The sequence below is a fragment of the Chironomus tepperi genome, unplaced genomic scaffold (assembly GCF_022539635.2).
Source record: "Chironomus tepperi strain 1889 unplaced genomic scaffold, CSIRO-AGI_Ctep_v1 contig_351, whole genome shotgun sequence".
NCBI classification, from domain to species: domain Eukaryota; kingdom Metazoa; phylum Arthropoda; class Insecta; order Diptera; family Chironomidae; genus Chironomus; species Chironomus tepperi.
This window is the reverse complement of record NW_027226473.1, coordinates 840750-965617: the sequence shown is the minus strand read 5'-3', so window position 1 is coordinate 965617 and position 124868 is coordinate 840750. Positions and strand designations below refer to the sequence as shown.

Genomic DNA, 124868 nt, shown 5'->3' with positions numbered 1-124868 from the left:
AATGAGGGAACCATATGGGGTATTTCTAGTTAAAAGTAAGCAAAATACACATTGATTTGGTATTTCTGAGAAGTAACTTGATAATTTTTGAGAGAAACTTACTTTAGGAATTGATTTCTCAAAACTCAAGTCAAATCAAATTTTATTTAGAATTGAGTCGACTTTTCCATGCAAAATCCGAGTAGACTCCGATTTCCTTTTCACTTCTAGTGCTTAAAGTCAACAACAATATTACTTTTCAATATGTTCCTTTAAGTCGTGACGGTTTCAAATAAATCACAATCCACATCTTCCGCTCATGCATTTGAACTTGACACGTTGACAAGGTATTAAAGATCAAGGTGTGGACACTCAAGATGTTAGGAATATTATGATGAAGAAAATTATGAAATTTTTGTATTGAAAAATTTGAGAATTTTCTTAAAAAAATTTGCAAATTGAGAATTTTCTATTGATAAATCTCGGATCTAGTCTTTAATTTCGGATGTGCATTCTTCCTTTGCTAGTCGTACAGATCAATTACGATCCATGACCTATCTCAGACGCTTTCCTGCTTTATCGTTGGCTTCCGTCAGTCAATTTGTCGATGCCAAATGAAATTATTCTTAAAATACCTTAACCCGTGTCTCGTGTCGCATTGGTGCTTTAAAAAAAACTTAGAATTTTATATGCCAAGGATGAAGATTCTGTGGTCAAAACTGGATTCGGTCTTATTGAACACTGTCGATTTGAGGGTTTGGTCCCCATAAGCCTGTCCAAGGCTTCGCGCTTACTTAGAATTTGCTTAATTATTACATACAGACCTGCAATTTGATCGAACCCTGAACTTATTTCCCACTTAAGTTTCCCTACCTTGCATAAAAATCTTATCATCTTACTCAATGTTGAAAAAAGCAAACGCGTGTTGTACTGGAGTGGTCTGACTAATGTTTGTATGTTTTTCAATAACATTTTATAAAAAGTGAGCATTCTATAATGGCTGTGAACATTTTCTTAGATCAAACATGCCAGATATAATGCAAAAATTTATATCCATTCTTAGAAGTTTATAGTTAGCCAGACTTGAAGTAAGGAGGTAATTAGTTGGGGATTTTGAAAAGTTTCAGGAAGTTTATTGACTTGCTGTATTCCTGAGATGAAATTCACTTGAAACTGAATCTTTTGTTGGTTATACTTACCAATACCAAGAGGAATATTGTCGGTGTCATTAAGGTGGCAAGCATAGGCTAAGTGTAGTTGTGGACGAAGGTAAAGCGCCAAAGCTTCAGCTTCTAATAAAGTCACCCAACTCGAAAAAAGTATAAAGCCATTATCATGATCACATAATTTTCCACCAAACCACAAAAACATTTTTTTATTTTATTTTCATAGCTAATTTACGAGATAGAAATCCAAAATGAAAAAAATCTCAACGAAGGCCCGTTTTTAATTCTCAGTAGATGGTCTTCCTGTTTACTGTAATGTACCTTAGCCACGCTGTTCATATTGTTAAAATGTGTTATCAACACAAACATTAAAATAAATTCTTTATGAACTTTGAGTATATCCAAATTTAGATTTCATGTTTTGTTGATATTTTATCATACTTTATGCTGTTCAGATTACATTATTATTATTCATGTCTATTTCAATCACAAACATGTAATTATGAAAATGACCATAAACGAAAGCACATAACACTATTTAATATGTCATTTTTAAAACACATAAAACTTTAATTACAACACGCGTCGAGCTTTTTATTAGACTTGTGTATGTGATAAATTTTATTGCAAAAAGTATCACGTGTCCTTTGGGAGAATAATAGCTTCTAGTTTCACTTGATTCTATAATTACATAATAATCCTATCATGTAAGTTCCAATTTCATATTTCTAGACATGATTTTGTGCAGCAAATGTAATATTATAGATGGGATATTCTATTTTAAGAGAACGTGATGCCGAGCAACACAAATGAGAAAGGCTCTGCCACTGAAGTTTCTCTTTTAAGGCTCCGGTAAAGATCTTCTTTTAAAACCAAATGAAACTTGCCTCAATTTGGCAGCCATATTGACACCATGGAGTCGGTTATGCTACACGGAGGCAACCATACCACACGGAGACAACCATACCACATGGAAGCAACCATACCACATGGAGGCAACCAAACCACATGGAGGCAACCATACCACATGGAGGCAATACCACATGGATACAATCATACCACATGGATCCAACCATAACACGCGGAGACAACCATACTATACAGAGACGGCAATAGCACACCGAGGCGGCAATAACACTTAAAAGTGGCAATACCACACAGAGGCGACAAAACCACGCAAAGACAGTCATACTATGCAGATGCGTCCATACCACACAGAAGCTGCCATATCACACAGAAGCGACTATACCACTCAGAGACGACCATGTCACACTGATATGATCATGCCACACTGTTACGACCATGTCATACGGAGACGGACAAATTGAGACGAGTTCCATTTGATGTTAATAAAAGATCTTCAGTCAAGCCTTAATAGCTCCATGTCTAAGTCTTGTTCATCTGTATCGCTCGGGCTTTGAAGCTTCTTATTACTTCTGTCAAGTGCAAAAACAAATGACTTCAAATAAGTTCAAGGATAGTTTTATTGGATATAAAATTTTTCCCTCTCATAATTCAAGTATTTATTCCTTTTCCATGGCAGTAAACATCCTTCTCCGTTTTATTTTCTCATGCTTTAATTCTCATTTTATACTTTCTGACATTTAATCGCAAATATTGTACACAAAAGCTCGTAACAAACATTTGAAATGTCACGCTATTGAGTATGTTTTTTTTTTTGTTTTTGTTCAAACAAGTAATCTTGATATGCTTATGTAGCGTACGATTGTACTGTATGGAATATTTTTTTATTACAACTATTATTACATTATTGTTCAATTCGCAGAACATTTTTTGCAATATGATACGTTTTGATATGAAATCGTGTACTTGACTTGCTGGAAGCAGTTGTTGTTGAGTTGAACTGATGGCAGGGGTGTAGCTAGATGTTAGGGTTGGGGGTGGTTTGATGAAAAAGGGAAATCCGCTTCCTTAAACCCAAAACTCGCTTGAATACGCCATTGACTAAATAAAGAATGCTCCGCCATGGAGCTTTTAAAGCTCAGCCAAAGCTCTGGTATTAGCACAAAATAAAAACCACCTATATTTAGCAACAGAGCTTGAAGTCGACTACATTTGAGTCGAGTCGTGCCGACTAGAGTCGACTTCAACCATATCGACTTCAAGCTCTGTTTAGCAGCCACATGGATGGCACGGAAGAACTCAATTAAAGCTAATAGAGATCGAAATGCACTTAGTATCGATAAATAGCAAGCGTGTGCCAACGATAGAATCAGCTTCAGACTCAAACTAAGAGAATACATGGAACACAGTTGATTTGTATGGCCAGCGAATTATGCATGGATACCAGAGCAGTCTTCATTAGTTCCGCTCGTGCACCACATTTAAATTACAATATTCATAAATCTTATGTTATTTAGCGACTCTAATTAGCCAAATTCATTTATACTAAAATCCAAAAAATAGTATGAATTACAAACAGAACCTTTGTGTCGCTCTGTATTATTGCTTCTTATACATTGACTTTCCACAAACGAAGATAAAATGGCACAGAAAAGTTTAACGTGTAATTTCTTCTTTTTATATTGTCACATAAATTTTAAGGTAGAAATATTATCACATTATCAGCAATTATTTTTACATTAATTGACTCAAACGAAGATTAAGGAAGTAATTTTTCAATATTATATCGTAGAATGCTGCATACAAAATGGACACAGCTCTTAATGTTTCTATGAATATGAGGGAATTTAAAGATATAAATTTAAAAAAGGAATTTTATGGGATTTTTGGATTAAATGTGTCATTATTTATTATTTGGAGATGTATGGCCAATAAGTTTTGGTTTGGCTATTTTTTTGCATAGGTTTTCTAGTGGTTATTAGCAGAGTTTGAGGTCGGTTCAAGTTTAGAATGGAGTCGAGATGACTTTTTCATGCAAAATAGAAGTCGACTTTAAGCTCTGCACCATTTCAGTAGTGAAATGGAATCAGTGGACCAAATGACAGAACGTTGGCCTAATGTGCTCATGGTTCTAAGTTCAATCCTAGGTCATGGCTAGTTTTAAAGCTTTTTTAATTTCATCGTTCTAGTAACGAAGTTTGATTCGTGTTTTAGGTGAATTTTTAAGGTGAATTTTTAAGGTCTTTGGGGCATAATGTGTCTCCACTGCTGGGTACATAAGGGTATTCTGGTATCTTGTTGAGTTTGTTTACAAAAACTTGCGCACACGAATTGTAACTGATTACATTGAAGGATTTATCAGGTCTTTTGACGGTTTTCTAGTCTTTGTAATGTGGAAATTACAAGTGGCTCGGATTATTCTATAAACTGTAAGACTAAAGCGAGTAGCACAATAGATTATTACTAGCAGCTTTAAGGCCATAAGGCTGTGACTTTTAAACATTATGCACATTATAAATTAGGATCTGTTGATTAGCATAAACCGAAATAGCAAATTTTAGTTCATTGATTCGAAATGCAGCACTAGACCGACATATTACCCTGATATGGTTACCATTATAAACCGAATCCAACACCAAGTAAGAGCAACACAGACTTGAAATCAGATTTTTGCTCGATTAGCTAATTCATCATATTCACAAAGTCTAGTCTTGTAAATCTCACTCAATAAAAATGTCAAGATAAATTTCATAGTCCATAAAAATATTTCAACAGTCATTACAACTTCATCATGTACCAAAGCTAATGAAAAGATAAAATTACACGTGCATCTCAACTTGTTTAATAAAAATGAAAACTTTAGCCGACATGAACATGAACATGAACTCTAGCCAAAAAAGAATAACATTTTTACATAGTTTAAGTTTTGAAACAATGTTTAAGCATAAAATCTCCTTTTAAGTACAAAACCCTTTAATCGACATGACTTTTTAATGTCATGAACGTGAAAGATAAATTATTATGAATGAAAAATCGTCAAACTATTTCACTTAAGCTTTTTCGATATGGAGAATAAAAGACATGACAACGAATGGATGAAAAATTGGAGAATAAAAGAAAACTTTTCCCATTAACTCGATTGAAAGACGTGCGGCATAAAGAGAAAATGAATGAAGCTGAATAGTGGAATAGTAAAAATATAAAAAAAGGAAGCGAAACTTAATTTATTGTCCCTTTTTGTGCTGGTTTTAAAAGAATTTTTCCATTATGATGAAGTATGAAATTGATTTTCCTTCATTACTAGCTTCTTTTGCTTATTCATTTAATTCCTTTACGATCGTCAATTTTTCATCCATTCTTTTGCACTTATTTCTGGAGCTTGAACAATTATTTGCTATTAATTATCTGATGAATCTACTTAAATCTTTGAGTTTAAAGTTCATTAAAATTGATACAGAGACATGCAACTTTATGTGACACGACACTGTTGTTCAGAAAATAATTTTTACATGACATACAACTGTTTCTAGTTAAATAAGTGTTATATGGTGAGCAATTGTTGTTTAGAGAGTAATTTTCACGAAACGAGCAACTGTTGCTAATGAAATGAGGGCTTTTTGTTGCGCAACTGTTGTTCAGAGAATTCAAACTGAAAATTCATATGGCCTGCAGCTTTTGCTAGTGTAATGAAAGTTATATGAAATGCAACCATCGTTTTGTAAACTTTATTTGGCGTGAAACAGTTTCTTGTGGAACAAATCTCATATGATCACAGCAACTGTTGTGGGAAAAATAATTTTCTGTGTCACACAAATGTTGCTGGTTAAATAAGTGTCACATGGTGTGCAACTGTTGGGAATTGAGCTTTTTTATAAATAGCGCAATTGTTGTTCAGACAACAATTTTTAAATGACGCGCAACTGTTGCTACTAGAATTAATTTTATATGTCACACAATTTTTCCTGGTATCGAAACCAGGATCGTAAGAGTCGGGAGTCAGATACTCTAAAGACTAAGCAACTGCTGCTTCTGCCACCCAACTGTTGTGCAGAGAATAATTTCATATAGCTGTTCCTTCCTAAAAACTCCTAAAACTTACTAAAACTCGCAATAATACAAATAACTCTAAGTAGTAAACATTACCTACCTAACATCACCTACATCGGCCTTTCATCATATTATTATTTGTATTTTATGTTGAATTTTCAAAATTGTTTCTCCGGAAACACTTCCTACACAATTCCAGTCAATGAATTTCCTTCCAAATAACAATATTTACTAAATTATCCACCTACAATTTTGATTTGTTGTCTTAAGATGAACTTGAATTAAAGACGATTAAGCACAAAATAAAGAAGAAAAGTCAATCCATTCCAACATAACTTCTGGTTATCCATAAAAATGAACAAAAAATTATGCACAATTCATTTCATGCTGCCTATAAAAAATCAGCCGCAATTACTCCATTATTTTACGATAAACTTTCTTTAAATGCCCTTAAGATGTATATATGTACGGTAGCACTACACATACAAAAGAAAATTAATCAGACGATGAAATTGCTATTTATGCCCATAAGGAATATTCAGAATGTCGAATCAAACTTTGTTCACTTCAATCTTCACTTTTCATTTTGTTATTTTTATCGTCGTTCCTCTTTTCGGATTCTTTCTGACACGTTCTGTTTCTGAAGTTGGAAATGATGTGAATCATGATGAAGGTAAAGACGCTTTAGATGCATAGCAGAGGAATGTGATGACTATATCTGATGGATATATTCCTGTGTGACATAAATGAAATAGGCTCTGTAGCGACGGATCCAAAACGTCATGACTTTGACTTGGTGCCGGATTCGGTTTAAATCTGGTACCTTGATAGACTCACACCAGCCGAGTGTCAGATTCTGGATCGATTAACCGACTTGTGCTGTTTAGGCTAATTTATCTGCACTTATGACTGCTTTGTTAAGATTCCATCTTGGATGTCATACCAATACGGACTCCATTTGAGGTTATTAACCTCACTTGACTCAATCATACCCAAATGGTGACCAAAATGCCTCCATGACGAAGCTTAAACGTAGTCATGACGGTCTCCTGTCATTTGTAACGTTCAGGATTCAGCATCTTTAAGTTCTAGGTTTTAAGAATCCAGAAATTGCCACACAAAAGAAGACTTTACAGTCATAGTAACAGCATCACTTCCTTCAAATTAGATATACCTTCTGATTTGTTCAAAGTAAATTGTGTTACACAACAAATAGCTCAAAAACTTTAAATTGTAATCACGTGTATGAATTCACGTTCATTGTATGTTTTTTATGCTTGAACAAAAAAAAATTAATTTACTGTCAAATCACTTCGAGACAATCACTTTTTTAATTTAATTCATATCTGAAGATGTAGTTTGTCATTCATGATGTTCATTTCCTTGTGCATTTAATTTAAAATTCATCAATCCATGCAGCTTCTTTTCTTCTTTTGTTGACTTTTTTTGAAGCATTTTAAATTGGAATGTGAAGAATGCGAGAAGTGTGTCTTGGATAACAAGAAAGTTGGTGTCTTAACCCGACAATAGATGGCGCTAGTGTCATTTATTCCGAAACGACAAGGAGGTTTGGAATGAAAATGTGACAAAGTATTGCTGATATGGAACTTTCTCGAAAATCACAATTCGGATTATGGATCGAAAATTTGTCCCTGGACTGGTATAAGTCTGACTTGATGCCTGATTCGGTTCAAATCTGTAACTATGCCAGAGACACGTCGGTCTAGTGCCGGATTTTGGGTCGACTTGTGCTATTCGGGTATATTTATCATCACTAATGACTGCTATTAGCTTGTCATGGCCGTGTCATCAACATTAAGCTATTTTAGCATAAGTGGCAATCACATGGCAGTCGTGAAGATGGAAGAAGTGAGTAACATAGCACAACTTCATCAGTTTGAACCCTTTTGCTACTCTAGTAGCAAAACTTGCCATTAAATGTCGACTAATCGCAGTTTGAATTATAGCAATTGAGATCCATAGCCTTCAACAAATGGCGCATATAGATGGTTCTATCGCTGGCTTCCATCTGCCGATTACCTATACCAAGTACAATACTATCTCCTACTCGGACAACAGATGTATAATTGTAGAGCAACCAATCTAACAAAAAAATTCAAAATCTAAAGAACATCCCTCAAATTCCATATAATAAAATTCAATATTCTTGTTTATTAATCTCAATATTATAATATAAAAGTACAACAATAATAAAAATCATATAAAAATTACTTATGCTGATTAATTCAATTTATGTCACATATTATTTCAATAGATACTTCCTTTTCCTTTCTGTTTTGATGGCAAACTATTTTTGGGTGTTGATGAGCATTGTGAATTGCCATCGGCATCATCTCGAAATTCTGTGTACGGACTTTTTATTATCGATAAATGATCGGAATTAGAAGAACTGGAACTTGTTGATTTAATCTTTTGATGCTCGAGAATTTCAGCCGTCGTCAAATCGCTTGGCTTAACAATATTTTCAGTATTAAGTGAACTAAGCCATGGAACGGAACTAAAACTTTTCTTATTTGTGACAGCTTTCATTGTAGTTTGACTACTTGCTGCCTCGTCCTCAACCGATACTGAAAAATCTTCATCGCTATTACTCGTTCCACCACACGAAAGTAATTTGGCTGTTGATGATGTACAATTTGTAATTTCCTCACCTAAATCGATTGCATTCATTAATTTATTCAATCCGGATGTTGGCGATGATGATGTTGTTACTGCCGTAACCTGTGTTATTTGTTGTGTTTCATTCTCTTCGTAGTTTGTCATCAATAATTTTGACAATGGTGGTGCTGATATTAATCCAATATTTCGTTCATGATAGACATCGGATATTGTTGGTGCCATTTCACGACTCATGTGACGTAAGATTGAGTCTTGAATGCTCTTCTTTGATGATGATGTTGCTATTGAGTTACTTCCGGAATTTGATGATGTTGTTGCTTTTGATTCCTTTGATGATTTATGATGTGAATGAGTGGCAGCATGCTGAATAACGGAACTAGGACCGGCATCGTCTTCAACGAGATTTGTTGTCGTATTTTGTAGTTCAGCTGGTGAGAAGTACAAGCTGTTTCCAGACAAGTTTAATCCATCATCATTGGCTTTGATGATCGACTTCTTGCCCATATTTGTTGATATTTTCGTCGCTTCCGTTCTGACGCTCAATCGATCTAAGAACGTAAATTGTTCCTTTAACTTAGCGACACTAACTGATGGCATGTCCTGATAGTGAAGCATATTTTGATGATGCTGTTGATGAGCTTGCTGAATGAATTGTTGATGAAGCTTTATCTTAGTTCTAGTCTGACTTGGAACCCATCCTTCTGAATCACTTGATGTTGATTCCATCATTAACGATTTCTTTAGTCCACACTGCATCATAAGATTATTGTATACAGGAGCTGTTGGACGTAGATTATCAACAATCGGAAGTAATTGTCTTGTTGCTGGCATTGGCAATGTTGTGGCATTTCCATTATTTCCTCTACGCAATACTGTAGCATGTCCAGAATCCCAATTTTGTTCAGCAGCTGATGATGCTGAACTTGAGCTGTCAGGTCTTCTGGAACCTGATTTTGTGACTGCAACATTTGAACTTGTTGCTTCACTGATATTTGTGTACAGATTTCTGATTTTAGTTTGATGAGCCAGTGCCAATGACACGTTATTTTCAATTGGCGACGGAGTAAAAGTAGCATCAGATTCTCGACCACCGCCTGGACGACAAATCTTTGGATTTCCTCGAATTCCACCATAACCAAGATCTGAATATTTTGCCAACATCTTTTGAGTTGCATAGCCATCAGATAATTCACTATCTGTATTTTCAAATGTTGGCTGTGGCTTAGGTGGTTGAGCTGGTGAAACTTCCTCATGTCCACCATCAGGCTCTCCACGTCTCTTCTGATAAGAAATGAATGCACTACGAGAACTTGTTGTCATTTTTCTTGGAGCAGCTAGTGGTCTTGGAAAATTATTATATGCAGTGGATGTTGTTGCCTTCTCATTTTCAATTGCATCGTTAAGAGATTCTGTGCTTGAACTTGTGTTACTGGACGATTCTATGCCAATTGTCTTCGGTGCTTCTTGAGTAAATAAAGCCAAAAGTGCTTGAAGAACAAATTGACAATTTCTTTTATTTGCATGCTTTCCTGTCCTCAACGTAACTTGATCTTCATCAACATCCATTAGATCAAATCCTAAGGATGACATCAAGTCATGGAATCCACTGATTTTCCACAATCGTACTCCCAATGACACTTCAATTCCTTCAACATCATTTGTTGTTTTTGACTGGAACTGAGCAACAATATTACGCATTACGGAGATGATGTCATCCGATGATTCACTGTTGTTAGTGACCAGCTTAGATAATGCATGAAGAGTAGTCGGTGTTAAGGCTAAAATAGCTTGGAGGCTTGCACTGCACTGGGATAGTCTAAAAATATGTAAATTAAGAGATTTAATATTGGAAATTAAGGCTTAATGCATATCCTCTTACCTCTCCTCAGGATCAGACTGTGGGAAGAAAACACTTGATGGAATTCCATTCGCTGCCGGTTCAAATCTAAATCCAACAGCCATCAACATATCCTTCCATCCAGTAACAATACCGGCCTTATTTTCAATAGACTTCTGTGTCGTGTACATTGCATTCTTCTGTCCACGATGGATTCGCTGCAAACTCTTCTCAACAAGATGCAAACAGACTCGAAGTGCATCACGACACTTTTCTGGTTGCTTCAGCAATTCACATAATGCTTGTCCAATCAATGCAACTTTGTTTGATAGACGAATATTGGCACCGCCAACAACAATGAATCCAGCCCAATTGACAGGATTACTAAAATGTTTTGTATGCTGAACTGTCTGCATAGCTTCTGTCAATGCATTTGCGACTTTTGAGCCTTGCAGAAGAGCTGAATAGAATGCACGAAGGAGAATCTTTGATGCCATTTCAGGAACTGGCCATAAATTGATTAAAACTGCTCCAGTTCCAGCAATCAACCAGCTATTTGTAAATTTAGCAACACTTGATCCTGATATTTGATCGGATGTTGAGCTTGTATTGAATACAACAAGTTTAGCAGCTAGTCGCATATTTGTTATGTCTGATCCACCAAGAATGTAGTCATTTAATGGAATCTCCATTGCACTATTGTTTATATCATTTGAATCATCATCCTGATCAATTTCATTATTTGCATTAGGATAATAGCGCTTAGAGTTAGACTGTGACTCAACCATATTTCCAGGACTTAAAACTACAGCTGATTGCTTCCATGCCAATTGACATGCAAAGTGAATACATTCAGCATTAGTTAAGTCATTCATGACAGTCTCTTTTGTTGCCGTTTGTTGAATCAATGGCTTTGTGTGTAGCATCTCTGATATCATTGCAGCCTCTTGAACAGACGATGTTGGATCTGACCATTGGATGTCTGGATGATTTCTATTTCCACCCACCTATAAAAGAAGTAAACAATTTGTTAGGTCTTTATACAATACTTTAATTTGGCCTAAACTTACGCCTACAACCAATGCCTTATTAATATTGTCAATAGCTTCACGATTTTTAAATCTATGTCGTTGACGTAGTGCTTGAATTGATGGAACTGTAAGTAATGAGCATCTTTCGGATAAAAATTCTCCTTGTTCATCTCCACTTCTTAAAATTGCAAATGGAACTAAGTAAAGGACATCTTCAAGCACTAAAATAAGCTCACGTCTTCCAACTCTTGGACTTGTGAAGCATGTCGGAAGCAAGTCTTCAAATGGAGCAAGAAGTAAATTGTAAAGAACATGTAGACATGATGGACCTTGCCATGTTGTTGGAGTTGATGGAATTGTACTGGAACGAGAGCGAGTCGATCCTCCGTGATGAAAACTTCCGATGGATCTGGAATAAAGGAAGAATTAATTGATGGTTTATAACTATGCATTTCATGTCATACCTAGTAGATCCTTGCAGACTGGATATAGATCCAAGACTGAACAATGAACTCAATGAATAATTGCTGGAATTAAGCAAATGATTTCTATTGACCATTCTCAAGAATCCTTGACGTTCATTTGTAAAGTCATCGATCAAATTCTCAGACGATGATGATCTCCACTGACCGGTTGTCTGATTGACATGATTTGTCACATCATCAGCACAATAAACTCCCAAACTATCCCGTACATAAGCAATGTATCGTTCCAAAAGTTTCACACCAGTCTCATTACTATTCTTGGCCTTTTGACTCGGCGGAAGTACAAGAATGCTCGAATTTAATTTCGCAGTATGGAATCTCACAATTTTCTTCTGTGGCTGTAGATACCATGCATATAATTCATCATTTGAAATTGAATAATAAATGATGTGTGTCTTAAATTTATCGACTGTGTCAAAAAGATAATCGCCGCATGTGAACAATAGCTTCCTGTTGCTTAATGGAACCGTCGGTGAATTTTTCATTCCATCTGAAATTATTCTAGCGCGACATTTTTCAGACGCGATGAGAGCATCTTCCTGTTTACCCAATTCGACCAAAATATGAGTAAGTGTCTGATAGCATTGTGTCTGGAGGCTATAAAGTTCATTGCGTGATTGTAAGGAACGTTGATCTGATAATCGAATTGATTCAAGGATTTGTGTTGCATTTTCAACTTGTGAGCGAGCTTCCTCCTTGTCATTTGATGCTAGTAAGGATATGCTCAGACAATAACGAATTTTCGATTCCTCCTCACTTTTGTTGAGTGATTGAGCGATTTGCAATGCTTGCTGCAGACAATCAATAGCACGTGTAGTCTGACTCACTGACTGAAGAACTCTTCCGAGATTCATAAAGCATAAGCTCTTAGTTAAACGATCAGTTGTTAGAGATAACTGCTTCTCAAGGCATTTTACAGACTCGTGAGTATTCTTTAATGCTTCATACACGCTGGCTAAATTTCCATAAGCACGTCCAGTGATATTATTTGCTCCAATATTTTCACACAATTCTAAGTCCATTTTATGAAGTCTCAGTGCTCCATCAAGATCACCCATCTGCAGGAATACAACACCAAGGCTTGAAATTGCATCGGATGTCATAGTACGGTCATCAAGTTCCCTTGCAATATCACGTTGATGCTCGAGGCAAGCAACAGCTTGTTCATAATTCTTTAATGCACAATGAATGCTTCCCAAATCAGCATAACTTGAAGCTTTTGCTTCTAAACTTCCTAACTCATGTGCAACGAATAGTCTCTTTTCAAGATAAACTAGAGCTTCCTGGAAGTTTCCTAATTGCTTGTGACTTATTCCTAGTCCTCTATAAGCTCTTTCCTGATCACGTGAGCTGGACAGTTGAGCAGCTAGTTGAAGGTGCTGTTCATGACATTTTATTGCTTCTTCGTGATCTCCTAATGCATTATAGCAGTCACCAAGATGTCCAAGTGCTCTTGCCTTATCATGCTGAACTTGTGGTGAATTTACTTGCTCTAATGTTCCTAATTGCTGTTCTAAGAATCCAATAGCTTCTTCATAGTGCTGCATATTCAGTCGAGCAATTCCAAGATTACCAAATGCATTTGATATTTGTGCCATATCCTTTAATTCCTGTGCTCTTTCAAGCTGTTCTTGATAGCATTTTAATGCTAGTATAAAATTACCAATAGCCATATGAACAGCACCAAGACTTTGATGACATCTAGTTTCACCCAAAATATCAGCCATTTCTTGTCTCAGTGTCAGTTCCTGTGTATGAAATCCAAGAGCCTTATCAAACTTCCTCATCAATCGATTGACAAGCCAAGTGATCCACAAGCTGATGCTTCAAGATTTCTATCCCTTAATTGCCTAGCAATTTGTAATTGCCGTTGAAACATCTTTGATGCTTCATCTAAATCACCCATCTTTATGAGGACATCACCAATGTTACCAAGTGCTCTAAACTTTCCATTATTATTGTTTGTCATGTGAGCTATGGCAAGAAAGTACTTTTGACATTCCAAAGCTTCTTCATTATTGCCTAATGCTAAGTGACATAGACCGACATTGCAGTACGCGCGACCTGAAGTGAAAGAGGAAGGGATTAATACAAGTGAATGGATATAACAGAAACCATTACTTACCCATGTTGACTTTGTTCTGCAAGTCCTTTGCCAATGCTAAATCCTGATCATAGTACCTAACAGCTTCCCGATAATTACCCAAGCAATAATGCACGTATCCTAAAAAATGGCAAGCTTTTCCTTCAGCCACAACGTCCCCAATCTCTTGTGACAACATCAAATATTGTTCATAGTACTGAACTGCTTCCGCAAATTCTTGTCGTGAACTAAGGCAGTTCCCCAAATTCAAAAGAGCACAAGATTCACCGACAGTGTCCTTTAATTCACGTGCGATATTAAGATGACTACGATAATGAATTAATGCCATCGCATGAGCTCCAATTGCTTGATATGCAACAGCCAGATTACCATGAGTGCTTGCCTCTGAAAGTTGATGTTAATTGTTAAATGGATATGCTAAATTTCACATATAAGATAATTTACCTGCAGAACGGTCACCGACTTCTTTACTAATTATCAACTCTTGCTTATGATACTTAATTGCTTGCTCATAAAGTCCAACAGCGTAATAGGAATTAGCAATATTTCCATAAGCTCGTCCCATGCCGGCCTAAATAAGAATTAAGAATTATGTGTGAAAAAATTTTGCATGAGAAAGGCAAAGAAATTTTGCAGAAGGCAAAGAATTGTCACCTTATCTTGAAGTTGACGTGAAATCGCAAGGTGTGCTTGATGTAGCTTCAATGCATGATCATTTTCACCAAGAAGTTGATAAACAATTCCCAAGTTGCTAATTGATCTGAGATATGACAAAAAGAGGAGTGAACATAAGTATGATTAATATTGGATTAGACATAGTAAATCAGTTTGTGCTGTAGATTATTAGAAAAGGTTAGTATTTATAGTGCTTATCTAATCCAGTGATGGACAATCTATAATTATTCGGACTACAAAATGGTGGTAAGCCTGGACCGTAACCGCACACGACTTACGATTCATGGTATTGGCTAAAATTTTGGCTGTACACTCAAGTGTCGCGGCATACAGGTTGCCCATCGTTGATCTAATCCAAATGGTGAACAACATGTGTGCCGTGGTACACTTTGGTGGTAAGCATCGACCAACCATACGGTTCATGGTATTGATTAAAAAGTTTGGCTGTACACGAGTGTGTCGTGGCACAAAGGTTGTCCATCACTGATCTAAACCAAGTTGTGGACAACCTATGTCTCGCGGAACATCTTAGTGACAAATCTCGACCGTTCATTGTATTGACTATCAATTCTGGCAGTACTAATGTGTTGCGGAACGCAGGTTGCTCATCTCTGATCTGATCCAGTGATGGACAATCTGTGTCTCGCGGCATACTTTAGTGTTAAGTATCGACCAGAATCAAAAAACTTTATGCTATTGACTAACATTTTAGGCAGCATACTGGTGTGTCGCGGGACAAAGGTTGTGCATCACTGATCTAATTCAAGTGGTGGACAACCTGTGTGCGGCGGGACTTTAGCACGCCACAGAAATGCCATACACCATCTGTCGTGAACAGTTGATGCCAAAGCTTGTCACTAAGGTGTGACATAGACCAATAAAGGATGTTCACAACTGATCTAATCAGTTAGAATTATGACAGCAAACTTCATATTTATATTATCTTAATTATTCTTTCAGGCTTTAATTAACACTATATCCAATTACACTATATTCAAACTGGTAATTAAATCTCAGTTTAACTGTCTGGATAATTAAAATTTTCCTTTCAGCACTGACAAGCTATTTAAAACTTATTTTTAGAGATAACAGAACTAAATAATAATAATAAAAAAATTTTATATGACCCACCTTCCTTCACCGACTTTATCTCTTGCGGCTAATGCCATTTCTAGTTGTTTCTCATGCCATTTTTTTGATTGACTATAATCACCAGCACATCTAGCTGCATGACCCAAACCGGCATATGCACGATAAAGAAATCTCGTTTCAAGTGCTCTGTCATTGAGTTGTGAGGCTATTTTTAAGACATTCTCATGATAAACAATTGCTTGAGAAAAATTTCTTTTATAATGATAACTTGAGCCTAAATTTGAGTATGCTTTTGCCATTTCAACCATATTATTAAGCTTCTTTGCTAATCTCAAATGCTGTTGATGACAATCAATGGCAAGATCAAATTCTCCCATAGCTAAATAAACAGCACCAACATTACTTATTTCGCGTGCCTCTTGTAGTAAATTTCCCATTTGTTTGACTAATTGTACGCATTGTTTGTGCGATGCTAAGGCATTTGGGTAATCTCCAATAGCTGTATAAACATGTCCAAGTGATGTTAGTGCAATTGCTGCTGACTGTGTATCTTTACATTTCATTGCTAGTACTAATTGATATCGATGTGCTGTTAGAGCTTCCTTAAATGATCCTTGACTAAAGTATGCAGATCCTAAGTTCCCATGAGCACGACATTCACCAAGTTGATCACCTAAACTTTTTGCAACAGCCAAGTCTTGTTGCATGTAAGCTATTGCCTTATCTAATTGATTTAAAGCCCAATAGGCTGAACTTAATGCACTAAATACAGATCCACGTAATTTTAATGAGCATGATCCTATTTTTAAAGCTGCTTCCAGGACCGTCACAGCTGAATGATAATGTCCACCACCTAATAATTCCTGTCCTATTACACTAATCACAACAAATGGCGATTGATCTAAATTCATATTCTTTAGCTGCTCAAATGTCGGCTCAAGTGCCGGTCGCATTGGTGACTTAACAGATGCTTCAACAAGTCCCGATAGTAATTGCTTTGAGTTTGGATCTTGTGCCAATCCTGAACTAAACGCTGCAAGTGCTTCTGCATAACGACCGAGACATTGCAAAGCAACACCTTGACGAAAGTATGCCTTTGGCCATTGAGGACATAGCTCCCGTGCTTTCGTGGCATCTTGGAGCGCCAATAAAAATTGACCTTGCTTTAACCTTGCTGCTGATCGATTACTATACAAAATGTGATTAGTTGGATCTAATAATAGAGCATCAGTATAGAGTTGTACAGCAGTCGAAAAATCACCATTTTGACATGCAATATTTGACTGTCGCACCTTCTCCAAAAATAACATTCGATTTGCCTCTGGCAAATTCGATGTGCATGTTTCGTTCTGCAAGTAGAGAATAAGAATAAGAAGTAAAATTAGGAAGGTAAATTAATCATCATCAACGTAAGAGAAGAGACGAAAACAAAAAAAAAGCAGCTTCCACACATGAGAAACATTTAATGAGCATAAAACGTCGAGCCAATGAGCTTGATTAGTTCTTTTTTTGTGTGGATTTATTTTTTTTTGTTTCTTCTCTTCTGTTTCAGCTCCCTTATGTTCAGGTTTTTTGGTATTTTTGAGACTTCAATATCATCACTGAAACCCGAGAAGCAAGTGGTGGACATGTGGACGCTGGAGCGACGATAGGTTGCCGTATTGATGACAAGACGTGGAATTGGCTTGACGGCAGCTTAGCAACTGCCACTTTTATGGATAAAAGAATGAAATTATCCTCATTAAGCTACGGCAAATCGCATTTTTTCCTTAAAAATGGGTCGAAATCAGCCAAAACGGAGCCATCAAAGCAACTCCGCGTCTCACCGTCGATACAAAGTCATCCCAATGTCTCAGCAACCACAACGTGCTTCTCGGACTTATAAAAAATTCCAATAACTTTTTTGCATGTCTAATTTTGTCTTTTTTTCTCACAAGATAATCTCTTCCGTCTCCCGAGTCCAAAATTAAAATCCAATCAAAACTTAACAAAATCTCCTCAGAGGTCGTCGTCGGATTTAATTTTTAATTTAAATCATTTCTGCCAATGTTATGGTTTCTTTTCGTTCACACATGTGTGGGGAAAAAAAGGAACAGCTTTATATCAGAAATTAGAAACATATAACATGATGATGAAGACTTAAGGACAGGTCAATGGACAATATTGAAACAGCGTAGCAAAAAATTAAATTTCGCAGTAAATTACTATGTAGATTTAAGACATGAAATAAGCAAGAGAATTTCCATGAAATTCCAATCATTTGATTCCTCATTTCACCATCATTCATGCATAAGCAACAAAATCTTCAATAATCCATCATCAAGTGCATTCTTTATAAAGTATAAATAATTGAAGGTCGAAGAGCGGATAGCAATCATAATTAGCTATTAAAACAGAATAAAGAGCAAGACACAAATTCTTTTTTTAAGAAATTTCTTTTTTTCCATTCCTTCTTCTTCTGTTTTGTTCTCGATTAATAGATGGACAGATAGAGGAAGGGAACAGTCTCTTCATTATGATTAAATTCTCTTTTTTTTTCTCTTTATATTATTATAATGTGGTCGTTCCTCTATCTTTATCTTTTATATGCCTTTATTTTTCAGGTTCAATTAGAAAGAAGAAGGAAGCAAATAATAGAAAAAAAATGAGCACAAAATTTGTTAGGTCATCAAATTTTTTAATGAAAGCGCATTTATGTCGCTGGCTTTAGGGACATGTTCACATGTTATGTGACGTGAATTGTGGAATTGGGGAAACCAAAGTCTGACTCCGAAGCTGACCAAATGTCAAGTATACGCATTATCGTGGTATTCCCTGATATCGCTAAATGTACCGACTATTATGCTTTCTCGATACCGGGACCGGGAAATCCCGAGATTGTCCCGTCCCGGTCCCGAAAAACCGGGATTTCGGGAAAGCATACCGGCTATGTGCCAGAATAAGTATATTAAAGGATAGATTAAAAAAAAAATGAGCACAAAATTTGTTAGTTCAAAATATGAGCACAAAATTGTTAGCCAAAATAAACCACTTTGTGTGAAGGGAGACAGTCCCAATATCAGACTAGGAGCTGTTAGAAGGAATGGAAGTTTTACAACTGACCATTTCCGAAATCAACTTGTACAAAGAAAGCAACTTAAGATGACGTTCTTAGAATGTAAGGGGCGGAAGAGGGTTAAGACTTCCATAGCGATTTGGTTACTGAGATGCGAAGGAGTGAAGGGTCAGAAACCCAATCTTTCGAGTTACGCAACAGCTTAACACCCCCTAACTGCCAAAAACCACAACTTTCAATTCCATTGAAACACCTTCTCAAAACAGCAACAGGTGATTCATCCTCAAAAATTCCAAAAACCACTCATTAGACCGACAAAATCGAATTAAGGAGTCTCAAGTCTATAAAAAAATAAATTAGATATTGCAATAAAGGAAGGAGAATCAGATATAAAAAAAATAATAATTATGGACACACTTAGAAGATTTTCTACATCTTGTGTCCATACCATTCTTTTTTCTTCTTTTAATAATTATTCATCATCATAGATGAACAACAGATTGCGATTATAATTTTCTTAAAGAAATAGAATGAATGAATGAATGAATAAGACACAACAGTTGCTGGAAGAAGAGATTTTTTTTTTTTCAATTTTTAAGTTACACAAAAATGAAATTATATACAGAATGATGAAAAATTATTATGATTACATTGTACGTGGACATGATAGTCATGTGAAACATTGTTTAGAGAAGTCAGGGATGTAGGTAGGATTGATTATTGGTGGTCGAACCGTTATATTGAAGGAAAATAGCTTTGATATGAAAGAATTTAGAAAGAGACTAAGTAGGTTCCAGTTTATTTTGTCCTTGCCACAATTTATTGAGTCGTGAATGGCAGAAACTTAGTTGGGATGGCCAGGACACCTGATAGGATAACAAAAAGGCACCCAAATTCGAGTTGGCATTCGATTTGCATTATCCCGAGCTGATAGCGTTACTTGACCGACACTACAAGCTGAAGCTTAGATAGATTCTGGTAACACAAAGAAAAGAGCCTCATGAATGCTTTAAAGAAAGATTGAAAGGAAACAATTGACAGAGACAGCATTACGATGATTATGTTAACTGATTTACGGAAACCAGCTCAGAGGAAACCAGATCAGAGTCAATTTCATCATTTGGCAAGACAATTTTAAAAGCTTCCAAAATGACTAAAATCCCAAACTTCTTCTCCACAAAGCCAGCTAACCTCACAAAAGTATGCATTTCATAGTACTATTTCATGATACAACTATGCAATGCTTTCTACTGTATAATCAAAATAAAAATGATGAAATTTTTTTATTTTTGCGGGCATTCACACCATCATCATTGTGCACGGCGCTCATTATCGCAAAGATATGTTTCATGCTACACAATATGTGTGATAATAGCATAATGAAATCTTTGGAATTTTTCAATTTTTGTTCTCTTTTCTCACTTTTTTCTTCTTCTTTGTTGTGTCCGAGCTTCTTTTCAGTTTCAACATTTATTTTTTGTTTTTTTGTTGTTGTTGTATTAATTTAAGAGAAATATGAGGAGGAAAGAGACAGAGACGCACATATCTTACACTTTATCAACCGATTACTCATTTAATCATCGACAATTTTTAAAGTGTTTTTTGATGAGACGGGTGAGAAATTTTGTAATGTTTGTCTTGAAGCTGAATTTGTTACGGTTTCACTCGGATGACCATTTTGATCATTTTTTGTATGAGATTGTCATCCGGATGAAGCCAGAATTTTCGGATGAAGGATAAATTGGATGGAATCGAGCTAATTATTGGTCTCATAGTTTATAGTCGAATCTGATTTTATGTCGAGTCTAATCGACTTTTCCATACAAAATTGGGGTTGACTTCTGGCTTTGTTATGTCTTTAATGTAATTTCAACCAAAATCATCAACAAAATGCTTTAAAAATTAATCAGTTGCATTCCCCTGTACACGTGATCAACCCTAAATTGACTCTATTGACGAATTCTGGAGCCTAATTGGCAAGCAGTAGCCAGCGATAACGCCAGCTTCAGGAGTCGACTGAGAGAGGCCATGGATCACATTTGATCTGTACAGCCAGCGATGTAATTAAGTAAGTATCCCGAGTAACTCTTTCAACCTTCGGATTGAATTTCATGTAACCATCCAAGATTAAATAGTATCTGATTTAAAAATTAATCCTGAATTTCACTTGAATAACTTAAACCCGAGAAAACCTCAAACGGCATATATGGGAGGTAATGGATCACAATTGATCTGTATGTCCAGTCAAGTTAGTAAGTAAGCCCAAACGATACACATGAAAATAGCTGCCATTCGGAGGCAGATTCCATTTAGCATTGATAAATGAGTCCGTGGCGATTAATTAAGCAGAAAACCTTAAGAATTTAGGAATTCCAGAACCATTCCTATCACAAAACATTCATAAATCATCAAAAACACGCAAAACAATTCTTAGAAAACACCACATAGTAAAATATTCCAACCATTTCCTACTACAGTAGATTCATATTCCATTTCAAAAGTGTAAACAGCTAACAAGATACTTCTCCTATCTCTATCAATTGATCTAGGTGAAAACACTTTATCACATCTCGTTTTTGATGACATTTCATACTTGTTTTACAACTATGTATTCCATCATCGTCTTCCTCTCTCTTTACATACATACATTTAGGTTTTTTATTTTTTGTTCATTCTTTTACATTTTCCCATTCGCTCATAACAAAACATCAATTCTCATCAATATTTCAACATTCCATTTAGTATCAACAGCATCCGAAAAAAAAGAGTAAAATAGCACTCGTACTGACATTGTTCGATCGAATCAACAAAAAAAAAAAAAATTAAAAGGGGAAAAGAAAGAAGTAAAGAAGTCGAGAATATCGTGCTGATAGCTTCGATCAGTTATTCATTTCTCTTCTTTTTAAGCTTCTTTCTCCAAATCAATATATTTTTTTTATTTTTTACTATTTTGATTCGCTTTATTTTAGTGGAATAAAAAAAAGGCTAAACTTTTAGTAGATTGCGAAACTGATAGGAGGTCCAGCTCCATTATATTAATGATAGCATAATGTGAACTGGATAATTTTTTGAATGTAATTGAAATAATTCCATGATAGTGGATTTATATTCCAGATCTAAATCAATATTGATTTGCTTTGCTGATTTGACTTGACTAAGGGGGAACTCGACATGCACATGTATGTGGCATCAGAAAGGAAAAAAGTAGCGCATTTTAATCTGTTGGATATTAGTTCGATCTCTCATTCTCTGTGCCATTAATTTGTGCTTTTATGCTTCATTAATATGATCTGTGCTGATTTTTGGGTGGCTTTTTGTGGATTTCATTTAAATAAATTTTGTTATTTTCTCATCGTAAATTGGCTGTTGCTGTATATTTTTTGATCTTTATTAGCTTAATTTTGGGAACTTAATTATTATAAGCAAAATAAAGGCTCAATTAAAAAACTACATGAATATTTCGGAAGTCATGATTTAATCTTAAGCTGAACAAATATCTTAAAACCTCCTTTACATTGATGCACGTTGAGCAGCATCCATTATTCGCAATTAAATTATAAATTAAGAATCGTAAATGAATAAATCGGAATATCACTTAACGGCCGCAATATTGTAACCACATTCGATGTCAAAACAAGAAAAATGATTCAATAAAAACAACCTTAATCTTCATGTAATCGCACTTGAGTTCATTTTAAAGTCATTATCCATAATTTTTCAAGAGTAAATTCACTACATTGTATGAGTTCCACTTTTTATACAAATATTGGATACCGAGAAGTATAACATTTTCGCCTGGGAATCGACTTTGATATTGTATTGATGGCAAATCCCAGAGGAGCATGCTTTAATTAGTCGAGTACAGGAAATTGACAATTTAGGTCTAATTTTGTCACATTTATGTCACTTGTCAGTTAAGTTGTCTGCTTCTTGGAGTCGATTTCTAGGGCAATCGTTGGCACCATATCCTCAAACCGGTGCACTAGGTTCAAGATAAGATGCTTTAGGTTCAGGGTAAAATTCTCTAGGTTGCGCTTGAATACAGCCGCTGGAGGCAGACCGAATTCCCAGCTACGCACTTAATGGTTGACTAATCGCAGTCTTTTGGATGAAAATGTATGAAATGCTTACACACAAAAGTGTATCTAGTGTGGCTATCCACCTGCCCAATATCAGGGGTATATGCAGGAGGAGGTTTTGGCTATCAGCCCCCTGTGGCTTAGCCCCTGCCCTACTCTCCCCTTTCCTTTCTTTTGCAATAGCGCAAGAGGGCACTTTTTGAATCGTTCCTCACACAGTAATCCCACGAGATCTTTGGTCAACCTCGATGTCCTACCACCTATCCAAATAGCTATATTCAACCCATCTTGACGGCCAATAGTACAATTTACCTTAACATTACCGCTCGGGCACTTTAATTGAAAAAAATGTTTATATCTTTATATAGACATAATCATTGTGTAAGGATAGATAGATCGAGTGAGGAATGTCTAATAAATCTTCATAAGTATCATAAAAGAAATGCTTAAAAGCTCATAATGTAATAAAAAAAAGGAGAAAAATTACGCAATTAAAAAGCTATTTCACATGTTTGACATATCTTTATTGCACATCATCGGTGCAATTGTATGAAATTTTGCAATTGTACTTGAGCGGAATGAAAGGTAAAAAAAAATATAATAAAAGAACTTGATGGCGTTACGATGGAATTGGAATGTGGAATGAGATGGAAAGCAAGAGAGAGAGATAAATGGAGCAGAGACAGAAGTACAATTAAAAGAATGAGTCCACACACATGCCATTACTACATGCACATTTTACTTTATGCTGCAATTTTCTTTTATCAAATGGAAATAAAAAGGAAAGTGATTAGATTCAGTTTGGTCTGTCTTGTTCCTTAACTGTCATTTTGTTTATGATTCAAGAGGTACTTCATGTGGTGCACAGCGGAATCAAATACAAATTTTTTGACAGTCATGAGAATATAGCTTAGAATGACTAATTAGTTTGCTGATATTTTGACTTTTGAAGTCAAAGCTAGAGGTTATCCAATTAGGAACATGATATTGCTTAGATTCATTATAATTAGCAATAAAATTTAGTCAAATTGACTTTTTTAATAGATGGTTATGTCATCGTGGATGTTGATCTTTTAGGAAGCGCTCTTGCTGCTTACTACGGTTCGGCCAGATGCGGATGTATGCAAAAACATGCAAACACGCACGTAAACATGTGCATGGAACTTGGAAGAATCCTCCTGCTTGCTTACTGTAGCCATACTGGCCTATGGTCCTATGTGGACCTTAGATTACTCCATCGGCCTATGTTGCTGCCTATTTCACTTAGATTGTACAAATTATCTGTCCGAGCAGCCAAGGCTGTTCGAGCTCCTGATTGCTGTTTCCCTTCCAAATTCCAACCAATGTCAATGCAACAAACTTGTGATCCTGTCCCAGCACTAAGCGCTCTAGAACTTGATCATTTATTAAATTTCCAAACTTAATTAAATCTTTTGAAATGATGCGGCAGTTACTTGTTGCTGCTGTTACTTCCAATACTTCATACACTATTTAACGTTATGCTTATTAGCATTTATCTATGACGATGATGATGATGATGATTTTTCTCATACATGTGGCATGCTGATGATGATTATTGCAGTACAAAACATAGCAAGCACAGCATAAAGAATATATATAGGAGAACAAAAATATTTTCAACTTCACAGGAAAGATAACGTAAAACAATTACCGGTGTGAGTTAGTGCTTTTGATGCCACTTAACGATTGTTATAATATGTATGAATGCTAGATCTATGTTGAATAATATTAAAACATTTGTGGATATGAAAGCGCGCGCGAGTAGAGAGAAGAAATTCATGGCGGAAATTGCTTTATTTGTGATTCTTTAATGCTGCTTCATTAGTTTATAAATTAAATTCCTCTACTTTTTTTTCATTGCTTTTTATTTGTTGTTTATTATTTCAATACGCATTTTTAACCGCAGTTCATCATGTAAATCAGAGATGATTCCCACGGCATTCGACTATCGATTGCAGCGGCATTAAGTCAAGAAATGTTGAATAATCTCTTAAATATTGACAAATATTTGAGTTCGGATTTGATACAGAGTTGTTTAGGCTGTTTTGTGGTATGGCACGTCTTGGTGGCCAGCCATGACCAAACTGCACACGACATGCGACTCATGGCACACTACTATGTCGCGTCACATAGTTCAAACAACACTGAACCAGTCAACATTCAGGAAATTCCAACAAATATCAATGTAGGTAAATTAACCAGCACAGCAACTCTGATTTGAATATGCGATGCTTCTGTACACAATTTAGTTTTTACTTCGTCTTATTTTCTATCTATTCCCATCGATTAATGAATGTGGAATGGAATGATGATTGGAGAGTAAAGTGTGGATAAATAAAACATGAAAAAAATATTTATTTATGTGTACATATTTTTCTATTAATCTTCATTCTATATCCATGCAAGCTTCTTTTTTTTTCTTCATGCTTAATAAATGAGATGAAAAAAATTCATAAAAAATATTTACAGAACTAATAAATTTTAATATTTAACATCCTTTTGTCATAACTTTAATGATTTATAACTTTTCAACGCTTTTTAAGCTGTTTTTTTTTTTTTTGGTGAGAATGTGGAAGTTAAGATAAGAGCTTGAAGACGAGGCACTATAACAGCATTCCGTATTCGCTAGGGCCGCTGTGCCTCTGTACCCTAACAGACAATGAGCATGCTCTTATGGTTCATACAGAAATACCACTACGATACCTTAGTTAAGGATATTAAAGATAAGACGCAAAGTTGCCATGGCGGCACCATTACAGTACATTTATATCCAAAAATTAAAAATTGCTGCACTGCTCGGATCGCATTTTTGCAAGGATAAGTTGACTTAAAGTCGATTAGATTTGACACATTCCGAGCAGCAGAAATGGCAACAATATGGATGCCACATGAGGACGAGTTCTATTTCAGAGCCTTAAAAAGCTACTTGACGGTTTTTTTTTCATTTATGTCGCTCGGTCTCTCGAGTCGACTTCGAGCTGAAACCTGTTGGATCTTTTACTTTTTTTATCTAAAATATTAGAGAAAATGAGATTTTTTATGTCTTTTAACTCATTTAATTAATTGAAGCTTTCAAATTTAACTTTAAATATCCACAGCAAGTTTGATAAAAAACACAAAAAAAAAAAATTGGATTGATCTTCTTTTGACCATCAAACTAATCAAACTATAATTAACAATAAAATTCTACTAAAAATAAAAGAGTCAAAAAAGTATAAAAATTAAGAGTTGAAGGCAAGCTTTTACGACTTAGGTCGATAATTTGTGAAAATCAAAGGAGCGAAATGTTAGTTTTATTTGTTTTCTTTTGATCAGATTGCCGTTTATTTGGCGCATTGCTGTTGAGTCTAGGAATCAATGAATTTATAAATAAATGACAATTTTTCGACCAGGAGGGTCGTTCACTTGTTATGTCATGCGAAGACTGACTTTTTAAATCTCAATACTTTCCTATCCTAGTTACACATTCTCTATAGGAAAGAAAGAAGACGTCTCGAGTTTGCTCCGGTTTAATCGTTAAGATTTGTAGTTACGTCATGTAATTATTCCTGCTGGCACTTGTGAAGTATGACGTTTCATACAAATTTCAATCGATTCTTAGCGAACTATGGCGAATTCAAGTAGACTTCGACCTCTGATAGTGAGCGTCAAGGGAGCAACCTCCACGTCAAGAGAGTGGTCAGGTGTTTTGTAACATGAGACTCTATTTGACACCTTACTAAGTGCGCTTTGCAATAAATGATAGGTCTGCCAGCCGTTGGTGGTTTCGTTTCATCGCAAATAACTACATTATATCCATACGCACTTGAAAGAGACCCTAATTCCCCTCAACGCAACAAATATTATGAATGCCCTCCCCAAATCTACTTAAATTCTCCAAATTACTGTTCCTAATTGTTCTGAGAACGCACTAATTCCTTTATTTGATCAACAATTTTACTTGCCTCTTTAGTTCCACCAACTTTTGACAAAAAAACAAACTCATTAAATATCAAAAATCTGTTCTGAATATTTTTCTCACCGGTTCGCTTCTTCATTTAATTATAGAGTAACAAATGCTTTATCGGATTTAAATTCTTTTTCCTCACATTTTAATGCGAAATAAATTTTGTATTCAAATAAGAAAAGAAAACTGCCTATTTTGATGGATTTGTTCAATTAACTGTCGAGAGAATACTGTAAATTATTTTCTAAGCCAGCATTGAATCCAAAGTCTAAATCTGTAAAATATTGTTTTCTAACATACAAAAAAATATTCAGGTTTTAGAGATGTAGAATAAATTCACAAAAAAAAACAGACGATTGAAGAAGATAAAGATGAAAAAGAGAGAAATAAGGCAATCAGCATCCAAATGGCGATAATTAAAAACTACCTTGAAAAAATTGAGAAAGGTCGAAGAAATGTTGATGCCACATGTTCGCAAATTTGCTGTTAAAGCGCGAAAAGACGATAAGAGGAAGAGAAAGAACGACGAGATGAGAACTAAAGAAAAGAAAAAGCAACGACTGTTGAAAACTTATTGAGCATTTAAAGAAACGAAAATGACAAGACGACGAGAGAACCATGAGTAGAATTAACTGATGAAGAAAAAGTAAATTGTTAAGGCAAAGTGAAATCTTTTTTGGTGGACGAGAATATTTTTTAGATGACGAATTTCAATATTATATGTAAATTTTGCATGTTTTTATGCTGTTTTATGGTTCCTTGAAGGAAAATGTATTTTGCGACCCATTGCCAATGAGACTTTATATTTTAATGAGACTGTTGACAATCCCAAGCTGGCTTTCTTTTATATGGCCTTTTCACATGCCATCTTCGATTTGTTATGCTTCTTATTTTGTTGACTTTATATGCTCATGGATTTAGTATGGAGTGATATGGACAGTTTAATTCAATATTATGAATTAAATTTTATGAGTCAGTCCATGAATTTATTGATCTAGGGATGAAATAGAATCGGAAAATTTTAGGGAAGTTTCTCCTAAACTGTGTTGGGAAGTTGAGATTGTCGATTAGAATCGGTGGCTGCACAAACGTTAAGTGATTAACATTCCCATGGTACTTTCTATTTTCACTAAGAACGCTGCAGACGACCGAAGCTGTGCCAAGGCAAGCAAAGGCAAATTATCATATTTTAAGGAAATGGAAATAAGGTTACTCGAATGGCAAAAATCCGGCTCAATGACGGCATGACTCTGATCTTAGTGTCGAATTCGGTTAAAAAAGAGTCACGCCGGTCTGTTGTCGGATTTTGGATCAGTTAACCGACTTGTGTTATTTGGGCCTAAACCAAAAGAGGGAGTCTCAGAAGTCAACATACCCACAACCTTTGCTTCAACTTTACTTCGTATTAAATCCACTAAAATTCCCCAATTCCACTAAAATTCTATAAAATGCGTTCAGAATCCACAAAATAAACATTTTGATTTTCCCATAACTTTTATATTGTTTTTTTTTGTGACTTCTTTACATTTTTTGCAAATAAATGCCGACAGAAAAGGCAAGAAACAAAGAGAAGATTGACAGTTCTTAAGAAAATGAGAAAGAAATTAGCTGAAATTATTATGAAACCGAAAATGAATCTTTTATTGTTCAGATTCTATTTTAGACAATTCAAATAAGCTTAAAAAGAATGACTGGAGAAGTCTTTCTGTCTTTTTTAAATTTAAATTTCCAAATTCCATCCAAATCAACAAAATTTTCCCTTTTCTGCAATTCTTCTTCGAACGAAAGAATAATGCTTTCGTGAATCAAGAAGAAGAAGAAGGAACAGAAAGAATTGTGCGACATTCGGGGCGATGGGCATGACATTTGTATATTTTTCATTCTTTTCTGCAATGAAGCACGAAATGTGAGTGAAAAAAAAATATAAAATTCTTCTTTCTTCCTTCTTTTGCATTTCATTTGTTATTTGAATGACGACACTAGAATGGCTGCAAACAAGCAACATCAGAAGCGAGGGAAGAAACAGGCGGATATCAATTGTTATCAATGTATTAATACATTCACAGTGAAGATTTACAGAATCCCTGAAAATCTCTTCGCCTGGCTCGAAAAAAAAAAACAAAAAAATTATTTCTCATGAATTTCTGAATCGAAAGGCATTTAAACTAAATTGAGAAGTGGTAGAGATGAAATGAATATATAAGTATAAGCAAATTTTCTTCAATTATTTCCTTTTGATTCTCTGAAATGAAGTTTTTTTTTATGCTTTTGATCGTTTTTAGCGATTGTTTTTTCTTGAATAAAATGCACTTTTTAGGCAGTTTGATGGATTGGAAATGATTCAATGGTGACTTAACATAAATTTTAGGCTATTCTACTTACTGTAACGTGAATTTAATCATTTTAACATAAAATAGATGGTTTTTATATAGATAGTGTGGAGAAGTGCTTGAAGTTGAGTCGGATTTGCATTGAACTTTGTATGAAAAAGTTTAAATTTCCTGGTTTGGTTACCGAAACCGATTATAAAAGGAGTTTTTCTTGTTATCCAGAACTGGAACTTAATTTGAAAGATCGAGTTGTTTAATATACAGGACGATGGGAAAATGGGGCTTGGAGTCAATATTGGTTCAGGCGATCTCCTTACGCATTCTGGCATTGCACTGATCTCACGCTGAACTTTTCAGCTGCTCTCTAATAGTTCTTTTCGAGAAAGTAAGTAAATAAGTATCCATAGTGCAACAGACTGCAACTAATCGACCTTTTATCTAGTAATAAACTTGGAACATTCCATGATATATCAAACTTGACAGTTAAGGAGCTTGTCAGGATACTTCCTTATCTACTCTAACCATGCTCCTATGTAGAACTTAGGTTACAACAAAATTCTTTCCATCTAACTCTGTTGCTGGCTTTGTCAGTATAAACCTAGTTTATTCCTAAAACTAAAGTTGACTAATCGTAGCCTGCACCACTCTGGTATGAAAAACGTCGAGTTAAATCGACTGAACTTGATGCAAAATTCGTGTCGTCTTCAAACTTAAGTATGGAATCATTTGAATATTAATAGTGTATCTACCACGAAAATGTCACATGCCTACAGTATCGACAGATTGACAGCCATCCATTCCAGATTTACAGATTAGATAAAAAGTTAGTAAACATCACGAAATTGTCGAGTAGCGCCGTAAAAATAATTTTTAACCGAAAAAAAGCATTGAAACCAGTTTGGCAGCTTCATCTTTGCACAAATTTCGGCTAAAATAAAATTTGAATTCAAAAGAAATGAAACAAATAAGAAGTGAAGTGAAGAGCAGAAAAAAATAACACAAAAATTGAGCAAAGCCACAAAATGAAGCATCATTATTAAAATGAAACAATTTTTTTTTTGCTTTAAAGCTGTTAAGAACTTTCTTTGTTGCATTTGATCAGAGCGCAAGCAAAACCAAATAAGTGAAGAAGTAACAAAAATATGTGAAATTAATTTCTTTTCACCAGTAATATTAAATTGGTTTTTTTTGCTCTGTTCTTCCATTGACCGCATTGAATTTCCTCTGAATTACATGCAAAAAAAAAAAGCAAATCTCATCGTTTATTGAATGTTATGAGATGCCTTTAACCCATCATGTTGGAGCGAATGCACTTTGAGATCAGAAGCAGTAACAGCATATAAAAGAAGGCATTGGATAAGTACGCAATAAAAACCATTAAAAGGTAATAATTGCTTATGTATAAGATATCATGTGTATCGATTCAAGGAATGCAATAGAAATGAATAGTTATGAGTTACTTTTTATGACCGAATCGCGAAAAATATTATAGACAATAATGACTGATTTAAGCTTCTTCACTTTATATATATCTTCTTGCATATGGGAAAATTGTGCGATACTTGATCGTGTGGTTGTTAATGATCAGGAGTGGAAGCGCATTCTTTGTCTGTACATTTTCAAGGTAAGGTAGTAACAGAGAATGCATGTCTTCGCGGAGCTCAGACATGACAAGTCCAAAAAGCCTCCCAAATGCACTCCTGCCAACTCTAGTGTACACTTAAAACCATCAATCTCCTGAAAAGAGTCTCTTTGGTATGATCGTTGATTTGGCTTTACTATGGAACTTTTAACAACAGCTTATAGTTTCAATTAAATAGTATAAGGTATAATTACTTAAATTCCATGTTCCCGACCATCAAAATACAAATTTTATATCAATTCCTTCAAAACGTAATATCAAGCGCCTAATCCTATAATTCATGATTTGTCAATAGGAACTAATTATCATCTCCAAGTCCAGGTTCGGAGCCAGGAGGTTTTGAGTAAAACCTCAGAGAAAAAATCATAAAACCCTAATTTCCGTCTATATAAAATTTCAAACTCGATCATTAAAATATACAGCTACACCGATCCAGCCACAGAAAAAATTCACATCAAATGCAGAGTAAAAGTTTTATTGAAAAAATTTGGAATAAACCCAACATTTTATGATGATTTTAAAGAAGGCATTACCGATAATGATTTGATTGTTGTTGTAGCTGTAGCATCTTCTCTGCTAATTTTTTAAAGCAAAACTTTTATTATTTTTATTTATATTTTTGAACTACAGCAGCTGAAAGATACACAACACAATTCATGCCAAAGCATTCGGAATTGGTGAAGGCAAAAGCAATAAGATGAAAAAAAAAAATCTCATTAAAATCGGCATTCGTAATGATGGGGTTCATAACATTCAACTAGGTGTACGCGATCGATGGAAGATCATGCAATATGAGCGAATAGCAAGGATAAAGTAAATGAATGAGGAACAAAGAAAGAGAGTGCGCGATTGGATTTTGTGGCTCATTGGTTTTGTAAGTAACAATTTCGAATATCCATTAAAATTAATATTTTATTGACCTTATCAATTTTTTTTGTTTTTTGGTTTTTTGGAGGTTGCAGGAATTCTTTCCGTTCGGTTCGATTTTTGTTCTTGTTGGAAATTCAGAAAGTTAACAAATGAAGAAGAAAAATAACATTTTAATAATATTTCACCCGAAATTAAACTCAATACTTATTCCTCATTCCACATTTCTTTTCTGATGCAATTATTATGGGAAATGCGGTAGTGCTAACAGGTTGTCGAGTTGTCTTGACTTGAGTTTTTCAATAAAAAATGAATTTTATTGAAGTTTTTAAATTTTAAATTGTTTAAGGAATGAAATTTTCAGAAATGATAGTTATCTTTGATTTTCTGAGGAGCAACAACTGATCTAACTATACTCAAAATATAGTAACTTTGTGGATATGTCTAACACAATACACAGTTATCAATAAGTTTGATTAAAGAACTTCCATACGGATTTAATTATTCACAATGATGTTTATTCTTTGAAGTTTAAAAACAGACTAAATATTTATATGAAGGGATTAGCAACTATGAAAGGGGAAAATCAACTAATTCTAGTTGCAAATACAATTCAAATATTAAACGACAGTTGATTTAAAAGATTGATCTACAATTAAGGTTTCACCAAGCTCAAGTCTAGAATAGGAGTTTAAAAGACGATCTAAGCCACCCAAACTTAAAATCAATCCATTAATAATGTCCAAAACCCCAAAAAATGCGCTCAATAAACCAAAAATTCTAAAACTTTCCATTGCATTTCTTCTTTTCCTTTTCCTTCTTATCACATTTGCCAGAATCTTTCTCGAGTGGATTGAAATGAGAGAGGACATGGAACATAAAATAATACAAAAAAAAAATGTAATCATAACTTTTCGAACATAAAAAACATATTTTGTGTATTTCCCTTTTGCTTTAAGAAATTTAATGAAAACGAGATGCGGTTGTTTGTTATTTTCGATACCGCAAAAAAAAAGATGAAATATGTGTGTAATGTTTGTAAGAACAGAGAAAGAAGAAATAAAATTTTATACTTTTTTTTTTTCGTTCACCAGAAAGTTCAACATTCATGTGAAATTTCAATAGAAATTATTCAGTGGCGCTGGTCGGATTACAATGGCTCATTTTTCCCCTCTTTTATGTGTATGCGGCTAAAATTAATTTATTGCAATTTCAGTCAGTAAGATGTGTTGAAAATTGACTTGGTATGGTTTATGACAGGAATTAAGTCCTTAAATTAATTTGAGGACAGATTCTTAAAAGATTAAATTTCGAGTGTGTAACTCAATATGACCTCAAATTAGCATATCCATAAAAAATATTCTAGTTAAACTTGATTCACAAAAAAAAATCTTCCAGTCATAAAAGATTTTTGTAATTAAGCAGGAACCACTCAAAAAAATTTCCATAATTAGAGCTTGTTCACGTTAAAAGCCATAAGAAAGGAATCATCAGTTGGAACAACAGGAAGAAAAGAAATGTATATCAAGATGTAAAAGTTAAAATTATTGTGATTATCGGGCATCATCAACTTGTTGCGTTACATTTTCATACGTTATACACATACACAATCACATATCTGCTTCTACCTGACCTTCTAATGATACGAAAAAAAGAGAATAACTTGCACATGCAATGTGTATTGCATGATACATGTGAGTGAATGAAATGCAGTCAATCTATCCATCCATCCATTTATTCTGTCACACGTATAACAACACACACACACAATTACACAACAGTCGTATGAGATGTCCAATGGAAACATTGAAATTGAGAGCAAAAAAAGACAAGAAATTGAGTTTCGTTTCGTGATGTTTAATTGAAGTCTTTTGAAGTTCTTATGTCTTTTGATTTTACCTCTGACATTTCCTTTTTCATTGAAATTATTCACATTAATTTCTAGACTTTATCATTTTATCAACTCCTTAGAGCTTAATTTTCACAAAATTCTCTCACATTTTTGGACACAAAACATGTTTTACAGACAAAAAATTCACAAATTCCTTTACAAAAATTTTTTTCACAATCAATTTCTTCTTTTTTTCCTTAATAATTTTTTTAATTTCAATATTCGGCCAACTTTCACTTAATCTAATTAAATTTTCACACTATAATCACTTTTATTACAACTTAATGTACACGATTTAATTATTTTATGGCATTAAAAACTTAATAAAATATCAAAATTGAATTAATTTTAAGCGATTGACTCGACAAGCGTACCGCATTGCTTGAAGGCTAAATTCACTCTCCTTCATATTTCTTCATTACACCTTCTTCTCAGTCTTATGTTTCGATATTCCAATCAACAGGTCCATGTCTTTTGTGCGATTATTCGAAAATCAGTTCCACAATTGGAATCAACATTTTTAATTTTAGCTTATAAATCGGAATTTCTTGGGATTTTATCAAATTAAATAAGAATTAGCATTAAATATCCATCAAGTAAGACGTGAATTTAGAGATGACAAGACTTTGAAAAGAAATTTAATAAATTGTCGAAAATATAAGCAAGTGCTTGATTATCAAGTTGGATCTTGCTTTAATTTGAACATTCTTCCGTTATTTTTCGTAAAATGAAGATCTATACCACTGCTTTTATGTAAAATTTCATGACATGCATATTTTAATCTTTCGAATTGCAATTCTTACTACTTCTAATGCTCATAACATTTTTAACGGTTTTTTGAAATTCAAAGTTTAACGGTTTTGAAAAATTTGAAATTCTCTTCTTCAAGTTTGTTTACATTTTGTCCTGCACATTTTCAAATTTCGTTTTCAAAATTAGTGAAAAATAGCATTCAAATCTAAATTTAGTTGTGTTTGCAGTATCTTCAAGAAAGATCAGCAAAATAACATGCATCTTAGTAAAAGAAAGTCATTAATTTCGAAGCAATTCCAAAATATTTGAAACATTGCAACACATGAAAATTTTCATCCTTATAAATAAATTTGATCGCAGTAAACTTGAACAAAATTTTCTCAAGATTGAATTTCAAAAAGTTCTCTCTAATTGAACGGTTCAGACATATTTTACAACAGTCTTCAAAATGATGACAAATCAGGAAGCAATCCAAAGAATCAACGATTCGACAGTCCAAAAACTAATGGCAATTGTTGAAAATCACAATCGGAATTATCGTGATCCAGAAGTAGTAGCACTTCGAGAAGAAATTGACAAGATACAGAAGGAAATTGAGATGTTGGGGAAAATTATCAAAGTCAAAGAAGACTTGAATCAAGATTTGACGCGTAAATTTCTCCAGATTCGACTTCATTGCAAAATCCATGTTGAAACCAAGGAACATCAAATAAAACGGTTAAATTCGTTTGCTGCACAGGAAGCGATGGAGTTAATGCAAGCAAAAATGTATTACCGCCATGCAATTGATGAATGGAAGAAGAAAGAACATCGATACGTTAACGATATTCAGAAAATGGACGCTTATGTCAATGACTTGCATTTAAAATTGGAACGAAGTGGCATTTTCGGTGACAAATGCATCGAAGAGTCTGATGAATATGAATCTGAAGTTGATTCGAATAATTCTATTTATCGATCAGAGCAATATGCATCAGACTCCCAATTTGGAGATGACTATGATGACCAGTCATCAGCTAATGATGAAAAATCTATTGAAAAAGACACAAAATATCAAAAGTCAACTCAAAATACTGATCAAGCTATAGGAAATGATTTGGTGGAATCAAGTGATGAACCTCAATATCTTCAAGAAGAGATTCAATGCTCTGAAGTGATTCAAGATGTCCAGCATACCGAAGATCAGTTAATGTCATCAGATTCAGATAAATCAAGTTCATCGGAAGAAGGCGGTCATTGCAGCATCGAAGAAACCGTTCCACAAGAATCGAACTGGTGTGACATAATGGAAGCTGATCAACATGGTCAATCGATTGAACCGGTCCATTTTGATTCTCCAGTGAGTGAATCAACTCACAACAGAGAGGACGAAGAATCTCAACAAGCTTCATCAAATTCAAATACCGAAACCGGGGATAAGGTATTAGAATCTGAAGAGGTAATTGAACCTGAAGTGCATCTAAAGATCAATTTAAATGCGTTCGTTCATGACTATGGTCAAGTTAAGCGTGAGAAGCTCAATTCAAAGCCGAGAAAGCAACGTCAACAGAAACTTAAGTCGAAACCAAAGTACTTAAGTCTCATTTCCTTCGGTGGATATTAATGGTAAGTCTATTTCAGAGTTGCAAAACAGGATTCTGTAGCAGGTAAAAACCGCACAATTTCTTGATAATTTGTATGGTTTTTCTTAGAAATCCATAAAAATTATCAAGAATTTGTACGGTTTTAGCCTGTCTCAGATGCCTGTTTTACAACTCTGGTCTATTTTGAGGTTCGGATTGAATTTATATGAAAATTCTTTTCAATTTCAGGTTTCTGATCTTCATATTTTGCCAATTTTTGGAATCCTTTGATTCGTGATTATATTTTATTTAATCCATTATTGGATGGAACTTCTTGGTCTTATATTTTATATTTAGATTTATTATATTTTACTGCAATCTTATTATTTCATTATATTTTGTATATGAGCTATCATGTTTTGGATGTTGAACTGTATTAAACTATATTTTAAATAAAAGTTGTATAAAATAAGAATTATGTTCAATTCTTCAATTTTAGCATTGCAGCATGTATAATTCAGCCTGTGATCATGAATTACGAGAATTTTATTAATATTACCTTTATTTTTAAACAATTTTCTCTTTAAAGCTTCAAATTTTGTCTTTCGTTAGACATTCAAATAAATTTCGCCATAGTCAACACTCTACATACCTCATTGTTGCTTTATACTTATAATTTCTGATAATTTTGTTTCTCAGTTCCTCAAAAATTTTCAACTCTTCAGTTCAGTTCTTTTACAATCGGATAATTTTTGAAAACAAGTCAACCAATTCTGTCTGATCAACATCCTTATCATTTGGAATGACTGGTTCTTCATGCTTTCTTTCTTTTTTGGGCTTGTTAATTTGGATATTTGCAATATTTGCGGATGCAACAATAGGTTCATTTTCGTCATCATCTTCTGGTTCATCTAAAACGTTCAACGAGTACATCTTTTGGAAGTAAACTCCATCAAACTGTAAATCCGAGCATAAGTTCTTCATTCCAATACATGACAGGCATGAATTCAAAATTAGGTACATTTTACAATACAAGAATGTACAACGCAAGGCTCGACTATTAACTTTTTTCGGATAGTCTGTTGAAAAGTCAAGTGGAATGACTTTTGATCGGGTATCAACAATTGTTTTAAGGATGCAGCGTGCATCTAAGATTGTCAATGAATTTTTCTTGACTAAATACATTAAAATCATACAGTCAACTGTATATTCTTCAGTCATACACGGAAGTTCAAGATCACTTAATTCCAAGTCCATTATCCAGAACAGCATTTTCATTTTATCTAATGTTGACATGTCTCCAGTTAATATAGTCTTGACTGATGGAATTTCAAAGTCAGGATAAATAATTTCAAGTGGATATTTATGGAATTTCATGTCCTGACTATCAAGCATAACAACTTCACGAGTTGCGCGATCAGATGAATTTTTCAATAATATTCCAGCTGTCTTTTGAATCAATGGCAAGACTAATGAATTGAAATTTTCCATGTCTGGTGAGTTAAGATCCATAAATACTGGCGAGAAGAATATTGGCTTATGATTGAACAGGATTTCCTCTGCAAAACTCATAAAATCATTTTTAATCTTCTTCAAGATATCGTCATCAATATCTGCAATTTTTGGCTTGACTGGTTCTATTGGATCAATTGAATGCTTTTCCATCGATTTCTTTACATTTTCAATGAAGCTTGCTGGATAATTTTCTCCAAAAATTCTTGTTGCCATTTTAACATACGAGTCTTCAGTCAATGGAAAGTGTAAATCTTGAATAAATCTTGCAACTGACTTGAACTTGCTGACTGATCCAAAATGATATGTGACTTTTCTTTTCATACCTTCCTCACATTCAAGCTTATCGACGAGTGTAAAAAACAACGGTGCATGTTGATAACTAATCTTAAAATGGTTCAAAATTGCTTCCTTGTTGATTTCAAGAACTGTCATCTCTTCAATATTCAACTTTTCATCCGACCAAATCTTCCAATCGCCGGGAAGAAGGAACTTAAATGTACTTAAGCCAAGAATCCAAGTACATTTGACTTTATTAGCAAATTGAGCCATATAGAAAGAAGGTGGATGATCAGTGGAATCAAATCCATAAACCTTTCCATATTTTTCAGCTGATTGGATCATACACAGTGTAACCATAACATTAAACGGATAACGGTTCAGCTTAAAGTTCTCTAATAACTTATCAAATTCTTGTATGGTCTGGATATTGTCAAGTAATTTAAGAGCAGCTTTATAGTCATCAGATCGTCTTGTCAAAAATTCTTGGTCGTTTCCATTTGGCTGTAAAGTTAAACAGTTCTATTAGCTCAGGCATGTTCTTAAAAGTAGACTTCCATACCTTTTGAAATGCAAAGATCAATTCAGCTCCGCATTCAATTAATCGCTGGAAAAACTGCTCGACAGTATGCTTAATTTTGTTAAGTTGATATCCACAAAGTAGTTCCTTCTTGTTTATCTTGAAATGGTAGGTCAATGTATGCAAATCAATCATAATTTTTGGCTTTTTACTGGAAGTTAAGGATTTAATTAACGGATGTTTAATAAAAGTTAATTTCTTTAAAATTACTCTTTAGCGTTGATAATCTCCTGCTTAATATCAACTATCTTGTGACATTCCTTGATATTTCGCAAGCAATAGCCATAAAATCCCTTGATTCCCATCTTAATTAATTAATTTTAAATTATTTAGTCAATCCACGAGTCAAATTTACCGCCAAATTTAGCGGATATTCATAATTTAAATTTTCTTGATATTTTCATTAACGACTTTCGTTAAAAAACCAACGGACAAAAAAAATTCAAATTTTTTAACGAAAATGTAAAACCCTGCTTGAAAGTTGACAAACCCTGTGGAAAATTATCTAATAAAATAATTTATTAATTTTTCCACTTAATTCCTTAATTAAATTGGGTTTTAGGAGAATGGCGTCGTTATTAAGGAGCATCTCATTAGGTTTACGCAGTGGTCTTGCTCAAAATAGTGGTAAATATCCAAACATTGTGCAATTTAACTAAATCTAATTTTATTTTTGTTGTTAATAGGAATTTTGTCATCAGCACGACGACTAAAACATTCGGAACCAGCCGTTGTTGAGGAAACTAGACGTAAGGATCACATTATTTAGTTACTAATGAATAGTTTTAATGTATTTAATTAATTTTAGCAACTGTCCGTAAGCCAAACACTGTTCAACGAAGTCATTTTATTGATTTTGGTAAATATGTCGCCGAATGTCTCCCAAAGTATGTACAAAAAGTTCAATTGACTGCTGGAGATGAATTAGAAATTTTAATTGCACCAGAAGGTGTTTTGCCAGTGCTTCAATTCTTAAAGGATCATCATCAAGCACAATTTGCAAATCTTGTTGATATCGCTGGAATGGATGTACCATCTCGTGAATATCGTTTTGAAATCATCTATAATATTCTCTCAGTTCGTTACAATTCAAGAATTCGTGTAAAGACCTACACAGATGAACTTTCACCAATTGACTCATGTAATGAGATTTTCAAGGCAGCAAATTGGTATGAACGTGAAATTTGGGACATGTATGGTGTCTTCTTTGCAAATCATCCCGATTTGAGACGCATCTTAACTGATTATGGATTTGAAGGACATCCACAACGTCGCGATTTCCCTCTTTCCGGTTATGTTGAAGTAAGTAGTCTGTATTGACTGATTTTAAGTCAGACATTAACGTTTTTATGATTGCAGCTTCGATATGATGACGAGAAGAAACGTGTTGTATGTGAGCCACTTGAATTAGCCCAAGAGTTCCGTAAATTTGATTTATCAGCTCCATGGGAACAATTCCCAACGTTCCGTAATGCTAATCCAGCAACAGAAGAAATTGAAACCAAACCAGCTGAACAGAAGTAAATAAAATGATCAGCAGTGCTAGAAAATTTTTATTTCGGAAGAATAATAAATTGTTAATAAGAGGAAGCATGTCAGGACTCTGATAAAAAATATCTAAAATAAAATATGTGTAAAAAAAGGTTTTTGGGGATTGAAATATTTGATTTCATACTGCAAGTTGTGGACGTACCTGCAAGGAAGACGTGGATGAATGAAGCGTTCAGATCCAGTAAGAGGACAGAAGTTTATTTTTAATTCTAATAGTGAGCAGGTCACGGTTTTGAAATTAATTAATTATAGACAAGTTTAGCCTTCTCAAGAAAGAAATTAAGCAACAGCTGTACACCGACGAACTGCAATAATTATGCAAATATCGAAAATCTTCTTCAGAACTCAAACTTGTTCAGCAAAAGAAATTACCAAAAATGTGGCTCTATTATACAACATTTAGCAAGCAACAATTCTAGATTCACACCCATTTCCTTATTCAAAAATCAAAATCAACAAGAATAAGAAGTGAAAATATTAACCGAGATCAAGAGTTGAAAGTCTGTCAATCTGTTGTTTACCAGATTCAAGAACTCGTCCAATTAGAATCTGGTCATTATGCATATATTAAGAGAAATGATTTGAGCAAGGATTCCTATTAATTTGCAAAAAATTCCCCCGATATATCCATTATCATAAAATTTGTGATTTTATTCCTAATTCTAATCTCGTTCTGGTCAATTCTGCTTGACAAAAAAAAAATCGAATTTACGATCATCACAAAGACATCGTTGCAAATGTTAATCGAGTCATAAGTTCTCCCAAAACTGATGTTAATCGGAATCAATTCATAATTTACTGTCTAAATGTCTTTACTCCGTATTTCACCATACTAAGACACAACTTATTAGAACCAAATCAAATCTCATTGTATAATTGCATCCAATTATGACACCTTAACAAGTGATTAATATCGGTTTAATGCAGCTTTATGCTTTGAACAAGTGCTAATGTAAATATTGACATGCACTTGAAAAACCTGACTTGAAATATATCAACATAAGGCAGTTTTCTGAAATTATATGCATACATGTGCTGCATTATTATGACTAATTATCAACTACCTACTTAATCAACAAAAAATAATAATTTATAAACTGTTCGACAAGTACGATGATTTAGGCGCATTCGAATGTGCATATTGAGAAGTTGAAGTATATTCAAAAGTAAGTTCGGAAGGTGCAGATCGCAAAAGTTAGTGTTAAACTTCAACTGGCAGATTTAATAGTTGACATCAGTCTAGTGATTTTTCAAAAGTTTAGATAATTGTACTTCTTAAGTCCCGAGCGAGACGCTGTGGTCAATTTTAGTTTTGACAGATAAATTGGGTCTGGTCAAGTCACTTTCAAGACATTTTGACGCAGTGGTGGTTTAGCGACTAGTTGTATTTCAGCAGTTTAATTAGACAGCGTAAGATGTAAGAATAAGTTCATAAATGATGTAGTTAGAATGAGAAAGATCCAGAAGCCATTAATTCCAAGTGAAAGGCTTCTCCTGGAATGAATTTAGATGCGTTGTAATTGACTGAATAATTAAAATAAGGAATTTACGTGAACACAGGTTCTAAGTTAGATACACAACTGCTTAGAGAAGATTAGGCGCTTGATACGGCAGTATACTAAGAGCTAAGTGGGTATACTTCCTTACTTACTTCGCTGGCCGTACAGATCAAGTGTGATCCATGGCCTCCCTCAGTCGGCTCCTGAAGCTGTCTCTATCACTGGCTCGCGCTTGTGGGTATACTGCAATATAATGCTTACTAGACAACCAGTAAGGGTAGTTCTAAGCTGAATACACAACTAATTAGAAATTAGTACGTTTAATTGGTTGAACGCAGCAAACAAAAGTGATTTTCATACCTTGATCAAAGTGTAAGAGCCTCCAATTATTCAAACACCGGTCAACGACCCTTTAAGATTGTTCTTAATAGAATAAATATCCTTGTTATGCGAAAAAATTAGATAATTTGCCATTATCACTTAATTCGTTAGCAACACAAATAGAGAATAACTTAATGTCTCTAGAATATTATAAACAATCAGGCATGAGTACGAATTATAGACAGCAGCACATTTCTCACCTAAATGCGCTAAGAATAATGCAATAAATTTTTAATAAGAATTTGAAGCAGTTCTAGATTTATTTTGCATAGTCAACGAATACCTTAGTGCTTATTAGATATTAATTCTACATTCTCACTCAAGTCAGTCATAAATAAATCCACAAGCCTCAGTATGACTTCCATAAAAGAATCGTAAAGATAGTCGGGCCTGGAAAAACGAATTTTTTAAGTCAAATATTCCGAGCATAATCAACAACCAATACAGTCAAAAAATGAAAAATTCTCCACTTTACTTACTTCATACTCTATATTATCATCACATGAGCCAATATGATCGTACTCATGAGTAAAACTTCTCGCCTGCTCTCAACGGCATGCATTTAACTTTTTGTATTTACTTTATTTAAATTTTTCTCTGATTTTGAAATGCTTTAAAAGGAATGGACATCCAACGAAAAAAGTTCAGTCGTAGAATTTCTGTTCAACAAGCTGCAGTGACGTTCGGGTAAAATATTGTGAAAGAATTTAAAAGAACTCTTGATAGAATCATACAAGCTTAGCACAAATAAGCATCAATTGAAGATAAGAATAAGAACATTAAATCACCTGATTATAAAGTTTGTGAACGGAAAGTAAAGTCAAAAGTGTACAAAAAATGGAAATTCTTGTTAAAAATGGAAATACTGAAAATTATTCGAATGGAAATGGAAAAGTCAAAGATGACAATTCAAATTTCTTCAATGATCTGAACTCATCACCACCGAGAACGTCATCACCATGTTTCTCATATTTTGGAGAAAAGTAAGTAAATATGCGATAATCATGCTAATCATTCACGTGTTGTTGATGATAAATTGCCAATTGCCTCGCTTCTAAAATATTTGCATGATTTATAAAAATAACTTCAATGATAAAATATAAGTAAGTAGAGGAGATGCTGAATTTATAAGAGTAATAACAAAAACACTTGTTGCTCCAGAAACTTGTTTGAGGTATTGTCTTTCCTGTGTGCAAAAAAACACTCCCACAGATGGAATTTTTATGTGAAAAAAGCATTGAAATTTCTCGAGAATAATCATTTAAATGTTAATTTTTGTGTATTAAGTCAGGTCCGAAAAAGATTCTTGATTCTTGCTCCATTCACTAATCTTTAAAAATGTTCTTTTTTACAGCTTTACCTTTGAGATTATAAATGAAATCAAAAAGTATTTATTTGAGAGAACGAAAATTCGCCCAAAAATTGGCATCATCTGCGGTACTGGACTAGGTCATCTTGCTGATAATTTGACGAATGTTGACAGCTTTCCATATGAGGATATTCCAAATTTTCCAATCTCAACTGTCTCTGGTCATGCCGGAAAATTGGTCTTCGGATACTTAAATAATGTTGAAGTCATGTGCATGCAAGGACGATTCCATTATTATGAAGGATATCCATTAAGTAAATGTTCGATGCCTGTCCGAGTCATGAAGATTTGTGGATGTACTCATTTGATAGCGACAAATGCAGCCGGAGGGTTAAATCCTTCATATAAGGTCGGAGATATAATGATTGTCAAGGATCACATCAATATCATGGGATTCGCTGGAAATTCTCCACTTCAAGGTCCCAATGATCCAAGGTAACTTGATAATTATATTTGCATAATTATTATTTATTATTCTGTTTATTCTTTGATAAGATTCGGTCCACGTTTCCCGCCTATGGATAGAGCATATGATCCTAAACTTGTTAAAATTGCAAAGGAAGTTGCTAAAGAAATGAAGATGGATAAGGAAATCCAAACTGGCGTATATACTTGTGTAGGCGGTCCAAATTATGAAACGGTCGCTGAATTAAAAATGCTAAAATTATTTGGCGTTGACGCAGTTGGAATGTCTACAGTAAGTTATCTTTTGTTCTAAAAATTTATTATTATTTACTCAAGATTAAGCTACGGCATAAGAATTTTAATATCTTTATTGTTTTATGTCTCATGTCTAGGTACATGAAGTAATAACAGCACGTCACTGCGATATGAAAGTATTTGCATTCTCCCTTATTACCAACATGTGTTATACAGATTATGAAGAGAATGAGGAAGCTAATCATGAAGATGTTGTCAACATAGGTCTACAACGTCAGGACAGGATTACAAATTTTGTCACAAAAATGGTGCAGGAAATTAGTTTCGAATTAAATAAGAAGCATTAAAGCATAAAGTATCGAAGCAGCTCATAAGTACCAGTTCCATTGTATTTTATTTCATTTTTATTGTGTCAAGTTTGAGACTGACGCAAAATAATATATATTAAGTGTATAAATAAATAAGTAAAATGCGTAAATAAAATTATAAATTATAAAAACTAAGATTTTCTAGAAGTGACTTACTACCAAGAAGAAAGCTCATTAACAGAACACACATTCATTCATTGATAACATCAATGACCTTTCTAAATATATTCATTGAATTCTTTTTATAAACATGAATGAATTTCACCAACATGAGTTGGTGGTTGGAGGAAGGATAGCAATTAACAGATGCTGGTGGGCAGGACACGTTGGTAAGGAGGAAGGGTGCTGCCAGATTCTTTTTTGGGGTGACAAAGAGGGAAGAGTATTGGAGTTGAATTTGTCGAAAAAAAAATTTTGCTAGATTTTTTGAAATTTTTCACAAAAACTCAAATTGAAGAATGTTTTGATACCCAAAATATCCCTTCTCCTTTCTCCCCCTTCTATCTGAATACTCCCTAGTTAAGAGACCAGATAAACATCTTATCAGATTTTATATTTTTATTTTATTATGCTTCAAGGTTAAGTACAGTAATTTGATAATTGGCAAAACATTACAAAATTGTAACATTTTATGAGACAAGCGTAGATACTTGGCGGATTTTCACCTCGACATCAAAGGGAAATTATTCAGATTGTTTTTCAGAAAACATTTAATCTTCACATTGATCTTTTAACAAATGTCGAAATTTCCCAAGAAAAATGGCATGATCCGACTATGTCGACAATATTATTTGACAGGATCGCAGCAATAATGCAATTTCATATTCTAGCGCTGATCAAAGAATATTTCAAACAATGGTGTAATTCATGCTTCGTATTGTTGTCATTAATAGTCTTTCAGTTTGTAGTTTAAGGACGGTTAAAGAACTCTTGGAAATAAACTGTTCATTGATATTAGGTTGCAAATAAGGAAGGGCATGAATCGCAGTTGATATGCGAAGTAAATAACCAAGCAAGAATTGATAAATGGTGAATTTCCTGCATTTTTCACCGCTAAAATGGATCGAAATCAGACTTTGCATCCTAGCGAATACGTTGAGCTTTTCGAGTTTACTTCTTTACAAACTGATCAACTTGAAATGGACTCAATTTTAGCAAAAGGTAATTTATCACTAACTTAACTTAAAATAAAGTTTATATGCAGTTTTTTACGCACGAAAAAGCATCAATGTGCAAAAACAACGGAAGCAAAAATGTAACTACAAAGTAACAAAAATGTGGCAATTACATCATAATTAGGAATGTTTGATAGACTTAATTAATATTGTTAATAATTCATAAGCACTAATATATTAAAATGCATCATTGTTGTGATCCTGTCCCGATCGGCACATATTGAAATGTGGAACGAGGCGGCTGTTTAACTTAAACTAAATGGCAGTCACTTGATAAATTTGGTTGTTACTGACCTCGTAGTCATGGTGGCAACAACTTAATGTATGCCGAACGGTTGTCATATATATTAGCCGGTAAACGTTTGATTTTATCGTCAATGTTCTGTTTTTCAATTGATTGAATATTAAAGCTAGACCGATAAGTTCCTGGATCGGATGTGTTGATACTTGATAAGGATTCTACAGTTCTCAATATCCCAAACTGGCAGAAGTTATTGAAAGATAGAGCTATACTACTCTAGATAGAGCTCTAAACGCGGCAATGGGCCCCCGAGCGCCCCAGCCAAGGAAGTAAGAAGTAGTAATAAATCTTTAAGCTAGCTTATAATTAAGAAGGTTATTAATATAAATGAATTAAGGTTAGTTGCAATTCTTTCATTAAAATCCCACTTACTGTAATACTTTCCTTTGGATTGAATGTCAATTGCCATTAATGTAGTACTTTATTCGATATAAATTGGAATAAACTTTCTTAAAAGTTCACAAAAGCTCTGTCATCTCAATTATACTAGAATTTTCGGAGTAAAAAAAGTGAATTAAGGTGTTATTTAATTTAAAGCAATATAATTATATAGACCTAGATATAAATTTTTCAAGACTACGAAGAGAAAACTTTTTATTGCATTTTTAATTTATAATGATAAACATAATAAAACGTGATTTAAACAGCTGACTACGGCTGCAGACAGCTTCAGCCTTGACATCGAGCATCTTAATTCTTTTAGTACTAAATCTTAAGAATCAATTAAATTTTAATACAAAAAATTTTAAATTTTTTAATTAAGTTCCAGGTATAAGAATTGTTTAAAGCTATGCCATTGACTCATGTTTGTAAATAAACTAAAGAATTCAGTATTAAAAAAATAGGAAATACGAATTTTATACAAAATAAAAAAACAAATGCATCCACAATCAGCAAAAACCTAAAAGCATGCTATAAACGTGAATGAGATTGCTTTATTTTCATTGATCACGAGGAAAAATTTTAACGACGAAAACAAAACATTATAATAATGACTGATCAGCGTCTGTTGCAGTGGTTCTTAAACTGTTCAATAATTCCCTAATGTTCTTGAAAAATTTAAGGAAAAAGAAACAATTGTCGAATTTTTCCAAAATGTTCTTTAATTTTGAAGGTTAGGAACTTCTCAGGACTATTTCCCTGGCAGCACTTGCCGTAAAAAAGAATCAGAAACAGCAGTCACGATGCTGTCAGGGTCACCTTGCGTCTTACCGTTTAAACGGCAATGTATCGGCACCCTAGTAAACACACTGTACTTTGTTTAGGTCTCCAGCATCAAAATCCTTCAAAACCAACCATTCAGGCTCCTTTGCCAATCCAAAATGAGCTCTAAACTAATGTTGTCATGATGAAGCATTCTGCAAAATCATCAAAACAACGTTTTATTGTGCCGCAAGCCGAAAAAGCTTTTGAAGAACTGTTTTATAGCGTGTAGAGTGATAAGAGTAGCTGATTTAGTGAAGGCTATATATTTCGTGTGTCTCAGAATCTCATAAATTAGCATGCAATGATGGAAGATTCTGGAAAATCTATAGTTAATTGATTTAGAAATAAGATTCAAAGATAACATTCAGTCAAATGTGAAAAGTGGCTATGACTATGCATTTAATTTTATAAATAATTCAACAAAAGCAGCCCAAACAACACAATTTGTTTGCTAGGGTGCCTTTATGATACTGTATTAAAAGTAGGACTCGAAAATTGCATACAATTACAAGAATTTCATGTAAATTCATGCAATTGTATGTAATACTTGCAAGCAATAATTGCATACTTACATGTAATTGTCGAAGTAGCTCTGAGTCAGATTTCTCGAAGATTCAGTCGCGACAAATTATCAAGAATACCAGGAAAGTCTCGTTCTCAGCATCAGAAACCCATAGCCTCTGACGACATCATACTGGATGTTTTCGACCCAATTTTGCATCTGAAAAATGCAGTTCTCTGCAGTTTTGCTGCTCGGGCAATATTATCTGATGCAATCCTTCAAAACAATTTCCGTAACATCAATAAATATTGATTTATTGACTGTTTTCTAGAAATATCAGAACTAAATATCACTAGTTTTAGATTTCAACCATAAATAAAGACTTGTTAGAAGTCAAAGGTGTCGCTCACATCAAAAAATAATAAGAAACGACATAATTGATAATAAGACTGCTGTTATTCTCACTAAATGATCATTAAAAATATAGATTAAGTACTAATGACTGATGTACAGAGTAACAATCAAGCTTTCTTCTACTTTTACTCCAATAATTATCCCAAGAGAGAGTGCGAGAGAGAGTTGTTTACAAGCATAACTGCGAATTCCTTATTTTTTTTCATTCACACATTTGATGTTTCGTATGCAATACGTCATTAAAACGAGAGGTCAATCTGTGTATATACAGTCACAGTCTTATTTATTACTCACATTCTCATAATATATTGAAGAGGGATCGTCATCAACAAAACGCGTTATCGCTGTCTCATAGCAAATTGAAGCCTTTAAAATAGCAAGAACATCTCATTAAACAATCAGTTTGCAACCAACATTTGGAGTGATCGGAACTAAATAAAAAAAAAATATTAAAAATAATTAATTTAAATTGTGAGAAAGTTTTTTTGTGTGTGCCTTAATAGTTCTCAATAAAATCAATAGAAGATGCCAGAAGAAACAAAATTATTCCTTGAAACACCAGCAATTCCAATAACTGGAAAGAAGCCAAATTCATATTCATCATCAAGTGTCTCACCAAGAACATCATCGCCAACCTTGGGCGAGAAGTAAGTTTCCGTTATTGACGGGTTCACAAAACTGATAACTAAGATTTATGTTTTACGGCACAAGCCAATTATTATTTTCGGTCTTTATAATTCCTCGCGTGATTATATTATGGAATTTTTACAGTTGCGATGTGCAGTGATCTTCTCAAAATAATTTTTCAAGGCAAGCCTTTATCAAGATTCAAATTATATATATTCGAGACCCTAGTGACCAACATATTGACAGTCTTTATTTATAATTTGATTTATTGGAGCGAATAGCAAGTCGTGCGCCTGATTATTTTTCGCTATATTTTGCTATATTTTGAGTGTCAATGCACAATCAGTAAGCTAAATATAGAAAAAAATGAGTTATTTGCGTTAAATGTTTAAACCTGTTGAATCACAGGAAAGGTTATCATAAAGTTTTAAAGCTTAGAAGCTTAGTCAGAAGGTGCAAATCCCGTGCCGCATGTCAACACACGATTTCATTGTTTGTCGTTAAAATTAGTTGAAAATAGTAGTAAATATCAGGGCATTAACCGAGTAATGATAGTCAGGGCAATATCCAAGTACCGAGTATTGTGATGGCAATATCCGAGGACCGAGCATTGTCACTACAGGATCCGAGTCCCGAGTATTGTTAAGACAATACCCAAGTACCGAGTATTGTTAGGGCAATATCCGAGTATGGAGTATTGTCTGTCAAATACCCGATTAACGAGTATTATCAGGGCAGGACCCAAGTACCGAGTATTTTTTGAGCAATACCCGAATACTAAGTATTGTTTGGGCAATACCCTAGTACCGAGTATTGTTTGGGTAATACCCGAGTACCAAGAGTTGCAATGACAATACCCGAGCAAGAACGATACCCGAGTACAGAGTAGTTTTTTGGGAAATACGCGAGTACCAAGCATTGTCAAGACAATACCCGACTATTACAAATAAAGAAGGCTCCACCAAAACTCTTTTGCTAGCAACGAATGGAGATCCACTCCGTGTAGCTTCCATATAACTGACAAATAGACCCTTAAAAGCTCTGTGACTAACTCATCTTCTTTTGTGTCGTTCGGAATATTAAATATTCTGTTTGATCATAATTGAAGCATCGAAAGACAGCATCAAACCAGAACAATCGATTCAATCAGACAGAATAATTACGTAAGCACATTGAAAGTGCAATAAACAATCTTGAAAAACAAAAAAATATTATTAATAGCAAATCAATTCCTGTTGATGTAGCAATATAGCAACACGAGAAAACTATTGATTGATAACTTGATCAAAATAATATTATTGTGGGGTATAAAATAGCCTGACGTGTCATGATCTCCTACGGAGCAGACTTTGCTTAATCAGACGATTTTTTATTTCTATTATCGCAGTTATTTGTCTTATCAAGTTCATAAACTAGCGAAAACATCAAGTCGCTATTCACTCAAAAATTGTCCGTACGAAATTTTATCAGTTGTCTCTGCTTATTAACCAAAATTTTCTTTTTATCATGATTTAGCTACTCATACGATACAATTGAAGAGATCGCAAAGTACCTGCTAAGTCGTACTCACATTCGACCAAAAATTGGAATCATTTGTGGCTCAGGATTAGGACATTTGGGCGAAACTTTAGATGACGCTACTTATTATCCATACGAAGAGATTCCACACTTCCCAGTCTCAACAGTTGTTGGACATGCCGGTCGAATGGTTTTCGGTACATTAAATGGTGTTGAAGTTATGGTTATGCAGGGACGATTCCATTATTATGAAGGATATCCATTAACAAAATGTTCAATGCCTGTTAGAGTTATGAAAGTTTGTGGATGTACACATTTAATTACCACAAATGCAGCTGGAGGATTGAATCCTTCATATAAGATTGGTGACATGATGTTTGTTAAGGATCACATCAATGTTATGGGATTTGCAGGAAATAATCCACTTCAGGGTCCAAATGATCCAAGGTAAGCAACTTGTTGCTTAATAAATGGCATGAAGGTTCTAATCCAATTTGTATCCTAGATTCGGTCCACGTTTCCCACCAATGAATCGCGCTTATGATCCCGAACTCATTAAAGTAGCTGAAGATTTGTCAAAGGAAATGGGTCTTCAGAATGAAACACACACTGGAGTCTACATTTGTCTAGGTGGTCCAAGCTATGAAACAGTCTCAGAGTTAAGAATGTGGAAAATGCTTGGAGTCGATGCCGTTGGAATGTCAACAGTAAGTACATTTCTATGGCCATATTTAATTATTTAATTATCCATTTAATTTATTATACTTAATCTAATTAAATATATTTATTAAAATAAATATAATAGGTCCATGAAGTCATTACTGCTCGTCATTGTGATCTTAAAGTGTTTGCATTCTCACTAATAACAAATAAATGTATAACAGACTACGACTCAAATGGGGAAGGTAAATATAATTAAATATTAAGTTAAATGTTTGAGGCTTTGATTTCTGTGTTGAGGTTTATAGCTCTAGATTTGTTCATTTCTCAAGTTTATGGCATGAATAATCATCTGTATCTCTTGATTGTGGAAATTCTGAGAAGATTAACTGCTTTTAAAGCATTAAGACAGTCACCCGAAAAGCAAATTATGTAGAAATGGTCGAAAATCAAGTTCCAGGCAGACTTGACTCTGACCTTTCGCTGGATTTCATAAAATCTGACCTAAACCCAAAGTCATGATGTCCTGGATCCTGATATTCAGTAATTTCATCTCCATTTGCTTCCCGGGACAGTAAATTCCCAAAATTGTTGTTCAAAAACGACTACGTCTTACCCAATCCTAGTCTTCTTCTTAACAGACATGTCCACACTTATCTCATTCTAAATTTATTGTTTTTGAACTTTTAATTGGTATTTCAACATAATTTTTTTCCTAATGTAATCTTAATAATATATGAATATTAAGATCCAAAAGAAACGACGCAATTATTAAGTATATAGAACGTAATCAGTTTCCGCATAACTGTTTCCAAAACAAAAACTTTAACCTCCCCAAAAATACCAGTAAATCTATAAATAGCCAAACAAGCTTTTAAAGATTAATGTCAGTGCTTATTTTAAATTGTTGTTTTTGTTTTTTTATCTAGCAAATCACGAAGAGGTGATCTCGGCCGGAGCCAAGCGTCAAGATGTCTTAGCAACTTTCGTAACACGAATGGTCGAGAAGATCAATGAAAAGATGTAATCTAATATGATAATGAGTCCAATCACATTCCAACATCAACAAAAAAAAAAACGTAAACAAAATTCCATAAATCCAGTAACTAGGATCGTTAAGATATCTTAATCCTTATAAATAAGAACTAAACGCTAGGTAAATGCCGGTCGAATGATAACTGTAGAAAGCTTTGAGCAAGTAAATAGAATATTATGGTTATTAGCAGAGGTCGAAGTTGGATTGAGTTTGCTTTGGATTTGTTGAGAATTTATTAAAATTTGAATGGGATTTTTCTGCTTACGCTTGTGAAGTATATAATTTCATACAAATTTGAGTTCGAATTCACCGCATTTGGCTAAAAATCGATTGAAATTCTGCTGACTCTTGTGAAGTATAACATTTCATACAAATTTGAATTCGAATTCACCACAGTTGGCTAAGAATCGATTAAAATTCTGCTGACTCTTGTGAAGTATAACATTTTATTCAAATTTGAGTAAGAATTCGTCACAGTTGGCTAAGAATCAATTAAAATTTGTACCAAATGTTATACTTCACAAGAGTTAGCAGAAAAATTTCCATCTAAATTTGAATCAATTCATATCGAACCGCAACTTCAATTTACCTTCGACCTCTGATCATTAAGAAAAGCATTTAATTAGACATTTAAGTTAGATGTAAATAATTCATTGAGTACTTATGTTTTGTTTTTAAAATGGATCATACTAGTAATTAATAGGAAGATGCTTCTAAAAAATATCAAATAAAAAAAAATAACTTTTATTTAATATGTCAGTAAATTGTTTGTTTTATGAATGACTCGTGATTATTGTTGTTTTTACATCCACAGCTGAGTATTATTAAAAATATTTTGATTCCAACAATTACGTCAGCATATATTATAAATCAAACACGCATATGTATACAGCTATAAAGCTCTTTTTTTTTTTCGTCAACAAGTTATTTTTTGGGGGCTCGTGTTGTTTATCATTGTCATGTGCAGGAAAATACCAAGAAGAAATACTTAAAATAACAAACCCGAGCAGCATAAAGACATAATGCGGTATACAGCATTATTTGCTATAAATTGGACCGTCACGATGACGTCAGAGCAACTGTTTGTCTTACAGTTCATAATGCAACGCAGCAATACCTTAATACGCTGTGCTGCTCGGGAATTAATAAACAATAACAATTTTTTATAAAATCTCAATCAAGTTTTTGTAGACGTAAGCTGTCCCATTTATATTATAAATTAATTGAACATTTTTAAAGTGGCTTTTATTGCAGCTGATTAATTTATTATGCATTCATATATTTTGACAAGATCGAAGCTTATAAATTCCTGTTGTTAATATTCAGTACGATCTATAAAGTCGGCACGTTTTTTTCGGTGATTCGATAACATTTTCTCTAACAGTCTTAATAGATTATTGTCAAAAAAGATTGTGAGATTGTGTATGGGCCAAGCCTCTGAATTTGTAATCAGCAAAAACTTAATGCTTTCTCAGAAATTTTTCTTTTTCTTCAGAATTCGAGAATGTGTTAAGCAAATAAATGTATTAGATGTGGATGGATAGTTTTTGGGTTTTTTGTCTTTTTAGAGGAACTAGTTTTAAATTCTGCGCATTTACAAGACCCAGGGAATATCAATGCAATGTACCTAACCACAAAATCTGTCACAAAGCCACAATTTGACTTAGCACAGCTGAAAAGCACTTAAAATCTGAATTGGTATCGATCTCGCACCTTCTTTTCGCCACTGCTACTCTTCTTTTGTTGGCTGCAGTTTCTTCTGCCAAGCTTTTACAAAACTTCCAGATAGGTCGAGCATCATGTGGATTTTGTGGGAAAAATTGAAAACTTTGAGTCATCTTGGGTCGAGTTGAGTATGGTCTTCTTGGATCGAGCTGAGTTTGGTTATCTTGGGTCGAGCTGAGTTTGGTCATCTTGGATCGAGCTGAATTTGGTCATATTGGATCGAGCTGAGTTTGGTCTTCTTGGATCGAGCTAAGTTTGGTCTTTTTGGGACGAGCTGAGTTTGGTCTTCTTGAGTCGAGCTGAGTTTGGTCTTTTTGTGTCGAGCTGAGTTTGGTCTTCTTGGGTCGAGTTGAGTTTGGTCTTCTTGAGTCGAGCTGAGTTTGATCGTCTTGAGTCGAGGTGAGTTTGGTCAACTGCTGATCGACTTAATATCTTCACAATAAAAATGAACGATTTCATTCAAAAATTACCATTTCTACTGTTGTATTGACTCTTAGTCGATAAGTATCCATGTCTGCTGTTTTAATCCCATTTTGTTACCAAAAAAGCAGTAACCTTTGCTATTTATAAAAGTAATTTGATATTTTTATCTACCTACAAACTTTTATCATTTTCTAATGCTAATTCTAGTTTATAATCCAAGCGATGAACACAACTAAGCTTTGTTGTTATGTGCTCGATAATTAAGTTTTGCATTTAAATTAGCAAGTTATTACATGATTAATTTGCATCCCGATTTACAGTTGTTTGTTTTCCAATAATTATCAATTTCCATATTATTTATAAATTTAAATTATCATAGACTTTACGTAATATCGATGTTTTGAAATTGTCTATTGATCATGATCCTTACAAGTGATTAGATTGTTTGTTCTGTATTAGTGTCACGTTTTTAGAATGCTGTTGTTTGTCTGTACATTATCAATTGTTTTGAAGTTTAGTGTAGGATTTCCAGAAGTCTAGATTTTGACGAGTTTTCAAGACCAAGATCAAGACCGTGACTTTCATGGGAACTTTCCCAAGACCAGATCTCGAACCCGAAGCTGAGAAGTCTTGTTCTCGGTCTTTAAAATCCTTAATTTGGTGATGACAAAACTTCAACTTTTGTTCAACGTTGGATTAAGTAACAGATCAGGGACATGAATGGAATATTCATAGACTTAGTTATTGCGCTGGTCATACAGATCAATTGCGGTCCATTACCTCCCTTAGACTTCTAAGGCTGGATCTATCGTTGCTTTACGTCTGTCAATTACGGATACTTACTTCGATGGCCGTTCAATTCGATTAATTGTAATCCATGGCCTCCCTAAAAAGTCGGCTGAAGTTGGTTCAATCGCCGGTTTCCATCTGCCAAATGCCGATACCAAATGCATTGAAAGAAGCAGAAGTGCTGTTGACAATGTGCAGGTCTTGATAGTTGATGTTGCATTTGGTCTCCTGGGTTCAAGTCCCACCATCAGTCTATTGATTTTTCAGAGGTTTGCTTCTTCTTGCTCTTTTTGCCATCAACACTGTTTGACTTCAAGACCATGTTCAATACCGGAGTGGAACAAGCTACGATTAATCGACCTTATGTCTAGTAATGAACTCGACATTTATGGAACTTGTCATAGAATGTCAAGTTTACAACTAGACATCGACTCTCCTATCCTGTTCCACTCGGGATATTGATAGAACAGAACTGAAAAGTATCATGTCATGCTTCACATATTCCAGGGTTGTTCGAAAAACTTTCATAAATTTATTGAGAAACATGCAGTAACTTTACATATAGCTCATCAAAATCAATAATCTTATTCAAAAATAAGGTTCTGATTTTGATTTGCCTCACAAAAAAATAAGGAACTCTAAGATTATGTCAAGGACAGAGTTGATAGTCAGAAGACACTAATAAACATCCGTCAATTAACTCCAAAAATTAGAGTTTAAGTGATGAATGATTATTGCCGTTTCGCTTTTAATTATCAACTCAGATTTCAAGTAGCTTAAATATATAACTTATCTACCACTAGATATGAACATCTATTCTTTTTACAGTACATATAAAGACAATTAACTAATACTATGACAATATCTATCTAACCTTAATAAAATTGTAAATTAATTAATAGGGGATTTAAATATTGCAGCTAAATCTTGTCATATACGTTCTATGGATGAATATCCTATACAATATGGTCATCAATTATTAAGTAACGTCGGTTCCATCATAAGTAAAATGGCCTTCAATAGTCAATTTCTTATTTTTACACTGTGATCAGATTGACTTTCTATTCATTAAGATTTGTGCCTATATGATTAAGCAGATAAGTACAGCAGCAATCACGCTCACGATCATTGATATACCATGCATCGAATAACTTGAATTGCATTCATCATTCATGCATGCACAATAACGAGATGCTGATTGTGCTGTAAATGAGGCTCTAAAGCATCCATCGTCTCGTTCCTTAATTGTATTTGGTATATATCCACACGATCGTGTAACTCTGACTATTTTTCCATGTGGAGTGTCAACTAAAAATAAAAATAATGTGTCAATAAGCAGGCACAATTAAGCATAAAATATAATTTCTCACCTGTCTGCCTTAATTTTCGACATAAAATAGCCTCCCGTGTGCCTAAATCTGGACATTCAGCGAGTGTATTTTTAGCATCAAATGGATCAGCACAGCCTGTATTATTCAAACTAGTACATTGATAGCACTTGATTGAGTCAACTCCTATAAACAGATTTGATTTGTCATAATTTGCCGGAAAAATATATTAAATTAAGCATTGACAATAGCATTACTCACTTAATATGTTAAATGTCAGAAAAATTAGCGGAACTATAAATTTTTTCATCTTTAAAAATAAAAATCCTCCAAGTTCTATCGATAAGATAAATGGAGTTACTAAAATGATTTAAATTAGTTTGCGTTCGTCAATTTGAAAAATGAATTGATAAAAAAAATATATGTGGAACTGACTATGTATTGTAAAAAAAATATTAAAAAAGCATCGCAGACCAATTAGACGTTCTTTTACAATACATCTATAGCTTTTTTATTCAGGTACTATGGATGTGTGGGCAGAGTTGCTCATAATATTCAGCTTTTTCGTTATCTATATCATGTCCCCGAGCAGCACAATGCGGTAAACCGCATTTTTCGTCGTCAAAATGGATCGAAATCAGAATTGCAAGACGGGCACCTGTGACAGGCAAAAACCGTACAAATTCTTGATAATTTATATGGCTATGAATGAAAAACCATACAAATTATCAAGAATTTGTATGGTTTTTGTCTGTTATGCTACTCTGATCGAAATCCACTGTCACGGTTCCGTCAGGTCAACTTTGCGTCTTTCCGTCAATACAGCGACGCAACGATGCCCTACCAAACATACTGTGCTGATCGGGATCACTTCCTAAGAATCTCTTCAACCATAACAATTTCATATATTTAAGGCAACAATAGTAACAACTCTGCATGTACAATTTCATAGCTTACAGATATTGAAAAAGTGATAATGACTGACACACTGATAATAAATTTTACACTTTTTTACAGCTCGACTGCAGTTGTTCATATAAATTTCTAAGCTTAACGTCACGGCCACTTCCACGCAATTGTTCAACTTTTTGAATTTGAGTCAATAAGTGTGGCATAAAGTTGTTGACAATGTTGAGGTTGACTTTTGATAATTTTGTCAGGTATCTGGAATTAAGGAATATTTGAGTATATTGGATGGAATTTGGGGGATATTCATAAATGACGTCAATTTATTTATTGGACGTCATTAAGGAATAAACCCTAAGTCAGTGTTGTCTAAGCTTGGTTCCACGACACACCCGAAGCCGCATATGACATGTGGTTCATGACATTTCAGCGACACACAGTTTGGACAACCCTGCCTTAATCTAATGACTCACCTAAAATACAGCCCAGAATGATAAGACAAACTCGATTCTGTTATAGACTTCAAATTATTCACAAGAAGTTCCTTCATCACATTTGAGCCAGCAAAATTCTTATTCCTGATAAATCTCTCGATTAGTCCAAAGGCTGACTTATTTGCAGGTTCAATGTCATCAAGCAGCATAGCACATTCAACAATTTGTTGAATTGAGTTCTTCCAAACAGCAACAAGTCTCGTCTCTTCAGCCTCAATCACATGCATCACTTCCTCAAATACAGTCAGAATTAAGCAGCAATTTATGTTCGACTTCCGTCCAGGCTGTAAAGCAATGAAATTTTTGGACATTTTACCCCAAAATAATTCAATAATTTCGAAGTTCTTGAAATTTGTAATACTGATGAACGGTTTGGCAACGAATTTTGAGTTGTTGCTGATTTTCATAAGCGGTGCCCACTTAACAATCACATCATTAAGGACCTTAGTCACATGCTGATCGCATTTATAGTTCAGTCTTGAAATTCCTTCAATTAATAACGGCCAAATTCTATGCATTGATACAATTATTGCTCTCGGTAGATTCTGTCCGACCATAAGAGTTGATGGAAGTACAAAATGAGCAACAGCAACGTTAAAGAAGCATGATGACTTTGATCGGACATAAATCAATTCCGAGCAATGAAGGAATGTAATGGCAATGAATGAATAAATTCTCATTATGGACTCATCGACCTGAACATTTGGTGCCGGCTTTTGTGTCGTCGCTGTTTGCTGTTGTTGCTGAAGATAAGGCAGTGACCATTTCTCAAATGTTGACAAATAATCGTGAACTTTTTCAATTAACTGGAACTTTTGTTGATTGCTGGATGTTGAATACTTCCTGCCAATATCACCAATAAAGGAACAAAGTCGTTCTTTTGAATTTAGGAACTCTTCCGTCTTGATTGTGGATGTCTCACAGAGAAATTTAAATTCTTTCATAGATACTATTTGGCTTGTTAATTCCTTCAAATCGCTGTTGGTTCCACTTAATAGAACTGAATATTTGATCCAATTTTGAATGATCAGCACAGCATCCAGCCTTTCCTTATTGTCGCTGTTTTTCAGAATTATTGTCAGGAACTTGATTCCTTGATCAAGATTCGTTGAATTTGTGTCTATAAAAGTCTTGAATAAGGTACTGAAACTTGGAATGTTGGAAGTAGCTGCTGATGAGCTTGTCAATAGACACAAATTAGCAACCATTTCAGGCAGCCATACAGACTCGATTTTTCCAAACACCTGCTTAATATAAGGCAGTAGAATATTGAATAGCTTTTCCTTTAAGGCAGTCACTTTTGTCATCACAATTGGATTGTTTTGCAGCTCATAAATCTTCTTAATAATTTTATTCAGCGACTCATAAAGTCGATCTTGCTCAGCTGGAACTGAATTTTGGAAATATTTAATTATCCATGAGTCGATCAGTAAATCCTCGCCATTTTCCAAAATTTCCTCATTTTCATCGAGATTCTTTAGTAAAATTAAAGACAGCGACTCCGATAATATCTTCAAAATGCTCGTAGCTGAATTTGTCTTTTGTAAAATGCTGTTGACTTGATTCATGATTTTAGTGAGGTAGTTACAGATGTTCATACGATTCTCACTGAATAAAATTAGCATTACCATGTGACCTTTCATAATTTGTACCTGATGATTGAGTTTTTCCATTGGAATCTGTAACATTGTGTCTGTGATCTTTTGTCCTACGTCGTTAAGGTTTGTGGATATGGACAGACTTATTAATAATCTCATAAAGTTGTGAATTCCCATTTCATTTAATTGCTGTAGCTTATTTGGTGGAAATTTTGTGTAAATTCGTCCGAAAATCTTCAAAACCTGAACTTTCTGTCCGTCGTCTGTGAATCTTTGTACCATTTTGCCAAGGATATACACAAACATGTTGAAACTGTTCAGATTAACATTCAATTTAGAAACAGCTGTGTTTTGTTGTGCCTTAATTTGTTCTAAATATGCTGTAACTGTTGTGTTGGACACAGCCATTGAGTTTGGATTCTGACCGGCAATTAGGAACGGTGAATTGATTTTTCGCTGGTAATATTCCCATAAAGTCATTAGAATTTCTGACTTTGGCTGCCATACATTTAATATCACTTCACTTATCATCACTAATAGGACTCGCATGTTCTCTTCCGATTGATCACTTTTCAGGTACTTTCCAATTAAATTCTCTAAATATTCGTAGCTGCTTTTGTTGCTGGCGACTTGATCTTGATTGATAAGCTTGGCAATTCCACTAACTATCCAAATAGCGAATTGATCGTGATTCTTACATGCTATGAACTGCGAGTTCCTTAATAAAATTTTCTTAGAACTAAATCTTTCGTAAAAACTCTTTCCAGTTCCGATTTCATCAATTACACTTGACAATGTGCTCCAAAATTCCAAATTTTGATCGCTAAGTTTAGCCATAAATAAATGAAGTAACTTCCACATATCTCTAACACATGAACAGATGAATGGAGATGTGAAGACGAGATTTGCAGAGTTTGACTTTTGGAACTTGGACACAGACAGCATAATCAAGTCAAACATCAGCAACTTCAACTCACAATATAATTCAGAATCGTCACTTCCAATTTGTCCTTTTACACAGTCTAGTTTATAAATCATTGTTAAGTATATCCAACGACATTCCAGCATGAGATGAAGTAGGTGATAATTTGATGATGTTGAGACATTTCCGTCCTTGCTGAATGACAAGTGGATCATGGAGAAATTTGACATTGAGTCATATGTGCCTAGTATTGTCCTTATAGTCCTTAATTGATTGTCATTTAGATTTTGATAATTGCAGCGTAGCAACAGCATCAACTTTGTCACATCATTCCTTAGTGAATTGAATGTTTTTTGGAACTGCTGATCAACACAATCTAATGATGACATTGCAATCTGCTGGATATTTGTTCTTGCCATTTGTATAAGGATGTCATAATTGCTGAATTCTGTATCAAAATCAAATTCAAACAGCTCAATTTCATCAATATTAAGATCCATAGCTTCATAATTAAATAAATTCTCAAGATCCTTTTTGAATACATTTTCCTCAAAATCATCAGATGACGTCTCGCCATGACAGTTGAAATAGATTGAGAACAAATCAATGCTTGTCTTACTCTGACATGAATCTCCAATTATGCTTGGTTGATCTTAAATTAATTAAAATTTAAAATTTTGTTTACAAAATAAATTGCAAAAGTTACCTTCGACTGCTAAATCCTCATTAAGTAGTTCCTGATACTGTGAATCGAATGCAAATATATCCTCATCCATTCTTAAAGTTGTGTACAATAAGAAATGTATTTAATTAACGTAGAATATCACTGAAATTAATTAAAATTGAATTCACACAAAAATAAACAATTTTTACTGTTTCCCGCCATCGAATATTTTCGTTCATATAAATTCAAATTTTTTTTGACCGTTATTTTTCGTTCAATCTAGTAGGCTCTGTGGGACAAAAATAAAATGCAGAGTTGATTCGCAGAGATCAGCGCAAAGCATGAATAAAAGAAGAAAAGGTAATTTCAATGCGTTTAAGCAATGACTGGGAGTCAAGCAACACCTGTAATTTCAAAATAGAGTATAATCAAATAGGTACACAGCTGAATTTACTTTTTTCATGTTTATTTAGACTTTTTAATTCTGAAATTTTGAAATCATATACAATGAATGTAAAAATAAATACAGAAAGTGTTAAATGAAATATGTGTAAAATTAAAGGAACAAGTCACTGTTCCAATGTTGTTTTTTTAGAAAATTTTCATTCATTCCAAATCAATATTGTATGGTTTTTTGTTAGACTTTTGATGGTCAATAAGGAGCAGCAAACTACTCATCAAAATATAGGTTTTTAATGCAGAAATTGAATAGACAGAATGAGTATTTCCTCAACATAATGTCCAAAAAATTAATAAAAATTTTAATCCAGCTCAACATCCATAAATATTCAATTTCTTCAATTTAATTCTTTAATTAAACAACTCTTAAAATAACTTCAATAAAAAGGTAAACAATTTTAATGGAGAGAAAAAACTTAAAGACTAGAAATAACTCAATAATAATATTTAAAGAAACATTTTTTTGGACATCTTATAGCTAAAATAATATAATTAAGTTTGCGTTCTAAATTATCAAATGTAAATCGCGTAACTCTAGTCTATACCATGCTTTGATTCACCAATTTTTGGACTTTTTGATTTGTTTACATTTAATTTTTTAAAACGCTGTTTTAAAACATAGAAAAACACTTGAGGATGAAGAGTTTGAGACTGCTGAGACCTACCACTGCCTTTGTCACCAAATGTATCCGAAACTCAAAGCATCTTTTGATTAGCTCAGCAGTTCCTCAACAAACTCTTCAATATCCTCAGAAATAACAATAACATCCATTCATACCCATATTTTTTCTCAAAAAATGTGTGTTTCATCTCATAATTTAGTAAGCTTTCTTTACTTTCCAGAGAGAGAATGAAAATGACAAAGAAAATTTATGTCCTTAAATTGTAAATGAAAAAAGATTTCCTCTCAGATTTGAGAAAAAACTTGTGAAAATATCGATTTCAAAAAGTCTTTTTTTGTGAATGTTCTTTCGCACTTGATGATTTTTGTTTTCTTATATCTTATAGTAACTTCTTCAACAAAAAAATCTTTTTTAATGTCATACTTTTTTTGTTACTTTATAAATGATCAAATCTCTCTTCTAATTTTTTTATTTCTGCAAAAATATTTCATTGAACTTTTTATTTTTCTAAAAATTATCATTTTTTTTTACTGGACATTTGTAAACTATGTGTGCAGTTTATAGAGTTTTTTTCCTTGTTAATTCTTAATCACTTGAATGTCGTGCAAGGTTTATTGAAAAATTAGTATTTTGAGTTGGGATTTACTTTTTGAATTCATTTTAAAGGCTGATTTAGATTAAAGAATCAAAATTTAATCTAACGGAAGTTCTAATGAATTCCAAACTCAGATTCAAACTCTAATTAAGAGTTCTAAGCTCTATTTTCAAAGGTTTATTAGTCAAATTTCAAATTTTTCGAAGTCGACTCAAATTTTGTATAAAAAGTCGACTCGACTCCATCCAAAATCCAAATAAATTTTGAGATTTGGAATGACTAAGATTTAGAATGGAAAAGTCAAACCTTTTTCAAAAAGAAAATCCCATCAGACGAAAGTTAATAATTTTCATAAATTTGTTAATGTCACTAATTGAAAATAGAAATGTTTCATATGCTTCCAGCATAATTCAGGTTCCAATGTGCAACTTCTTCCAGATGAAAATAATATTCATTTAATGATGATCATCGTCAAGTAAAAAAGAGGAAACAAATTGATTTTCAATCATTTCAGTCAAATTGTTAATTTTTAGATTCTTAATAATTTTTTTGTTTCTTTTATCAGATTCGTCACAATTTTCATTTTTTGTATAAAATTTCCGTAAATAGTTATACAAAACAAAACAAAAATAAATAAAAAAAATTTTTAAATCCAAACCATCGAATTTCCCATTTGCCAATATATATAAAAAATTTAGTTCATAAAGCTATCAAAAATTTTTTACTTTAAATTTGAAAATCAGCCTCAAAGGCTTCATTCAATATTAAATTTTTTCTTTTTTTGCACACCGTTACAAAACATCGAGGGACTCAATCTCTAATGAATCTTTGCCTTACAAACAAAATAAAAATTTTTTAAATAAAATTAAATTAAAAATTTATTTTCTTTATTTTTTAAAAGAAAATTGAAAACAAGAAAATATTTTTAACACACTTAATTTTAATTTTATATTTTGAAAATTTTGAATTTTTTCTCTTCTTTTTTGTGTTTTTTTGATCCCTAATTTATTTTCTTTTTTGAAACATGTTGCGAATTCTTAACAGACAATGAATATGAGTAAACAAAAGGATTATTCATTAACTCAACATTGTTTGTTAGGAATTTCATTTATAATTTGGTAAAAGAACTGATTGAAATTTAGCAAATTAATGTTGTTTTACAATTTTCATTAAATTTTATGAAATTTTACATAAAATTCGACACTTTAATTCAAATCTTTCAAAATTCAGTTCAAATTCTTTCAAAATTCAATTCGAATCTTTCGAAATTTAGTTCAAATTCTTTCAAAATTCAGTTTGAATCTTTCAAAATTTAGTTCAATTTCTTTTAAAATTCAATTCAAACCTTTCAAAATTTAATTCAAATTCTTCCAAAATTCAATTAGAATCTTTCAAATTACAAATTTTTCAATCCTTAAATTGCTCAATTTCAATCAATTCCATTCCAAACTCTTTAATTCAGGTGATTTTATCTTATTTTGAACTCACCTTGCAATGAAGTCACTAAACTCATTAAAATGAAATTTTCTTTGTATCATAATTTGGTGTTTTTTGATGAAAACTAGTTTTATATTTCTACAAAGACTGGATTAAGACTGAAACGCTAAGCGCCTCTTACTAGCAATCCTATCAATATGAAATCCCATAAAAATCTAAACCAATCCAATCTTTTACTGACATTTTGTAACATGTTTTTGTCTTGTTTATTTCTATTACTTTTTGTAGCATGTTAATTTATTAATGAATTAAGAAGAAAATACTAATTAACAGATATATAGAATTTTTAAAAATGTTTAACGATCTCTATAAATTTTTTTCACTTAAATAATTTTTTTCTTTTTTCATCATTTCATTCCTTAATTCTGTTTTTAGCAAAAAATGGTAAAGCGATTCTTTAATTTCTTCTTTTTTGTGTGCTTTTTGTAAGTGTTTTTCATTTCTTTTTCATTACTTTTTTTTTGTATATGGTATAATATAATATTAATTAATAATTTAATAGTATTCATTAAGACTTATTGTGGACTGCTGGCATTTGCCTGATCTAATGCTAATGTGGCCAATGTATCAAGTCCAATGAGTCCTACGCGTGAAATCTCTTGTTCAGTTACATCAGCCGTACGACGAATTGTTTGCTTTGGAGCTTTCCTCTTCTGACTTCCAACAGCTGTGATTGGCTTTGGAATGGTTTTATCTTTGGGTACAGCTTGTGCATTTTGCTGCTGGCGATGTTTTGCTTTGTCTAAAATTAATAAAGATTTGAGATTAGGATGAGATGTAAAGAAGATTTGTTTCCAAGCAGCACGATGGGCGAATTTCAATTTTCGCTCTAAAAACGGAGCGAATTCATCCGTCGTCAACAGACATTGAGGATACGCAGCCAAATGAGCAGATTTATGAATATACTCAATCAATACAATTTAGTTTGCTCAATTTTGGAAGCATCCTCCTTGTCTGTTCAGGATGACAGAATAGTTAGCCGGCAACATGGCAACATAGCGACACCCAGACGACCACATCATGCTGCTCGGGATATTATCAAGGTCACAAAAGTGATGTGAAAAGATTGAAATGATATTGGACGTGACAAAACAATATTTCATGATGTAAGGAAATAGAAACAAATTTCAAGTTCTGATCACGTTCCGACATCAAATCATAAATGTTACATAGAAGTGCATTAGTCAAAAGCATGATTGAATTTTTAAGAGTAAACAAACATGATAAACTTACGTGAAAACTTTTTCTTCTTTTTCATTGCCTTCTTACGATTTAAATAGTCTTCAAGATCAAGTGATGGCAATGTCATAATTTTATCATTCAATTTAAAATCATTTGCATCAGCATTACGTGCCTCCGATGTCTCATCACTTTCAGGTGAATGTGCCATTTCATCAGATGAGTCAATAAGCTCATTTGATTGTTGATGTTTAACATGCATTGATACTTCTTGTGGTTTGCAATAGCCATTATGCGGAAAATGTGCAGATGCACTTTTTGATGTTAATGCATTTGTACTCTTTTGTTTTGTTGTTTTCTTCGTAGGCGTCATAAATTGTTCATAACGTTTACCCTTACATGCACGCGATTTACCAGCTAATTCATCATCGTACATATCAACAATATCATCACTTTTACGCTTTTTAGTTTGAGAATCTTGAATATCGTCCTTATTTTGAGTATCTCCATAATTTATGCCATTCATACGTGGCGACGTTGATGATTCAATCATGAGACTTGACAATCCGCCCATTTGATCAATCGATGCAAGTTTAAATTGACCAATTCCGGAATTATTTTGTGATACTTTTAAATTTCTTGATGTACGATCCTTTGGTGAAATTTCAATTATTTCCTCTCCATTTGGTATTGGCGATGATGGTGTCAATGTACTGTGATCACGGTCATTACTAGGTCTTGTCGATAGTGTACGTAATGGTGGTGCAGGTAATTTGTACCATTTAAAGTTTGGATTTTTTGAGAAAAATACGTCCTTATACTGAAAAAAATTTAAATAAAAAACAGAAAATTCCATGTTATTTTTAAATATTTTTTTATCTTTGCGTAGATTAGGTTTTAAATTAAAGTCAATGAACTATTATATTGTATATGCACATATGGAAGTACAAATGTTCCTCATTCGCAAATGTTCTCAATAAATTGTATAAGGCAATTTTCTCATTATTACTTTTTAAATACAATACAGATAAATTTTCTTACATTTTAATGAGTATAAACGGAATTGACATAAAGATGAATAAAATTCTTATTTTTATCCCTCATTTATAGTCGCATTAGTGTTTGTCATAATTTGATGATCACTTAAGGTGTGGACGAGCATTTGTTTGGATGAATATAATATTATGGATTGCGATAAATTTAAGTGCTTTTTTAATTAAAATAAGGTTTAATTAAAGAATTTATGATGAAGTTAATCTGCTTAAGCAGTTAGTTCTATGTAAAATCTACTATTAAATGCAACAATATTTTGATGCTTGAATCAAGCTTGAATGACTTGGATATCAGAATTGCACCCGGTTGCATATTAATTCAACACAGAGTTGCAATCTATGAGTCGCCTGAAAGCCCAACTGCAACTCTTGTCAACCTGACAAGGAGACAAGGAGTATACTCATAACCGTTCACCACTGCAGTTTTCAGCTATATCTTATACTTTGGTTGCAGGCTTAGCCTGCGTTTTGCCTGCTATTGAGGAAGAACTCTAGAATAGGAACCAGGGTTTGAAGCAAGCATGGATTTAGTAGCGAAAAGTCAATTCAATTCGAGTCGACTAAGAGCTTTGTAGAAAATTGAACAAACTAAGCCATTAAATTAAATTTTAAAACATTAAGAGACTCCTATAATTTATTAATATTGAAGCATATTCAAGTTTCATAAATCATAATCACGACATTCAACCCGGGATACACAAGGCGTAGAAATGGTCGAAAATCCGGCTCTAGATCGACTTGACTTTGGTTCGACGCCGAATTTCATCGAATCTAGCAAAGATCGAGTGGGTGTTCAAAGAACTCATGGAAAGAAGCTGTCGATGGAAACAGTATTGAACTTGGAATCGGGAATTTGCAAGCAATAGAGCTAGTTTTAGGTACATCTTTGGGAGATCGTGGATCACAATTGTTCTATACGGTCAGTAAGCAGGTAAGTTACTAACCCTCGGGCTACAGTCACTTTGGATAGATCGCAAAAAACTTTGGACAACCATACGTCGTGTGCCTCTCGGTTCCATCATTTCTAACAATCCATTTATACATACATAGAAAATCTAATTTTCAATTACTTTGTCACCTTAACCATAATTAATTTCCATTGATTTCCATTCACTTAATATATATTTTCAAGCTAAAAGACCAGCTTAATGTAATGTTAGCATGTTTATTATGTTGATATCAGTTGATATATAATTGCATATCAAGTAAAAAAAATTGTGTGAAATCGAAAAAGTAAACCAGTTCTAGTTTTTTTAGTCAACAAATCGATTTTCTCTTTCTATGTCGGATGACATTGACCTAAAATGAAATGAAATTGAAATATGAAAGAGAAATAATCAGTGCCAATTGACAATATTTATTGCATTTATTAACACATTTTAGTTTTTTTGGTTCCGTCATGAAAGTTTGAGAGGATTTCAAATGTAAAATCAAGATTGTGATCTTCTGATGGATATTACAGCCAAGTTTAAGTAAATACACTTATTTGTTATTGCATATTCACGCAATATTTTGCATACAATCGTTTACTCTCGCCTCAATGTCTCTTGAATATGTTAATGTACAAAACCACACGTTTATTTTGTTGCGATTACTGATAAAATTCAATTAATGCCTTTTGAATAAAAAAAGACTTTGAGGATATACAATGATGCATATAATATGGGCATTATTTATTGTAACCAACTTTGTACATTTTTATTGACGCAAAAGAAGTGTGTGGTTGAAACAATTGGAATTGAAAAAAGCCACAATTGTCGAATTGTTGCTCATTTAAATAAGAAATAAAAATTTAACAATTTTAAGCAGTTTTATGGACACTTTTGGGGGTGTTGATTTGTAACGTTCAGGAGGAGAGGGCGATCATTCTTATTCTGAAGCATATTAAGTGGACGGTCGCTTAGGGAAGCGGAAGGGTTCGTTAGGAATGCAAAGAGATTTCTCAAGGGAACAAAGGAGTCCCTTAGGGATATAAAGAGGGTCCCCCTAGGAGTACAAAGGGATCCCTTAGGGAAACAAAACAGGGTCCCTTAAAGATACAAAAAGGGCCTCTTAGGGATGCACAAAGGGTCTTTAAGTGATGAAATAAAGACCCTTAATTATGCAATAGATACCCTTAGGAATGCAGGGGTCCCTTAGAAGTGCAGGGGACCCTTAGGGATGCATGTTTCTTTTGGTTATGTAAAGGGGTCCCTTAAATTTGCAAAGGATGCAACAGGGCGCCTTGAAAGTATAAAAGAGTCCCCCAGGCCTTAAGAATCCCTTATAACGGATACAAAGAGTCCTTTAGGGGTACAAAGGGGTCCTTTAGAGACACAAAGAGGCCTCTTATGGATACAAAGGTGTTCTATATGGAAATAAAGGGGTCCCTTAGGCGTGAACCTTACGTGAACCTTTTGGATACAAAAGAATCGGTCAAAAAATGTTACAAAGTGAAGAGGACGTGGGGTCTAAAACATTTAACGTCACATAATAAGCAAACGGCCCCTTTAAATTATTTCCTCTTTACACATAGATAGACGTTAACCTTTTTATATTACAATTATCGCATTAAACTCCGTTCACCTGTTAAACTTGAATAATAATTATTTAGTTTTTTTGCCCTCAATTCACAGTATGCAGTTGCAAAACTTTACTTAATGACACGCAGAGTTTTAATTTAATCAATTTAATATTAATCCATTTCATATGGATATAACCTTCTGAAAATTTATTGGAAATATAATACAAAGTATAAATTCAACAGAACTTGTGAGAAATAACATAAAAACAATAAAGCAAAACAAAAAACACAAAAACCGCAATATGGGTCACACATAAATATTTTTATATATTCTTATCTTCCGTTTATTTTCATCCTAAATACAGTTGGCTTTGCTGTTTCATTAACTTTTATTATCAGAGAACTTGCTTCATTCCATAAAAATTTATTTATAGATTTGGACCGATGGTTTTGTATTTTTATCAGGAAAACTTAAGAGCAGAGATTGAAGTTGAGACGGATTTTGTAGAAAGTCTAGTAGGACTAATTGACAATGCCAGGTCAGGTCATGCACCATGCCAGGTCAGGTCATGCACCATGCCAGGTCAGGCCATGCACCATGCCAAGTCTGGCCATTTAACATGCAAGGTCAGACCATGCACCATGCCAAGCCATGTCATGCACCATGCCAAGCCATGCCATGCACCATGTCAAGCCATGCCATGCACCATGCCAAGCCATGCCATGCACCATGCCATGCACCATACCATGCCATGTACCATTTTAGATCGATCAACTGAATTGCGCTGTATAGGAAATATTAAGAATCCCATAAAATCAAAGTTAGTCATTCGAAAATGCGTTACATTTTGATGTCTTCAGTCCATCCCACACTTTATAATTTTTCAATTGTTATTTTTTGTCTTCTTTCTCAATTCTATTTTTATATCCAAATGTTTTCATTTTTATTTTTGCACATGTAGTTGAGAACATGTGATAAACGTTTTCAAATGTCTTGAAATTAAACTTTTTTATTGTGACTGATTTTTTTTTTTGTGGCATCACCGATGTTTACTTCTTCTTTAAACGCGAGTCTTTATGATGCCAACGACGTACACGTGCAATTGAGAATAATGGGATAAAATGAAATCAATGAAAATGAAATTAAAAGGAGAAGAATTGTCAAATTTTGAAGCATTTTAATGAGATTATTGTGCATGAATAATGTCTGAATATTCGGTAAACAAATTCTTGGAATAACAAATCGAAATTGATTGATAAAGCAGAAAAAGAAGTTAATATTGATGTGAATTTGGAATGACTTTGAATATTCTAATGACTTTACATGGAATATCATGATTTTATGGAAGTCATTTAATTTCATCAGAATATGATATAGTGGGGAATATATTGCATTACAATTTATTTTGAAATACAGTTTGTAGATGTTATAAAATTGAAATGTTTTGTATTTAATGTTCGAGATTATTACATAGAACTTGAACATACATTGTAAGTGATTTGATTTGTTTCAAACATGGGTTATATTTGTTTATTACGTCAAGGGTTGTTCACTGGTTAGTTAAAGTGAGAATTCGGTTTTTGGGACCCCTTCTTCCACCTAACTCTTGCTTAACATCGATAGGTTCTTTATAAGTATTGGGGTACCCCCTCTTCGGACCAGGAACCCCAACGTCATTACTTAATAAGTGAACGACCCCTAACCTCAAATAACGAGCTTCCTCTCAGACTCAGCATTCGTAATTAGTGTGAATTACCCCATTAGATCGTTCACTTATTACATTACCTACTCCCACCTTTCCTGATCCATGTAACAAAACTCAAACAACAGTCTCGCCCCTCCTTCTTCCTCCTTATTCTCCCTGATTGTCTTTTTTGCATTGCACATTAAGCAGACGACCTCTTTTAAGAATTATTCATTAGATATTCTTAAAATATGTAATACATTTAAATAGAATATTTCATGTGAATCCAGTAGACAACCTATCAAGTCAATCACTCACAATACCAGCACTTCATTAAACATTGTTATAAAAACAAGACAGAGTAACCCGAACAGCACAACGTGTTTACATCGTTGAGCACAAGTTGTACATAGTTGTACATGTCGCTCCTTGCAGAAAAAGAGATCGCCTTTGGGTATTGGATTGGTATTATTATGAATGGCAAAATATCATGTGGGCTTGCAAAGAACTCACGGAAGGAAGCTGTTGATAGACATAGGCTTAGAATCAGAAATTAGAAAGCAGGAACCAGCGATAGAGCTAGTTTTAGGCATTATAAGGGAGGCCATGGAGAGCCACATGATCTGTATGATCAGCGAAGTTGTCTGATAAGGCGTCGCATTGACGGTAGAACGTGAAGTTGCTCTCAAGACACCTTGACAGTCGACTTCTTCCCATTTGATGTCAACCCGATCCACGACTCCATCCGAAGAATAATGCAGTTCACAACATTGTATCGCTCGGGTAAAATATTCACAGCCATGTTAACTTCCATAACAAAACAAAACAACTCAATAAATCGCTCAACCCAGTAAATCAAACTAAATGAAAAAAACCTCATTATACGGAATAAAAATGCACTAAAAATCATCAGAGCGACACATTAAAGCAATTAATTTATGAGAAAAACATTGAAATTCATTAAAAATAAAAATTTGAATCAATTCTGAGAAAATGTTTCAAAGTCAATACACAAATCACCGCATAATTTGCATGCAATTCTGCAGAATGTGTTGAAATTGAGACATGTATGATGAAAAATCATTTAAATTCCTCTTACAAAATATTAATAGCACTTAAACTAATTCGCTTACTCAGTCAGTTCACTCAACTACAAATAATTATCGCATATGGTTTTACGTGATGTCATAAAACTCTATTTTCACTGTTTGCAAAATATATACAAAAACTAAAAAATTATTATGTTGAAATTTTCTTGGCATTGAAAGCAATTTTCAGTGTATTACGACGATTTAAAGAAAGCGATAAGAAGAAAAAATGGCAATTGTTGTTCTTTTGTATTCGACGTATTTGAAATTTTCCGTTTTTTCACAGAACGCTATTGAGAGAATTTTGAGTAATGGGTCGAATAGTACCATCTAGATATGGTTCCTTATAGAATAATTTGTTAATTTGAATTTTCAAGTCAAGAAGAAGCATGGAAGAGCAATTTATTTAAATTGTTGCATTGTATTTTAAAAAGTTGCCCGAAAGGCACATGATGTGAAATGGAAGGAGAATAGTGCCTAGGTCAGGCCAGGTCAGGCCAGGTCAGGCCAGGTCTGGTAGGTCAAATCCAACTCGAATCCAGAATCAAACCGAATTTGGAACATTATTTTCCGACTTGGACACGCCGTGTTCCTTTTGGGCTAATCTATCTACCCGAGCGACACAAAAGAAATCTCCGCCATGAAGCTTTCACGGCTCCACCAAAGCTTTCAATAACACAAAAAAACAAATCCAAATGGCTGCCATATGATGATTAGTTCCTATTGATTCACTGTGAATCAGAGGGTAAATGGCTGGAAATTGTAGGTGACCAAATCAGAAAAAAAAGCAAAGCTTGTCACTTTTGTTACCCTTTTGTCATTTGTCACCTGAGTTGTATGTTCCTCCAAAGAAACTCAACCTATGCTGGTGCTGGATTTGGTTTAAATCCACGATGCCAGAGTTACGAAGGCCAATTGCTGGATTTTGAATCATTTAATCGACTTGTGCTATTCAGGTACTATCCACATAATTGAACGAAAACTTATCTAAATCAACTTCAACCTCTGTGCAACACCGTGCAAAAATACTATTCAAAATTGATTACAAACTTCCCATTTTTTTATTTTCTTTCATTTTATGCTTTGTAGTTCAAGGATTTACTATTCACATAAAGCAATGGCAAGAAAAAAAATAAAAATGTCATTGAGTTGGCTTTGAGGATAAATTATGCATGTACAAAAACAAATATAGCTTATGCTCCCAGCAGGTGACTATCGGTAACACGTGCTGATGTGGCAAATTTTCGTTTCGGAATTAGATTCTGTTGGAGATTTTTGCAGCAAAACATTTATTGAGATTTGAATTAATTTTGTACGTTCACCTTTTTTTGACCTTTATTTGACAATTCACAATGGACATCGAGCTTTGATTTCAAAGAATTTCTTGATTTCAATGAATTATTTATAAAAGCTGAACCTTATGCATGCATAAAGCTATCGAATTCTTGGAAAATTACAAAATTGTCAGCATTCAGACTTGGAAAAAATTCTCATCGGGAAGCTCAAATGAAAATTCAGACTTAAAAACAGTATTTATGATTGTTGAATGGAATTTCCTTCCCCGGATGGTTTGAAATTATTCAGCACAGAAAGGAATGAATAATACGAATGAAAATTTCCATTGAAAACTCCCTGAACTCAACCTTATTCCATAAATGTTCACGTATATCATGCAAAAAAAAGCGAAAGTCGAGGGAACTTCTAACCGCATAAAAACGTTACTTCTTATGACTTCTAAAGTTTATTAGACTTTCGTTGAGTAAAAAAATGCAAAAATATCCGCAAACTATTTGAAAAATTTTATAAAGTCAAATCACATCATCTGTGCATGCATTTTTACTATTTTGCATATGATTGTGTCTGATTGTGTTGGTGTCATTGTAACTCACATATGATTGACCTTGATGTGAAAATTCACTCATGTGTGACTGAATATAAAATTAATGCAGATTGCAAAGATGTGCATGAATGTGTCACAGTTCAGGAGACAAATTGCGGTGAATTTAAAATATTTTTGTAATATTCTAGACTGATAACTTCGTGGGATCTTAAATGCATAGCTTGAAATTGTCTCGAATTTTGTATGGAGTTGAGTCGACTTGAGTTGGCATTTCCGTACAAAATTCGAATCAAATTCGAACTCTGATCAATGAAATTTGACTGTAAGTACTTGCAAAGCACAGAAAAGACAACAATATGACTTCAGATCGCGGTTCGTTTGACTGATCTGACCAGGAGTCCGACTCTAACATGGAGCCGAGTTTGGTTAAATTACCCTAGTCTGGGTCATCAATTGTGCAAGCTTCTGAGTTAATTTTTGACATGCATCATTTAATTCCAATCAATTTTAAGATTCAGAATGCAAAACTCATCTCGACTCCATACAAAATACTCAACTTCGACTTCCCCTTTTAAAATATCCATCAAATCAGTGTTTTACATCACGATAAAAATCCAAAGTGCTACTAACTTACGCTCATTTACAGTAAGTCAGTAAGACAATGATTAATGAAACAACGTTTTATTGTATTACAAATGAAACAGGATGATTCAGTCCATTAATAAGTGATACATCATTTTTGTTCACCTTAATTGAAGGATTTTACAAATGGGTGAATGTACATTTGATTGGGTTTTTTATGATAAGCTTTGGAAGTCAAGGTTCATTCACTTATTGGAAGTTTGAGCGTAATGGAGTGGTAAGACATGCAGTAGATCAGCTTCGAGTTTAGGTTGGTCATAAATACTATTCTGATTTTCATATACAACAACAACAAAAACAACAACACGTTTGCTTCGAATTTGATTCGGCAGCTTGACAGGGTCATGCCGGCTTGGTGTTAGATTTGCTAGTGTGTCGCAAATCACGCAAACCTAGCTGAAGTAGCGAAAAAGCACCAAAATTCAACTAGACTTTCTCTGGAATTGAGCCCGGGTTGGTAGAATCAGTGGGTCCCTACGCCACTGCTACTTGTTATCCGCAACCATTTTCAAACATAATTCTTAAATGTATCAAGGTTTTTCCTTATGAAAATACAATCTACCCTTCCCTTTTTGGATATGCTCTTAGTCTGAGCCTTGATGTACGTAATCACCTTGGTTATCAGTTCTCTGGATTATGGATTATTGACATATTATCACCTTGCTTTTCAATTCTCTGGATTACAGATTATGCATATTATCAACTGAAAGTTGAATTTACACTCTAATGACACTCAAACTCATTTGATTGTCTGCAACCTTATATGACATTCCAAATCAAAAGTTTCAATGTCACGGACATTTGCGAATATATTTAATTAATTTTATACTCCATAATTTGTGTGCATAAGATATAATATAATAATAATATTAATGTCCACTTACATTTTTTGCCAAATCTTTGTACGGTAATTTGTCTTCATTAGGTAAAAATGCCCACCAATCACCGAGAATTTTTGTAATTGAACTGCATGAAAAAAATAAATTGATTAATAAATTATGGAACAGATTGAATATTTGAGTGATGTAAATTAAGAAGGTTCCGCCATGGTTCCGTCATGGTTCCGCCATGGTTCCGCCATGGTTCCGCTTAACCTCTTTTCTTGAGAGCAATATGCAGCCCAAATGTTGTCAAAATGGCTAAAAACTGGCGGAACTTTCAGCGGAACCTTCTTCATTTGTGTCACTCAGGACAAAGCCTAATACTCACCGATTTTCAAGATTTGGATATTTCTCACGAACAAGTGCACGATGTCGCTTGCAAAAGATTAAAAAGGCATTCATTGGTCGACGAACATGATGTTCTGGTTTTCTATCATCTGTTTTATTGCTTGCATTATTATTATCATCTCGACTTCGACTCTCAACATTATCATTATCATTATCATCCTCAATGTCACTTGATGCAACATCTCTACTACTACTGTCATTACTATTATGATTAGTATTATCATTATTATTTTTATTATTATTTCTATCGCTATCATTCATCATCATCATCATATCTGGCACTTTCGAATAATTGTGAAGATTTGTTGGATATTCATTTCCATATGACATCATCACAGCCCTACGTCCATTAACATCACCATTCTGTAAAAGTGTTGTTGCTGTTGATGATGAATTTTCACCAGTTGAAATACGTACAATATCAACTTTTACAGAATCTTTGGCATCATTTACAAGACGCGTACATTCAGTTTTTGTTTGGCCAACAGGCTCATAGTTGATTGAAAAGTCCACATCGGGACGATAAATTGAAAATTCATTTGAATTATCATTTTTATTATTATTATTATTACTAGATGTGGTTGTATTTTTGGTTGTATGACTATTATAATACAGTATGGATGTATCCATCGCTTGTTGATTCATATTACTCAACATTTTTCTTTTTATATTTTTTTCTTTTTGTGTATTTATGTGTCTATCTCTTTTACTCTCTATCCTCGTGCGGTTTATTTGTGACTAAATCATTTAAAATTTTTTCAAATTTTTTTTTTCACTTTTGAAAATTTCAACAACAAAATTAAAAATCAACGCAAAAAATTAACGAAAAATTGTTTTTTCTTGAAGATTTGTTATGTGCTTTTCATAAATAACAAGGAAGAAGACTTAAAAAAATTAAAGAAATGAAACAAAAAAAAAATCGAGTTGATTGCGAGGTAATTATGGTGGCATTTCATAAGCAATTATTTTTGAACTTTGCTTGTTTTTTTTCAATTTTCTGACTACACTTGATTGCTGACTATCACTTTTACTGTTTTTTATGCTGTATGTTGACTTCAAGTATCTGTAATTAGAAGAGATGAAAGAAAAATGTCAAATTAATGATTATTGCTTAGTTAATTGAATGTTTTGTGGGATGTAATGTTTTGAGTCATGATTTTAAATTGTGTGCCGAGCAGCACAAAATAGTGTTTAGGGAGAATCGCTTCGTTAGCGTACCTCAGCGTACTCTAGCATAGAATTGCAAAACAGGCACCTTTGACAGGCAAAAACCGTACAATTAATTGATTTTGTAGGGATTTGTAAAAAAAACATACAAATGATCAATAATTTGCAATGCCTTAAAACGAAGAATGAGCATCCTATCCTTCCAAAATTCAAGTAAACTTCAAGCTAGGTGGAGCTTATAAAGGTTTTCTTTATCAGAGTTCTTAACGAGGTTAAATATTCATCAATTTCCATGGATTGGACACTATCCCGAATAGCACAAATAGATGCTAAGCTCTCATGACTGGTATGGTTCCAAGATTCGAAAAGACACAAAATCGACTTAAGTTTTGCAATTTTGGTGTCACGTCTAGTGCTGAAAAATCATTAACCAATTTGTACAACAGTTGGAATCTATAACTCCCCTGTCTAAAAAATCGTTTCTCAACTTCCCCCTTATAAACCCCTTTGTCACAGGTTTCACAAAAATTGCACAACTTTTTACGACATTTACACTACAAAGAAGTTGTGCAACTTTTGTTCAAACAAAGAAAGTAAACCAAAAGATCAACAGTCATATTATCAAATATTGACTCATATTAGCACGTCCAACAGTTAACAATATTGTCATCAATAAAATCAAAAGGTTTTTGAGCTCGAAATTTTATATTCCATACGGATACACAGATATGATTAGTCGCCAGGTCATGTACAAATTTCGTGCCTTCAACGAACATCAATTATTATCATAATCATTTTCTTTCATGTCCGAATCTCCCATGGGTAAGTTTTTAGAGTATTTTCCTGTATGGAATTGTTCGCTTTTGTCCGTCTGTCCATCCATCTGTCCGTCTGTCTGTCAGTCCGTCTGTCTGTCAGTCCGTCTGTCTGTCAGTCCGTCTGTCTGTCAGTCCGTCTGTCTGTCAGTCCGTCTGTCTGTCAGTCCGTCTGTCTGTCAGTCCGTCTGTCTGTCAGTCCGTCTGTCTGTCAGTCCGTCTGTCTGTCAGTCCGTCTGTCTGTCAGTCAGTCCGTCTGTCTGTCTGTTTGTCAGTCTAACCTCCCATCTGTACGTAAGTCAAAAATGCGCTTTCGTCGGTCACGTGTGACCACATCCACACTAGTTTATTTATTGTTTCCCATTTTTCAACCCGCAGGGCTTCTTCTAACTCAAAATTTCAAATTAAAATTCATATCGCAATAATCTAGATTATTGAATTAATTGACTAGGCAGTAGTTTATTTGCCACTTGTTATACATACATCGTGTATGCTCTGCTCATTTGGCAACGAAAAAAATTAATGTTATTTAACGAGGCATTAAACATTGAATGAAAATCTATTGAAATGGAAATGCACACATATAAATCAATTTCAATCAACTTAGACTCGAGTATGAACAATGTACAAAAGAGAGATGTGAGATAATGTGTGGATAATTTGAGATATTTTGAGATTATGAAATCAACACTGTAAAAAAATGATTTTTAATTCATAAAAAAATGCTCAAGCTTTCTATTGCGAATGTGATTCATAAAACTGTCATCATTAGCATTGGAATGAATAGCATTTTGTCTAGATTCTAATAGATTTTTAAAATGTCATCAATATGCTTAATCGATTCTGACTAGCATTAAAATAACAATTCATTCATAAATAATATTGATTATTATTTTAGAGTCTATTAAGTAAATGATGAGTCAATCCTTTTGTACATCTCATACGATACTACAAATTGACAGATGACTGTGCTTAGTAAGGTTCTGTGACGTAGTTTGAAAAGGTTTTTGGAATTCATAACCCGAATGCTCAGGCTTCATTGCGAATGTGATTCTCATTACGAATCAGACAAAATGAGTAGCATTTTGTCTAGATTCTAATAGATATTTAAAATGGATGACGTCTACGATTTTGACAAACATTAAAATAACAATTCATTCAAGACGGAATATTATTTTAGTCTAGAAAATGTGATTCAATCCTTTCGTGCTCATTCGAACTTTAAATTGACAGATTATTGTGCTTAAAGGCTCAGTGACGTCAGTTACAAATTATGTACTAGGAACGCACAAGAAAGTAGAAAGTGTTCAGAATCCAATTCCAAATCAAGGCCAGTCATAACTAGATTCGATGCAATCTGTCCTCACTCCTGTTGCCAGATGCTTGCTATTTCTTCACCATGTGGCTTCTGAGAACAATTTGACAATATTTAAACCCTGCATATTTACTATCTACACCCTAAGATTGTGTAGGAAGTAACTATATTTCTATCACTTCTAATCATACGATAATAATCATAAATCATAAGTTATTTTGGTGCAGTTGAGATAAGTATGAGCGTTATGCATATCTCTGAATGGAAATTTACAGATAAATTCAAATGAATGAAGTTATTGTGCTTCTTGTTTAGTATATAACACATTTGCTTAGCATAATGTCTTATCAGTGGCATAGATTGCAATTTTATGAGTGTTGAAGCGGATTTGTTTGGACGGAAAATTAGAAGTGGTCTATAATTTAGAGTGTTCTAGGCCTGAGTTGCACTGGATGGGCCATTTCTGTAAAATGTGATTGAATGATTGATTGAGATTTATAATGCCCTATGATGGACAGATAAGCTTGAATACTGTGCCTTAATAGTAAAATTTCAAATTTATAGATTGTAGGGTTCGTCTACTTAAAACGTCTAAGGTAAAGTGAGGATATAGGACCTGAATGTACAGAATTATCTTTGACTAGCTGTATTTTTAGGTGTAGGGTCTAATTTTGTCTAAAGAAAGGCCTAATCGCCATTTATAGTCCCTAGAACTAGACACATAATTAGTCAAATGAAAGCCTGTCTACCGATGGAAGAAGTGCTTACCCGAGTGGACAAATGTTAGAACTAGTCATCAACTGGGCATTAACTTGCAATCAACTTGAACTCATCACAAACTGGACATTAGCTTGTCATAAACGCATCTTTGTCCTTTCAGTTTAGTACAAACTCTAAGACACCATAAATGAGTACAATCCCTTACATCCAAACATCCTGACAACAAAGTCACAACACACATATTCACAGAAAACATAGATAACTGTAATGACTGTTGTAATATATTTTATGCTCGTAACGCATATAAAATAAAATCCACATACATCATTGCTCTCATGTATAAATTATACATACATGCATGTAAGTTAGACAATCCATCTAGTGACTGTAAAAATTATTGCTACATGAGCATATAAATAACATTGTAGTGATAACGACTCCAAATGAGATATTAAGGAAATAAAATTAGCATAAAGCATGTAGTCAGAGATTTTTGAAAATAAATCAAATTTATGATCGAGAGTTAAATTAATAAAATATTGGAATTTTGATTGGAATCTAGTAAATATGGGTTAATTACCATTAATTAAATAGTTTGAAAACATTCGAGGTCGGACGATAAAAAATCAAGGCATTTTGCACAAAAATTTAAAGTTATTTATCAGAACAGAAAAAAAATTCCCCTCTGCTGAGAATTCCTTCAATTATCATTGAAAACATCGTGTCTATTTTTAGCTAGTGTTAATTAATTTCACGTGATGCTACTTTAGTAAGCAAACATTTAATGAATTAGCGATGAAAGAATTATTTACATCGAATTTATTTCCAAATTAAAAAGTACTTTTTAGATTAAAAAAGAAATTAAGTAATTGCGAATTCATGAAGAGTGCCTGGCCCGAGCTATACAACATAGTCATTGGGCTACTCCTCCGTCACTGAATTGACAGCAAGACACAAGGGTGTCCTAACGCAGTTTTGTCCACACATTCTTGTCCCACGGTGTACCTTGCATATGGCGCACTCGACATGCAGTTCATCCCATTTCCATGTTATCCGTCACTACCCATTTAGACCCATTTTCATGTCAAAAACCAAAAATCCACTTCATCTGTGCTGTTCGGGTCTAAAACTTTTCAGTTTGGTTTATAATTTCGCACATTTTTTTTTTCTTTCCCATATAAACTTTCTTTTTCTTCATCTTCCGCTCTTTTCACTTTTATTTGAAAAAAGATGAGCAAATACAAGAGGAAAAATCCTCAACGAATATCCGGGCCATGAGTAAATAATAAACTTTTTAAGGTCGTGTACTAGAATTGAAGATTCATCAGACATATTGGGTAAAGTCAGAGTGAGAAGTTGACTAGATTTGAGTTGAGTGGGAATTAAAGATACTAGAGTCGATTAGAATCGACTATGTAGAGTGGATTAGAGTTTACTAATATTGACTAGAGTCGACTATAAACGATTAGAGTTAACTAGAGACGATTAGAGTCGTTTAGAGTCAAATAGAGTCGACTATAGTAGACTAAAGTCGACTAGAGTGATTTAAAGTAGACTAGAGTCAATTAGAGTCGACTAGAGTAATTAGAGTCGACTAGAATCAACTAGAGTAGACTTAAGTCGATTAGAGTAGCTAAGAGTCGATTATGACAAACTAGAGTCGATAATTAAAGCAAAAACCGTTTAGAGTCGACTAAAGAAGCTTGTTGAATCACAAAACATTGTTGTGTATTACGAAATAATCGTAAAGTAAAGTAAATTAAAATATTTTTCATCACTTTGTCGATTTGTATTTTTTTAGAGCATATTTATTTTTGTTTTATAACATACACAACTACACGAGCTTTCTAGAGTTGACATTTTTTTTGCTTTCCTTCCTTCCAAAAAGTCGATAATGAGTATAAATATAAATATCGACTAAAAAATGTTTCGTTTTTGTTTCTACTTCTTATTTTGGAATGAAAATAAACAAACCATTAAAAATGAGATAAGTTTTTGTCCATACAATGGATACTTCATACATACATTAGTGTCGACTAGAGTCAACTAGAATTGGTCGAATAGAATTCTGGATATTTTGAGTATGCTAAGAGTCGATTATGACAAACAAAAAATGATAATTATAAGCAAAAACCGTTTAAAAAGAAGAAAATAAGCTTGTTGAATCACAAAACATTGTTGTGTATTACGAAATAATCGTAAAGTAAAGTAAATTAAAATATTTTTCATCACTTTGTTCGATTTGTATTTTTTTCGCGCATACGTTTATTTTTGTTTTATCAACATACACAACTACACGAGCTTTCTTTCAGTTTTATTGACATTTTTTTGCTTTCCTTCCTTCCAAAAAAAAAGAGCTGCTGATAATGAAAATATAAATATAAATATCGAGTAAAAAATGTTTCGTTTTTGTTTCTACTTCTTATTTTGGAATGAAAATAAACAAATCATTAAAAAGTGAGATAAGTTTTTGTGTCCATACATTGTTGCTTTATACTTCATACATACAATTTTGAGAGTTTGTTGATGTTTTGCATGATCAAAATTTCTCAGAATTGGTCGATTAAATTCTGGATATTTTGAGACTATGACAAATATTTTCTAAAAATTGAGCATGAATAATTATGCAGCATAGCTTCAAAAATGATTAATTTGAAACAAATAAAACATTAATCCGAAGCTAAAAGCTTCGATTATTCAATGAAATTCCGTGACACAATCGATAATTTTTCTGATCTCAAATACAATAAAAATTCGATAATGATAGAAAATTAGGAAGTTAATTTACTTAAGTAAATGATAAATATGGTGCATTATTGATGAATAATTCGTGAGCGACACAAAGCGGGCGTGGAAATTCATTTGGAATTTATACGGAGTCATAATGGACTCTGCAGCTTTGTAGGGCTTCTAAATGGTGTTAAGAAGGTTCGGAAATAGTGTAACGCTTAATATAGTTTATTTAAACCCTGTCTATCGACTCATCTTAACGCGTTAGGGAATTTCCGAACGTTTACTTGCCAGAGATTATGAAGTTCTATTTCCGAACAGCACATTGATATGAAAAAGTCAGAATAAAGTGTCCTCAAGCCAGTGTGACTCTACTGTGGAGCAGGATCTTACTGAATCTGACTCATGTCTCCAGATCGGTGTGACTCTGACTTCGAATCAAATTAGACAAACTAGAGCCCCACTTAAGAGTTATTCTAGAAAAGCACAAGGTCAAAGTGCGTCTTGACTCTGACCTGAGGCCAGATTTCATGGAATTAAGCCTGAAACAAGTGTCTCGTCTCGAATTAGGCAAACTCTTGCGTCACTTTAGAGTTACGTCGACCTGGAAACATTATTGTCTAACTTTTTCACACTTTGCTCCTTTCGAGATTAATCCTGGAAAGCACACGGTGCATAAATGGCTAAAAATCTGGCCGTAACCCAACTTGACTCCAACCTGAGGCTGGATTTCATCGAATCTAGTCTGAAACATGAGCCATGCTGATTTTTGAGCATTTATATGCCTTGTGTCTACTGGAATTACTATCAAGACAATCCGATCACCAATTGAAACCAAAAATTTAACGAATAGTTGAAAACATAAAGTCAAATAAGTCAACAGGCAGCTCATAAACAAATTGAATGAAATTGAAATGTAAAAGATTAAATGGAAAGAAAGCACATAGCTTATAATGGATTACAGATTACAGTGATTCAACATAATTTTCATTGTTAACTTTTTCTTTCTTTTTTTTATTGTTGTGTATTCTTCTTCATACTTTAATTCCACACAATAAACTGTTACTTTTTAAGTGTCTGTACAATAGCATACAGAGCATAGTAAGGTAGCAGCACGATTTTTAATAGTGTAATGTGATACCACTTGAAGAGGTCAAGAGAAGCTAATGAGCTACTTTTTATAAATTCTTTGTAGTTTTTTCTTTAGTTTCCTTTAGGAAGTTTTGTCAGATTTTCAGACTAACTTTAAATGGCAATTGTTCAATGAGTGTGTAAAGCTACTTGAATTAAAAGTTAACAGTGTTTTAAAAGAGGTCGTTTACTTATGTATGAAGTTGAAGTTATTAAGGGAACAGATGTAAGACGTTATAGTAATGCTTATCAAACTATTCAGAGCGTGACATAAGTGGAGCATTTTGTTGACGAAATTGGTAAGTGGAAGTTAGCGATAGGGTCAGTTTCAGGTGACATTTGGGATATATAATATGAGAATCTGAGCTCAGATTCTGAGGGGATCCATGGATTACAATTGATCTGTACGGCCAGCGAAATCAGTGAGTAGGTGTCATAGGACACAGATTGAGAATAACTGCGTCATAGACGACTCAGGTTTGAGGATTGAAAAATCAAATTTTGAGATTCAGGTCCGCAATATCTTGGAACATTGTTCGAATGTTTGTCATATCGATAACTCTTTACTAGAACAGACACGAAGCATGCTCAATGTAATTGATTGAGTATACCCATAGGTACGCTCATGTGGGTGAATATACTCATTATCTGTAAGGCCTACTTAATGATTGAGAGATCGGTCCTTAGTGGGATTCGAACCCACTCCCAACGGGTAATCCAGATAGCCGGTCTGTTGACTAACCGTTCGGCCATAGAGCCCTTACCCTCGCACTGGCATATTCGCCTATACATGGCAAGATCCCCAAAGATCCCACTCTACTCACCCACCACAACATCATTCCTGATCGACCCTTAATATCGCAAATATTCAGAAAATTCACTAATCATATTAAAGTACAGACAAAAAAATCACCGGATTAACATGCTCATTTAATAAAAATTAATTTATTTAAATATAAGAAGATAAGCAGCTTAATGACACTCATTTTTTGAAAAATGTACTTTGAAACAGTTTTTCTGTATCCGAAATATTAAATTGAGTGATTATTTTCAATTAATGCTAATATAAGATTAATTTGAATGAAGAATAAATTATTTCCATTTATTGCTGTAATCCAGTGGTGTGCAACCTGTGTGTCGCGGTACACCTTGATGGTAAGCTTTGAAAAAAACCATACACGACGGTTCTTGGTATTTCCAACAATTTTTGTCAACATACTAGAGTGCCGCGGCACAAAGGTTGCCCACCTCTGCTCGACATCCATTACACCGAACTTATCAAACGTATTTAATCGTTATACATTGAATATTAATCTGTGAAAAAGTACATTAAATGAGCGCACCATATCCAACAAACTACTTAATATAGTAATTGGATATGATTGAACGAAGGCAACTAGTTTAATTGCAACAGCTATGATTTAACTGATTAAGTTTCGATTTTTCTTCTTTTTTTTTAAATTCTTTTGTAGTTAAGTGGCTTAATTTCTATTATAAACTGACATGAGTAAGACGTTACTTGTCGAATCAAATCAATTGGTAATTTGTTATGTATACTCTGAACCATGATATGCTGACGGCATGTGGAAGTGAATTGTTATTTAGTAGGCAAAGGTTAGGTTAGGTCAGGAGGGTATCTAGAAAACAGAGTGATAGGGGTAAGGAATGAGGAAAAGGTGGGAAGGAGTAAGGAAGAAATGGGGAAGTCCGAGCAGTTCGGACCATGCTTTCCATTTCAAAAATTCAAGTATGAAAATCAAAAATGCGCCTTGAACACCCGAACCTCCATTATCATATCACATGCGCGTGCAAGTACTACATATGCACTATTAATACAAATAGATAAACAACATCCAAGTTGAGTAAGTACATCACGATAAAAATAATAATAATATTGTGTGCAACGAGACAGTCAGTTTTGTATCTATGCACATTAGCTTAGCAGGGCATGTCATGTGCACAGTTTAATTTGCATTTTAATTTTATTTTGATATTATCATTTTTTTTTTTAAAAAATATTGTAATATTATTAACTAGGCTAAGCATGTGCATTTATATGCGTGAGCATTTATGATTTTTTTTATATATCAGACATTTATGGACTTTGTGGATATGAGAAAGTAGTTTCTAAATGGCCAAGAACTTCAATTAATTTTTCTGTGTCGTTTTACCGTTTGTGCTGACTGTTACTATGTTGGTTATTAATAATATTTTATATATTATCTGTATGAAATGAAAAGTTGAATCCTGTGACTTATTTATTGACTGTCAATATGTGTTCTCACGACTTTTTGATGATATTGTTGACTCAGAATGTTTCTCAATATTCCTTTCACAACTGTTCCTTAACAAGTATTGTAAGGGACGGAGCCAGGGTGTTTCTGACGGGAGATTTGAAAGGATTAAGGGAAATTAGGGAATGGGTTACTGGAAGGGGGTGTTGGGAGCTTGAATCCGACTCAGATTTTTTATGGGAAAGTCGACTTGATCTGTCCAGCTCTGCTAGCAAATTGAAGACCTTCTTCCAAAAATGTGATATCGGAGAGTTTGATCCTCAGTCCCCCTCCTCCTCCTACCTCTTCTCACCCTAAATACACCCCAGAAACATGATTAACCTTAACTTAATAATATCAAGGCGTGGTGTTGTTAAAAATTCATACATTTAAAACATTTTTAATTGCACAACAATTATTATTGATAGACAGACACTCTTGTTTATTGAATATTAAACAAATATTGTGGGAGAAATGGAATTTGTCATCGACAAGTTGTGGTATAGAATTCTAATTGTTCTTTATGAATTTAACATCATAACAAATAAGTGGGCTTGAATTTCTTATGGATTTACAATTTATTTCCAGGTTGTATCTTAATTCATCATGCAACCCGAACTGTGTAATACAGCGTGAACCGGAAATGAGCCGTCATGATCCTTTCAGAGCAATTTTGCGTAAAATCTTTGATATGGCGACGTAGCCGTGCCCTAGCTCTAAATTGACTCAAATTTTGTATGAAAAAGTCAACTTAAGTCGACAAGTCGTTGAGCTTTAGGCAACACTTTATGCTGTTCGGGCTATTTTCACAAAATGAAGACATTTCCTTGTCTATCACCAATTCAATCCACAATAAAGACTTATCAATTCTATTTTGATATTTATAAACTATCAATCATCTTCACAATCATGATTTATTTTACCACATATGCGTGTACAACGATACAAGACACAGTAGCTGTAATATCAATAATTTATAAATACAATTACAACTTGTAATGAAGAAGTGAGAACGAGATAGGAAATAGAGAGAAAAAAACGTGCATAAACACGTTTTTCAAAAAAAAATTTACTTCATGTCAATTAGATATCCATAACGTATATATGTGTATGAGCGGCATTCAATGAGGTAATGTATATATTAACTGTAGACAGCACTTGTAGCAAACAACTAATTGAAAGCTTTATTGAAAAATATGTACATAGATAAATTATAGTCAGGTGTGCTGTCATGTAGAATAAAGTGAAACTTTGAGGGAACTTTTACTGTCATGTTGCGGAATTGACTTGCTGATTAGGCTGGATATGTTATGAGGATGATGGATATTTAGGATGTTAATAGGAAATTACGGAGTCATGTCAAATTGATTTACTTCAAAAGGAATCTATCCCAAGCTGGACGACATTTCCATCCAAATCCGAGTCGACATCAAGCTCTGCCTTATTCCAGCTCGTGCCACAAATTCAAAATACATCTTAAATTTTAGTCAACAATTAAATCAAAGAATTCCAATAAATTAACATGATTTCTCTAATTTGAATGAAGTCAGAAGATCATTTAAGCCACAATATGTGTTGACTGCTCTACATAATGCACTGAGTGAGTCCAAATTGACTCAATATGAACAATTAATTAGGGTTCGGAATGTAAGCGCTTATCGTCGCTTATCGTCGCTTATGAACAAAAATTATTCGCATAATTATGCGCATATGTAAGCGCTTATTTTTTCAAGGAATTATAAAAAAAAATTTTTAAGAGTAATTTTTTTTTAAATTTTCCATTTTTTAATGCATTTAAAATTATTTTTTTACATTAAGGACGATTCCATGAGTAAACGGAACTAAAAATTTTTTAGTACAAAACTTTGTTTTCATTTTTCTCTTAAGTTATGCATTTTTAATTAACTTTTGAAACTCATATAGAATTATTTTTCCATTTTAAATGTGTTTTTAGTGTTTAAAGATCTTAACAAAGCTTAATTATGGCTAAAACTGTGTTTTCTTCAATTTTCTCCTTAATTACAGTAGTTACAGGCACAAATAAGATATAATTACAAAGCCTAAGCGTTTTCAAATGTATTTTGTGTAATTTTATCGCACGAAAATGATTTTTAAAGAAATATTGACAATTGAAAATTTAGAATTTTTCCAAAATTAACCGATTAAGTTTAGTTTTTCAGAAAAATCTTTTGTTAAATGCCTCTTTGTAGTGAATTTGTTATTCATGTGGTTAAATATTACAATAATATATAATATAAGTTCATAACATTGGGGTAAAAGTAGTTAATTAAAGAAATATTCATAAAAATCTTTTAAGAGAAATTTATTTTCACTCATGGAATGGCCCATTATTTAATTTAAATTTTTGCCTTTCACAGGCCTGACCTGTCAATAGGTCAAATCTGTCTGCCTATTTAATAATAAATATAGGAATGAGATTTGAACTCTTTTCTCTGAAAGCAAAAGACATTTTGAATAAAATTTGTATGAAATCTTATACTCCACAAGTGTAAAAATGTTTTAAGAGACGAAATGTTAAGCGCATACGTATGCGCATAATTATGCACAAATAAGCGCTTATAAGCGCTTATTTTATAGGCGGATATTAGTCGCTTAACATTTTTCCGAACCCTACAATTAATATTCAACTTAATGATATTTGATTCCATTTATTATGTCACGATGTCATTTGACATTTTGGAATTGGATTTACTGATTTTGGGTCTCTTAATTGCTTTTTTGGTTCCAAAATCTCATTGTTGATTGATCAGCAGTCAAGTTAAATTCTCATCGATTACTTTAGAACAATTAAGCCCAAATTGTGCACAGTGCTGAATCATACTCGACAATGAACAATTTAAATTGACTAATTAATGCTTCCGAGGCTCGATTTTTACATTCGCGATCGTGAAACAATAAAATAGCTTAAAAGCCTCAGTTGTAATTGCTTTAATTTAATTAAATCCACATCTACACTGTATATGTCGTCTCTATCAATCAAATTGCTCCCGATTAATTTGAATATTTACTGCTTCTGATATTTTTTTACTTCCATTTCTGCCTCAATATTCATTTACTTATTTTTATTGTGTACGACACAATGTCGAAAAGTCAGCACGTGAGATTGTGCATTTGTGTGAGTATTTATGTGCCTTACGATGATAAAAAAAAGCAGGCTCGAGTTTTGTTTTTGTTTTCATTTCTATTATTTAACATCCAACAACTACATACTACCACAAATTGCCATCATTATCATTTTGGACATATAAAAACAAAGTTTTATATATTTTTGTGTATTCATATTTTTGGTTTTGGGTTCGTTATACAGAAATGACTGAATTAATGTGAAATAGAAAACAAAAAAAAATATATAAATAAAAATGAAAATGAAAATGAAGATGACCCATATTGACGATGTTGATGGACTGAAGAAGAGTGTTTGCAGGAAATTGTAAGTTATTAGTTCAAAAGACGCATTTCCTGGATTTCGAGGTCAATGAAGTTTTATTTTCGATAATTATAGAGGTTGCTTTATTAGATAGTCTCTAATAAATTAGGGGATTTATTTAGATTCGAAGTCGAATTTGTCGAAGTTGACTCGAGTCGATTTGATTGGACTCAAATGGAATCTAATAAAAAATTTAAACAAATTTGGCTTGAAAATATTAAAATCGACTTGAACTCTATAGAAATAATTAGGGTTTGCGAATTAGATGCACAGGCCAACGCAGACCTGCATAGATGCAAAACAACTCCAGGCCTGTGCATCTTGGCAAACCCTAGAAATAATCGACTTAAATGACACAATGCACATAAACATGGCAATCAAGTGGCTCATGATTCATTCTAGACAAGTTGCTAAGTGGCTATCATATGTCGTTCAAGTGTCAAGTCACGTGTTGGCTGCCATACAAATTGCTTTCTTGGATGCCATGTGGATGTCATGAAAAACTTGTGCCGATTGGAAATGGGCCAAAATCACCATTGCAGTTGCGCCAGGGAAACTTTGCGTCTTTCAGCTTATACGACAACGTATCTGTGTCTTGGTGAATACGATGTGCTGTTCGGGTGATTTTGGGGTCGAATCGATTTGAAACCTGAACAACGCAGCGTGTTCACTAGGGAACCGATAAGTAACTGTATTAACTGTAAATCGCGAGTTGCTCTGATTTCAACATAAGGGCTGATTTCGACCCATTTCCGATTGTACACGTCTACAAGGCATTGCTACGTTGCCGAATCATCAGCAAGACGCAAAGGTTTTGACAACTAATTTTTATTTATTTTTATAGAGCATTTTACGTCGGAAAATAAGGTTGTACATCGGATTGTCGAGTCAATCGACTTCAAACTCTGCATTAACTTTTAAGTACCATTAAAATTATTACCTGAATTTTCGCAATCTATTTCTCCATTAAAAAGCCAATTATGACCCAAAATTTTAATGCGTAAGGCTATTGCACAACCTTCCGCTACGCAAAATATCAATTTAATACTTTTTTTTGCAAATCTTACAAAAAACTACCATTCAAGGTAATTTTTATGCCAAATCATTAGTTCCTCAATATCTGACATTGTAATTTACATTTTTTTGTATGCGTATTTAATTTATTCACGTGATGTCAATCATCAACATTCATTTTTATTGAAGTATGTTGCAAAAAATAAAAAATTGCTTTTTCTGCTAACGGCTGACAATGGACAGACCTTGAATATTTCAGGCATTACATCAAATTTCAATGCTTTGTGCGTTCTGTGTGTAAATATTCTCTAGCTATCGAAAAAATTCAAGCTTCAAGGTAAACAGAACTAAAAAAAATGTGGTCGACTATTAAGATGATCGAAACATTGAGGAAGTAAATGTTCTTTGTGTGGATACAACTATTATATAACACAAATACGAAGGAATTCTTTATGTTAATGGAACCAAAAAATATAATTTTTTCAGTTGTTTAGCACACTTCTTGTTTCCATAAATAACACACCAATTATCAGGCTTTGTGGCCTTTTCGATAACTGAAGGAAGCTTTGTAATGAATTAATAGTCAACATGAAATGTAAAAATTGGGTCTAAAATTGAATTTGGGTGTTTAAAAATTAAGATTTTTACATAAACCGAGCAGCATGTTGAAGCTTTTTGTAGATGACAAGGGCGGTCATAGAACTCTTGGACAGAGATTGTTGATAGAGACAGTTAAGCATTTAGTATTGGTAATTTGCGAAGGGCAGCAAGCAATAGAGCCAGTTTTAGACAACAACTGGCAGTTTAGCATGTTTAAGCCAGTTTTAGACGACAATTGAGAAAGGCCATGGATCACAGATGATCTATACGGCCAGCGAAGTAAGTATGTAAGCACATTGCGGCAAATCGTATTATTCGCTGTAAATATAGATCGAAATCAGATGTCATGTTGTTGTCAAGGCAATTTTGCGTAAGAGCTCGAAGTTGACTCGAATTTTGTATGAAAAAATCGACTAAAACCGATTCGACTTCAAACTAAATCCTTAATAGAGCTCAAAGACGACTCAAGTCAACTCGGCTCAATACAAAAACTGAGTCAACTTCGAGTCCAGCTTCACGTCTTCCCGTTAATACAGCAACTTCCCGTTACCCTATCAGACACCTTTGAAGTCAACTCGAATTTTGTTAGAAAAAGTCAAGTCAATACAAAGTTGACTCAAGTCAACTCGACTCCATACAAAATCCGAGTTGACTTCGAGCTGTTTTACATCTTCTCGTTAATACACCAAAGTACCGTTATCCTATCGCACACTCATTGCTCTTCGGGTAAACTAAAATCAACTAATTTTCATAGTTCCATCTTCAAAATTAATTAAATCATTAACATCCCATGTTAAGCTATCAAAAATTTTCTTATGCCAATTTATCAATTGAATATTGATGAGGAGACCCAAAAAAAGATTTTTTTCAAACTTTTGGAGAATATTTTATGAGGATTTAAAGTTTAAATGTCTTTTTTACTGACATAGTAAATTCAAATATCAATATCATTATTCTTTGTTGAACACATGCTGGGCATGTGGATGGAAGTTTTGGGAAAACATTCCAGTTTTTGAAGATATTTTTAGATATTTGGATTGATAAACTTTAGATATAGTGTTTTAATATTAGAATGTTAGTCATTAAGTGGAATTGTGGAGGGATTTACAAGGTTTTTGGCTGGAATTTAGGAATTTTGTGATATTTTGTGATATTTTGTGATTTTTAAGAGTTGAGATACTTGATTCAAGCGACACAAAGGAGTGAACCACATTTTTTGTCGTAAAAATTGGTCAAAATTAGGGCAACCTTGAGTCTAATCGGTAATACGGCATCATAGCCGTGACCTAACAAAAACGTTGTGCTTTTTGGATTAAGTCCTTCCTCAAACAGTACCCCTAACATCAATGGGCATACTCAAAGCATGCTACTTTCATATAAATAAGCTGGAGATACTCAAAGTATGCTCTTTGTCTATTTGGGTACTTTGTAGTCGCCAAGGTGTCGTTATGTTGCCGTGTAAACTGCATGACAGCAAGGAGCCCTAACAGCTACTTGACTGTGAATCATTTAGTCAACAAAAGCCTTAATCAAATGTTCTTACAAGTTTAGTATCAAATTGTGTCAAATTTTGTATCAATGCTTGATTATTGTCTGATTTTCCTTATAAAAATTAGGGGACTGATTCATATAAAAGTAGTATTTCAATTCCTTTATTACTTATGCTTAAATATTTACTTATGACTCATAAAATTTCAATTTCCGACTATCGTAATAAGCAGAGAAATGGTGCAAACAAAGGCTGATCGCGTCATACGATAAGAAATCATGTTTAAGCATGATTAGGCTTGGGAAATACAAATATAGTCCTTACGCAATGCGCTCGAGAGCTTATTCAGCTTATATACACTAGATGAGCATGCTCATGAGCGTTCCTCTTAGCTATATGTGCTCTGGAGAACAGACTCTTTGCCTGCTATGGATTTAGAACAAAGCAGTGTTAAATCTAAGTAAATTCAAACATCACATCCATCCAGGAGCCAGACAGCCTCGAACTCTTCTATTATTATTAAAATCTTGTTTATTTATTGCTTTATACACTTGATTTCCAATGATAGAGCAAGTATTAATGTAGAACTAACAACATATTTTTTCTATAACATACAATAAGTTGGTCACGTACGTGTTATTTCACATCGAGACGAATAAAAAAGGATAAAAAAACTTTTATTTGCTGTTGAGATTGATAAGATCTATGAATAGTCAATTATATGCCTAACAAGGCGTCAATAATAGAAGCACGAAAAATTATTATTTTTTGTTGACATGAAAATTTTTACTGTCAAATTGTGATTCACACAAGTGCAATAAACAGCCATCTTGAATCCATTAATTTATATTTTATATGAGAAATAAAACAATACACACATTGTATTTATCGACTATTTATAGACTATTTTGGGTGAGAAGAATAATATCAGGAATATTAGCTGTTGGATGTTTTATAGTTTTCATTGATTGTAGACTGGTTTGACTAATTTGAAGGCTTTGTTGGGTCTTTTAGCTTATATATAGAATCTACCCTATGAGACACAAGGTTCTGTTCCTTCCAAAATAGAACAAGTCTGTCAATCGATTCAAAATTCGGAACTAGGTCGGAGTGATTCTGGCTTGACTCAAGATTTGGTTCAAATCCAGTATGTCAAAGTAACACCGGCCTGGATCCAAAATTTGAATGGATTTAACGATTTGTCCTATTTGGGTTTAGAAGCCATATGAAGTTCGACTTTGTATGGATATCCAAATCGACTCCTTATCCTCTTTTGTATTTGCCTCAGGACGGGATCTGGATCAAGTTATCTCGGGATTGTCTTGATCATTAGAATTCATCCAATTTGAGACTTTAGGATCTATTAAAGCTGTGGTGGGCAATATGTGTGCCACACCGTTGGTGCTGGTTTCGATCGAGACTTCCCAGCAAGGTATGTGTCGGTATGAGGATGCGTACCTTGTTCCCATACGTCTTAGACGATAGACTATGCTACATGTGCCACGAAAACTAAAAGTTTGCCCAACAATGCATTAAAGAGCACCTCTAATAACAATCTACTCTTCCATACTCAACGAGCACCAACTCCTAGTATACATTAATGTTTTTATTATTAACACGCATCACTTGCGGAGAGATAATTACAAGTGAGAATAACAAAAAATTATGACAATGTATTGAAATGACACTAAAATGAAGATGATCAATTTGTAAAAATAAGTCAACGTATTTTATGCTCTACATTATGTCTGCATCAATCGAGAGATAAGAAATGAGTTTGAATAAATTATTTGGCTTTAAGCGGAGCAACACATTCATAGAATAAACAAATTTAAATGATTTTTTGATGATTATTCACAAAATTTTTGTTTACTCTTTCTAGTGCATTTGCAGTGTTTTATTTAAAATTGTTATAAAAGGGGGGTCGTTCAGGTATTATTTAACGCTCTTCGGATTTTGGAGGGAAGAGGTCGTTGTTATGCATCAACCAATGATACGCAGACGGACGTGGAATAGTGGGCGAGGGTCGTAAAAAAGTCGACTTATAACGTTACGTAATTAGCGAACGAGCCCCAAGATTTTTCAATTAAAATTCATACTGTGTGAACAAAACTCTTTCCCGAAAGGCAAACGACGTGAAAAATTCGGAAATTATTGTCTGAGATCAGCATTACTCCTAGCTAGGGGTTGGATTTGTCCAAGTCTGGTTCGATCTCGAATTCTGACTCTGACCGAGTCAGATTGGAATCGGATCTAGTCCAGCGTGACTTTGGCTTCGAATCAGAGCTGATCTGTCGTGATTCTGGCTTCAAGCCAGATCTAGTTAGGCATGACTTTGGCTTCGAGTCAGACCTAGCCTCGCATGACTCTGGCTTCAAGTCGGATCTGGTCTGACATGACTCTGGCTTCAAGCCAGATCTAATTTGGCATGTCTCCAACTTAGAATCAGATCTAGTTCTGGCTTCGAGTCAGACCTAGCCTTGCATGACGCTGGCTTCAAGTAGTATATAGTCTGGCGTGACTCTGGCTTCGAGTCAGATTTAGTTTGAGATGACTCTGGCAACGAGCTGGATGTAGCAAAATTTAGCAAAATCCAACCCCTTGAGCTAGAGTAACCTTGAACCAGAAACACTAATTTCCGACAATTCCACGACATATGCCTTCCGGGTTTGATATTAACTAAATTAAAACTGACGACCTAATTATCTCACCCTTAATAATATTTTATGTAAATAACCTTGTAGATGTTCTACATCAAAAGCGGATTTTTCTTGACATATAATTAACAGCGATACGATGACGTGTGAAATGTTAATAACTTTTAATAAGTTGAGATTGTTAAAATTAAATTTATTTTTTTGTCCGTGCGACTTTACATCGACAATTTTTTGACAAGGGCGAGAATGTGTTAAACACAAGGCAGATGAAAAGAATACACAAAAAATTTTTATGTCAAGAAATACAAACAAAAAAATATTTTATCAACAAATGCAATATTATATTCTGTAAAATATCAAAATGTTGTTGACTGAATGACCTTGGTATGGAACTAGAGATAAAAAAAAAATCGAATGTTTATCAACAATGGCATTTTCGAATGTTTTCTTTTCCTGGTTCTTGACTTTTTGGAAGTTTTTGAATGATATTTTAGTCATGTTCCGTTTTAAATGCTTTATATCGGTGCTTAATATGTATTACTCAATCTAAATCGCAATGTAAACTTTACAAAGTCTTCAGACATGTCAAACAATAGTCCCGAGCGAGACACGACTTAAAATGGAGCCCTAAGAGCCTCTAATCGAAGATTTAAGGCCTAAATAGCCTATAAGAGCCTCCTGAGCGGAACTTTAAGAAGCCGCCCTTGTGCGGAACCTTAAGAAGCCGTCCTTTAGAGGAACCTTAAGAAGCCGTCCTTAAGCGGATCCTTAAAAAGCCGTCCTTAAGCGGAACCTTAAGAAGCCGTCCTTAAGCGGAACCTTAGGAAGCCGTTTTTTAGCGGAACCTTAAGAAGCCGTCCTTAAACGGAGCTTTAAGAAGCCGTCCTTAAGCGGAACCTTAAGAAACCGCCCTTCATCGGAACCTTAAGAACCCGTCCTTAAGCGGAACCTTAAGAAGCCGTCCTTAAGCGGAACCTTAAGAAGCCGTCCTTAAGCGGAACCTTAAGAAGCCGTCCTTAAGCGGAACCTTAAGAAGCCGCTCTTAAGCGGAACCTTAAGAAACCGACCTTAAGCGGAACCTTAAGAAACCGTCTTTAACACGAACCTAAAGAAGCTGTCCTTAAGCGGAACCTTAAGAAGCCGCCCTTAAGCGGAACCTTAAAAAGCCGTCCTTAAGCGGAACTTTAAGAAACCGCCCTTAAGCGGAACCTAAACAAACCTCCTTATGGCTAAGCCTTCTTCACTTATGCCGCTCGGGCATGTTTAATACAATAAAGTCAAACAAAAAATATTCAATTTTATTCAAGGCAAAATATTAAAGAAGTCGACTTTCGTGTCTACTTTTTATAGAACAAAATCAATATTTTATGTGCCGCATTAAAATTTATTGTTTATTTTCAACTTTTGTAGTTTAAAATTCCTCAATATTAGCTTTAAAATCAGTAAAACTTTTGGTGCTGCTAAAATCTATTTTTATGGCTTTAATTTGGGATTTAATATTCATCCAAAACTGTTCTTAACTTGTTATAGACTTAATTGGTATTACTATAACTTTGATCACTCAATGACCATCTGACTTTGAGGTCACATTTACATTTTATTTATTTCATCGCTTCTCTACAGTCAGAAAATGAATATTTTTCAGCTGTGTTCTGGGTAGTTGTGTATGCGTGAAAATACACTGATATTGAAAATAAAATAATATATATATTAAATTTAGTAGAATAAAAAAATGTTTAAAGTTCTTGTGTTATTGATTGGGGGACTAAGGCGCATTTTAGGCTGGGAATAAGCAGGAAGGGTATGGACCGCAAACTTTTAGCAGGATTTTTTGGAATTTTTCCTTAGGAAACTCAAGGAAATTAAAGAATTCAATCAGAGCCTCACCTAGCCAGCTGATTATTCATTAAGCCAGCAAGCCAGCAAGCCAGCAAGCCAGCCAATCAGACAACCAGTCAGGCAATCAGCTGGATAGCTAGATAGCCAGCCAACCAGACAAACAGCCAATCAGTCATCTAGACGACTGGTCAGCTAAATAGACAGTCAAACAGCTAACCAAACAGCCAATCAGACAACCAGCAAGCCAACCTGACAGTCAGCCAGACAGCTAGTTAAATAGCAAGACAGCCAGTCAACCAGCTTGTCTAAAATAGCTAGCTAGTAAGCTGGACAGCCAGCCAACCAGCAAATCATCTCCCCAGCCAACTAGACATCTAGCTCGACAGCCGGCTAGTTAGTCAGCCAACCAGCCAGTCTGTCAACCAACCAGACAAGCCAACAAGTCAGCTAGCCAGGCAATCAGCCATCCCCAGTCGATCAAATTGAAATTATAATCGTCATTTATTATTCAAAAATACGCTAAAAATGACTTAATACAAATGAACGAATTTTTTTCATTTTCATATCAGGCATAATAAACACAATTTTGTGTGTATTGGAAGGAACGAAAAAAATTTTCATCATCGTATCAAAAAAAAGAATATTTTCATTAATGAAAAGTATTTGAAGGACATGAAAATTAAGAATGTGATGAATTAAAACAGACTAAATATAGAAATTAGGAAATATTTTAATTTACAAATTTAAAAAAACTTACATTAAATTTGATAATTTTCCATTCAAAGTCTTGACAAAGTCACTTATTTTGTTATCGAATGTGTGGCACTGTCACATATACATTTAAAAAATTTATTTATTATTTTCTATTTGCACAGTTTTTTTTTTATTTTTTTGTTGTATATTTGTTATTTATTTATTTAATACACACTGCAAGTTTTGTGTCACAAATAAAGAAACAAAATAAAAATTCTCGTCGTTTGTCGATTAGCACTAGCTGAATATGACTTGTGGACACACTCTGATTTGACAAGTTTTTTTATTATTTTTCCTGTACAAAATAAAGAATTACTTGTTATTTAGCACATTTTGGCTGTAATTGGCTTGCATTTTGTCTGTTTATTGATGTATATTGTGAATTTATAAACAAAAACCTTTAAAGTCATCAAAAACTTCAATTTAAATATTAAATCTAAGTAAACAATTGTGAATCAACAAAAAAATAAATAATTAAAATTGAATAGAAGAATAAACAACATGAAAATTTAATTTTTCTATGCCTTTAAAGCCTGAAAGCCTTGAAGTTTTATCACAAGTTTGTTATAACACGATAATGAAAATCTAAACAGCTGACGTGTACTTTGAAATTTTTATTGATTTTGAATGAAATAAAACTTTCAAATAAATTAAAAAAAAACTAGATTGAATTTTTGTGAAGCAAATGTTTTGGATTTAAAGTTGAAAAAAATTGAAATTATAATTTGATAAATTTTTGAATTTAGAAATTAAAGATCACTATGATTGGAATTTCAAAATTACAATTATAATGAAAACAATTTAAAAATTAATTTGTTCAAAATTTTCATTCAAAAAATTAAAAAATTGTTTTTTGAAACTTAAAAATTTGAATTCAAAAAATTTCAAAATTTATTTCTGTGAGAATACAAAAATTAGTTTTAAAAAAGTTTAAATTTGTAAATTTGTTTTTTTTTTCAAAATTTTAATGTAAATTTGGAAATTTATCACGTTTATTCTTAAAAAAATTATTTGAAATTTGCAAGTTGAAACTTAAAAATTTGCTTTTCGAAAATTCAATAATTTGAAAATTTGATTCTTAAAGTTTGCATCTAAAATTTTGAAATTTCAAAGAAATTTATTTAAAAATTTGTTTTTAAAAATTTACAAAGTTTGATTTAAAATTTTAAAATTTGAAGGTTTAGTTTCAAAAATTCAAAGGTAATTTGTTTTTAGAGTTTTAAAACTTTAAATTTGTGGATTCAAAAATTTTCTTAGAAATTTTAAAATTTATTTCTTCAAATTCAAAAAATTCCTTTAAAAATCTTAAAATTTTATTGAAAAACTTGAAATTTGAATTTATATTTTTAAAATTTGGTTTTTTAAAAATTCAAAAATTTGAAAAATTGATTTTTTAGAAATTCCAAAATTTACTTTTAAAACTTTTAAATATTTTCAAATTAATTTTCATGAGTGCATCAACTTCACAGATCATTCAACAAACAGTCAAAATGCGCTTTTAACATTAAAATTTCATAAATATTTGAAAATCTTTCCACTTTTTTGCTTGGCTACTTCTTCAGAAAAGCACTGAGCAAACACAAAAAAGAATTTCCAACTTCCAAATACGATATGAAAATTAAACTGTTGGACGCTATTAGTCCACTGACATACATTTATGCGTGTATATCTTCTCCACAGCTTTGCTTTATGCCTTCTTCTTCACGCTATTTTTTCTCTCTTTTTTTCCAAAACAACCGAGCAAAAAAAAAAGAAGACTGTATGCATGAAATAAAAAGCTATAAAAGTCTACAACAACAAATAGCAATGAATATTGTTATTCAAGGTCACATCACACGGCAGCCATTTTTTTATTTCAATTCTCATCAATTTTTCACTTTTTCGCACTTAAAGGTGAATTAAATGTATTTGATTTGTCAATTTTTTATTGAAAAAGTTGAATAAAATTGAAAATATTTTGATTAAATGTCAATTTAATATTTCAAAACTTTTTAAATAAGCTCAAAAATTTCATTTATCACTTCAAAGTTTTCTAAAAAAAACTTTTTTTCAACTTTTTTTTTTTTGTGTCACTAAAAACTTTTTAATTTTTCCACAAAATTTCTTGATAACGAACAAAAAAAAATTAGAATTTTTTTATAATTCTGTGTGTGTGAGTTAGAAAAAATATTTAAATTAAAACAACAACGAATAAACTCAAAAATAAGCACTTGACGCAGTGGCGATTAAACATCATCTGCTGAGTCAAAAATGTACACACAATTAGATTTCGTGCTGAAAAAAAAAATAAAAATATTGTTGTTGTTGTTGCTTCTTACACTTCGTGTTCATATACACTGCATAATTCCGTATTGGCCATATGACTACAATGTTTTATTGTGAACAAAAAACATTGCAAAAACATTGAATTTTGGTGTGTTTTGTAGATAAAGATATTCATGAATTGAAATTGTTAGGAATAATCAGTTAAGATAAGGAAATAGTCATATCTGGTTAAATGTTTTGAAATTATCATACATAACCATACAGATAAGATGTTCAAGTTAAGAAAAATATTACAAAAAATTATCAAAAACAATAATTTTAAGCAACAAAACCTTCAAAATTCTCACAAATACAAATGAAAAGTTCGACAAAAACATTGAAAAACATTGAATTTAAAACATTCAATTTAAGTTCAAATATTTTAGTGCAAATTTAATATTTTTTTCGTTTTTTCTTTAATGAAAATCACTATCGATTTAAAATGCATAAAATAAAAAGTCACGACAAACTCGAAAGCTTCTTAATTGCTCGTTGTTGCCATTCAAAAGCTTTTGTTTTCGATGCTTTTTAAGTTATGAAGTTGAAAAGTATTTTAAATTTTGAGTTTTTTTTGCAGAATTTTTTTGGATTTTTTTGTTGATCATGTTTATGATTTTGTTTAAGTTTTGGAACTCATGAAAAAGTAAATATTAAATATTTCAATGGAAAATTTTATAAAATGTTTAAATTTCCAAATTCATCTAAAAATTTAAAAAAAAATGTTTTAAATTTAGATTTTAATTTTTAAAAATATAATTTCAAGTGTTTGAAAATGTTTTTTATTTTTTTAAAGCTTAAAATCTATTTCAAATGATTTGAAATTTAAATTTTAAATTTAAAATTAAATTAAAAAAAACCTAAATTTCTAAAAAAATTTTAAATTTTAAATTTTTTAAAAAGTTAAAATAATTAAAAAAAATTTTTAAATTTGAATTCAAAATTTAAATTTGAATTTTAAGAAATGTTTAAAACAAGAAATTACTCAAATTTTGAAAAACAAATTATTAAGTTTTAAATGAAAATTTTTCATTTTTCAAAACTGAATTTCTTGATATTTTTAAAATTTAGTCTTTGAATTTTCAAAATCAAAACAAATTTGTGAAATTTCGAATCTAAACTTTTAAATTTCTAATTTTTAAAAACATTTTTTTAAATTTTTTCCATGAGTGTGCACAAAATTAATTTTTTTTTATTTCTCTTAAAACTCGAATTAAATTTCAATAAATTAAAGAAAATGTCACAAATAAAATTAATCAAATGACAAACTTTAAAACTTTTTATTTCATCACGAAAACTTATTCAAGTTGTTGAAAAGTTTCCAACTTTATTGATTTTTATATTCTGTAAAGCTATCAATGCAGTTTTTTCATAAATAATCCATAACTGCTTTCAAGGACAAATATCATGTAATTATTTAAATTATTCATAAAACTTGTTTAGAACTTTTAAAAATAGGACAAAAAATTACACAAATTATTAAGTTTATGGATGGGATTCAATCTGTTACGTTTCTGCATAAATTAACTTTTTTTATTTATGTCAGTGACAACAAAATGGCAACAAAGTTGTCTCAAAAAAAATCATCCATTTGACTGAGCATCCACAAAACATCCGCAGCCATAGAAAAAATATAACATAAACAAATATCCATAATCTTTTTTTCTTATATCCAGTGAAACTTTCCATTTTTTTCTTTATATAACGCTAGCAACAAGTAAAAGAAGCGCTAATTAATTATTATATATCGCTGCACTGTGTGAATTCAATAACGTTTAACACAAACAGCGACGATTGTAATGACTTTTTGGATATAAGTTAATGAATCGATAAAGAGCACTTTGTCATTTCAGATGTAAGAATAATAATTGTAGTCAATAATGTTTATCAATATCGATTTTTTTTTGACAAGGCTGTTTTATATTCTTTTCTATTGTGTTGATGCTTGGGTGTAGTTGGATATGAGATGTGGTAAGGAAGTACGTTTAGTTGGGGATTTTCAAGTTTTTTGGGATTTTTGAATTTTTTACGGGGATTTTTGGATTTTTAGGGGCGATTTTTACAAACCCCTCCATCCTCTTAAGGTCCAACAAACAGGACAAATAATTCCATTTATCGCAACTTATCTGGAACCAATTTCACCAGTTCTGGCTTTTACCTAGGCTCCAAAAACGAATGTTAATTTTTTTCAAAAACAATATTTTTGTCGATAAAATTCAAAAATTTTTTGACCGTTATTCATACTTTTCTTCGTAACGTAAATTTTTATTTTAAAATAAGTTAAGTTCGAATTGTTCGAATTTCTTCGACAATCAAATTTCGAAGAATTCGAATTTGAGACGGCCACACTCTGTAATGAACTTACATTTCCGTTTAGCTTCCAAATGATTGCCAAATGGACCATGTCAAATGCCAAATGCTAAATGACTGCCAATTGGACCCATATGTTGCATTAGAAAAGACCCCTTAAGCCTCATTCAAGTCTAGAATTATCAAAAATCATCAAAACATTCTGCAAAATCTCCCAAATAAGCAATATTTCTGCATGATATACAAAATTAATTAGCATGCAAAAAATTGATTAAATATTTAAATGCGTTAAAAGTCTCCGTCTCATTAACATTGGATTGACCTTCTTACTCATGTTTGCACAAGTTTTTTGGGATGCGAAAAAATGTTAAATAATATTAAATAAACGCAACCTTCAGATTTTTACTTAAAACCAGCTTGTAAGTGCTTTAATAACAAAAAAAATAAAAAAAGCATTGGATATAGAAGCATGAAGAAGAAGAATCATAATACTTTTTATTTACAAATTCTCAAATATAAAGAAATAATAAAAAAAGAAGTGAATAAATTGAATTGTAAGCAATCGCGTGAATTAACACATTCGCATATGTAGAAACGAGCAACAAATACAGTAAAAAATGTTTTTCTGTTCATCTTATCTGTATGAGCAACACTCGAATTAAGAATAGAATTCACACTCATGTATTTTGTTCTTCTTGATTCAAGCACAAAACCATTTTTGTACTAAATTGGAATTCTATGCGAACGATTGATATTGCGTCACATTTTTAATATTTTTATTTTTATAATGAGCAAAAAAAATATCGAAATTAGAGTCGTAACTAGATACTAGAGAGAAGGAGGATGTGGTGAAATAGTTTGAAAATTGATTTATAGATTTTTAAATTTGAATTTTTAATTTAAATTCTTAAATTTTAATTTTAATACTTTAAATCAGTAATGGATAACATTTTATGTTTTAAGGCACATATTGATAATAATTAGGTTTAATCCAATAATGCAGGAATTTAACCTTGGACGAACTGTGAGGCTCAATCGTAAATTGCAGTCCTGTGCAACCAGTGTGCCGCAGCAAACTGGTGTGCCGTCCAAAACTGCAGGACTGAAGACAAAAAATTCAAACCTGCAACCTTGGAAGGACTAAAAGGTTCAATCGAATATTGTAGGTCTGCGCAACATGTATGTCGCGTCACACTAGAGCAAAAATGCCATGAATCATATATCCTGTGCGATTTCACTCGAGATTAAACGGCAGTTAACACGACAGTTATCTCTTGGGTACCATATGGTAGTTATTTGGCTGTCATGAACAATTTGTTCCAATCGGGTAAATTTCAACCAAAATTGCACACGACATACGTTCCATGATGTTTCCAAAAAAAAAAACAATGTGTGTCGCGGCACATTGGCTACCCACCATTGAATTAAATCAGTGGCAGACAACATGTGTGCCGCGTCACACTAGTGTGTCGTTAAAAATTGTTTGAAATTTCAAGAACCGTATATTGTGTACAGTTTCGATTGAGGCTTACCACCAAAGTTTACCAAAACACCCAGATTGTCCACCACTGCCGTAAATATTCAAAACTAGATCACTAAACAGACATCTTATAATAACTATATAAACCCCAATATAAAGACATCGCTCAAGTGAAATTGAAAACATAGGAAAAAAAAAACATTTTTTGTATGTAAATAAATGAGCACATTGGGAGGAGTTGCTTGATACTTATCAGTGTAAACATTCATAGAGAGAGAGAAAAAAAATTTAATTTCATAATTTTATCAATTAAAACAATGAAATTTTAATAAAATGGAGTCACTTAATTTCACAATATAATTATTCAAATAGATGATGATCAAATGTCAAGTCAGAATTTAAATCAGTATTCCTTATTTAGATCTCATTTGTATCATATTTACTTTCAGTTTCAAATATGAAGGAATAAAGAGAGAAAATGTGAGGAAATAAAGAAGAAGAATTTGCTGATAAACATTGAATTTGATGTTTTGGGAAACATTGGATGAATGTTTTGATGAACAATTATTGAATGTTTTGATGAAAATTTATCAAAACATTCATTGTATGGTTGATATTGAAGATCAATGTTTGATGTTTTTGTTCAATGTTTTGCAAAACATCAGAAATCATCTAATTGGAAATATTGATGAAGTTTGTGGACATCTAATAAGAATTTAATTGACAATTAATAGCTTTGGATGTTTACTTTATTATGTCATAAAAGAATTACATGAAAATCCTTGAAATTCAATGACAAAACCTTAAATTCATTTGAAAAACATTGGAAATTCCACCAATTAAATCAACAACATTGATTTCCATCTTGAAAAGATATGTGAAAAAATTCAAATTTAAATGAAATTTCCTTTAAAATCCTTTAAATATTCAAAATCTTCATTAAAAATCCTTCCAATTTTCCGACATTCATTTAAGATTTTCTAGAAAATTATCAACAAATTAATTTTAAAATTTTCAAAAATTCCAACACATTCGCAGCATAAACATCCACACAAAGACAATTCCTCGTCGTACATTACAAATCATATGGGTGAGCAATAGCTTACAGCTTTGAATTAGCACATAGAAATTTTTTGTACACACTAACATTGAACATTCACGACCACAACTAAGCACATCATATGTTATTCAATTTTCACTTTATTTTCATGATTTTTTCTTCGTATCTTCATTTTTTTTTGATTCAGTTTTGATGATTCAATGAAAGTCAAAAAAAATGAGAAAAATATCAAATGATTTTATTTGCACATGATTGTGAATTATGAAAGTAGCAAATTTTCTGTTAATTAATTTGATTTTTTGATAATTGCGCAACATTTTTTTCTCTCTCAATTCTCAAGTCAATTTTTGTCAGATACGGTAAAATAATTAATTACGGTGATTAATTAAAATGGAAATTTTTTAGATGAGAAAATTTTCTCGTCGATTCAGCGATGATGAGAAAAATTTCCATAAATTGATTTGAGTGATGAAAAAAATGAGAAGTAAGAAAAAAAAATCTATAAAAAAATACTCACTTTATGTGTTTTGCTGGAATTTCTCAATGATTTCACAATCTTCTGACAAAAGTTTGTAAATTGATCAAAAATTTCGTCACTTATCGTCAACAATGCACTTATTACAATGAGAAATGTTTTATTTTTCACATAGAATATAGATAAACAAAAGAATTAAATAAAAAAATTTTTTCTTTCCTTTTGCACTTTGCTTTCTGAAAAAGAGAAAAAGTTAGTGACTGGTGCTGCCATGGTGGATGATATGAGAAGTTTTGAATTGGATCGAATATTTAGGTTTCGTTAATAAATTGTGAGTTTATAGTTATTTTCCGATTATTACATTTCAATATTAAACCTCCATGAACAATCCTTAATTACCGGATCTTTCTCAATTGGCACATATTGAAATGTTGTTTTGACTATGAAAAGACAACAGTTTACTTAAAGTCAAGGGCCAGTCAATTCATAAATTAAGTTGTTTTCTGATATCCGTTCTATCGATAGTTCATAGTTAATGTAATCTTAAGGCACAATATAGTTAATAGAGCACTGATACTTCGGAGCTTTAATCGTAAGACGTGAAATAACTTCAATTTCGTTTCGATCGCGTGCATTAAGTTTCCCGGGAAATCCCGATCCCGATCCCGATAGCGAGAAAGCATAGCATTAAGAAGTTCAAATAATGGTGGACAACTTTTGTGCTATCTTAAATTTTTGAAAACGCCATGAACCGTTTGCAGTTTTGGTCGAGGTTTTTAACTAAGGTTTGCGGTGAAAAATAAATTATGGAAACCACTGAGTAAAAGGAATTAATCTTCTAGCCTGCATTCTAGAATATCACAAAATTAGCAGCCACCATTTTCACCAATTACTGATTATAGTTTAGCGATTGACTAAGCCACTGTACTAAAAGCTTCAGTTTGAAATCGGACCCTAGCTTCTCCTTTGATCACATTATTGTCTTTAGTTTGATGATTAGAGTATGTCCCATGCCGATCTTCAAGCTAATAATCGCTAAAGTTGTAACAATTTAATCCCAAAGAACAAAACCATTCTGCTACCGATCCACTTTGATTCACTATTTTGTATCAAAAGAGTTGTATTCCTGAAATTATATTTCGACCTACAAATCAACCAATAATTTTTCAATAAATCAATCTCAACTTAGATCCATAGTTCATACATATAAAAATTGTTGAAGTTTAATAAAAGTTAAAATTGCCCTCAACAAGTTTACAATTCACATCTTATGATTCCTCTTGCATGTTCATCAACAGTCTCACCTTATCCCCTCCATCATCAAAAGTTCCTTATCAGTACAAAAGCTTTTCTCCCCTCTCCTTCCGAAAAGCTTCAACAGCTTCACATTAAAGGAAATTTTAACAAACGCGCATCGCCCCACTCTTTTCGAAATTAAGCTTCGGTTGTGCTTCTGCGCATTATTGCTACATTTCTACATTTATCCAAAAAATAAATATTTGATATTGTAATAAACTTGAACTTAATCTGTTGATCATCATCTATTCTTATTTATTTATTAGTTAATGCCGTATGCAATTTCCTGTGAAAATTCGGAAAATCCTTTCCATACCTTACTTTAAATGATGAAGCTGAATTCAATCCAATTTTAGATTTATTTCCACTTCACGATCAAAGACATCTCGAAGATTTATTCAATCCATCAATTTGGGGAAGGTAAATACGATATGTCAATAGTGCAAAATTCAGTAAGTAACTGCGACTTTTCATTCATAAAATATTGAAAAGCATCGAAAAGAAATCCTTCAAATGTCATAAGCAGACATCACAAAACATCGACCTCATCCTTAACCTTTATCCGTGAATGACATTTCAATCTACAGGATGTTAAGATACAAAAAAAAAATGAAGGAAGCTATGCTTTTTGTTTTTTCACTGAGTAAGGAACGAAACGAAATACAAACTTAACAATCCCTTAAGGATATTTTTAGAGTTCCATATCCCATTTCTTATTCTGGATGATGAACAATGAGCTCGTATTGTATTTGCATTATGAGAAATAAGAAAGATAAACGACATGAGAGAAAGTAGAAGAAAAGTCTAGAATAACTGAAATGGATATGAACTATTAATAGTTCGTATGAATATATGATGAATGAGTTGCTATGGTTTGATAGTGAGTCGAAGTAACTCGGTGGCGTAGTGGCTTCATGGGAAATTTTAAACTTTTCCTTTTCTGAATCATGAATCATATGTACAGAAAACGCGATCCAAAACTGGATAGGACAACTTGACTTAATCTCTCTAGTTATTAATTTGATAAAGAGTTGAATAGTGATAAATATTGTGGAACGTTCTGAATGAAATGTCATAAGTCGACTTTGGGTCTAATTGTTAACTAAACATTATGTCAAGATGTTCACTCGGGCAGCATTCTGCTCAGGCAGTAATATCGTCATAAGAGTGGTTCCGGATCCCACTATAATCTGTTGGCAGAGAGCTCCAAGTCGACTCGGATTTTGTATGAAGTCAAGTCGATTTAAGTTGACTTTTCCATACAAAATATGAATCGACTTATAGCTTTGTCTGTAGGTTTAAGCTTGAATCGGAGATCTGAGGAAATCTCTATCATTAAACTGCTTTAAGAGTTCTTATATGTAACGTTTTCTCTCGATTTAAAAGGACGGATGAAACTGTGGATCTTAAGGACAGCTATGGATCTTAAGGACAGCTATGGCTCTTAAGGACAGCTATGGATCTTAAGAACTAACACAGAGTTGACAGGATTCCATTTTAGGGTCCGGACATTGAAATTTGATTGGAGTCCAGTGAATTCTGACAGAGTCCTTCTAACTCTGGTTTGACATTTTGCCACATAGACGGATAAATCCCCGATAACTCATTAGAAGAAGCAAGCAACCAGAAATCATGCGGCCTGTTTCACTAAAGTGAATTATCCTCCGAATTCAGATTATCCACTTCAGTTTTTAGAAATATCTCAAACAATTTAAGAGTTGCAATATTAATAATAGAGCGTGAGTTCGAGTTCAACTGCGGATCCTTTACTGTATTGAATTAACCTTTCTCTGCAATATCTACAAGAATTGATTCAAAAAAGGTTAATTGTCTTTAAAATCTAAATTTAAACTCTTTAAAAATTCAATTTTCAAGGTTCCACAGCAAAATTATAAATAGACAAATTTAAATTCTAATTTTCTGAGAGAGCAAAGAGAGCAGGAAACATCCATTGAAGCATAAAAAAAAGTATTCTTTTAAAATTCAAATTCAAAACATTTAAAATAAATAAGAAATGGAACAATTTTGAATCAAATTAAATACCATTCACAAGCATTCTCATGATTGTCTTCATAATCCTAATATGTGTGTGCATGCTTTTAGAAGCAAGAAAGGGGGGAGACGATGTGAGATCTCAAAAAGTTAATCTACAAAATAAAAGCACTTTAAGCATCATTTTCAACGCATTTCTTTTTTGTTATTTTAAGCAATTGTGACATTTAAACGTAATCGCTTTTGAATTTGCAGTATAAAGGATCCTTATTCTTAAAAAGCAGACAATTTTAGAGCTTCAAAGACATGACAAAAATTGGTTTTATTTGAAGAAAAAAAAAGATGGAACTGAACTGTTGGAAAAAATGATTGTTTTAAAGTGCTTTATGCTAACAGCTTGAAGTGTGCAATCGAATAGTTGACTAATTTAGGATAAAGACAAATTTAAAGGGGTTTGAGGGCAACTGTGCGGCATTTATGGAAAAGGCTCTGTCATGAAGCTTTCAAGAATCAGTTAAAGCTGTTTTTGAAGCACTGAATAGAATTCTCTTCATTGAGTAACCAAAATTTAGCAGTCAAATTGTCATCCGTGTGTAAATGCCAGCTATGCGTGTGTCAATGGTTGTCATGTGGATGACAAACCCAGTTGGCTGACATTGACATATGTATGGCTGTCAAATTTGGGGGCTTATTTGGATTTAGACCCCTTACTACAATCTCCTAAATCTGGCAGCTATATAAATAGTATGCTAATCCTAGTTATGCGTGTGTCAATAGCAGCCATGTGGATGTCAAGTCCAAAACCACATCAAAATCCACACGGCTTGTATTCGCACTCGTATGGATGAAAAATTTGGGTTGCTACATTAGGATTTGTACCCCTTCCCCAAATGGAGTAAATCTGGCAGCTTTGTGTGCGCTAATTCCAGGTATGTGGGTGTCAATACGAGCTACGTGGTTGCCAAATCTACATGGTTGGCAAAGATGAACGTATGGCAGCTTAGTTTAGACAATTTTCGTTTGGTGTTCATAAAAGAGAGCTTTTGCCGTCCTTAAAAGCTTCATAGCTCTGACTACTTCTACATAGCTCAACGTCGACTCGAATTTTGTATGGAAAAGTCCATTGAAGTCGATTCGACTCGATGTAAGATTAGAATCGACTTCGAAATTTACTTCTTCATTTGGGTCACTCGTTTATTAATAAAAATGGTTCTTGAATAAAGCATCTCATGCCTTTAGGACTCAAAACTATAAAAAATATTATATGAGCTACCTAAAATAAATAAGAAAGTCTAATTGCTAATTTTTGTAGAACTTTTACGAATAAAATAAGCCTCAACGTTTATTCTTACCAAAAAAGTTCAAGTTCAAAGAGTCTAAAAAGTCTAATTTATCAAGCCTCAACTTTGGTTTCTTCATTCTTTCTATTTGCATAAATCAGTTCCTAAATGCTTTTTTTCCTTCTTGTTTTTAGTGAACAAATATGGCAAACGTACAGACAGTTGACACAAAAGGAAGGAATCTAAATGAAAATTTTTAATTAGGTATATTAAAAATGATAGAAAATCTTCAAATTTTTTAAATAACGCATTAAAATTGAAAAATAAATTATGAAAAATTTTATTTATTATTGTAAGATTATTCAGCTACAGATTAGATATTCAAGGCTAAGATATTCAATAAAAATGAATAAAATTGAAAGTTTCAACTTCCGCGTGCACACCCGGAAGTTCAAAAACCAACAATTTTATTTACAAATTCACAAAGCTTAAAGTCAAGTCGGATTTTGTATGGAATCGAATCAACTTCTTCATACAAAATCCGAATCGACTTCCAGCTCTGCAAATTCAGTTGAGCTGAGACTTAAACTTCATACATATCAAAAGGAAATCGTAAGCAATCACGTTTGAGAATATTGTCAATAGTAAAATCAAACGTAACGACCATTCGCCATCTTCCCATGTAGTGGGATGGAATATTATTGAGAACTTCTTCCTGAGAATCCAGATATTTCATATCAAATTCCCAATCAAACTAAATTAAATAATAATTTATGATTAATTTTCTAATTAAAATTTGAACAAGGATAGAAAGCACATGGCGTAGAAATGGCGGAAAATGAAGTGCTAGATCAACATGATTCGACTGGAACAAGATTCTGTGAAATCTACTGGATGTATTTGATGAGATCCAGTAAGTAAGTTTCAAGAACAGACTATCGTCGAGAGACGACAGCCTGGGTAATAAGACGTTAGAAGAAGGTGGCAACCTGCGGATTGGACCATCGTCAGGAAGACGACAGCCTGGGTAATAGGCCATCAGAGAAAGGTGGCAACCTGCGGATCGGAAAATGGTCAGGGTCTTTTTCGAGTCATCGCAAGTGCCACCTTCGAAAGATGGACTGTTAAGCATTAAAAACCACCTTATGCCTTATGAACTCCACCCAAAAGTCTGTCAAGCAACAAACTTTTGGCCATTTCTAAGCTGTGTACTTTCCAGGTATTTACCCCTTCCTCGTGTGGACACATAGGAAAATGCTTGCAATAATTATAAAATGGTTGTGATGCATCGTGAAATGTCAAACACAAATCAGGATATGTTCTGTCAAGAGCTTGAACAAACCATTGACCACGTTCATACTTTTCAGTATAAAATCGTCCTGGTAAAACATTAAATCCTGTCAAAAATTTAGCAGTTCCATTCAGAAACGTATGTGTGTCATTTTCAGTGTGTATTTTAAGCTGTGATATGTCAACTACATCAGCTCGTGGAATAATTGGATCATCTGGACAGTTTTCATAATCTGGAAATATAGAGTAATTGTAAAAAATACCTAAAAACTGAACCGAACAGCACAATGCAGGCATTAGAGCGGCGCCATGTCGTCAATATGACACATGTGCCCTGACGGGTGCTCATTTGCAATTTGCTGCATCGTGCCGTCCACAAGTTTAACTTACTGGGTCCAATAATAACTTCAGCTTTAGCATTCACTTCCGAATACAAAATATTTGAGAATATTGTTATAATTAAAAAGTATTTTATGCACATTCTGACTTGTCTGTACTGTATTGGAACTAAATTTCAACTAATGTGTTAATGAGGAAATTCATAAGCTATTATACTTTAATTATCTCTGTGATTTGGTCTAATATCAGCTAATTATAATGTTAAAATCAGCGCGTAATGTAGTTTAGATCCATACTTAATGATCAATAGTGTGTTTTTAATTGCTAGTCTATAGAAAATGCAATTTTAGAGTCATTTTAATGTCATGTCCTGAACAGATGTCGGGGCAGAATGGAATTTGGGGTAATGAGCTATATATAGGCGAATCTGGCAGAGCAAGAATTAGACATCTGTGGTCGGTTGGTTTGTTAACAGACCGGATGCCTAAAATTCTCTATTTTGTGAGGACGTAGGTTCGATTCCCACAAGATCTAAATTTTAAACAATGCTAAAAGACAACTATCTAATTACTTACTTGGCTGGGGCGCACGGGGTCCATTGCAGCGTTTAAAGAACGTCTGAATACAGCTCTGTCTTTCGATAACTTCTGTCAATTTGGGAACTATCTAATTGTTAATCAAAAAAGGAAATCGTGCAAAAATCGATCAAAAATCAGTCTGAGGCCGACGTAATTCCGACTTAGTGCTTGAAACTGTTTAAATCCTGGCACTACTATGTCAGAGTCACCGCGCCAGATTTAAACCGAATCCAGCACTAAGTCAGAATCTCGCCGGCCTTTGTACAAGACTTGTGTCGGATTTCGGATTAATTGACCTATTCATACTATTGATGTATGAATTGATGTACCTGACATAACATCCAAACTATCCCCGTTGTTGCTAATCGACATTTAATCTATAAATCTTGCTCGTTATCAATAAAATCTTTTATGCCACGAAATTTTCAATTTTTGCGTTAAATAATCAAATTAGAGGTGTCTATTGTTGTGTTTAATGTCATGTAATGTCGATTATTAGGTGATTCAGCTTTTTTCTAAACAAATATCAAAGATGAAAATCTGTGATAAAATCATCAATTAATTTAATGTTTTAGAGGTCATTTATTAATTATAAAACGCAATAGTGCAGCTTCGTGACAAAAATCCATTAAATTCTTAGAGAATTTATGATTTTAAATTAGGATTCGGTCAAGAACTAGATTTAAGATGTAAAAGCCTGTGGTTTTTGGATGTATTTTATAGTTCGTCCATGGCTGCAGGTCTGCAGTTTTGTGCAAACTCTTTTAATTAGGTTTTGATCTTAATCCATCACTCTATCCCTAGCTACACACTTGAATCAAGAAGCAAAAAGTAGTGAAGTCAAGTGTGTAGTCCTCCTAGTCCTGGTGCATCTTGGCTTTGACAAGCTGTTCTCCTGGAGAATTTTAGCTTTGCCAAACCGTCCAATTGGTGCTAAACTAACAGATAGGGTTGATTATGAGTGTGAGACCTGGTGAATTCATCCTCGTTAATCAATCAATTGCCACCAAAGGTAAAGAGAATAGTCAACGGACGGATTTACCAACGACAACCATTGATGAGCGCCAATAGATCCACAAGCTCCTCAGTCAAGGAAGTAAGCAAGAAATCAATTCAAAAGTCATCAATTCCATATTCTGCTGCTCTACAGTTTCCCCAAAAAAACATATAAATCCATTCTCTATTGTCATTCATGTGCATTCAATGAAGGACATTTTAAGGGAAGGAAATGATAAAACATTTAATTTGATTTTTTGAAGAATCATGAAAAATTTTCAAATATTTAACTTTTTATATATCTATGGGAATGTAGAATGTACGTATTGTGAATGAGGATTAAGAACTTATGGCTGAATTATCAACACAAAAAAAGGAAAGAAAACTGTAAAGAGTTAAATCAAGTCAAGTCATTCAAAAAGTGACCAGTCATGGAAAAGTTTAAGCATTTGAGTTGGAAAATCCCCCTTTTTTTCCTTTTTTCCTTTTCAAATACTTTGGTCATGATTGAATGAGCATTTTAAAGCTTTCTTTCTGATTCTTATGGATTTTTGATAGAAAATTGACAGTGATTTGACATTTTTATTTCAGTTTTACTAAGCTTTTAGCTCTACATGTGGTTTTGTTTGAGAATTCAATTGTATTTAGGTCCCGAGCAGCACAATCAAACATCAACTGGATATTAACTAGTTGCAACGTATTCTGGTCCACTTGGGAATGGGACGAACTGCAATTTTCGAAAATAGAAAAATTCAGAAGATGACGATGAACCACCATTTCCCAAAGCTGTTAAAGAGCACGATGTACTGTTCGGGCTTCATTCTGAATTGACATTTTTCTAATTATTTCAAGTACTTTCAATGGTTTTTTGGGTGAAATTGTTGAAAATTGTTGAAAATTTTCAAAAAACTCAAAAAGTTTTAAAAAATTTTATAATCAAATTAACTTTTTTTTCAAAAATATTCAACAAATTATCTCAAAAAATATAAATCTCACCAATTTTGGTTTTAAATTTACGGCTTCTTTTTCCTTCCATAATTGAAAAAAAAAAAAAAAAAAAATTTCAAATGATACAAAGAGCTTACATTAGTCTAACAACAAAAGAGTATTAATAGCTTTAACTATCATCACACACATAAAACTTTTTCGTACACTATTTTTCTGTGCTGTTTAAGTAAAACTCATTTTTTTTACTCTCACTCACACTTTAATGCCATTAAAGAAAATTGAAAAAGTTTTTTTTTGTTTGTTTGCCGTCAATAAACCTCTTTTTTTGGTTTTTGTGCTTTTTTTCTGAAGAGTTTTAAATGATATTTATGCGTATGAATTAAAATCTATTTGAAAAGGTCCCGAGCGACACAAAGGAATAAGGTCTGTCTATGCTGCTACTAAGGAATGGGACAACAGATCGTATAACGCAGTACAGGACGTAGTGCCTTTTCGTCTTCAGTGGATCTAAACCTTTATTCAATCCATCTATCTATCTATACCGCCATAAGGTTTCGACTAGGAGGTGGTTTCCGGTGAATTGTCAAAATTTTGGGGAGGTTTTGAGATTTTTTATGAGAAAACCTGAAACAAAAAGTTCCAAAAGAAGCAGCCAGCGGAGTCGAAACCCAAACTCTCCTCCCATAACCTAAAAACACCCATGGTGACTTCAATTCAGTGTTAATGAAAGAACTAAGAGAAATAGGCTGATAATAAAGACTGTAATGCATTTGGTTTTGGAAATCGACAAGCGGTAGAGCCTGTTTCAGGCGACATCAGAGACCATTGATCTCAATTGATCTTTACAGCCAGTCAAGTGAGTTAATTATTAAGAAAGATCTTTAGCAGACCCTTAAAAGCTCCATTTTCACTTCTGTCCCTCGGATCCAATGTTCATTACAAAATTCATCAACTGCCAATGCGCTGCAGCTTATACAAAAAAAAATTAAATTATTTCACACTTATTATCTATAGCATCAAATTTTTAATGAAAAAACTTTCAATGACATCCATGCCTTATTTGAATGAATTATTAATGAATCAATGCAAATTAAGTTTAGAAAATAATTAAAATATTCCATTAACTTTTGTTCAATAAACTGTGACTATATGCATCTATACTTTCGTTATATGCTCCCAATTGGAATTCCAGCAAATTCCATTTTTAAAGTTTTTTTGGCACACATTTTCAAAATCTCTTTAATAGAACTATCAAATAAGTCCCACAAATGAATATTTAAACCATGAAGCTTGTGGAAATTGTGTGAAGATCAAATCACAAAAGAGCACTTCTCTTATTCAGTACATAAAATTTTCACATGTATAGAAGCATGAACTTTTTTTCCGTAAAAAGATTTTACTATTTTATTGCTATCGATTTCATTCAGTAGTCATGCAACAGCACGTGCCCGAATAGCATAAGTCGGTTGATCGATGAAATATTTGGCACCAGGTTGGAGCGACACTGAATTGGTATTGGAATTGGCCAGAGCCACCCTTACATCATGTCAGAACTCCCATCAGACACCGTGCCAGAGTCATCCTGAGACACCGTGTCAGAGTCACCTTGAGACAGCTTGTCAGAGTCACCCTGAGACACTGTGTCAGAGTCACCTTGAGACAGCTTGTCAGAGCCACCTTGAGACACTGTGTCAGAGTCACCCTGAGACACCGAGTCAGAGTCACACTGAGACAGCGTGTCAGAGTCACACTGAGACACCGAGTCAGAGTCACACTCAGACACTGTGTCAGAGTCACACTCAGACTCCATGTCAGAGTCATACTGTGACACCGTGTCATATTCACCCTGAGACACCATGTCAGATTCACCCAGAGACACAGTGTCATAGTTAATCTGAGACACCATGTCAGAGTCACCATATGACACCACGCCTGAGCAACGCTGCAACCATGTCACAGTCACGTTGGCCTAGTTCGAGAATCTGGATCAATTATCCGACATGTGAAATTCGGGATATACACTGCATAACATGTCAATCAATGTGCAGCACCGGACATGAGCTATTTCAATAGGTGTGGATTTTTGTAAATAAGGTCAACTGTTTAAATTATCGCTGATGAATTGTTTGATACATAAAAAAATGACAAACACGCTTTACAGCTACTCTTTTAATAGTGACAACTTGCAGCTTCTATAGAAACAATTTAATAAGATGTTTTAAATCCAAAAACTTCATTCTGCCAGTTCTTATGAAATTGCAATTTCACTTGACAACAAAATAAGCTGCACATTCTCATACTTTTTTCATTTTATTTGATATAAAATGAAACATCTAATAACTGTCGCAAAAATTTCATTCAGTATATTCATCTCTTAAAAAGTTCAAGTCTTTGAGAGCAGTAAGAACAGCAAAACGGTACAGAAAAAATAAACTTTTCCTTGACAAACTCTTTTACTTTTTATCTCTTTATGCTGTTGTCTATGAAAAGACATGTCAAGTTGTCAGAGAAATTTACACAAGACAACAAACATTATGCATGTATGCAAAAGCATGAAAATTTCTTCTTTTAAAGGAAAAAATTGAAGTTTTAGAGAAATAGGTGAAGGAATAAAATGTTATTTAAGTACTTTTGCTTGTAGTTTGCTTTTTTTTTGGGATGTATGTTTAAATTTTTGAGTTTCTGTTCCTACCCGGAATACACGCGGCACAGAAATGGACGAAAATCTGGCTCCAGGCCATTTTGACTCTATCCACAAGCCAGATCCGACATAATCCAGCTCTGACCCACAGTTAAGTCGACTGGGGTCGGATTTTCGATCAGGAGTCAAACCATGGAAATTGCTTTGTGCCTTTCGGGATGGTTTTCCAAAAGTGCCTTGCAATTAGGGATCTTAAAATGACTCATTGTCTTCACTCAACTGCATTCTTTAATTTGTTGGATCATTCAGATTCAGAATCTGCACTAGAACATTCAGTGGCCTATAATTGTTTAACAAGTGAGAGTGCATCTAGGCCCACAGCTTAGGTTAGTATGTAGACTTACACTTTAGACTGGGACCAGAAGCATTCCTTGGTTGGCATTACTATCTGTAGCCTACAAAGGAGGCTGTGAGCCACGTTTCCAGGTCATATAATTCGAAAAAGAACAATTGAAAAATATTTCCCTGTCGAGTCTCGAACCCATGATCATATGATCGGTATTACTATAATTAACTACCGAAGTCCCAAACCATTCAGCCACCGAGCCACTCCAACTCCTTTTATGACTCCTGGCCTTCCTTAAATAGGTTCTATTAAGACTCAATTCCATGAGTTTCCTAAAGGATCTCCTAATTATACAAGTGTACTCAAATAGAACATCCTCAATATAATTCATTTGACTAAAGAGCTTCTAACTACACCGCAGAGCTATAATAATTCTAAAACTAAAAATTTTTGTCTTTAAAAATTCATAAATCACAGTTTTTTTTTTTCAATTCCACTCTTCCTTTTCTGCTGCTCTTTTGGCACTAAAATAACCGAGGGAAAGGTCATCGTATGTCACAATATATATATATATGCTTTTAGTTCAAAGATTAGTCCCATAAGCATACCCTCATTATCGCTCATGAATTTTTTTTTTCTCTCTCTCACTTTACATTGCTTCATACTATTAAAACATACGAAAGATTCACTTGGTGATGGTGATGTGAAGGTCATGTCTAGTGGTAGTTTTAAGATGAAATGATAATGTAAAAGGTAGAAAACTATCGTGTGATGTGGGATTGCTTTATTTGAATTGAGTTGAAATGTGAATTTTTTTTTTGTTTTAAGCAGGTTAGTGCTCTTGTTATATAATCTAAATGACCGCAGAGGATAGCTGGTCAGTTTTTCATGAGGCAGAAGAAAATTTAAATCATTATAAAATCATTCAACTTACTAAGTGGAGTTGCTGGATGTGGATATGAGTTGTGATTTGTGTCCGATCGATACAGCTTCAAATTTTGTCACCATGTAGTCGCGGCAGTAGTTTTCTAAGAGACAAGTGGGAACCAATTCGCAAATTTTGTCGATTTCCACTTCCAAGCTTGTTAGTTTTGGCGTCATGATGACATCATTTTTGATAGGGATAGTCCAGAGGCGTAGTAAGCTTTGGACGAGGGCGGGAGCATAGTTCGATTAACCCCTCCTTTGGATACGACCCTGTGATGCTCTACTTTTGCTGTACTCTCTGTCATTTCTTAATCCTGAGTGCAATGCTGTCTCAAAGTATCGAAAGCTTCACTAACTGGTTTCTTAGACTGTCCTCGTACATCATTACTTACTTTTTTCTTGGCTGAGGCGTACGAGAGTTCATTTCCGCGTGCATTGGTTGTCTATAGACAGCTCTATCTCAACACATCCAATTTAGATCCTAATTTGATGGAGCTTTCTCTTACTGCTTACTTTGGTGAACATACAGATCGACTGTGATAGATGGCCTCTTATTTGGAATCTTACACTAGCTCTTTTGCTGACTGACCTTCGCTACTAAATGCTACATTGTTGGAGCTTCCCCAGGTCACAAGAATAATGACTATAAACTGTTTAAAAATCATAAATTATGAACATAAGTATGCTGTAAATCAGCGACATTTTACCAAAATTTACTTACCTCAAACTTCAAGTTCAAGTCTTTCATAAAGATTTTTGATTGTTTCTTATTGATTGCCAGAAGCTTTAATGGGCATAAAATTCTCTTCACAGATTTTGTGTATATTTTGCTAAGCAACGAAAAAAAAAATGAATAAAATGATATTGCGAAAAAAAAATGCGAGCACAAAAGTAGTGATGATGATGATGATGCCTCAAAGGATTTGCATCTGAAAAAAGAGAGAAAAGCTTTTTTTCTTTCTTTTCTTCCTCAGCTTTCATAGATAAATGAAAGGTCGTAAAGGGCCCACATTGCTCTATAGTTCAACATCATTTTTACTGAGCGTAGAAGGCAACAAAAAAAAAGAGCTTACGAGTGGATGAAAAGAGGAGGAAAAAAAAGAGAACCGGCTGACACAAGCTTGAAAGCGTAAAAGCCATTAAACCAAAAAAGGATCCAATTTGCGTACAAAAATTGTCGAAATGGATAATTCAGTTCAATCTGTTTCAATTTCTTTTTCTTTGCTCTCCTGAATTCAACACGCGCACATGATGCTTCGTGATTCCCTTCAATAACTTTTGTGTTCTCAAGTGAGATTTTCCAACTTCCGATAAGCAGGCAGATGTGGAGAGGACTAAAGTGATTTTATTTCTGTATTGTTTTGTTTCATGTCTGAAATCCTTTGCTTTTCTTAACTTTTAATTTGAAAGTTTACACTAATTCATCTTTCAAAGAATTAGGGAGGATTTTGACGATAATTCTTGCATTATCTTCTTCATCCTTTTCCCACTTGTTTTGGATGATTGTATCTTTTTGTTTTGTATATGCTGTTCTATGATTGATCAATGATGTTTGGATATTTGAAGCAAATCACACTCATTGTTGAAGTAATCTTATAACAAAGAGAGATTTCTATTGTTTGGCATACACGTGACGATATAAAATTGCTTATATCAGGAAGATCTCACTCAGCTATCTTCAATCTTATTTGTTGGGAAACTTTCGTTGATTTGAACATTTCTGGATCTCTTTATCTTTCAAGTTTTAATGAATCTGTAGATTTTGACGTTTAAATTAGATTAAAAAGGAATTTTTGGATTTTAAGCTCGAATTCTTCAATTTGCTTTGTTATTTAGATGACTAAGATTATTTTGATTACTTGCTGCTTGATAGTCCTTTTAGTTTTGAAATTGTACTTAAATCTTTGATAAATCAAAGGTTGCTTAGATGACTTTTTTGTGATGAATTTCATTTAACTTCTAGAATTCTTAATATGTTTGAGATTCTAACAAACTTGCTGTATTTTTCCATATTTCTTTCCTGGATCTTAACTACTTAATCCTCAGTCTTAGCATTCGTTCCTAAAATATCGGAAATTATATAATTCAGAGCAATAAAAACCTAAAAATGTAAATTTGTCTCAATTTTCGTTATTTATCATCAAAATTTCTATGTGTTCTTAATTAATTCCTCTATCTTAAAGCCTTGCTACCAATATCTTGCTTCTTGGGATTGCCTTAAACGCTTAATTTCATTAAAAATTATGTGAAATGTCTTCAAAGTAATTAATTTTCGTTAAAACTTCAAATAAATAAGAGCCAACTAACATGAAGTTGACTTCAAATTTTGATAAGCAACTAGTTACTAAGCCAAGGCTTAAAATTTGATTGAAAAAATTTTTGGATTCTTTAATAAGCCACTACCAAAATGCCATTAATTAAACTTTGAAAAAAATTTTTGGATTCTTTAATAAGCCACTACCAAAATGAACTATTAAACTAGATAAAATAATTTAATTTTTTCAAATGATATATTTAGACATTAACAATTTAAATGACAGTTATAACATTCAATGTAACAAAGAAAATAGCTGCAAATATCAGCAAAAAATCATCTAATAACTGCAGTAAATTCCAATTCACATTCAGAACTATTAGAGCAAATTCGATCAAAAATTTAAAATTCAAATTTTGTTAAAAATAATCAAATTCTAAAGAAATAAAATCGAATTTTCTAAAAAATCGAACAAACCTTATTATGAAGGAGAGCATGAAAAATTTTCAATTCAATAATGTCACTCAAGTGATGATGAACAGAAGAATGTTCCAAATTTTCTTGTACAATTTTTATGAATCTGCAATTTTTCCAAATAAAATAAATATTTTGACATCTTAACAATCGCAAAAAAATCATTTCTTTCATGCTGTTGTCATTTCACATCTTTCTGATGCACATTATGAGAAATAAACGAAATCAATTGCAGCTGCATTTTGTGACAGCAAAGAAAGAATAGAATGATGAGCACCAGCTTCAATTTAATGCAGAAAAACTTCATTTTATTTGCATTTTTGTGAATTCCAAGACTTTTTTGAACATTCTACTCTATTATGTTTATGATAAAATTAAAATACTACAATGTTAAATTGAGTTGTTGGAAAATTATATTTTAAAATAACATTCTTGGATATAAAAATCAGTTTTTAATTTAAATTGAAGTATTTTTTTGTGATTTCCTTTAAAACGATTGACTTGGAATACTTCAGGGAATTTACAAGGAACTTTATTGGGAATGAGGAGCACATTTTGAACGTAGTCAAGGGAAGGAGACATCCTGAATTGCAGAAGTCGGTTAATTGATTCAAAATTCGGCACCAGACCGGCTCAACTCTGACTTGATACCGAATTTAGTCTGAATTTTGCATCATTCTAGAGTCAAACGAGTCTGATGCCTGATTGTTATGCTTTTAGTATCATTGACAGTGAACTACGCAACTAAATCATATCAACTAGAGTGTCCAAAGTCTCGACTTCGTCTAATTTTGGACAACAAGACCAAAACCGGGTCCGAGACCTAGCCTACAACTCTTGAAATTCTAAGCTAAGACAAATCTCTAGACCGAGACTAGGAAATCTTGGTTTCAGTCTCGAGAACCCTTAATATCTCCAAGACAATACAATTAAACCCTCCTAACTCCTCCGTTAACATAAATCAACCCCAATAAAACGTTTCCTCCCTTTTCTTAACTTTAAGTTTCCTACTTACAATAAAAAAAAGTAGGAAAATAAAAGATGTAAAGAGCATAAACTTCTCTTGTTATCTGCTGAAGCCAATCTCGATTACAATTTTCAATCTACATAAAAATGGAAGGAGATTGCATAATGAAAATAAATTTTTGTTGATTGCAGGTAAATATCTTGTTGAGATAACGAACTATAAAATTCAATTGAAATTTTACCTTCATGATTTTTTACTCTTAATATTCACAGACGTCCTTAGGATAATGTTGTTAGAAAGATATTCATTCTGATAATAAGGATCATTGGGTAATTGAATTTATCGATGTGCAGGGGCTGGTTAATACGGCAAGAAGAGGAGCCTAACATACCCACGCGGCATAAGAAGTACTGCAGCCTAGAGACCCTATTCTACGTTACTCAAGCAACACAAATTAAGAAGGATCTGCCAAATCCATACAAATTAATGGTGTATGTCATTTACAAGGAGGTGTCTTCAGTCAAACTTCCATTTGGAACTAATAAAAGAGCTACAGCGAAGCTTTTAAAGCTTCTAGTCGAGGCCCAAAGCCCCGAAGGAGTAGGATGCCCTTTGGAGCCTTAGAAATCGGGTCAAGAGTTCCAGTTCCTCCGAATCATTAAAAAGCATTAAACCCTTTATTAGGATTAAGCATCTAAACTAAGGAACCCAAAGTCAACTAGAGTCGATTCGACTTTGAGATTCCATGCAAAATCCAACTCGACTTCAAATTCCATAAACGTCTAAAATTTGACGAAATTTCCATAAGGTAATTTTTTAAGAAAATGAATATTTTACTTCTCCTGTTTACTATAGTTAACTCTACAGGAAGACAATATAAAAATTCCATTTTTTCATGTTGGTAAATAGGAATATATTATTAAGTTTGCAATTTTTTTGCGAATGTCTAAAAGGAAATAAAATCTTGTTTCCAATTCCAGTAGAATTAGCATATCCAGTATAATATTTAAAAGGTTTAAAACAGTGGTTGTCCAAGCTTTTTGTGGCATGGTATACAAGTGTGGTAAGCCACGATCGAAATCGCACACGACGTGACACATTAAGGCATAACAGTGCTGAGTTGCAAAACAGGCGGCTGTCACAGCCAAAAACCGTACAATTTTTTACAAAACCATACAAATTATCAAGAAATTGTATGGTTATTGATTCTTGATAATTTGTATGGTTCTGTAAGAAATTGTACGGTTAATGTCTAGGACATGTGAATTTTTTGCAACTCAGTATTAGTGTGTCACAGCACACAGTTTGCCCACAACTGCCCTAAAATGACAAATTTTCACCTAAAAATTCTAAAAGCGTATATTAATCAATTTTTGATACATGTCTATAAATGTAATTAAATGAACTGATATCAATTCCGACAACCAAAAAGAGAGAGACCCAAAAAAAGCCGAAAATTAAATAAAGTGAAAAAGGTAGTAAACAGCAATAGAGAACTGATAAAAATTGAAGGTTAAAGGTAAATAGTTTGGAAAATGTGATAAGAATAAAATTTGGATTCAATAGTGGCTAGCTAGTGATGGAGGTAATATAAAACTTATAAAGGTATTGGAAGTAATTTTAGAAGTAAATTGGCAATTTGTAAATTGAATGATTTGGTCATATTTCTTTAGATAAATTAGAAAATATCTAGTTTTTGAGATGTTACAGATGTTTTGATACCAAACAGTCAGCATGTATGAATTTGATTTGAATAAACATATCCTTCGAAGAATGCAAAAAAACCTTAAACTTTTTTCTGTTTTTATAAAGTTTTTGATTTGTTTGTTCATAATTAATTAAATTTTGTTTGAGTTCTTTTAGATAATTGGTTTTGATTACCCGTGGGTGTGGTATCGGAGTTGAATGGAATCTGGAGTATCGAACTATAGATACGTAGATATGTAAGCGAATCTGTCAGTTTGAGAATAAGGTTTGTGTGGTCGAATGGAGAAGCAACAGATCGGATATTTGCAATACTCCTGAGTCATCTATGAGTATGTGGGTTCGATTCCTATCAGAAGCAAATTGAGTGTACAAAACATTACAAAGGAGTCCATTCTCTATTACGTAACGCAATCTTAAGGCCACGTTTCCTCTTTCCAAGAGCATTGCGTAACTAGTGTATTCCTCCAAAAAGGAATCAATATTTGTGACAAATGAAAGAGCTCACGAGATTACTGTGTGATTAACGATATAGAAATCCTGGGAATTAGAAACTGACAGAAGTTAGAAGACAAATCCAGCTTTCAAAGAACTCTAAATGCCGTAATGGGCCCTAATGCGGTTTCACCAAGGAGGTAGGTAAGTGTTTGTGACAAGTCATTTAGGTATTTGATGACTAGCTTCAAGAATTATAAGGAACATCTTAAATTATTGGTTGGCAACCTTTTATTTGCAGCATACTTTGGTGATAAGCTTCGACTCGAAAAAGGACGGCATAAGGTTCATAGTTAGTTTGCCCAGACATTTAGGTTGCATACAACTGATCTAATGGAATGAGCTTCCTACAACTGACTTAGCTATATTGATTCCCTGATCATGCATAATTAGGATTTTCTAGAAATAAATCTGAGTTTCCAAGCCTTAATTTTACAAACTACACATCGAAAGGTATCATCACAAAACAACATCCCCAAAAGAAACCAATCAATTTTTAACCAAAAATAAATATTTTCATTTCATTTCAAAAACTTTCTGCTTGCTGACTTCATGAACCATTTATGGGAATTATATCAACTTCAAGTTAAGTTTCCATTCTCATTATAATCAGCTCTCACTTTTGATTTCAAAATTGCACTTCTTATTAAATAAAATTTCACATTTTATTCAATCTCCGTTTATTTTCAATCATTCGTATTGCATTTCTGAATGCACATGCAGCGCAAAGAGAGTATGGCAAGAGTATGGAATGAAAAACCGCACATAAATCACAAAAAAGTTTATTTTATTCTATGAAAGTAGAAAGCATCTCACTGATGGTCAAATCCTCTCATAATAACTAGAACGGGAGTTTTTTTAAGTGGGAAAGGAAAAAAAAAGTTATTTTATTGCATTCAGCAAAGAAGAAAAAGGAATTGATGCAAAGTTTTCTCATTGTAGTTTTGAGGTTTAGTTCTAGTTATGTTAAAGTTGTTCTTAAATTCATTTTGTCTATGCGGTGACTATTCATATTGTCGAAGTCATTAGCACAAGATATTATTAAATACAATCCAAGTTAGGTTTGTGCTGATCTGATGCAAGATTGTTCATCTTTTCAACGCCTTGTGCCTTTCGGGAAAGATTTATATGAAATAATCAGGAGCCAGACACTATCTCGAATAGCATATATCAATTAATCAATATGAATTCCGACCCCAGGCTGTCGTGACTCTGACTAGGTTCCATTCGGTTTAAATTTGGAACTATGTCAGACTCCCACCAGTTTGGTGTTGGATTTAGATCGATTTACATACTTCTGCTGTTCGAGTAGCCAGTTCTACATTAAAATGTACTTGTTATGTCAACAACATTGTTCGAATTCTTGTCATATCAATAACACTCTATATAATGATTGAGTTATATGTCTAAGATGAGAATCGAACCCACATACTCACATCTGAATAATACAGATTCCCATTCTGTTAACTAGCTCTTAGTCTTGCCTTGACAGATTCGCCTATACATGGCTAGATGCCCCAGATTCCCTCTGCTCAAACACCACAGTACTCAATTCCATGTTTGATCCCAGGATATCATAAAACTTAATCTCGGCATTGAAAGTCCCAGACCTGTCGCTAGTGTCTGACCTTTTTGTAATACAATAATAAGCGTTCAATTTAATCATAATCTGATTCATTTATTGCTTTTTTTAACAGAAAAATTAAGTGCAATTCATTATAATCATTGTTGAATCTGGATGAATTGAGTGGAAAAGATCGTTCATTGGAAATAAATCTGTTCATAATTAAATAATTTTTAAAGTGAATATTCATCGATA

The 124868-nt window shown here is 33.3% G+C and overlaps 9 protein-coding genes across 10 annotated transcripts; 4 read left to right on the top strand and 5 right to left on the bottom strand.

Annotated features, from left to right (window-relative positions):
* Window positions 1–8198: 8198 nt before the first annotated feature.
* LOC139094164 (tetratricopeptide repeat protein 28) lies at window positions 8199–34133 on the bottom strand. The gene is given in 10 exon segments (XM_070645128.1): window positions 8199–10512; window positions 10576–11540; window positions 11604–11973; window positions 12029–13847; window positions 13850–14113; window positions 14175–14537; window positions 14598–14724; window positions 14808–14913; window positions 15960–17269; window positions 33760–34133. Coding segments are annotated over 10 exon segments (7533 nt in total). The 5' UTR covers window positions 33781–34133; the 3' UTR covers window positions 8199–8324.
* Window positions 34134–34952: 819 nt separating this feature from the next.
* LOC139094219 (uncharacterized G-patch domain protein DDB_G0278987-like) lies at window positions 34953–36107 on the top strand. Its single transcript, XM_070645194.1, has one exon. The coding sequence runs from the start codon at window positions 34953–34955 to the stop codon at window positions 36105–36107; it is 1155 nt and encodes a 384-aa protein (XP_070501295.1).
* Window positions 36108–36477: 370 nt separating this feature from the next.
* LOC139094184 (uncharacterized) lies at window positions 36478–38788 on the bottom strand. Its single transcript, XM_070645159.1, has 3 exons — window positions 38648–38788; window positions 38420–38588; window positions 36478–38361 (listed from the first exon to the last, which is right to left on the bottom strand). The coding sequence occupies exons 1-3, from the start codon at window positions 38740–38742 to the stop codon at window positions 36802–36804; spliced, it is 1824 nt and encodes a 607-aa protein (XP_070501260.1). The 5' UTR covers window positions 38743–38788; the 3' UTR covers window positions 36478–36801.
* A 120-nt stretch (window positions 38789–38908) lies between these two features.
* Window positions 38909–40092, top strand: ND-30 (NADH:ubiquinone oxidoreductase core subunit S3). The gene is made up of 4 exons (XM_070645129.1): window positions 38909–39064; window positions 39124–39186; window positions 39246–39739; window positions 39797–40092. Exons 1-4 carry the CDS (start codon window positions 39004–39006, stop codon window positions 39959–39961), a joined length of 783 nt encoding a protein of 260 aa, XP_070501230.1. The 5' UTR covers window positions 38909–39003; the 3' UTR covers window positions 39962–40092.
* A 2399-nt stretch (window positions 40093–42491) lies between these two features.
* On the top strand, window positions 42492–44400 carry LOC139094199 (purine nucleoside phosphorylase-like). The gene is made up of 4 exons (XM_070645176.1): window positions 42492–42851; window positions 43223–43672; window positions 43733–43934; window positions 44035–44400. The coding sequence occupies exons 1-4, from the start codon at window positions 42706–42708 to the stop codon at window positions 44242–44244; spliced, it is 1008 nt and encodes a 335-aa protein (XP_070501277.1). The 5' UTR covers window positions 42492–42705; the 3' UTR covers window positions 44245–44400.
* Window positions 44401–48257: 3857 nt separating this feature from the next.
* On the top strand, window positions 48258–52468 carry LOC139094170 (purine nucleoside phosphorylase-like). The gene is made up of 5 exons (XM_070645142.1): window positions 48258–48510; window positions 50006–50455; window positions 50514–50715; window positions 50814–50913; window positions 51598–52468. The coding sequence occupies exons 1-5, from the start codon at window positions 48389–48391 to the stop codon at window positions 51693–51695; spliced, it is 972 nt and encodes a 323-aa protein (XP_070501243.1). The 5' UTR covers window positions 48258–48388; the 3' UTR covers window positions 51696–52468.
* Window positions 52469–55150: 2682 nt separating this feature from the next.
* LOC139094179 (UPAR/Ly6 domain-containing protein crok-like) lies at window positions 55151–56381 on the bottom strand. Its single transcript, XM_070645151.1, has 3 exons — window positions 56231–56381; window positions 56012–56155; window positions 55151–55949 (listed from the first exon to the last, which is right to left on the bottom strand). Exons 1-3 carry the CDS (start codon window positions 56277–56279, stop codon window positions 55723–55725), a joined length of 420 nt encoding a protein of 139 aa, XP_070501252.1. The 5' UTR covers window positions 56280–56381; the 3' UTR covers window positions 55151–55722.
* Window positions 56382–56390: 9 nt separating this feature from the next.
* On the bottom strand, window positions 56391–60762 carry LOC139094178 (protein MMS22-like). The gene is made up of 3 exons (XM_070645149.1): window positions 60596–60762; window positions 57349–60541; window positions 56391–57133 (listed from the first exon to the last, which is right to left on the bottom strand). The coding sequence occupies exons 1-3, from the start codon at window positions 60663–60665 to the stop codon at window positions 56971–56973; spliced, it is 3426 nt and encodes a 1141-aa protein (XP_070501250.1). The 5' UTR covers window positions 60666–60762; the 3' UTR covers window positions 56391–56970.
* A 3040-nt stretch (window positions 60763–63802) lies between these two features.
* Window positions 63803–104722, bottom strand: bbx (bobby sox). Of its 2 annotated transcripts, XM_070645126.1 has the most exons (6): window positions 98550–98895; window positions 96901–97191; window positions 74926–76008; window positions 74601–74682; window positions 64961–65726; window positions 63803–64469 (listed from the first exon to the last, which is right to left on the bottom strand). In XM_070645126.1, the coding sequence occupies exons 3-6, from the start codon at window positions 75600–75602 to the stop codon at window positions 64243–64245; spliced, it is 1752 nt and encodes a 583-aa protein (XP_070501227.1). In that variant the 5' UTR covers window positions 75603–76008; window positions 96901–97191; window positions 98550–98895; the 3' UTR covers window positions 63803–64242. The 2 variants fall into 2 exon arrangements, with proteins under 2 accessions (XP_070501227.1, XP_070501228.1); XM_070645127.1 differs by lacking the exons at window positions 96901–97191; window positions 98550–98895 and adding an exon at window positions 104565–104722.
* Window positions 104723–124868: the final 20146 nt, after the last annotated feature.

What these genes read in the sequence shown, in the direction of transcription:
- bbx (XM_070645127.1), bottom strand. Translation starts at nt 75,602, where the DNA reads ATGTTGAGTAATATGAATCAACAAGCGATGGATACATCCATACTGTAT. An exon ending in TATCCAAATCTTGAAAATCG is followed by an intron (nt 74,683 to 74,925) that starts GTGAGTATTAGG and finishes TTTTTCATGCAG; the next exon opens with TTCAATTACAAAAATTCTCG. An exon ending in AAAGAAGAAAAAGTTTTCAC is followed by an intron (nt 64,470 to 64,960) that starts GTAAGTTTATCA and finishes TATTAATTTTAG; the next exon opens with ACAAAGCAAAACATCGCCAG.
- LOC139094178 (XM_070645149.1), bottom strand. Translation starts at nt 60,665, where the DNA reads ATGGATGAGGATATATTTGCATTCGATTCACAGTATCAGGAACTACTT. An exon ending in TGAGGATTTAGCAGTCGAAG is followed by an intron (nt 60,542 to 60,595) that starts GTAACTTTTGCA and finishes AATTAATTTAAG; the next exon opens with ATCAACCAAGCATAATTGGA. An exon ending in CATTCTGGGCTGTATTTTAG is followed by an intron (nt 57,134 to 57,348) that starts GTGAGTCATTAG and finishes CCTTAATTCCAG; the next exon opens with ATACCTGACAAAATTATCAA.
- LOC139094170 (XM_070645142.1), top strand. Translation starts at nt 48,389, where the DNA reads ATGCCAGAAGAAACAAAATTATTCCTTGAAACACCAGCAATTCCAATA. An exon ending in CAGGGTCCAAATGATCCAAG is followed by an intron (nt 50,456 to 50,513) that starts GTAAGCAACTTG and finishes TTTGTATCCTAG; the next exon opens with ATTCGGTCCACGTTTCCCAC. An exon ending in ATGCCGTTGGAATGTCAACA is followed by an intron (nt 50,716 to 50,813) that starts GTAAGTACATTT and finishes TAAATATAATAG; the next exon opens with GTCCATGAAGTCATTACTGC.
- ND-30 (XM_070645129.1), top strand. Translation starts at nt 39,004, where the DNA reads ATGGCGTCGTTATTAAGGAGCATCTCATTAGGTTTACGCAGTGGTCTT. An exon ending in CGTTGTTGAGGAAACTAGAC is followed by an intron (nt 39,187 to 39,245) that starts GTAAGGATCACA and finishes AATTAATTTTAG; the next exon opens with CAACTGTCCGTAAGCCAAAC. An exon ending in CTCTTTCCGGTTATGTTGAA is followed by an intron (nt 39,740 to 39,796) that starts GTAAGTAGTCTG and finishes TTATGATTGCAG; the next exon opens with CTTCGATATGATGACGAGAA.
- LOC139094179 (XM_070645151.1), bottom strand. Translation starts at nt 56,279, where the DNA reads ATGAAAAAATTTATAGTTCCGCTAATTTTTCTGACATTTAACATATTA. An exon ending in TCTGACATTTAACATATTAA is followed by an intron (nt 56,156 to 56,230) that starts GTGAGTAATGCT and finishes ATCTGTTTATAG; the next exon opens with GAGTTGACTCAATCAAGTGC. An exon ending in TCGAAAATTAAGGCAGACAG is followed by an intron (nt 55,950 to 56,011) that starts GTGAGAAATTAT and finishes TTTTATTTTTAG; the next exon opens with TTGACACTCCACATGGAAAA.
- LOC139094199 (XM_070645176.1), top strand. Translation starts at nt 42,706, where the DNA reads ATGGAAATTCTTGTTAAAAATGGAAATACTGAAAATTATTCGAATGGA. An exon ending in CAAGGTCCCAATGATCCAAG is followed by an intron (nt 43,673 to 43,732) that starts GTAACTTGATAA and finishes TTCTTTGATAAG; the next exon opens with ATTCGGTCCACGTTTCCCGC. An exon ending in ACGCAGTTGGAATGTCTACA is followed by an intron (nt 43,935 to 44,034) that starts GTAAGTTATCTT and finishes TCTCATGTCTAG; the next exon opens with GTACATGAAGTAATAACAGC.
- LOC139094219 (XM_070645194.1), top strand. Translation starts at nt 34,953, where the DNA reads ATGATGACAAATCAGGAAGCAATCCAAAGAATCAACGATTCGACAGTC.
- LOC139094184 (XM_070645159.1), bottom strand. Translation starts at nt 38,742, where the DNA reads ATGGGAATCAAGGGATTTTATGGCTATTGCTTGCGAAATATCAAGGAA. An exon ending in GAGATTATCAACGCTAAAGA is followed by an intron (nt 38,589 to 38,647) that starts GTAATTTTAAAG and finishes CTTAACTTCCAG; the next exon opens with TAAAAAGCCAAAAATTATGA. An exon ending in TGATCTTTGCATTTCAAAAG is followed by an intron (nt 38,362 to 38,419) that starts GTATGGAAGTCT and finishes TTAACTTTACAG; the next exon opens with CCAAATGGAAACGACCAAGA.